Raw genomic sequence first — 141,093 nt, forward strand, 5'->3', positions numbered from 1 at the left:
CCTGAACGTAGTATCGGTCCATGCACGAGTTCATTATTTGACGTTTGAGCGGTGCATTGTTATTTATGTGACCATGGCAACGAGTGAATTTGGCACCGATCAAACGTCAAATTAATGAACTCGTGCATCGGTCCATAAAGGATAGTTTTTATGGCTACTATGAATTGCATTAAGATTAATTTTGTGTTATAAAACTCGACCTACTTCGATGGTACTTTCAATAACGACTAATAGACACTAGCACGTTAAAGCTACTAGAGCTTACTATATCTGTAGATACTTAATAGAGAATATTCACGGTTAGCAAATAACGAGAGGTTGTATATGGCCTTTCTGACGTCGAACATAACACTTATGGCTAGCAACACTGTACGAATAGATTCAAATTGGTAAATAGGTACAATAATATTTGCAACTTTTTCGATTTCCATATAACATGGTCTATATAATGATTAGATCTGAGTAGTTCATCTTCTTCTTCTTTCTGGCGTTACGTCCACACTGGGACAGAGCCTGCTTCTCAGCTTAGTGTTCTTATGAGCACTTCCACAGTTATTAACTGAGAGCTTACTTTGCCAATGACCATTGTTGCATGCGTATATCGTGTGGCAGGTACGATGATACTCTATGCCCTAGGAAGTCGAGAACATTTCCAACCCGAAAAGATCCTCGACCGGTGGGATTCGAACCCACGACCCTCAGCTTGGTCTTGCTGAATAGCTGCGCGTTTACCGCATGGCTATCTGGGTAGTTCATGGACCGATTTAAATTAAATTTTCACAGTTGTTCAGATATAACTTGAATTCCAACAGTGATCTGTCCAACCACGAATTCAAGAGTGATAATAATTAAATTAAAGTGAATTTTTTTCACAAATTTTCATTTTTCAAAAATATATGTTGAATTTCAAGTTATATCTGTTGTGCTGTGAAAATTTCATTCAAATCGGTCTAAAGATCTAGCTTATCAAAGATGATGTTGTATGGAAAATCGAAAAAGTTGCAAAGAATCTGCCCAATACGATACATATCCAGCTTTTTACGCTAGCTATAAATCTGTGGGTGGTGATTTGACTATGACGTTTCTTGCCAACCGATTTTATAATTAGGTCTTAGTAGGCCATGCTCTTCGATTGTTGATTGCAATGTCAAATATTTTCACTGAGTTTGTTTTGCAGCTGTGTTTTTTTATATTACAAAACTCACCTAGTTTTTACCAACTTCTTTCTATTTATTTTAGGCATTGACACGAGAAAAGTGTTTCTGACCTAATTATTGAAGATAAAGAAATTCGAGAGGACAACATTTTGTGCATCGGCTCTATACTCTGATTAACACAATCAACAAACACGGCTGCTTGGGTACGTCAGGAGTTAATCATCAATATTAACCTCCTTTTCCCGAGCAGCCTAGATAGCCGCGTAGTGTCGGTAGCGGTTGTTTCAACTGGCTAAGAATTAACACTACGGATTGCCTGTTCCGGTGGTAAAAGTCCATCTCACAGGTGACCCCTAATTTATGGTGTGATGCGTACCGTGCCTAGGAATGAATGATTAGGGGGGTCTAAATAAAACCTAACCGCTAACGGAGCCTGTGGGGTACCAGGGCGCCCTCCACAGTATTGAGTCCTTCCTGTGCTACCCGGAGCAATGGTGCAGGTGACCTTGTGTTTCTCCGAGATAATCGGCTGCCCTTCTTCAGTCTCTATCCTGAGGCTTAATAAGGGTGGGATTATGAATATGTTGACATTTAATTTAAATTATCACCTATATGGATTCGCATTATGCGTTTTACACAGTGTATTCTGTGCTCTTTCGCCTTTGGCGACTTTAAATAGATACCGATCTGGTTTTTTCGTTGCTGGTCTTTTTCGTGCTGAGATTGCAAAAAGCTTAATCCTGCCTAGTTTGGGTAGTGGCTACGGTTAGGTTAGATCAGATCAATCTTCAGCATAAAAGAACAGCAACGATCAATCTTTGCAGACTCATGCAAAATGGTGCAGCCCAAGTGGCGCTAGTTCAAGAACCCTACTTTCGTAGAGGGAACTTCTATCTAGGTAACCTTGTGGACCCAGTTTTTGCTACTTTCAGCAAACTTGAAACGGCAAACTCGCGCTCCATGCCCCGCGCATGCGTGCTCGTTAATAAAGCAATCGTTGCTACACTCATTTCTGAGTTAACTACCAGAGATGTATGTGCTGTCACAATCGATGTTTCTGTTGGTGACCTCAACAGGAAATACGTCTATTGTTCGGTATATTTACCACATGATGAATCATCCCCAACGGATGACTTCAAACGAGTTGTCGTACACTGCGTAACAAAAGGCCTTCCGCTGATTGTGGGCAGTGATGCCAATGCTCATCACATCATCTGGGGCAGCTCGGATATCAATTTGAGAGGCTCCAGTCTTTTTTTTTTTTTTTTTTTTTCCTTCTAAGCAATGGGGGGATAATCTGCTCAACAGACTCCGGACCGAGGTCCGGGAGTGTGGGGTTGGGGACCATTTACTACGTACAAGCAGTAAACAGGACTACACCCCCGACCCACTAAACCATTTCCATTGCCGCCAAACCCTTCGTCTCTCCGGGACCACCAAGAAGGCATTGCTTCGGAGAGGGGCTATTGCACATCGCATCCTCCAGGTTAGCTGCGTAGCCATGCAGCAACGAACATCGATGACACGCTTATGGGGGTCCACCAAGGTAGCATGCTGGCGCATTGCCAGCTTCCCGGGTGGTCCTCACCTCCCGTTGTCCGCTGAAGGCGGGCAGGGTCGACCACTAAGCCCGCGCCCAGCTGCACCGCAGGTATCAAGAACTGATACTGCGGGCTTCGCAATTTGACCTACTGAAGGCTCAGGCCCTATCAGCTAGCACCAGCTGGGATTGCTGACGAAGGGGCCTCCACCTGCCCCGAACAACCAGAGGCTCGTATCCACCCAGTAGGCCGGCGCCACGACAGCAGCGCTACCAGGATGTTCTCCCCGCGGCCACTTAATCGCTGTAAGGGTCGATTTCGACCGTAGGGCACCGGTATGACCTACGTAGCCGACTGCGAACCCTTGGACCACCTGTTGATTAGCGTCTGCACTAGTCACTCCTCGAGTCCACACGCCACCTCCTTTGGAGTTCCGAGACGATGTGGGTGATAGCCGATGAAACGGCATTCCAGCCAAACTCGTCTGCACACATCCTCTGGACCAAATTGTCCGGAGTCGTGTCCCGACCGCATGTGGCAAACATGCGGTCACGCATTGTGCGGAAACGCGGGCACACGAACAAAACGTGTTCCGCCGTTTCCTCTAAACCTGCACAAACTGGACATTCGGGAGAACCCGCATGACCGAAACGGTGTAGATATTGTCTAAAGCATCCATGACCCGAAATGACCTGTGTTAGGTGGAATGTTAGTTCCCCATGGCGCCTATTGACCCAGATATCTAACCTCGGAATCAACCTGTGAGTCCACACTCCCTTGGTGGAACTGTCCCACGCACGCTGCCATTTGACCATGGAGGCCAGTCTGGCAGTCCTGCGTATGCCTCTTGTGCCGCGCATTTCGAAGCACTCTATGTCTTCCATGATAAGGATACCAATAGGCATCATACCGGTGATGACACAAAGTGCATCGTGTGACACGGTACGGTACGCGCTCGCAACCCTCAGGCACATTAGCCTATAAGTACTCTCTAGCTTGCTACGGTAGCTATCGGTACTCAAAGCCGTGCCCCAAGCCGGGCCACCATACCTCAGTATGGACGAGGCGACACTGGCCAGAAGCTTACGCTTGCTGGCGTACACCGCAGAGCTATTGGACATCATCCGGGACAGTGCCACAATAGCTGTGGAGGCTCTCTTGCAGGCATAATCGACATGGCTACCGAAGGTAAGCTTGTCGTCGATCATCACCCCCAAGTGTTTGACGGAGCGCTTCGAAGTGATTGTGCAGTCGCCTACACTGATCACCGCTTGCTGCACCGACTTTCGGTTGTTGACAACAACAGCCTCCGTTTTGTGGTGAGCCAATTCCAGTTTCCTGGAGCTCATCCACTCCTCCACAATTGCGATCGAGTGGGCTGCAGTCAATTCCACTTCTTCGATCGATTCACCGTAGACCTCCAGCGTAATATCGTCGGCAAAGCCAACGATGACCACACCCGCCGGGAATTTTAATCTCAACACCTCGTCGTACATGACATTCCATAACACCGGACCCAGGATGGAACCTTGCGGGACTCCTGAGGTTATGTGAAAGCACTTCCGACCCACCTCTGTGTCATAGACTAATACCCGATTCTGGAAGTAACTTCTGAGAATCTTGTACAGGTACTCGGGTATCCCCAGACGCAGGAGCGCATCAGCAATAGCCGCCCAGCTGGCACTATTAAATGCATTCCTTACATCCAGAGTCACTACTGCGCAGTAGCGAATACCCCTCCTCTTACGCTGGAGTGCTATCTCAGCGGTCTTCTTAACCGTCAGAATAGCGTCTACAGTGGACCTCCCTTTCCGGAAGCCGAACTGATTGCCTGAGAGACCATTTACACCCTCGGTGTACCTCGACAGTCTGTTGAGGATGATCTTCTCGAGCACTTTCCCCACCGTGTCAATCAAGCATATTGGTCTATACGCCGACGGGTCACCGGGTGGTTTCCCCGCCTTTGGCAATAGTACCAGGCTCTGCCTCTTCCACGCATCTGGAAATACTCCCTCGTCCAGGCATATCTGCATAGCAGATCTGAACATACCGGGAGCCTCCAGGATTGCGACTTTGAGGGCCAGGTTTGGAACTCCGTCCGGACCTGGTGCCTTCCCCATGCTTAGGGATTTTGCAATACCTACAAGTTCCTCATCAGTTACTCTATCCTCATCACCAGCCCCAATCCCCGGCTGTCCTACAAAAGGAGGCCATGGGCTAGGGTTGTGGCGCGGGAAGAGCCCCTCGATGATCCCCTCCAGCATCTGTGGAGACTGCTCCGTAGGAGCAATTGCACCTCTTGTCTTCGCCATTACGATCCTGTAGGCATCACCCCACGGGTTCGCGTTGGCACTCTGACAGAGTCCCTCGAAGCAGGCCTTTTTGCTTGCCCTTATCTCAGACTTCAGCGCGACTTTGGCAGCGGTGAACACCGCCCGTCGTTCTTCACGCTCCTGCTCGGTACGTGCTCGCTGCATCCGTCTCCTGGCCCGTAGGCAGGCACGGCGCAGGTTCGCAATAGCTTGAGTCCACCAGTATGTCGGTGGTCTCCCATTCCTAGGGTGGACTTTTCTAGGCATGGTCGCATCGCATGCACGCGTAAGCACCGCTACCAGTTCGTCCCCGCTTAGGCCGAGTAGGTTACGCTCACGGCGGAGCGCCTCCCTAAGTACTTCATCATTGAAGTACGATGTCTTCCACCTACGAGGGCTTGGCCTTGACCTAGCCGCTTCCTCAACCCGCTGCCTGCTGTTGTTGTAGTCGATACTGTAGCGAACCGCCAGGTGGTCGCTGTGAGTGTAGGCATCGTCTACCCTCCAGTTCGAACTACTCGTTAGGCCAGGACTACAAAAAGTAACGTCGATAATCGACTCCGCTCCGTTACGGCTGAAGGTACTTTTGGCACCAACATTAGCCAGATCGACATCTAGCACGGCCAGTGCCTCTAGCAGGATTTGACCTCGCTGGTTCGTGTTACGGCTTCCCCATTCCACGGCCCAGGCATTGAAGTCACCCGCTATTACAACTGGCCTTCGCCCTGTCAGCGCGGTCGTCATACAGTCCAGCATCTGCGTGAACCGCTCGGTCGACCAACTCGGAGGCGCATAGCAGCTACAGAAGAGGACCCCGTTTACTTTGGCGATCACGAAGCCCTCGTAGGTAGTAGACACCAACTGCTGGACAGGGTATTTACCCGTTGTCCATATCGCCGCCATTTTTCCGGATCCATCCACGACCCAGTTGCCGTTGCCGGCGGGTACTCGGTATGGGTCCGATATGATGGCGATGTCCGTCCCCCACTCAGCAACTGACTGGTACAGCAGTTGCTGAGCTGCGTCACAGTGGTTCAGGTTCAGCTGCGTTACCTGCACTGTGATTTTTCGTTGATGGCTCGTTTGAAGGTCGGGCACCTTGAGCCTCCCGTTGGGTGATTGTTGTTCACGGACTTGCCGGAACAAATCAAGCACTTGGGAGGGTTTTTGCAGCCTAGTGCCTTATGACCTTCCTCACCACAACGCCTGCACAACTTAGTCCTATCAGGGCCTTTACAGCCCCAGGACTTGTGTCCAGGTTCCCTGCACCTAAAGCAGATCACTGGTTGCTCATGTATGTTCAGTGAACATACTGACCAACCAACCTTGATCTTACCTACCTTAGCGGACTTATTTGCGTCTGCCACAGGTAGGTGTACTAAGGCCACCTGAGTACCTGCCGGACCTTTCCGTAGCTGAACGGCGGTGGTGGGCACCTGCACTTCGCACTGTTGCCGCAGTGCCGTGACGAGCTCTTCTGCGTTAGTGATCTCGTCAAGGTTCATCACCTTCAGAGTCACTGACTGCGTCAGAGCCCTCACTTCAACACCAGCGCCAAGGACCTCTTCCGCCAAACTTTTGTAGGCGGCGCCCTTGCGCTCCTTGTCGCGCTTAAGCTCGAGGATCATTTCACCTGTACGAGTGCGTCTGACACTGCGTACGTCGGCTCCTAGATCCGCAAGCTTCGCATCACTGCGCATCGCCTTCAGGACTTCCGAGTACTTGGACTCTTCCGTCTTGATGATGATCGCATCACCCTTTTCGCGCTTGGCACCTACCCTCCTACCTTTCTTAGGTCTGGTATCCCTGCGCTCCTGTTTCTCCTGTTTCTTCTTCTTCTTCTTCTTCTTCACTACGGTTGTCCAGGGGGCGTCCCCCCCCTGCTCCGCCCTGACCTGTGGTGATGGAGGACCTCTCAAAGGTCGCAACCCCCTGTTCCCATCACTCCGTGAGGGGCCAGCCTTTTCGGGCCCACCCTTCTCGGCTTTCCGGGACGCCTGGCTGGGGTCCGATTTTCCGGCACTTCTGCCGGTTTTCGGGGTCAGTATCCGCCTGGCCTTACGAGCGCCGCCGGGTAGCTCCTCCCCTGACGGCTGCCTCGCGCGCTTCTGCGATTGCTTGCTGTAAGCATTCGCTTCCACGCTTTTGGGGCTGCCCGCGAAAACGAAGGGTTCCGTCTGGGTAGACTTCGGCACCTTCAGTTCCACGGGTTCTGCCGCAGCCACAGTCACCATGGGTTCAGCATGGTTCTGCTTGGCCGCCAACATTGACTTACGAAGTCTAAGCAAGGCCTGCTTGAGGTCCTTGCTGATGTTAGACTTCGAGGACGCAAAGTCAATTATGGAGTCGAGCTGCTGTGCAGCCACTTCCATCGCAGAGAGCCCATCTCTACTTTTATTGATGGCCCTCATCAACCACGCTCCATCCATAACTTCACCCGATGCGTTAGCCGGGGATGAAATATGGGTTCCAGCACTGGCACTACGTGCACTGCTGCCTCCTCCTGCTTCTACTCTCCTCAACGGAGATCTAGCTAGCCCACTTCTTGCGAAGGGGTTCGCTTCCCTACTACTGCTACTACCTGCACTACCACTACTAATCTGATTGTTGTTTGAATTTGTACTCATTTTGGATCCCACGAGTAGCACGGGAAAAGAGGTCAACCACGCCAGAGCCCTGCATTAACGCGGTAAGGGACAAATACTGTGAGGGGTGCCCAGGTGCCCCACAGGCTCCGTTAATGGCCGAACATCTTTTTCACCCCTTCGACCATTCATTCCTCAGCACGGTTTTTCGCATCACACCTTGAATTGGGGTTACCCCGTTTGGTGGACTCTTACCACCGGAACGGGTTGTCCGTAGTTCTATTCTGGACGCCGGAACTACACGGCCAAGAGGCTCCAGTCTGATGGAATACTTAAGTAGTACAGACCTTGGATTACTTAACATAGGCAATCGCCCAACCTTCATGGTTTCTAATAGAGAAGAAGTGTTAGACATAACGCTCTGCTCGAATAGAATCAGTCACGAGTTGACGAATTGGCATGTATCCGATGAGGAATCATTATCTGATCATCGCTACATCTTCTTTGAACATTCAAATGTAACTGCGCAGACTTTGCGTTTTAGGAATCCTCGGTCAACAAACTGGGAACTCTATATTGAATTGGTTGCGACCAAATTTCATGGATATTCTCCGTCCATTGAAAATCCAAGTGATCTGGATGATGCCGTTGATACTACAACATCCTACATTATGGAAGCTTTTGAAGAAGCATGTCCTCTGCGGTCTGTAAAGACTACAAGAGGGACCCCATGGTGGAATTCCGATCTGACTAGACTCAGGAAACAATGTAGAAGGAGTTGGAACAGACGCCGTTCAGCTGGATCAGAGTCGTTCAAGTCGGCTCGCAAGGCTTACAAGAAGGCTCTTCGTTCTGCTGAACGATCCGGCTGGAAAAACCTTTGTACAAATGTTTCCAGTTTGAGTGAAGTCAGTCGGCTGAACAAAATCCTTGCAAAGTCTAAGGATTTCCAAGTGAACGAAATTCGCTTACCTAATGGTGACTTTACTTCTTCCGATGAAGAAGTTTTAGAATGTTTATTCAATACACACTTCCCCGGATGTGTGGACATAGCATCTACGGATGAACCAAATGTCTTTTCATGTAGTTACGAGTCTCTGGCCTCGGCTCGCAGTATCGTAACTACTGAATCGATTAAATGGGCACTTAATAGTTTTGCTCCTTTCAAATCTCCAGGAGCGGATGGGATTTATCCTGTTCTGCTCCAAAAGGGATTTGAGTCTATCAAACATGTTTTGAAAAAGCTACTTGTAAGCAGTTTTGCTACCGGGTACATTCCCAAATCCTGGCGTGATATTACTGTAAAGTTTATCCCAAAAGGAGGACGTGCGTCGTATGAGGAAGCGAAGAGTTTTAGACCAATCAGTCTGACCTCTTTTCTTCTGAAATGTCTGGAACGCATTATCGATCATCACATCCGTGATGTTTATTTGGCAAACATGCCTCTTCATGTGAATCAACATGCTTACCAATCTGGAAAGTCAACAGTGACTCTTTTACACAAAGTTGTATACGATATCGAGAAAGCATTCGCTCAGAAGCAATCCTGCTTGGGTGTTTTCTTGGATATTGAGGGTGCCTTTGATAACGTGTCTTTCGATGCCATATTGGAAACAGCACGAAACCATGGGCTACCTACAATGATTACCAATTGGATTCATCAAATGCACAAAAACCGACATCTCTTCTCGACATTGCGTCAAGCAGCGATTCGAAAATTGAGTGTTTGCGGATGCCCCCAAGGGGGAGTCTTGTCACCACTTTTGTGGAATCTCGTAGCAGATACGCTATTGAGGCAACTCAATAATTGCGGTTTTCCAACTTATGGATTTGCCGACGACTATCTAGCTCTGATAGTTGGTATGTGCATAAGCACCCTATTCGACCTGATGCAAAGTGCTCTTCAGGTAGTCGAGAGTTGGTGTCGCCAATATGGCCTTTCGGTTAACCCGAATAAAACATCAATTGTTCTTTTTACGGAAAGACGAAACCGCGATGGAATTCGACCTTTACGTCTTTTTGGCACTGAGATTAATGTGACTGATCAAGTAAAGTATGTCGGAGTCATTCTAGATTCCAAACTTTTATGGACAGCTCACATTGATTTCAGAGTCAAAAAAGCTTGCATGGCCTTCGGACAATGCCGGCGAACCTTTGGTAAAACTTGGGGCCTCAAACCCAAATATATCAAATGGATTTACACAACAGTTGTTCGATCAATATTGGCATATGGATGTCTTGTGTGGTGGCAAAAGGGCGAAGTGAGAACAATCCAATCAAAATTGGGCCATCTCCAAAGGATGTGCTTGATGGCGATGTCTGGTGCGTTCTCTACAACTCCCACAGCAGCGCTTGAGGCCATTTTCGACGTTGCGTCACTACATATATATCTTAAACAAGAAGCACTTTCTTGCTCTTACCGTTTATGGGTACTGGATCTACTGGAGAAAAATCCAGTGAATCGTAGATCTACACACACTTCGTTGTTTCCACTTTTGGTGAATTGGGACAAAATTGTCCTTGCTCCAAGTGATCTCACAATTGCTTGTAACTTTCCTTACAGGACATTTACCACACAATTCCCTTCACGGGAAGAGTGGACGTCTGGCTATTTGGAAAGAAGTATATCAAACAATATAGTATGTTACACTGATGGCTCCCTTCTTGAAGGTAGAGCTGGTGCAGGAGTATATTCTCGTGAGCTAAGGCTGAATCAGTTTTACTCACTTGGTAGAAACTGCACCGTTTTTCAGGCGGAAATATTTGCCCTTATGTGTGGAGTGCAATCAGCACTTCAACAGCGCGTAATGGGTAAAGTCATATACTTCTGTTCAGATAGTCAAGCTGCTATAAAAGCTCTCGCTTCGGCCAACTCAAGGTCGAAGCTTGTTATCGCATGTCGAACTCAAATTGAGGAACTGAATTCAGTCAACTCTGTAAACCTTGTATGGGTACCTGGCCATTCTTCCATCGCTGGTAATGAATTGGCTGATGAGCTAGCTCGCGATGGAGCATCACCTGACTACATTGGCCCTGAGCCGGCTATTCCAATTTCGAAGTGCTGGGTGAAGCTTCAGATAAACTCTTGGGCGGCAACACAGCACAAGCAATATTGGAATAGTTTGGAGTCATGTCGTCAAACAAAATTGTACATTACTGAGCCATCTCCAAAGGTGGCAAAGTATTTAACAAATCTGTCAAAGCAGAATTGCAGTCTCTTGGTCAGAGCGTTGACAGGCCACTGCCGACTCAACTATCACATGGCAAATATTCAGCGTGCTGACTCATTTGTGTGTGATAGTTGTGACTCCGATTATGGAACTTCGTATCACCTGATATGTAACTGTCCAGTTTTTTCGCAAATGCGATTCCAATTACTTGGTAAACACTTATTGAGTGAAACTGAATTCAGAAGCCTGAATCTTCAGGACATTCTGTTATTCTTAAGGCCGCACGGGACGTCATTATAATCATCCTATCCATTTGAAGAAGCAGATCTCAAGTACCACTCAATATAGGGATGTGAAAAATTTATCACTATATTCTATATATGTGGTGCACAATCGATTAAATTTTCAGCTTCATCGGTTCACTAAAACTCGAGATTTGCTTCGGCAAAGTTTTGATGATAATTGTTAGAGTGAGACAAAAGATAGGGAAAATAACACGGTCTCCCGTGTCCCCTTAACCCGCTGTGGTAATGAGCTATACTGCCCATAAACGCATAATTGTCCCATGTGAATAGGAAATCCAGCAAACATGGGACTGATATCCGTTTATGGGCAGTATAGGCTCTCTACGCTCATGCGTTTTGCAGTGCCCTTTTTAGGGCGCTGTTCGAACCCATTGTGGTATGGAGCTACATGCTCTCATTTCGCTTATGTGATTTTCCCTCTTCAAGGGACCCCACTCCTATTTCCTCCCATCTTTCCCTTCCCTTTCCTCTCCCATCGGGTAGATGATGAAATAGGCTCAAATATGGCGATGGCACAAATCTCCCAACTGGTGGGGAACGTGCCTTTGGAGCCGGCCTTCTGATACCTGATAGTAGGCCATGCTCTTCGATTGTTGATTGCAATGTCAAATATTTTCACTGAGTTTGTTTTGCAGCTGTGTTTTTTTATATTACAAAACTCACCTAGTTTTTACCAACTTCTTTCTATTTATTTTAGGCATTGACACGAGAAAAGTGTTTCTGACCTAATTATTGAAGATAAAGAAATTCGAGAGGACAACATTTTGTGCATCGGCTCTATACTCTGATTAACACAATCAACAAACATAATCCAACCTCGCTCGGCCGTTATATTTTTGATAACCTTCCGGAAACTTCACGGAAGAGGAGATAAATTAAATGTTACATGGATATTTTCAAAGTGGTCTGAGATGTTCTAATTTAGATCTTCGTCCAGGTCTATGTCATTCACACATGCTGTTACTTTTGGATTTATTCTGCAAGTGGGATGAGAAATCTCGGTCTCGTATAGCGAGATGACAATTCCAGACCCGAGGGTAGTGACTCGCCGTGTAAACCAGTACAGTCTATCTACCTATTGGATAACCTGGGAATTAATAAAATGTTTCATTCCTTTGTATTCAAAAAAGGCCCAGTAAGCACCGGGGAAGGAAGGGTTATAGGTCTGTTATTTGAAAAAGAATAGCTCCGAACTCCATAAATTCATTCAAAGGTCGTCCAAGGTACGTCTTGCAGAAAAATCTAAAAAAAATCATAAGTATTTGATCACTGGAGCACTGCCAAACAAACTAAATTCGTTGTAAAGTTCGTAACATTCATTCACGTTGTTTTGTTCTCAAAATAACCTATCGAGAATTAACACCAGTCCATGGCTGCTTATCATAAATCTAAAATGGCAAAAAATAGTATTAAACTGCGTTTAAAATTCGGAATAAGGGGTCTATTTTGTAATTCGAGCGAAATCATGTGACTCGTCTGAAGTCATTGTCGATCAAAGTAAGCATGCATATTTCAGATGTCACCCGTCGACTCCCATAGTAATCCAGTCACATAGAGTGACAACTGTCGATAAACTCGAGTGACAGAGCCAAGTCGAGCGAAATTTTTGGTCGACAGTGACTCCAGTCGAGTCGTTTTTGATCGACTCGACTTATAAAATAGGGCCCTAAAACTTTCAGGGGCCTATTTTGTAAATCGAGCAGATTCATGTGACTCGTCTGTATTCATTGTCGATCAAAGCAAGCATGCATATTTCAGATGTCACCCGTCGACTCCCATAGAAATCCAGTCACATAGAGTGACAACTGTCGAAAATCTCGAGTGACAGAGCTGAGTCGAGTGATTTTTTCGGTCGACAGTGACTCTAGTCGAGTCATTTTGATCGACTCGACTTATAAAATAGACCCCTCAGATTTTTGTTACCTGAACAAGGGATTTTTTTGACGTTCGTTTGCATAAACATGAAAATTTTTCAGCTACGCAAAGCTTGCTTAGCTTGAACTATAAAAATATTGTAGTGTAGACAAGGAACGTCAAAAAGGGGTAATTCAAAGTTTATGGCAAGCTAGCGTAAAAAGCTGGTATTTCAGATGGGGTCCAAATAACCTTAAACGCGCAGCTATTTAGCAAAACCAAGCCGACAGTGCTGCAAACATTCGACACTATGCGTGATGTTCGTTTCGTTGCCATGGTCAGCAGGCATTTTATGTTACTGCATTCATCCGAAATTCGTACGAGTTTGCTCATTTTGTTGAAATAATTGAACTTTTGATAGATATCAGAAATTTCCTTCGGAAATTGCCTACTTTTAAGCGGTTTCGGTGACATTCTTGAATACTTCTTGCTTACTATTTCCAAAAATCTTGCACTATTAAGAATTTAGCAAGCATATCTGGATTCAGGGAGCCCAAATTAAGTAAGTAAGTAAGTTTTCAAAACAAATAAAAATCGATTTGTCAAGTGATCAAATTCACCCTGAAATGGGATCCCTTGATTTATTATTTTAAAGTCGATTTTCAGCACTAAAATCGCATCTGAATGAAAATGTCGGTATATGAGCCAATGAAGCTCACCGTCGTACTTGTTTTCCTGCATTTAGTTGTTTTCCATTGGCAACATTATAGAAAACAGTGAAAATTGATGAATTTCACCCGAAATCACGGTATCGATATTATCGACTCGAAGAGATTTGACCTAAATTTGAAAAAAAAAAAAAAAAAGTAAATCTGCACATTTTCAAGTCAGTCTTGTAAACCTGCCTCTTATGTGTGTGATTTAAACAATGTTAAGTTAGATATGTCGTAAAATTACGTCACTTGGATTTAAAATCACGTCATTTTACTCGCTTCAATACGTCGGGCATCTATGATGTAAGTTTACAACATTTCTTCTAAATGTGTATATTGTTCTTGGATATGCTGTTGGACGATCTAAAAAACCTGCATGCTACTCTTTTCTCTCACCCTGCTGAGCCCTGTCGATAAATCATTCCACCTGGCGCCCAAAACTGTCATCAAACCAAAAGAAGATGTAATAATTCACTACCGAAGCCTCCCACCCTTTACATGTTCGTTTGTTTATTTATGTTTGCAAGCCACCGAACAAATTAAAAATCGATAAAATTGATCAATGGGTTTTCTTGTTCTGATTTATCTGACCAAAGGGGACAAAACGATACACCATCCTTTTCCCATTCCTCTCGTTGCGACCTTCTGCCAGTTGCGTGATTTATTGCTGTTTTCCCTTTCGTTGAAATCCAAAATCTTTGAACAAAGATTCAAAACCCAAATGATCCACGATCCTATCAAGAAGTGCGTATGAAAAGCACACAGCAAACTGTATCATCTGATTTCATCGCATCTACGAGGGCAGCCATTGCCTACATTCTGGCGCATCAAGTAGTCATGCTTTTGCTGCTGGTCACGATACTTTTCATTTTCATCGCACCTTTTCGACTAAGCCACGCCTACTTCTTCCACGTCGTCGTTTCGTCGCTTGCTATGATCGAATCCCACGTTGTTTCTAGCTAGATATGAATTAAGTCGGAGAAGTAGAATCTCACTTTTCTAATACTAAGCGATGAGACCACTACTCCACTTATTTCATATCGTGATTATTGTTGGCACTTGCTGTAACTGCTGCGATGATTTCTTTTAACCGAAATATGTAAGTTGCCACAGCCAAGCCACAATTTATGGGTATTAAGTAGATCTGACAGATTGACGCGTGTTCGATACTGGGTAAACCAAAGAAGAACAGTGCATTCAATCACGTAACTATGCCAAGGATCTAAAATACCCAGAATTGGAGTAGGCTTTGAAATGAAATCACTCTCTCACGGACATCAAGTACTCATTTCCTGTTTGCTCAATCGCCATTTACACTTGCCGTGTCGATGAAACATTCAATTTCACAATCCGTAATCACTCATCGCCTCGCACTGTCGCTGTCGTATCAGGTGATTGAGTCATTTGAAGCACACATGTGCCATAAATGAAGCAATAAAAGCAATTTTCACAAGTCACTTTTTCACCGGGCAAAAAAACATGTGTTCACGATTTCAATCTCAATAGATCTAGATTGCACATAAATCACCACCCGAATCGCGATCGCAGTAATCCATGAGCCACGTTGTCGCACCAATCTTCCTATTTTGCCTATATTCAGGTCACATTTTGAGTGCTGGATGTTTCTTCTGTTAACTCCTTCCGCAATGGGACGCCTTCCGTCACGTACCGATCGATACTAATTAATAAAGAAAGTTTAAATTTGTCACTGCTTTTTATAACGAGCATCGCACAATCACATAACCACCATTCGGCGGCGGACGTTTCCCAAATAGGCAATGATGGCCCAGAGCAAGGTGGGGTAAGTATAGTAGGGAACGACCGCAGTCTTATCAATCCCCGAAGCTTGGTTCGATTCCCTACCAATACCAAATCGCACGAGCACGTCTTTCTCCTGGGCCGCCAGCCAAAGGTGAACTCGATTCTTCTGAACTGATGTGATAGATAAGAATAAGCGCTCGTTCGATATTTATACGTGATGTGCTTCGACACCAGTACATTGACGTCCGCACTTCTGCTGATAACGGAAATCCATCCCAGTAGGCTGTATGCGGGTAACCAATACCAACGGGGCGCTCCATTCGAACCAAATTCGACGAATTTCGATAAACTATCGATGATAAATGCCATGGAACAGAATTTCTCAAACGATGAAGATCTAGCGGATCACTAATTCACTTGAATCTTCATACCTGATCAAATACATTCAACTCTCTACTACTTGATATTGAAGAATTGAAGAGACCATCAAGTTAGGGAGGTATGAGACTGTACAATAACCACGTAGTCTTTTCTTTCGGAATTATAGATCCCCTCCCTCCTTTTCTTCCTCTTGGTCATTAGACCATACAAAAATATTAAAATTTGTATGGACCGTGGTCTTTTCAATGAAGACGATGATGACGATGACGGATCGTTGAACGTTGACTACTACACTAAAAACTAATGTTTTTATTTGGCCAAATTTTGAAATTTTGTTAAAAACAACAATGATTTGGTTATTTGGTTCGAACCCAAGGTTCGAACTGAGAGAGACTCGCGAAGAGGAAAAATATCAACGTCATATGCAGCCCAGATTCCGCTGTCACGAAACGTCAAATGCAGCCCGTCGATATTATGGCTGAAAAAGTGACGAGTATTGTATTCGAAATAAACTTTTATTTAAAACCTCAGTCAGCGGAGCAAAGATGCTGATAAATCTTAACACAAGACAAGTTATTCATAAAATCTGCTAAGTTTCCTGGCATGAAATTTCACTCAAAAGACCGTTTATGCTTAGGTGTGATGCAAACGCAATAGTTTTTGCTGAGATGTTCATGTGCAAGTTTGAACGGCTTGCGCATGATTGATGTAAACACTGAGTGGAATAAGAAAAAAACTCAGCAATCGCAGAAACCGAAGACCGTCTCCGCGAGTCTCGTCTCAGGTTCGAACATCTATCTTTCTAGGCACGGTAAATGCTGAGCATAACGTACCAATGATACCAAGCGTTCTTAAAGGAATAAAATAAACCCCTTTGTGTGGTTCTTAGCCTCCTGTTCAGCACCTCCTATCCCTACCTCCTTGCGGTACTGGGCGTGTTACGAGCAAACTTTAGGGAAAACCTGGTTATCAATCCCAGGGAAAACTTTGGTCGTATGCTGACATGGAAGTGGGTTTGCTTCAGCAAACCTGGAGCGTCTGCACGCCATGTTAGGAGCGGCTCACAACAGCGTCTGTTCCCATATCAGGGGAAGCTGATCGTCGTTCGAGTGCCAGATGTAAGTGTTTGGTTTGTCAATTGATAGTGTTAAGGAGATTTTGTATTTGTTCGAAAAATGTATGACAGATAATGTTTGTAGTAGTTGTGTAGGGTTTTTCCCAGTAGCGCTGGTCATGAAAATAGGGTAAAACTATGTCATTTGACCGTAACCATGCAGGCTACCACCCACCCAGCTCCCAAAACACACCACCAGATATCTGCTAGTACAACGTTCGGGCGGTCATTAGGGGTGGCGAAATGGGGGCCATCTTTGAAAACACGAATGGAAAAGGGGAATGACCGACGACCTAGTTCAAGAACCTCTACGGTCAAAAATAAATTACTGGTCGTTCACTTCCCGGATACAGCTGAAGAAGCTAGTCGTTAAGCTAGAATTCAAAAAATTAAGTGGAAAGCAGACGGAGAGTTGTTTGAGGAAGAAGATAGCGGAAAGTGGACACCAAGACCCCGTCGTTTTTTTGGTATAGAAACCACTAAATTTCGGTACCGCCCTACGTCGTCCTAGAGTCCTATTCCTATTTCCTGCATCGTTATAAGCCGAAGACCGATCCGTCACAACATCGGTAGCCTAGGACACGTAGAAGGGTTCCAGAAGGCTGCAATTCCCTAATCCTACCCGAGGATAGCGTGGCCAGACGAGGACGAAGCCTTCGTGAGCTGTAGGAGAACGCCGAAGCCCGTTACCATGTTGAGAGGAAGGAGTGAGCAGGTGGTAACCGGAAGAAGAAGGGTCCCCAATTGTGCATGCATTTACATAGATCGTTTGACTGTGTGTAGACCGCTGAATATAGTCAACGCTCACGGTGTACTACATTGAGAAGGTGATATATTCCGAAATTTGACAGCTACTTGACGACGTCATTCCTATCCACCTCGAACAAATTTGCGAAAAAAAATAATCTAGTGGTCCGAAAGGTATATGGTACGATAGAAGTGACGTCACATGTTTACAATCAAACTTGATATTTACATCAGTAAAGAGCCTGCCTTGTTAATTTTTATGCCGTGGTCAACGCTCATGGTAACTTTAGTCAACAGATATCAAAATATCACATAAGTAGGCTGCGACCAACATCGCACCGTAGAAATAGTCCCTCTCCGTTTCCAGACTTGACAGTGTGCAACATTACTGCTTGAATCCTTGTCCCTAGTTGATCCCTTTTCCAAATATGCAGAAATGCACAGCAATTAGTGAACAGATCAGATTAGTCTATAAAAAAGTGGGAAAGAATTGGATAGCGAGGAGTAGGTTGTAGCCTAAATAAAACTGTGTTTGTGATACACAAGGAAATAAAGAAGAAGTTTTAAATCGTGAAGTGCTGTGGGTTTTCCTAAATTTCGAGTGCGAAGATTCCCTGTCCGCGATAAACTTAGGTGAGCGTGCCGACCCTGAGGCAGTTGAGTCGGGGAGTCTCTTAGACGCTCCCGATTGGTTGACCGATACTTACACAGAGAAGGACTCTAAGCTAAACTGTGCACTTTAGCCTTTCGAAAATTTAGGGGGAATGGCCCTTTGTAAATCTAGGAGAATAATGTCAGGCCCTGCAAGTCAGCCGTAAAAAAAATCAAGCAACGAATAATCAACGAGAGAATACGAACCGGGACAATCGGCGAAGACCTCAGCGATGTAAAGGGAGGAACTAGCGATTGGAAGTTCAGTCCGTGAAACTGTAAATCGCTCAACTTCATCGGGAGCACACGTATAGCGTTGCAGGAATTGTGTTGGAAGGGATCAATGGTGCGAACGTTCAGAGGTGACCATACCATCTTCCAGAGCTGCGGCAACACACACGAGCTGTGAACAGCTTTTATAGTGATGAGTGATATGCACAGGCGAGTGAGCGGGTGGTGGCCAAGTTGCAAGTTGTGGATCAAGGGCCGGTTCTTTAACTTCAGTATAATAAACGTGCACAGCCCTCACTCCGGAAGCACTGATGATGATAAAGACGCTTTTTACGCGCAGCTCGAACGCGAGTACAACAGCTGCCAAAGCCACGACGTCAAAATCATCATAGTTGATCTAAACGCTCAGTTTGGCCAGGAGGAAGAGTTCAGACCCACTATTGGAAAGTTCAGCGCCCACCGGCTGGCGAACTAAAACAGCTTATGACTAAATGATTGCTGCCTCCAAGAATATGGTCATTAGTAGCACCTACTTCCAGCACAACATACCGATATACCTGAAGATCACCACAGCAGACAGAATTACAAATCGACCACGTGCTGATTGATGGACGGCACTACTCCGACATGTTACTGGAGAACAATTCCTGGATTGCCAAGACCTGAAGGATCTTGACCAAGCATTCCCCTGACTTCTGGTCAAGTCACGGAAGCCGTCTGGGGTGGGCTACACCCGCCTCTTTTCTCAGGGTCGGCTTAGACAACGGAGAGACACGCAGGCCGATCAGAAAGCGAGTTGTGCAGGGATGACGATGGGAGCATCTTGAAGGACGAACGTGAGGTGATCGAAAGAAGGAGACAGCACTTGACGAACACCCTTATGACGCAGACAATAAAGGTCGGGGCAATGGAGGAAAAGGCTTCGTCAGTACTGCGGACGATTGAAACCAACCAGCCCCCACTTTAAAGGAGGTTAAGTTTTACGTTCGCGGTTGGCGATGACGCTTCTGGTGACACCCACACTCGGGCAGGTGCTTCGGATATAAGTGCTGTCTGCAACGGCGTGGGTTGCTCATACAGTTGCACAATCAGGTGATAGGGGCTTGACGGGTGTAACAGACGTAGGTGGTTGTGAGACTGCCGATGTGGCGATAGCGCTTGATGTGGAACGTGATTCGGGCAGATTCCAAGCCTTAAGCAAGATATCCAACGGTAGCTTTGGTGATGGCTTGATGAACTTCGTTGGTGGCTTGTCGTCTGCAGGGGGGTATACGCAACGAGGTAAGCCTGGTACTTTTCATGTGTTTTGAGTGTGTTAGTTTGGCTCATAACGCTGCTAAACATCCCGTTAGTTGAGTGTTGAAAAGCAGAAGCGTTTGCTGCCAGGCTTGGCCCACGTTCTCGACCTGTGCGGCCCGCGTGCGAGATGATTGTTAGGCGAGCTTTGTTTGTAGTTGACAGCCGTATACCCGCCCTGGCACTTATCTACAACCCACACGTTGAACATGATACGTGCAATTGGTTCCGAAACCCCTCCAGGCAGCCATCTCCACTGGTTGTTTGAGTAGACCTTCGCATACACACAATCGCCGTTCTTGAATGATCTACGAAGATGTTCTGTTTCATTCCAGGACGCAGGAGCTGTTGGCGGACGGAGCAGATCAAGACTGATAGAAATACTGCGATCGAACACTGCCTCTGATGGTGATTTTTCTTCGGGTGTGGCTGGATTCGGTGTTGATCGGTAAGTCATTAGGAAAACGTCTACTTGCCCTTTCTATTGTGGGTGATACGGTGCAGTAGTAATGTGGTTGACACCTTTATCCAGACAGAATTTATCCAGGCAGAATTTATCGAACTCGGCGCAAGCGAACTGTGGACCGTTGACGCTTACAAGAGTCTCCGGCCTTCCAAGCCGGGCGAACAAGCTGCGAAGGATGCTGACTGTAGTGGTAGCCATGATAGACTTGGTTTTGACTATTTCGGCCCACTTTGAATAGGAGACAACGCTCAGCAGAAAGTACTCACCTGGCTGGCGCATGTCCACGTGATCGCGCTGCCAGGGATACTTTGACTTTTGTCAGGATAGTGGTGCGGATTTTGAAGGACTCGTGACTACAGCTTCGCAACGATGGCAGGAATCTACGTAAGTAACGATGTCCTCATCCAGCGATGGCCAGTAGACATAGCTCCGGGCTATCGGGCACATCGAGGCTTCATTCTCGGATGTCCTCGGTGGAGATGATGCAGACACCGCTTCCGGGAGCTCGATGGAATAACCAAACGTTCACCGAACATGATGCAGCCTTGTACTGTTGATATGAACTCTCGACGATCGTAGAAGCGGTTGATCTCACGGCTTGTGATGGCGGAGAGTTTTCCGAGATCTGGATCAAAACGAGTCGTTTTCTAGACCATTTTGAAGTCGAGTGAAAGAGCGTCGATTGAATTTGTAGCAAGCACCTTCACATTCTTCTCCAGCTCAATGCTAGCCACCACGAAAACCTCTTCCGGCTTCACGTGATGTTCAATAAACCTTGACAAGACATCTACGTTGCCGAACTTATCCGTGTTGACGTAGACAAATCGTACATTAGCAACTTTAGCGCCGAGCGTTGCAAACGATTGGCCGTGTTGACGGGAATCTTTGGGGACGACCCAAAGATCCGAAGAAGTGGAGCGTGAGTTTTCGGCCGAAAACCATCTTATGGAACTTGGTTACGGCGTATTATCACGAGCCCTTCGCGATCTGGCTGACTGTTTGCTTGCTTAGCTGAGGTTAACGCTCTGGACGCATGCTGGACCACTTTGATAGAGCCGCCGGGGAAATTGTGGCTTATTTGATTTGCTGTTGGCCAAACGAACACCTCTGCGCTTTGATGGTGAATCCGTATTCTTGAAGTCGACGGAGGACATTTTCGAGATTCCGTTGATTGTCTTCTTCGTCCACACCGCTTACTAACACAGCGTCGAGGTAGCCCGACGTGCATTTCATTCCAGCTAGCATGGAGTCCACTAACTGCTGAAACACTCCTGGTGCTGCCTTCACCCCAGGTGGAACTCGGTTGTAGCGGTAGAGTTCCCGGTGCGTATTGATTTTGAGCATTTCACGGGATTCTTCCTCTACCTCAACCTGTAGGAATGCTTCGGAAAGATTCATTTGGCTAAATACCTTACAGATGGCCAGCTTCGCGAAGATGTCCTGTGGCAGCGGGAGAAGATACTGGGGTGGCTATAGGGCGTCGTTCAAGCCTGTTGAACAATCACCGCAGATCCTCATCGCTCCACTCGCCATCCTTACGACAACTATCGGAGCTGCCCACTCCGAGTGCTCGACTGGTGATATGCTTCCAGCCTTTTCCAAACGGTCCAACTCTTCCTCAACGGTCTTGTACATTGCGTTCGCTACTGGTCTCTTCGACGGAACACGGTCTGTGCACCTTCTTTCAGCGTGAGGTATACCTTTGCTTTTGTAACAAGTCCCGGAACATCGTTGAACAGATCCAAGCAGAGCAAATTGAGTTGCTGTTTAACGACGTAGAAGCGGACTTGACGCTTCACCTGATTGATGGAAATCGCACATTTACTTACACTCAAACTCCAACTTTATTGGCCTTCGACTGTCACTGCCCAGGTAACCAATAAGCACTCTTATAAGCAGTATATATGCCATCTACCGGTTTTTCAGTGCCTATTAGCTTCATAAATCATTTTCAAATGCTTATAGGCCCTGTGACGCTCAGGCACTGATATTGGCCGTATATAAGCTTTATTTTAGTGCTTGGAAGCCCTGTGCCAATAAGCCGTATACAACGGCTGTCAATGCTATGGAACGGATTAGTGTCATGACGTTTGTCAACCAAAACAAAACTGAATCGGTGACTACGAACTTAAGGACATATCTCCATGAGTACCAAAATGGCCTCTAATATGGCACCTTACTCCCCCCCTTCACTTTCCGCTCCCTCCTCCCACGCTTCTTACAGTGTTTTCGAGAGCGATCACAAAAAATGATTATTTGAAGTTACTAACCTTATTGTAGAGGGGTGGTTTCTTAACTGCAAGCATTCCATAATGTATTTTTCATAAATTACCGGATTTTGAATGCAAACACGTTGTTATTGCTGTGATTTGTGTTAAAAAATACCACGCACTACCGAATCACTTCTTCTTCACGCACCGAGATATTATTTGTTGGCTTTTCAGTGCCTGTTCTAAAACTCACTTTTAATCGTATTTCTACTCACCGTAGCACTTCTAAAATCTAATGCAATACTTGAAACATTTTGATTTTTCGGGCACAATGCTCCTGGGAGTAATAAATCACGTATTTTAGTCAATTTGTGCTCGAAAGCAGCACCGGAACGCGAATTTACTGAGCCAACATTGTTTATGAATCGCCGCTCTCACTGATTGGAAGTGATGTCAGTTTTTATGTTTGGAATTAAAACATTTTGGATATTCATACACTTGCTACAACCACGTATTTTACAATTTCGTAACACTCAAAAGATGTACAATGTCACAAGTGTTGCAAAACATTTTTATGCGTGAGAAAAACAATGTACGACGCAATTTAACAGCGAAAATGAATACACTGAAAACATTCTACAAGCTCGATCAATATGTTTCACACGTGAATTTTCACTAATTGTAAAACACATCAATCGATGGTGTGAAACCAGTCGCTATCAGCAATCGAAATTCAAATGTTAAACACGTTAATTTACAAATATTCGAAAAAATTGGTGTAGAATTTATTAACGATTGCTTGGTTTTCTGGTACCAGGCACCCATTACGGGCGCACGGTTTCCCAAAACTTAACTTGTTAATAAACAAGTCACGCGCGGATGGCAATTGTAAGTCCTTGTCATGTTAGGCAAACTAGTTGCACTAGTGATTGATATCGCAATCGTAAAACAAATTGAAATTGTATGTAAAAGCCTTTGCTATCGAACCAAAGTCAAACCTTAACAGAATTACAAGTTTTACACGTTATTTCACCTTGCCATTTGACACGACAGATCCACGTTGAAAAGAATTAGGATCGAACGTGTGGATTATTTTCAGTGTATAAGATATTATACAGTACAATTGACTGTAGAATTCAAATGCATACTGATGGCAACTTTCTCCGTTTGTGAGGAACGAGAGAAGAGAGGAGAAAACTGCCAAAAAAGTAAACAACACACGCATGGTGTGAAAAATGCTTCAAATTTTGGTCAAAAAACATGTTTTCACTACCAAATGAAATAAATTGTGATTTTGAGCTTTTATGAAGTTATTGATGAATTCATACTGAAAATAATACTTTTGTATGAAACGTGTACTAGTAATACTGCCTACATAATTCGGTGGGTGGAGGTATACATGGAACATGATGATTAATTTTGGCCGACGCACATAACATTGTGCTCCGCCTTGTTGGGTGGCTCGAGAGGGTGCTTTAGCGGGTGGCTCGAGTGGGTGGCAACATTATGTTTACGTGCTCAATGAACTTTCACCTTAAAAGAGATCATAAAGCAAAACACATTTATCTGCCAATCAACCAGAATGAAGGACGATGTTTTGATACAAGCAGCACTTCTAATTAGCAACCATTTGATGCTGGAGATTTTTGATTATATAAGATTGATTATGTTAAATTGGGAGAGGGGTAGGGACAAACTGCAGCCTATTCGCGATTAGTTTTTCTGTAAATTTGGTTTCGCTACGCTGCCAGACGGGGTTGGTGGTCTGATGGCTACCGCTTCTGCTTCAAATGCAGAAAGTCATGGGTTCAATCCCAGGCCCGTCCCTTTCCTCGTACTTTGTAGTTGTATATCTCTCACTTGCTTCTATCTTCCATTCTAAATATATCACACTCAAACTATTCGTTCATAGCAAACGCTAGAACCAGAGACGGACAAGAAACCGTTTCCCTAACGCTTCCTACTTCCACGCGCACGCCTTTCTTACGCCTGATACATAGGCAGTCTGCTAACCACAAAAGCAAACCTCTCTGCCATGCCTTTCCCCCAATCCATACACTCCCGCATGAACTGGCGTGGATGCAGTGGAATATACGGTCTACGTGGGAGCCAGTTCAATGCATCATCAATTCCTCCCCCTTCCCTTCATTGGTCTGCATTCTGACGTGGCAGGTGCCATTGTTGCCTAAAAATAGAAGATCACCAGCACTTATACACTGAGGATGCCTGTTAGTCCCAAGCAGTCATTCGGTTGGTTCCTTGTGTAAGTGCAGCTGATCTGGCGATACTGGAGTGCATCGACGGGCGGCCAATCAAGATCAAGCTCAAGCTCAAGCTCAAATTTGGTTTCGCTACGCTGCCTTGTGGTAAAGAAAATTTTTAGATAAATTCATCCGTATCTCGCCGGCATTAATAACATCACTCATGATTCAGTAGGATAAAAATATATGCCACTGCAAACTGATCTCATTTAAATATGATGTTAAACATACAAATATACTTGTGCAGAGATGGAGCAGATGGAGCCGGGAATCTTCAATACAAACTTCGACAACTGCAGTGTGAGCCTGGATCACGCAGCAAAAAAAAAACATCTCCAAAGGAAACATGAAATGGATCAATGCACGAGTTCACTAGTTTGACGTTTGAGCGGTGCCGAGTTCACTCGTTGCCATGGTCACGTAAATAACACGGCACCGCTCAAACGTCAGATAGTAAACTTGTGCATCGGTCCATAGATGAAAGAAAATGAAAGATAAACAAAACTCTTGTTTTTTGTTTTCTTTTTTTACCACGTGCTATATTTTTTTTATTTTTTCGCCAAAAATGGCTTTTTAACAGCCTTTAACGTTCAACGCTCCGTCATCGCAATCACGATAGTTCCTGTTAGCCCTGTTAGCAATGCCTTTTATTCGACTATAGAACCGTTTTGGTGCCAGTTTTTACTGCTTATTGGTTACTTGGGTGGACTGTATGTGGGACGACCGATCCGACGCCAAGTCTTCTTGGAGATTATGCTGATGTCGGATGCCGTATCTAATTGTAGACTGATCTACCGATCGTTCACCAGCGCACTCAGAAACAGTCTTGGGAACTGTGACCACAATTCACCACAATTCACCACAGTTCATCGATTCTGCCATTCAACCAAAACACAAAGCAGCAGCAGCATCAAGACCATCAGGCGTTGCACTGCCAACGGTTCACACACTGCTTGACTGTTTTTGTCTCTCCACTATGACTGTTTTCGGGCAGCCATTCCAAGGTGAATGATTGAAAAATGTGTTAAATCATTCAATCGCTAATATTTCGCTAGTGTTTTCAACTAATTGAAATCTATTAGCTCTAACAGAAAGAACACAATCATTCCGTTGCGATACATATAAACAAGTTCAATTTCATGCTACCTTTATCGAGCAAAAATGCAAAACCCCGAAAACCGCAAAAATCGTGTCACCACTGTGCTCGAGTCATTTCGCATTCGGGGTTGAAAAACGTTAGGAAGAAGAAGATTACAGTTTTGAAGAGCCGTGACATTATTTGGTTTTGAACGGTCATGGTTTGCTTTGGATTTTGATGGTCGTGTAGAAAGATGTAATTGTAGACGCGGTAAATGTTTGCTCCAGTAATTTTCTCATCACTGCTCACAAATCTTCTTCTCTTCTTCACGTTCTTCACCACGACACTCTTGGTTTCCGTCTTCCTTGGAGAAAATCGCTTGTTCGGAGATCGTGGACTTCTTGCTTCTTTCCGCAAGAGCAGTATCCGTCTTTGTGACCGACTTGTCTGCACTCCCGATCATTGATGTTTCTTGAAGGGACAATCCTTGGAGTAGTGCATGGAACCACAGTTCCAACATGGCGAACCTGGTCCTGTTCTGGTGGCTTAACCTGACTCGGATGAAAATCCCGAAACTGGAGAACGCCGTTCGTATCGAGATGCACGCTTCCCGACATGATGTTTCCTCCCATCGGCGATCGGTGAGGGTCTCTAGTTCGCGAGACAGACAACCGGTGTTCGAACCCTCGAAGAAATCACATCTAAAACTAGTGCACCGTGATTGGAACGGAGTGAAGTAAAATGAAACAATCAGGCAAAGAGGTAACCAGAAGTACGATTTTTTGTAGTTCATAGGGTAACCAGAAGATCAGATTAAAAATGAACCCCGATGGTGTTTGTATGTAGGTTAGCGGGGGCACACGATAACACCTTGTAGAATTTCTGGAAAAACTCCTTCAAGAATGAAAACTGTCAAAAAAAAAAACTAAAAGGCAAATTGGAAGCGTCTTTCGAATCAACACCGTACATTTCACGACAAAAACAAACTAAATAAAACAAAACAAAAATCTCTTTAAAAAATATATATATAAAGTCGCCTTTCCACATCTTGATATCGAAGGGACCATCGAGATAGGGAGAGTTCAAGGCATGTAGCAAGTTTTTAATGAATACTAGATTGGAAACTGCTCCGTTACCAAGAAAATAATAAACTATCAGACGTCATTTCACTTCCTAATTTGTTTTGAATTCCAAAACTTTGGTCTAGTGACCTTCAATAATGGTCATATCGAAATACTGAGAGAAAATTTGGAACAAAAGCTCAACAGGACAGATCGAGATATGGAGATATCGAGATAAGGAGGATATCGAGATATATAGAGAGAAAATGTATGCAGAAGAAGAAATCGTAGACATAGGGAGAGATATCGAGATATAGAACATCGAGATGTGGAGAGTCGACTGTACAAACGATTCTGAGCAAGTATTGCAGAATCCGTTCTCATTTGGTATTGAAGCATGATCAAAGCAAGCGAAGAAAAACATCCCATCTGTATCGGTCCATGATCGACAATGTTTCACAAGTTGTAACAAGTTTGATAAAAAAAAAAAGCAGCGAACATGCGCCCCAAAGAAAGAGCGATGAAAATATCCTATTTTCTCTCTTGTTTGCCATTGGGGTGGTGTTTTATTTTACTGGCACGATAAATAATCCCCGAACATCCGATGGCAATAGTGTTTGTTCAGGGGGTTTCATCATACACTGCTATCCCCCCGATCTAGAGTTGAAGCAGTGTACGATAAACAGTTTCTCATGATGTGCTGCAAGTCATGATTGATACAGAAAACGATAAGTGAGAGATTCTCTCAATTTTCTCATGATTCAATCCCTGATGCTGGGGAATGGATATCTTGGGTACATCATTTTGGGGAATATCGTTCTGGAGGGACACGGAGCTACGCAATTAGATGTCTAGGATGAATGCGTACGAGGTTCAGGAGTTCGGTTTCAAGCGACTATCGTGGATCCAATATTTAAATTTGATAGGGTGATGTGCTAGTATCCATCGTATTAAGCATTGATCAGTGAGAACTGCAATTTTCCCAGTATTGCAGTGAATGATGCTGATACAAACCGATGTCAAACAATTCACGGCTTTAGCATTGTTCAATAACATTTTGACAAATCTTGATCTGTTTTTGGAAATAATGCAAAGAAAATGCATCTTATCGTATTCTCAATCCGTCGTATCGTTTTCAACTCCGTCGCAATCAGTTTCCAGATTCGTCTCACAACTTACGGCTCACTGTGATGTATTGAGTGGTTAAAACACAATATATCAACGCTATAATAAAATGTTTCACTAGATTATATAGATCTACGGGCATCTCCCTCCATTCCTTCAGCATGTTGGAATATACTAATTTCCTTTAAAATTAATTGTTTGTCATCAAAATTCATCCCAAACATATGAACACAATTCCTTTTGACCGTACAATTATGGCATTTGCTCACAGTACAGCGAAAACAACACAATCAAAGGAACCGTATTTTTACGTCGAGCGTCGCGCACACATTGATGCGCACATGCTTTTTTTCTCAGTACGACGGATAGAACTTTGTTTACATTCTCAATCATACGCGGCGGTTGAGGAAATTTCGTAAAATTTGGTGATTTATTGAAGTTTTATGGCGTGTGATTGGAATGAGATCCTTCAGTGAAGAAGTACGAAGGTTTTCCATAGTGAAAATAAGTGCCCGGCGAAGTAAGTCACCCACGAGGGCAGGAAGAAACTTGTGTTGGAAAGTGGTGTGACTGATGTCGATCTCTAAACATTTCTCTCAAATCGTGTTCGTCCATGCGATTTCGGTGAAAAAGTGTTAAGTGGATAATTGAACTGAAGTTATTTATCGAAATACATTAGTTTCATTGCATTTTTGGTGTACAGGTGGACGAATCATAAAAGCTTTAACAAAATTACATTTGGAAAATGAATCTATGTTGCAGGTAAGTTGGAATATCCGCCGTAGTGGAACATTTAAAGTTTGACACGACGAATAGTAGCTCTTACGACGAAGTAGAACGAAACCCTACCTTGACATATGCACCGAGAAACAGAATTTGAGAACCCATGCCCTAGCCCTAAATGATTAGGGTGAGTGACACCAACCAAACCTTAGCAAGCCAAGTTACGGATCGAAGCTGTGCCTTCGTTCCATTGCGAAAGAAGCTTATCTATTTGCCACGGTGGAACCGCTTTCATGTGATTGCTAATCCCCAACCGAAACGCTGCTCTATCAAACTCCTGGAACACATTTCAGAATGTAAATTTTCATTTATATTTAAAAAAAATTAAACCTCCTAGATTCGGAGGAATTTGTGGGAAGGTAGCCAAGTTAAGCTTCCAACAACAGCACTTTGGGATGGGAACAGAATGTGACCAGGCGCGGGATTAAGTAAGTACAGTGCTCTGGTCGAATCTTGTTGCACAATCATTATCGCCAGAGTTGACACGTCGACGGGAAGATATGGCATTACCCGAGGTGGAATTTAAGGTGCGTTATCAGGTGGCAAGTGCTTTTGATACAGGTGATTCCGGAGGCTTACGAATTCGGGGATTTTCGGTCTATATAAATAAGGTGGTGCAATTGTTTATTCTGCAGAGTGGCCGTAGTCGATATCGGAATCAATCCGATTATGGGAACCGCGTGCGTGATGCAATTTCTCAAAAAAAAAAATTAACAATCGTTTAATATCGAAGCAATTCTCGTTGAAACCAGGCCGCCAACGGCACACATCGTTAGAATTCCAATTTTATGTCACTGATCGCTAGTATTGCTTTTTTAGAGATAACTTTCCGTTCTACGGTTGAACTGAAAGCTATCGCAACTATCACATTACTGATTTTCACAAAGCATCATCAAGCGGCTGCGATGATACCTTGGAAAACTCGCTGATAATTGTTGTTTACAGCTGTTTTTTAAAGCTATTTACTCCACTAGCATGCTTTGATTAGATGATTTCGTTCAATGATACAATGATTCTCAAGCTTGCGGTAGAACTTGACGGCTACCGCAGAACGGAAAATTTTCAAAAGAACCATAATATATTGGATAAAATTAGAGGGTGGTTGATTCGGTTTATTGAAATTTGTAGACCTCTCGTACGCAATCAAGACAGTTTGCAAAAAAAGCCTATTTGTGATGAATTTTAGGTATTTCTTCACGTAATATGTCTCATATTTCCCTTGGAACACATAGCAAACTTAGTGGCATTGTTTAGAGGAAGGATTAATTTCTATCTGAAATTAAAAAAGTTTTGGCGGCCATTATGAATTTGGCCGCCATCTTCAATTTTGTTAGAAAAACCTTTTTTTTACCATATTAGCGCACCGCTCGTTTAGAATTCTGAGGTCATCATCAGAAAGCTGAGAAAAAACTGAGTAGTATGGGCTACAAAAACTAGATGAGCAATGGTATTTACCCTATGAATTGAACGATTTTCTAAATCATGTTCTGCGATTTTGACGTGCATGGCGAATGCAATCAATGAAAACATCATTTTTTGTACAACAATTGGGTTTTGACACCATTTCGATTTCAAATGTTTTCACCTTGTTAGCACTCAACATGTTGAATTTCGAGGCTATCACTTAAAATATGTTACCAAATATGCATTATAAAAGAAAATTCTTATATGTTCGAGTAAGGACGTAACACCAGGAAAAAGAAGAACGAAAGAGTAAGCGTTACGGTAGCCTTGAAATTCAACAAGTGCTAACAAGGTGAAAAACTCATTCTACAACTGAAAATCAAAATGGCGTCAAAATCCAAGATGGCCGTTAGATTTTTTTTCTTAATTTAACATTCTTATTCTTCACTCGACTCGAAGGGAACACCAACTATTAAAAATTTGTTTCTTTGTTGTACAAAAAGTGATGTTTGCATTGATTGCATTCGTCATATACGTCAAAATCGTAGAACATGATTTAGAAAATAGTTCATTTCATACGGTAAATACCATTGCTCACTTAGTTTTTGCAGCCTTACTCAGTTTATTTACAGCTTCCTAATGGTGATCTCAGAATTTAAAACGAGCGGTGCACTAATGGTGAAAAAACGATTTTTCTGACAAAATTCAAGATGGCGGTCAAATTTAAAATGGTTGCCAAATTGTTTTTAGCTTCATATGAAAGCAATATCCTTCCTCCATACGATGCCACTAAGTTTGCTATTTGTTTGCTATGTATTCCACATAACAGATCGGAGATTTAGTATCATTAAAATAAGGTAAATCTACAGGGCATACAACATCAGCAAAGAGCAAACTAGAAATCAATTTCATTAGCTAGAAAATCGCCTCCGAGTGACACAAATCTCGCCTATAATTATAATCAGTTCATAAATCCATCAAACGGATCCGTCGCTGCGCTTATCGGAGAGCACAGTAGGAAGATAACTAAGCTTGATAAGCGAAGCAAGGTTGCACACCTAGCCTAGAGTCCTAAGGCTGATTATCGTTATTTTGGGAGACCGTGCCCGAAGCTTGGAGAACGAAAAACAAAGCAATCGGTGTAATTCGCACGTTACCATTGCTGCACAGTGGGTAAAAATGGAATCAAAATTGCAACTTTTAGAAGCCGCTGGTTCAAAACATTATCATATGCCTACCTGTTTTCATCTAAAGTATCACTTGGGATCGATTGAAGGTAATTTCGAGGGAAACATGGAAATTGACCAATTTCAATTAGACATCAAGCAGTTATTTTGTCTGTGTATACCACAAAAATGTCCCATTTTCTCCGCAATTTTTCTGACTGGTACTTATGTATTTATGTAAAATATGATCTAAACGATGTAATGGGCAAATTACCCTAGGTTATGTCAAACGCCTTTAATTTTCCCTAGGATTATTCATTCTTTCTCAGAAGTTTTTCCGTTAATTTAGTCTATACGAACACGACGTAACCCTTTAGAATTTCAACTATAAAAGCATTAATTAACTCATTACGCGTGATAAAGGTGGATAAATTATGGGTGAAATTATGAAAAAAATCCACGTTTTTGGCTGGGATTTGAACCCAGGACTCCTGTATGCTAGACGAGCGCTTTACCAACTTAGCTACCGAGCCACTTGGTGACCCAATAACTCAGTTGGTTACAAGTTTCGAATTCAAATTCCACTAACTGAGTTATTGGGTCACCAAGTGGCTTGGTAGCTTAGTTCGCAAAGCGCTCGTCTAGCATACAATAGTCCTGGGTTCAAATACCAGCCGAGCACGTGGTTTTTTTTTCATAATTTCATCCATAATTATCCATCTTTACCACGCGTAATGAGTTAATAAATTTAATAACCATGCGGATTGGATTTTCAAAAAAGCTCAAAATATGTGTTACTATATAAGGGCATGAAAATCCGTTAGCCTGTTCTTGAGATAGAAGATAGAAGATAGAAGATAGAAGATAGAAGATAGAAGATAGAAGATAGAAGATAGAAGAATAGAAGATAGAAGATAGAAGATAGAAGATAGAAGATAGAAGATAGAAGATAGAAAATAGAAGATAGAAGATAGAAGATAGAATCCAGTATATGATTACGCATCAAACCAGCGGTTTCTGAAAGTTGCAGTTTCGAGTCCCGTTTTTGCCCACTGTGTTGGTGCGGTGGCGGTAGCCCTTCCATCCCTACCATACGAACATTCCCGCCTCGCGACTCAGTCCGTCGATCCTGGGATTGAACATTCTTCTCGCACAATATGATAGAAATACACGTACGATGACGGTTGAAAAGAAACGTACACGTCGCGATTGAAACTACCGAAGGTGAAGGCAAAGAAGTGGGCCTTCATTATCTTATCTGGTCACACCAACTAAATAGCGACACCAACAGCAGCAACAACATCAAGAACACCATAAAGTAAGCGTGTTGTTTTTCGATACTTGATCAATGTTTGAATCCAACCAACCCAAGTAGGCTCTGTAGTCAGCTACGAAAGAAAATCTTTCAATTTCGTACAATTTTGATTGCGCATGGCATACTTTGTTCAATCAACTGTTGAGTTGCAAAAAATAAACTTCTAAATTCCGTACACAAAGACAAACCTCACGCGCTAGAGGAACTTTAGTGCGCTGACCCGATTTCGCAAAACTATCGCTGTTGGTTTTCCCATTTCGTCAATCGGCCTGGAGGTGACGAACCTCTTGCTTTCTGTGTCAATATTGACTCGCGCGATGTGAGTGGTAGATAACGCAAACCATAAACTTGGTTTTCACCGGTCGATCGAGCCATCGTCGCCTCTGCACCACGAAATCAAGAACTTTTCGGAGCTGTCATTTCGACACTATGTTTGTACTATCATTGGTGCCCAGAAATCGATCGTCGACATCGATGGTGCCATGTTATGTGGGATATTGTGGCTACGGAAACTCTTTTGTTATGGGGACTATGCACTTCAAAAGAAAAGTAATCGCCTATCTCGATGTGAGGGAAATATCTTGCAAGAAATGGTCAAGAAAAGCATTTTTCTTTGATCGCAGTACGCAGTTGAAAAGAAATGTCACTTCAAGGGGAGCTCACTGTAGAAAATTTCTTGACAATTATTTCCGCAGACATTTTTACTTTTCTTCAGCGGAACAGAATTGTAGAAATTTAATTTTGGTATGATTGTAAATTCTTATCAAAAATAAACATCCACAAAGAGGGTTAAATGAAACACTTTTATTTAACTTCGTATGCAGCTAGTGTGTATCGTCCATATGATGTCTTCCAATCAAAATATATATTTAAAAATCTTCATCAGCTTTCTAGAATTTTATTTATTGAAGCGTAACAGTTTTCATGTAGGTACTGAGAGCATTCTTTGTAAAGGTTTCTATTTTCGCATTTGTAGCAGATACGATGCCCTGATAAATCAAGGAAATTTGTATTACCAAAAGATCCTGGATCGACCTGGAGTCGAATCCAGACACCTACAGCATGGCTTTGCTTTGTAGCCGCGTACATTACGACTAGACTAAGGAAGGCTTGATATGTAAAATTAATATTTCTTGAATGCTTCAAAGAATTAACAAACCATTTGGTTGAACTTTTAACATGAAATCCATTTAGACCCAGAGGTCTTTTACACCCAGCAAATTCTAGCATTATTTATTTGTATGAAATATACAGATTCTTGAATGTGATTTGTTACTTCTCACATTCAAAGATCATTCTTTCTGTCATTCTTATGAAGTTGAGTATGATCTACATAATAATATGGGTGAACACGAAATTATTGCGACACTGAAAATGTCATGCCAATTTTCTTATTAACTTTTACCGAGATCTCGGTAAACGTTTACCGAATCTCGGTAACGTTCACCGAGATCTCGGCAAAAAATTCGGATTGCCGAAATCTCGGTAAAATAAGTACCGAGATTCGGCGTTAAAATTTACCGAGCTCTCAGCTGTTGGGTTCTCGGCGAAAAATTTTACTGAGGTCGGTGAAATAATTTAAGTGTGTAAAACTGAAGGCATTTTCGATTGATGCCCTCCATCAAAGTCTTTACTGTGTCATCTGGTACCAGTTTCTCAGTTTTTTTTCTTCATTTTCTTAACATGTCCTTCTCGTCTTTGACTGTCTTCTTGCTCTTCCGAAGTTCCCGCTTCATTATTGCCCAGTACTGCTCCATCGGGCGCAGCTCCGGACAGTTTAGCGGAATCATGTCCTTTGGAACAAAATGGACAGAATTGCCCTCATACCACTACATGACACTTTTAGAATAGAGGCATGATGCCAAATCTGGCCAAAATAGCGGAGCTTCTTCGTGCTGCTGCAAGAACGGCAAAAGGTGCTTCTCGAGGCACTCAGATTTGTAGATCTCGCCATTTACTGTGCCCTTTGTCACGAAAGGCTCACTTCTCAGTCCGCAAGAGCAGATGGCCTGCCAAATGAGATATTTGGAGGCGAACTTCGACATTTTCTTCTTCTTAAATGTGTCGTCCACATTGAACTTGCTCCTACCGGTGAAAAACTCCAACCCCGGAATTTGCTTAAAATCGGCTTTTATATACGTTTCGTCGTCCATCACACAGCAGCCATACTTTGTCAGCATCTTCTCATAGAGCTTCCATGCCCGAGTTTCAGCCGTCGATTGTTGCCGCTCATCGCGGTTTGGGAAGTTCTGTACCTTGTATGTATGTAGTCCAGCTCTCGTCTTTGCATTCTGGACGTAGCTCGGCGACATGCCGGTCTTTTAGCCAAATCACGGCTTGAGACGTTGGGATTTGCTGTAATCATCCGCTTTACATTTCCCTCCGTCTTTTTGTTCTCCAGTCCCGGTTTTCTTCCAGCTCCTTTGCCGTGGTCCAACGTCAACCGCTTCAACACTCTGGAGACGATTGAATGGTGAATGTTCAACATTTTTCCCAACTGCCGGTGCGACAGATCAGGAAATTCCAGGTGTTTGGAAAGAATTTGTTCTCTCGACTCGCGTTGGTTCACCTCCATTTTAGTTGAATCGAAAAAAACCGGACTTCGAGTTTGACAGCATGTAAACAATACACATCAATGAGAAAGTATGCAAAATTTGGTTGATTTTTACCCAATGTTAGAAAAGTTATGCCCTGTTGAATGTGTCGCAATAATTTCGTGTTCGCCCTTTAGAATATGATCTAGTAAATATATTGTGTTTAAGGGGCACCGTTTATACTTCATTGGAAGAAAAAAGTGTCAAATCGTATAGCTGGAATCGAATCCCATCTTAATATTGTCAATCGTTTTCAAAGAATAGCATGTATTAAGATTTTTTACAAATGTTTATCAATTTATTGATTTTTTTTTCAACGGTTTCGCAAAATTTCAATAACTCACACACTCATTGTTTGATATTTTCACAACATAGTGGTTCGAATAATAGAAACAAATGTTCAATATTCTCCTAATTTCTTAAAATTGTTATATTTCTAGTGACATGTCGTAAATAATTTATACTTTTCCTTTAAAACAAATCTAATAATGTGGGTGCAAGTCTTCCCAATCTCAAACAATATTACGGTTATTTTGAAAAATTTCCGTTCTGCGGTAGCCACCAAATTCTACCGCAGCTGTCAAAGTTCTACCGCAGGCTTGAAAATCATTGTATCATTGAACGGAGTTAGGGGCCATTCAAATATTACGTAACGCAACAAGGGGTGGGAGGGGGTTTTACATAGCGTTACGGTCCATACAAAAATTTAAAATGTTCCATACAAAAGTTGTTACGTGGGGGTGGGTGGGGGTCTAAAATTGACAAATTTTGCGTTACGTAATATTTGAATGAACCCTTATCGGTAGCAGGTTCCGATGGATGCTAGTAGAGTCCAAAGCTTTGAAAAACGGCAGAACTGTCATTAGCGTAGTTTCCAAGGTATCATCGCAGCCGGTTGATGATGCTTTGAGAAAATCAGTAATGTGACAGCTGCGGTAGCTTTCCGTTCAACCATAGAACGGAAAGTTATTTTTGAAATTGTTATAATACTTTCTATTTTTTTTAGCCAGTATCATTTTTTGAAACAGGGAATATAGATCGTAGCAAACTGTGTGCGCGTGAGGTTGTGTTATCAAACTCGCTGTCGTGTTTAAGGCTAAATAGCCCGTCATTCGATTCGGCAGCTTGGTTGATTTTGCAGCTTGCAAGTTCAAAGTGATATAACTCATTCATTATAGGTAATATTGATTCAGAAAAGTATCACTACTTGCGCTTACATGCAGAAAGTATGCTGATACTTTTTCTGCTATGTTAGGGCAGAACCTGGGAGGGAGAAACCAATACAAAATGTATGTACGTCATAGTGAGCCGGGATTCCGCTGTCACGAACTGTCACTGTGAGCCCAGATCTCAAACATTGGACTAACATGGAAAAAGCGCGTAACTGATTAAAACACATTTTCGCATTTCATCAAAAGTGACAAAAATCGATTAAAAATCAATTTATGCACACTATGCAAGTAATGTCACGTGAACACCTTTCAATCTGATTGAATACAAAGCATTGAAAAACGCATCGTTATACTTTTTCGAATGAAAATGAATATTTAGTGCATAGAAAACTGTGGCCTTTTTCCCATGTTTGTCAGGAAAGATCGAAAGTACACAACAAAAGAAAACTAGCGATTTTCCCCAAGCCTGCCTTGATTGCTGTTGGCAAACTGGAGTTATCTTGCAGTTAAAACAAACGTTGTTCTATATTTCGTGTGTAGTATCTGTGCCTCCCTCCCAGGGCAGAACCAAGTGATTTCCTTCAATTTGCAATCGTGAGACGAATTAGCAAAAATCATTGATGCCCAGTCAAGGGGTGGATCAATCTTGATGCATCGAGGAAATCTAAATGCATTTCAATGCATTCGTTCTCTTTGAAAATTTCTAAACTCATGGTAAGCTGTGATTTTTAACTCTATCATGGCAGCTACCTGCTAAATGAACCATCAAAAGCAATGGTCATCCAGAGGAACTTCCAGAGTTCTCAATCTAAATTTATCCTTTTGGGATCTATATGTGGTTAGTAAGACTGAAGACATATCAGAGAAAAATGGCTGTGTAGTTAGCTGATGGCCGGAATGGCTAAATTGCAAAATACCGTGCTGATAAATCTGTTTCACATAACCAAAACTGGAAATAGAGGGCATGATTGGCGAACTCAGTAAGGAAGATGTACAAAGTCATGAGGACATGATAAGATTGCAAATTTTAAACCAGAACGAGGTCACCAACAACAACATTTATGAAGGGTGCTGTTATAGATAGAAATAGTTATAAAAAAAAGCTTTAGAAGACTGTTGGGGAATTCTCTTCGTGGATATGGAACAGACTAAATTTATAATCATAACCTTGATTGTCAATCTTGTATTCATGAAGTAAAGCTTATGGGAGAGGAAGGAGGATGATTTATTTCCAGTTTTTCTAGATGATTTCTACTTTATCAAACAATTGATTTATATTACAAATGAAGGCTTAAAATAAGTTCGGTCCACATTGGAAGAGTGGAAAATCTCTCAGCGGAAGGTTTCATAGAAGCTTGTTCCAAAGAGTCCCTCTTATGTCCTCCATATGCCGTTGAAGTGTACCAGGTCATCGCTATGTTGTAGTTCCACAATCTTCTACCTAAAATATAATTGATCCCAGACTGCAAATATGTAACTTGCAGGCCGTGTTACTCCCAGCCTAGATGAGACCCCCGTCTCCAAACCTCAGAGTTGGCGCTACGCTCGTGACACTCCGCGAAAGAAAACACTTACTGATTGGCTCAAGTAAAACTCCCTCTATTTCGTGGTCTCGTGTACACTTATATTTCCACTTCCTTGACGTCCTACTTCCTGTTCCTCTCTCTCACCTAATCTTTCCTTCTCTTTACTTGCGTCCGTCCTTAACACCGGACGACGCCTCCCACTTTCTTATCCTACTCCTACCTTACAATTCCTTCACTTCTTCGGGGCCCCGTTCACTGCAGCACCTTCTCCGCTGCTCCTCCTCCGTTGCTCCATCACCGACCGCTCAGACTTCTCCTTCTCTTCTGGCCAGGGGCGACGATGCTTCCTTCTCTCTTCTTCTTCGGCTGCAGCCTCTCGTGGACCTGCTGCCTGTCCCGTGCGCCCCTCGAGTGTAGTGACGGACTCGAGGCTTCAGTGATCCGTGGATTCACTGGAAAGCCTGGGTTACCAAGCGCACTTGGTTGTCGTTCTGGGGTACAGGTCTTCACGGACTCACTCCTGAATTATCCGCCTAAGGTCCACGCAGGTAGGCTACGGTGGAATGGCTCAAACCGCAATGGCGTTTTTAAATAAAAACCGCGAGGTCCTGTGGACATGACGAGGATGCGAAATGGTAGAAATTAGAAGCGGTACAGTCGGGCTAGGTTCAACGATCACCAGGCTTATGAAGTGGCTTGCTGGTGAACGTTGACCCCGAACCTTTGGCCGTTAACCCATGACCATCAATGACGTAATCCACCTCATCATGGCCACCCGTTTCGCCACCCCCATGACCGCCTATTAGTGTCGTTTAGCGTAGCCCTGGCGGTGACTAGCGGCACTGTCGTCGTCCTGATATAGGGTGGAGCTGTGTTGGCTGCGTTCGTGGGAGCATTCGGGACGTCTTACTTAAACCTGTCTACAAACGTTTTCTTTTTTTTAACAATACATTTACGAAACTAAACGCGACAAATCTCATCAACACTAGACATCACACTGACACTGGTTACAAATATAAGGGGTCTATTTTGTAATTCGAGCGAATTCACGTGACTCGTCTGTAGTCATTGTCGATCAAAGCAAGCATGTATATTTCAGATGTCACCCATCGACTCCCATAGTAATCCAGTCACATAGAGTGACAACTGTCGAGAAACTCGAGTGACAGAGCCAAGACGAGCGGAATATTTGGTCGACAGTGACTCCAGTCGACCCGTTTTTGATCGACTCGACTTATAAAATAGGGCCTATTTTGTAAGATTCATATGAGAGGATTCATATGACTCGTCTGTAGTCATTGTCGATCAAAGTAAGCATGCTTATTTCAGATGTCACCCGTCGACTCCCATAGTAATCCAGTCACATAGAGTGACAACTGTCGAAAAACTCGAGTGACAGAACCAAGTCGACCAACATTTTTGGTCGACAGTGACTCCAGTCGAGTAGTTATTGGTCGACTCGACTTCTAAAATAGGGCCCATAATTCTGATATTGAACCCTAAAACTACGATCAATTTGGAAGGCCAACTCAATCGCGTTGGCAGCTGAACGACGCTATCCCAGTCAACTACCAGCGAGTCACTTACCAGCCTAAATGCTTTCTGGGAAGGAAATACCGATTGGGCCCGTTCCTAACTGCTCTGCAGATCATCAAGAACAGCTTTTTGTCAGACTGTCAGCTTTTTGTACTGTTTTACTTTCATAACAAACAACGACGCGTTACTATGAAAACAAAATGAAGTTTTCAACCTCAGGGCTAAGTTGATGTGAATCACGAAAAAATGCATTTGATGCCATTCAATGTACATCTGATGTGCATCAAACAAGTGATCCACCCCTTGTGCCCAGTACAAATTTCATTGACGGCCTACTTCGCCTTTATTTCGGATATTCGGCTTCTTTGTTTCGATTTGGCTGATGGAATATGTATTGTCTGTTTCATGGCCAACGAAACGCGCTGCCAATCAAAGAAGGTGATTCGCCGTTATGTTGGTAAGACTGGTGAAACGTCAAATTTGCAGCGGCTGGTTGACTGGCGACGATTTTGGCGACGGTTTCACCGCCGACGATTACAAATCGTCGCGTTCGATAAGGTGCGAAATTTACAATATCAAAACGGCTAAAGATGCTATAACACCCCATCCCATACTACCAAAACAATATTTGGAAAAAGTGATATTTTTCTATGTGAAAATAGGATCAGAATATGTGGTTAGTTTGCTTTTAGGCGAACGGTAGTGTCTCGTGATGCACGAACTAGTTTCTCAATTTTTGTTGGGAGCTTAGCTTGTACTATGCCACCAGAAGTATAGATTCATCTGGAGAGGTACAGATTTTCTGATAGTACAGTACAGATAGGATTTTTTTTTATTTCGCACGATCTGTTCGATTTCTTGAATCCACGGTGTCGTATCCGTAAAGCTGAACCTTCCTTCGCAACACGTCCGTTGCTCTCAACGATAACCAAAGGTTCAGCTTTCCGGATACGACACACGGGTGCTCGAAAGATCCGGCCTCCATGACCAGTATACAGCTCACTCGCACTTCGAGCCGTCAGTGTAGACGACGGTCGAGTTGTGGAAGTGGGTCCACAGAAGTTGCAGAATGACTGGTCAAGTTTCTCCGGTGGGTCACCGGCTCGTATACTTCTTTTCACGTTCCATAGAATCGAAGGTTTCCATCAGTTCCAAATACGATCCGTCCTCGCTACACACTGAACCGCCAGCAATTCAAATGGTAGTGTGCCCGCTTTGGCCTTCACGGACACGGGATGGCGTTGAAGCAGCGGGTACCCTATCATGTCGAGGCACCTCACCCTTTGTCAAGAACCCACAGAAGTTCGGCTAAGGTGATATCAACGTTGTACGCGTCACCAGTTCTTCTTCGGGGTTGACCGTGAAACCGTTAGGCCGTTTTAGGATAACTAAGCGTTTCTGGCCGGGAAGTTATTCCTAGATCGAGTCATTGGGCCAGCCGTCTTGTGGATTCAGGCTTTCCAAATGTACAGCCTCGACACGATAACAGCCGAAAACACCGAACGTTTCGCATCAAACTTTGAACGGCTGGCGATAAAATATCCTTTCATCGATCGTGCTGAAATTTTGCAGTTTTGTTATGGGACCTAAATGCAATCCAAAAAGTGGACTGGCTCGAGAATCAAAATTTTCCATATAATCGTGTCCCAGGCTAATGATCATCTCATAGTAGGCTGTCATGGATAGTTCGTAGGGAGCAGTTGATGACAGCCGTCGGAATGGACCTTTGCACGTGTTCACTAATTTGACGTTTGAGCGGTGCCGAATTCACTCGTTGCCATGGTCACGTAAATAACACGGCACCGCTCAAACGTCAGATAATGAACTCGTGCATCGGTCCATTAGTTCATGCACGGTTTCACTATTTGACGTATGAGCGGTGCCGCATGAAAAAGCTATATACCTACCAAAGTGGAGGCTATATGCGTACTTGGCACGACTTTTTCAGACTTTCTGCGATAGATATACGATGCCACAAAATTTGGATAAAAATAAAAAAAAAGTTTCCAGCGAGTCTCGAACGCGGGACCTTTGGATCAGGAATCGGACACCTTACCACTGTGCCACTAAGGGTTACACATCTGACGGGTGATTATTTGCCAATATTTGACAATGTTTCATGTACAGCGACAAATTCTTTGTTGTTCTTTGAGGCCTATCGTCAGCAGATACAAAGTTTGGGTGGCAAATTTTGCTAAGTTATTGCGATTTCATATGATGCTTTCTGGATTGATATATGATCTGTCAGTTTATATAACATAACGCGATTCTATGTTGCACTATTTACGACATGTTTTGTTGTCAACACAGATTGTCGTTTATGAATCGTATTGGGGATTTATACACAACTTGTGTTGCCATTGATAGCGTTTAATTTGGCATGTTGTGCGATTGTGATTTTTGAAGGACGAATATGTGATTTTGGATACACTTTCTTATACGATACTTGGTTCACTGGGCGTGTTATTTACGTGACCATGGAAACCAGGGAATTCGGCACCGCTTAAACGTCAAACTAGTGAACTCCTGCATTGGTCCATACTGTCACGAGGCGGTACATTTGGAAAGCCTGAGTACATTACTCGCTGCTCTCAGCTGTGGTGGGGCTTCTCTACAACGACGGATTCGCTCACATGATGACTCTTTCTGGGTTAGACTACCGCTTGACCTGATGAAAGCCATCATCTGCTCGATTCTATCGTCTTTCTTTTTGTTACCTTCCGGTAACACCGATGATCACCTTTGCAAATACGGCACGACGGAGCTTCACCGGATTCTTCCCAGTGGAAGTTCTGCGAACAATTGACGCAGCGTTGCGGTCCAGGGCAACGAACGTGAGTGTGTCCGTAGCTGAAGCAGTCGTAGCAGAGCATCGGGCTTGGAAAATAGGAACGAGTCGCTAAACGCAGTAAGCCGACATTTATATACTCTGAGTACGTGCTGAGAGAGAGGAGACAGCTCACTGACAGTTGGCCTGTTTTCTTACCTTTTTTGACTTCTTTCTTTAATTCTTGGGTTGTGCACAACGGTCAGATGAACTTATTTTGGTCAAAATTATTTTCATTTCTTGTTGTTCACTATAAAAAAGGATTTAAATATAAAAAATCAATAGTAATTTGCCAACACACAACTATATTTTGATATTCAAGTTCTTAAAATGTGAAATCATCGAAAAACACCTAGAAATTCTAATTACATTTACTTGAATTTTGACGGTTTTTCACCCCCTGCCCTTCGAATGCACGGTTTTTCAGTGACAGCTGATGACAGGTTCCCTTGACTTTTGGGAGCTCGCGATCTAAGCCAGCTGTCTCCTCTCTCTCTCTCAGGGTACGTGGTCTTACAGAATTTAAGGATCAGTTCCGTTGTAATAAATCTTCTGCCGCCTTCAATTCGGATGATACGCTGCACACGAATCACCATCTGGCTAATCATCTCCGTCAAAATGTGCTTTTCCTGCATCTGAATTAGGTCCATGCAGGAAATTCAGATTCGGGTGATGGACAACTTCTACCTCAGTTCCTTCAATTAGCTTCGTTGGCTTAAGTTACTTGACCTCTTGGACTGGGTCGCGAACTCGTAAGGTGTATTTTGTACCCTGCGCTTCGGATTTCACGCTCTCGATAGGCCCGCCGGCAAATGCCACTTCAATGCCTTATCATATCAGTTAAGGGTCAAAACGTTTTCAGTTTCGGCCCACTGTGCGTCCGTGTCTTTTTAAAAATACGTTCGAAAAATTCACGCATTAAATAATTTGTTAGAAAAATGATTGAAATGGCCACGGAATGGCAATGGAATAGAATAGTTTCCATAGACGTATCTATACATTGAGGGATTTTAAATTAGCAAAGCTTAAGGTCGGATTTACCATTTCCATTGAATAGAATAACCGTAATTTCGGGTGAATTTGATCATTTTTCATGGTTTTCCTTTCCTGTTTTCTATAATGTTGCCAATGCCAAACAACTAAGTGCAGGGAAACAAGTACGACGGTGAGCCTAATAGGCTCATGAACCGAAATTTTCTAACAAATGTGATTTTAGTGTTAAAAATCATATCCAAAATAAAAAATCTGGGGATTCCATTTCGGGGTGAAATTGATCACTTGTCAATGCGATTATTGTTAGCTCTTAAAACAACTCTACATACTGAATTAGAGTTCCCTGAATCCGAATATGCTTGCCAAATTCTTAACAATACATTATTAATAGAAATAATGAATGATTAAATTTAAAGAATTACGCGGAAAACGCCTAAATGTAGGCAATTTCCTAAAGAATTTACTGATATCGAAAAGAAATTCAATTATTTCAGCCGAATGAGCGAATTGTTACGAGCTTTGATGGTGAAATCTGGTTTGGGGATATATTTTAAGCATCCTTACAAACTTTCAGGTTTATACCATGTTCCAATCCTTGCTTAGAACAAGAAGTTTATGGATGTTTGTCGATATTGCACCGAACATGATTTTGATATTTCGCATTATTTTCATAGATATGAACATTATTTAGCGCAAAAAACTTCACAGCACACAATTCGACAATAGTTACGACAAACAACGTTCATTCACTGTAGGTTACATTGATATTTGTGCTCCATTGGGAAGAAATAAAATCGTGTGGCACTGTGATCAATTTCACCCTACTGATCAATTTCACCCGAATTTACGGAACCTCATTTCATAATTATGCTACCAATAGTAAATCTAAAATCATTTTCTTCCTCCTATACTGCATTGGGACTGCCGAAGCTTCGTCATTTGATCATTAGTGAATTAAAACGCACGTCTCAAACACACACACTCTAACCCAAAAAGTCTCCGTCATCACCCGAACGAACGGTGGTCGTAAAAGCAAACAGGTAATCATGAGAAGTTATGTGAACTCGATTGCAGGTTGATTCGAAGCCCCGTTTGTTGTTTGAACAATTGATAAGGGTTTGGTTGATTTACGAAACTACAAATGTCGCATGACGCTGCCTGCCGGGCAACGAGACGCGATAAGGGTTTTCTTTCCCAATGAATTGCAACCATGTCGAAACTGTCTGTCTGACTTTATTCAGATCTACGAAACTACGACGGCAGATGTGTACAGCATCTTGCGAATCTTTGGCACGGTTGAAAATTACACTTCTTCTGCACTATTTACTCCTTGTAACAGGTTGTACTTGGTACATTTACATCAAACATTACTTACCTAAGGGTTGAGATAGCTCCTTCGCTGTTGTAATACTATACTGTAGACATGGTTTTAAGCATTTCAGCACTTGCTCACTGGGATCCTTTGCGATCCGGTTCTAAGAATCCTAAGCTTCTACTCTTTTTGAGTTCATCACTTCGTTCGTTGCTCTTGCGAAATCGATTGCATATCGCTTGTACACTCCCTGACTTCTTCAGGGACTCTCCTCCGCCATCGCTCGAACTGTGTCCGAGGTTTTGTGCACTACCCATCTTGATCGCTTCTCCACTAATATCCACCATCAAGCTCTGCCGGCACAGCGTCGAGATGGTTTGCATTTTGCTGAGATCCTTACTACTTCTCCTCAACTTCACCTTCCTCAATTTCGACGCCAAATTGGACAACCCGAACCGACTGCTTTGAACACTTGTATTTCTCGATGATGCTTCGTCATCGCCCGTAACCCCAGACGCAGTCAATATGCTCGGTGGCAGTGACTCGTACATACTCTCCTGCTGGCTGTCTTCTCCTTCTGCCGATCGGCTATCGATCACCCCTGCACTGGCACTTTTCATCAGCAGTGCACTCTCATCGCCGCTTGTCGCACTGGTCATGCTGATTTGGCTTATCCGATTGTTCCACACCTGTTGCCGTTGATCTACTCGAGCCGCTGATGAACTCTGTAGGAACTCCTCCTTCGCCTTCTTCAGCTTCAAAGCCCGCTGACTCATTGGTATCAATCCCTTATCCTCTTCGAGCGGCGTTGTAGGCGCCGATCGAGGTGAATCCTGATCAACAATCTTCTTTCGTGCCGTCAACCGAGGACTCGGTGGTTTGCCATCAACCCTCTTGAACCTCTCCTCCTGACCACGCTCACTCACTATCTCCTCGCCCGGCACGGAGCGACATCTTGTGTACTTCTCTCTGGGAACCTTCCTGACAGCTCCCTTGCTCGCACCTTGAGGAGATTCCGTTCGCTTCTTGTACAATCGCTGCTTCCTCAGCGTATCCGTCCGACCTGAACCCGATCCGCTATCGTCCAGCTCTTTCCTCTCGATGCGCGACAACGTATCCTTGCGTCGCAAGCTATCGTACGCCAAGAACGATATCTTCGGTGAATCGCTGTGGTCTCCGTCGTCCTCTACCGCAGCGCTCTTTTCGATCATACCCGCGCTCGATGACTTCATTACCTTAACCGACGCATCCACAACGCATTCGTCTTCTTCTCCACCGTCCTGATTTTGCCGCGACTGCTGTGCTGCCTCCAGCTGTTTCAAAGACTTTCGTAGGCTACCCGCACTGGCCGACTTGGACAGCTGGATAGTTTCCTGATACTTTTCCGTTTGTTTCTTGACGCGCCGATCCAAAACCGGCGATCGCCACGCTACGGGTGAGCAGGAACCGGAACTGTGCGGTGAGTTGCCGCTGCGTTCCGACGATAGTCGCTGGTTGTACTTGGCGATCATCAGCCGAATGTTGGGCGAAAGCTCCTTGGTTGGGGCGTTTTTGTCCATCCGCCGCTGGGTGCTGGGGGATTGCGGAAGCGGCGGCAGATTGGTGATGATCTTTTGATCGGTTTTCAGCTGTTCCTGCTGATCGTTGCGATCAGAGGGGCTGGATGATTCAACGTCGCGGCTAACAACGACTGAAGCGTTGTTGTTCGCCGATGGTTCTCCTTCAACGGTCGTGAAGATCCTTCGCTTCGTCTTGACCAGAATGTTTGCCGTGCAATTGTTGATGGAGGTTGAGCTGCCTTGATTCTCCAGCAGTTCGACACAGGTTTCGGTTGGCGATATGAGGACTTCTTCCGTGACGCTCACGGATGTCGACGGCAGAACAGGTCGCTCCGGTTGCTCCGTCTTTTGTCCAGGCTTAATTTTCAGAACGTAGACCACGTCTTCAGGTTGGGGAGGCGCCACGGTCGCTAGCTTTTCCGATGAGTCTGAAGGCTTCTTGGCTCGGCTTGTCTTGCGTTTCGTTTTGCGAGGTACTTCCAACACGTAGTTCGGTGGACTGTCGTCGCTATCGCTTTCCGTTTTGCTGTTCTGCCGGGAGCCCATCCGTTTGATTCGGGTTTTCTTCCGCGATCCATTGCTGAGGTTACGTGCTACCTTTTTGCTGTCCCTCTCGTCAACGGGATTTCCGCCGATGTGCGTGGATGAATCCGGAGAATGAGACGACGTTGGCGGAACTGGATCCGATTCCGAGCTCATCGGGAAATGCCTTACCTGAGGGGTGTTGACCCTGACTGCGTTGCACACGAATGTCGGCGTAACGTTGATGGTGGCCATGCTCCGCAGACTGTCGTACGACTTCTGTATGGAACTGGTAGCCTGCGCTCCCATGGCCGGCGTAATACTTATCTTCGGGATGTCTTCCTCGTTTCGCACCGCTGCCGTAGCGTACTTCATGTAGGAATGGAGCGATTTCTTAAGGTCGGCCACCTGCCCGTTGATCGACTGGACGTTTTCCAGAATCTCCGCAGAGCCTTTCAGCGAGCCGTCCTCGAAGCGGAACAAATGCCGTAGCGTGTCTTGGGCGAGATCCTTCATGTAGGCGAAAAATGCAATACTGTCACGGGAACCGGTTTCTACGAACTCCGGCAGGGTCGCTATCAGCGCGCGCAGGACAATCTTCAACCGGCGAACTTCGTCCCGATCGACGGAGTCCTGTTCACTCAGGCGAATCAACAGTTTAGTGGAATCTTTCAGGAGCGTGCTGCTGTTGCTCGAAGGCCGTGAAATGCGGTCAGGTCTAAAAGAGAAATAGAGGTTAGTAAAGGTCTGAAACACTTGGAAGAACCGATGTGAACGTACTCAGCTTTACTCTGACCACCGGATGGAGCCGTTTTCGGGCCAGTCGTCAACGGATTCGCCACTTCGTGGATATCATCCTCGACTTCAACCAGCACCGCTCGTGGTTCGTCCCGTTCTGCTGAGAGCTCCAGTTCTGGATTGGAGGACACTCGTCGATTGGAAATGGTGTCCTTCTCTTTGCTCTCCTTCAACTCATCGGCATCGTTCAGCGACAGGCTGGACGGTTGGTGCGAGATCGACGGTGCCGAAGGGTTCGGCGAAATGCTGTCCATCGACAGTGACCGAACGAGACCGGGTGATTTTTCTCCTGTAAAAGCAGATACAAGATTAACGGATTGACTGAATCGGTAGTCCTTGAACTCACGTTTCGCTTCGAAAACATCGCCAGCGTTCTCGACGACCACTGGAGCGTACCCGGGATGCAACAGCGCAATCGTGGATGCCTCCGGACCGATTCCCTTTGCCTTCTCCCACTCGAACAACCGCCGCGTAAACTTCCTCGAAATGCCCTCGAACTTGATGAATCCTTTTGTCGTTTGAACTACCAGCTCCTTCTTCGGTGGATCCGTGCTGACCAACGCCTTCAGCTTCGACAATCCTTCGCCCGCCTTGTGGGCTTCGCCTTTGTGTGCATCGTGCGCTGCAGGTCCTTGTGGCTTCTTGCTCTGCTGTCGCTTCATCGACGTTTCACTCGCTGACGAACACTGGGTGCTATAGGGTGGAACTTTGTTCGCTGCCTTCATCTGTTTCCATTCAGCTGCGGAAAGACCAAATCCTAAGATTATCTCGCTTCGATCACCCAACACTACAATCACTTACATAGTTTCTTCTGGAAATCTTCCGGTAGATCCTTCGCATTCGGCAGCTGCGTAAGTCCCTGTCCTTCTAGCTTGACCTGTCCCGTCTTCCAAAGCTGCCAATCGGTTATGGGCTTCTTCTTACCGTCCGTAGGAGAATCTTTCGACGACCCCGGTTGCGATTGGTCTTTCTTCGATTGTGGCTGATGCTGTCAACGAGGGAAGGTTAATGCTTCGAACCTCAGGAACTTCTTAGTCGTCACCTTACCTTGATTCGCCACTCATCCAACTTCTTCTTGAAGTCCGGCGAAAGATTCTCCTCCACCACGAACTGCGACGGCTGATCTCGCTTGGGACTGGCCGGAGCGTCGTCCTTCAGAAACTGGTTTACTAGAAGGAAAACTTAGACATATAATAAATTTTATGTTCGTAACCTCCTTCAATCTTACTTGGGCTGTTAGTTAGCAGAAGCGCCGCCGGTCGCAGCCGTTCCCATTCCTGTTGCTTGGCGTCGAACTCACGCTGAAGCTTCTTCTGCAGCTCCATGTAGCGGCGTTCGATGTCCTCTCTCTGACGTAGAAGGTTCTTCGTCTTGGGAGATGCTCGCCGGTGAGGAGTGTTCTGGTCGGAGACCTCTTCGCTCGAGAAATCCTCCATCTCGCCTCCGAAGAACTCGTACGGCTTACAGGGACTTTCAGGAGCTGACGTTTCGTCACCTCCGTAGCTTTTCCGCTTGGGCGAGGACTTGGAGTTGTCCTTCTGAGATCCCGGTGACGACAATGAATGATCGCCGTATGTCTCCACATCCAGCGCTTCCTGCCGTAGACTCAGAGGCTTCGGAGGAGACTTCCGGATACGCGTGACAGGCGTAGTATCGATCGGAACTCCCTCAGGTACAGATTCAATCTCAGGTATGTGTTTGCTTTTGCGGGAGCCTCGACTTCCTCCGGTATCTTTAACAGGTGGGATTCCTCTGTCGCCGCTGCCACTTCGACCCAACTTGTACTCCGACGGTTTCCATTCGTTGTCGTCACTGGAGAATGTAGCCGGAAGCGAACCACACGGCGAGTTTGGACAGCTGTTGTTGTCTCCGGAGGGAAGCGCCAGCAAAGTGGGAGTATTATTCCTGTGACTTGGCGAGGTTTGGTTCGAGGAGAATGAATCCGATCGTTCCCGTTGAAGTTCGCAGGGTTCCATGGACTCACAGGGACTGGCTTCACGGCTGCAGCCAACGCTGTTGGACGACTTGGCACTCCGCCGTTGGGATCCGTTCGACTTCAGCGATCCCCGGTGGTTCTTGACGATGCCCTTCACCTTACTCCACGCTGACTTGTTTTTGTTCTGGAAAGATCGAGAACGATTGATCAGATCAACGGTGGGACTACGAAACTAAACGGAACTTGTTACCTTGTCCATTTGTCGGATTGGGTCCAGAATGGCATCTCCGTCCAGGGATTTACTCCGTCGAGCTTCCTCGTCGTAGACGCGGGGACGATCCGTGCTCTTCACCGAGTCACGTTTTGCTGCTGTAAAGATACAAGAAGAAGAAGGTGTCAATCGACGGTGTACCAATTCTCAGAGTATTTTTTTTTTTTTCTTTAAGTAGATTTAGGTGGGATTGACTTGGACTTGGACCTGAACTTGGACCTGGACTTGAAGCTGGACTTGGACCTGGACTTCGACCTGGATTTGTACCTAGACATGGACCTGGACTTGGACTTGGACTTGGATTCTTGGACTTGAACTCTCGGACGTGAACTCTTGGACTTGGAGTCTTGGATTTGGACTCTTGGATTTGGACTCTTGGATTTGGACTCTTGGATTTGGACTCTTGGACTTGGACTTGGACATGTAATTGGACATGAACTTGGACTTGGACTATAATTTGAACTTGAACTTGGACTTGGACTTGGACTTGGACTTGGACTTGGACCTGGACTTGGACCTGGACTTGGACCTGGACTTGGACCTGGACTTGGACCTGGACTTGGACCTGGACTTGGACCTGAACTTGGACCTGGACTTGGACCTGGACTTGGACCTGGACTTGGACCTGGACTTGGACCTGGACTTGGACCTGGATTTGGACCTGGACATGGACCTGTACCTGGACTTAGACTTGGACTCTTGGACTTAGTTTTAAGTTTGAATTGAGCACTTGGACTCTTGGACTTGAGTTCTTGAACGTGGACTCTTAGACTCTTGGACTCTAGAACTTCGACTCTTGGACTTCGACTCCTGGACTTGGACTCTTGGACTTGGACTTGGACCTGAACCTGGACTTGGACTTAGTCCTAGACACAGAATTGGACATAGACTTAGACTTAAACTTGGACTTGAATTGGGAATTGAATTCAGCACTTATGAATATATCCACATTTAGATGCCGAATGATCGAAAATCCTTAAAGAATCATAAATAGATACTACACTCTTTTCACTCAGTGTTTGAGCTACATTTTAGACGTGTAATGTTCCGTACAGCCAATCGATATCTCGCCCGATATTATTTTTAGACACGTTGCGATTGAAATATTTTCAATAAATTTCTCAAAATACACACACCTCTCGCAAACGTTCGCACCCTTCATCGCTCGGTCGTCGGCTCATCTGCACTTTCAAAACGCAACGTGCTCTCACGTGGCGCAAAGTCGCACATGTTCTAAGGCCGTGGGCGGATCGTGTCTGACGTGTGGTTTTATTTCCTCATGATTTTCGGCTTTTCTCATTGACAAGAAATTAGGAGGCCCTGCTGATTTGACGTCACGCGTGCGCTCATCAGCATAGCAGGCCATGAAATTGCAGCAGCGAAGCCGCTGCTGTTCAATAATAATTCTCGAAAACTTATTCATATAGACTCAAGTCAAAAAAGTATACAAACTTACTTTATCGATCCTACGTGTTTCGCAGACGAAATTCTACACGTTTTGCTCTGAACCAACTCGATTTTTCACTTTTAGAACGTTTAATCTTCGGATTTACAAAACGACGAAAGTAAGATTTTCAACTTTCGCAACCTAACCAATACTTTCGTCGCCCCGCTGTATGGAGAGACAAAGTGACTTAACCACTAATCAAAACAAAACACTACTTGAGCCGATTTTACACTGGTAGAAAAACGTCGCAAGTAACTGAATGAAACGGCTTATCATTTTGTCATAAAATTTTTGTGTGAAATAATAGGAACTCCATAGTTTTTGAACGCGAGCTCATTGTATGCAAAATTTAAGCAATGTACACGTCGAAAAAATGTTAAAAAGGTGATTCATTTTAAAACAGTTTTAGAAGACAGGTTGTGAATCTTCTGAATTAATTTTCTCAAAACCGTATGGAAGTTACTTACGTCGATTTGAAAAAGTAATCGAGAATTGATGTTTGACTAGCAGCGGCATTCAGCTCAAGCAATTTTTATGATTTGTTTACTGTTCCGAACTTTAAAGGGTTGTTCGTACAAGTACGTGCGTACACAAATATCCATTTGCAATCCATAATCTCAATTTCTCAGGCACGAATTGATCTTATTGCCTTAGAAGTGTCATTGGCCTCGAATAGATTAGGGGAAGGGAAGCAAATTTTGCGATCTCACAAATCATCATGCGGCTACTTTTCCTACACACTGCATTTCAAGTCTTGTTCACTTTGATCAGCAGACAAGCAGGCTGTGGGCGGACAACGGCACGGTGTCAAGTTGCATCTCAGCAGGCTGTAGAGAAAATGTCTCATTCCTACGCACGGGCCAATAACCGTCTGGGAAACGTTCACTAATTACATATCTTGTAAATGCTTTGGAGAACGTAGCTACTGAAAATTATACTTGTACTGAGGATAACCGTTAAACTGATTCATCAACTTCGGCACGATGATCTCAATCACAAATTAAAATATAAATTATCTTAGGATAGAATACAAATCTCTTTAAGTTCTTTTGCTAAGGTGCCGAGGTCGGTCGACCGATTCTGAGTGGGTTTCAGCTGGCCCCCGTCGTCAGTCAGACCTCTTCATATAGATAAAGATATAGATATCATATAGGTGATGATAATTCATATCTCATTATTGATCATAGTAACAGTTAGTTTTCATGACTACTTCGATGGTCTTTTCAATATCATTTGCAACACTATTTGATGTAGTTTTGAATAGTTGGCCACTTATCTTTGACAACCTAGTTATCATAGAACTTGAATACGGTCTCAAATCGCTTAGCGAATAGCATTTTCACAAACTGGGACCATTTTTGTAATCTAAGTCAGAAATTTTCATATAACGTTAAACGCCTAGAGGTATGCAATGCCCTACGTTATTCATTGAATTTTGTTCGAATCATACTTCATTATCAAAGTTACCCCAAAAACAGAAAACCAACTTTCGATTATATGGAAAATTATATATCCATTCAAAATAAATCCTTCGGTAATCTATCGACTGCAATCGAGAGCTAGGATGCCAGTACTTGTTTTAAAAATATAAATTATAATTATTTGAATCAGTATGCATAAATATTCAAGTTTTCTTCAAAAAAAAACTATCAAAGTTACCCCGTTTTACGGTACTGTGGTTACTCTATTATGGGTAATTTGCATTTGAATTACATGTAGAAACGAGTGACTAATAATCGTGACTAATTGACCCGTAATAGCGTAAGTAGTGTACCTATTGAGCAAATGAGCATGGTAATTTGTAAGCTCATTTTCCAAAAAAATATTAAAAAAAAAGACAACGGTTTGCCTTTCTACTGTAGACGAAAGACGATTGAAAGATATCTTGAAAATTTATATTGAGTAATTCTCGCTGAGTCCGGCCCATTATTTCCTCTTGGCCTTTCAAAATGTTCAAATGTATGCTCATTTGAAGGCTTCTGTTGAGTAAGTAAAGAAACTGCCTTCGTTTGGTCAAATTGGCGGACCCCTCAATAGTTATAATTAAAACTGTTTTTGAGGACCTCTCGATTTTTGACAATTCTTGGCTCACTCAAATTGAATTTGTTAAACAACTCCTTCACAATGACATGGTTTGGAAGTTTTGAAAGTTACCTGGAAAAACCTGGAAAACCTGGAATTATCAGGGAATTTTGTTAAACCTGGAAAAAAACCTGGAATTCTCAGGGAATTTCACTAACAATCAGGGAAATTTCTTTGTGGCAGTAATTCATGGTAGAATGTGTACATGACAAATGATTTTCACGTAGATACTCTCCAAAAAAATTCGGCTGCGCCGCTATCAAAACCCTCCTTTAGGAGTTCAGTGAATCTTATCGACTTTCCAAGACATGATTGTCTCTATTTTTGATGAAAGGTTTCTGAAGTTTTTTTTTTATCAAAATGGTCTCTAAAGCCACTTTTTTCCATATCTTGCTTGCAGTGAATCCTGATGCTAAATGATGTAGGCATAAGAGAAACCTTCGGTGACTGTTACGAGACTTTTCAACTAATTCTTCAATATTTTAAGCTCTGATTTCTCGAGGAAAACCTTCAGAAATAATCCTAGTTGTTTTTCCGGAGATTTCCTCTGGGATACTTCCAGGGATTCCTATCAGGATATCTCCAGAAATTCTTCTAGAGATTCCTCTGCCAATTCTCTTAGATATTCTCCCAGAGATTTTTATAGAAGATCTTGAGTAATTTATCCAGAATTTGCTCCAGGAAACACTATATGAGGACTTTCTCTAGATATTTTTCCATTAATCCTTCAACCGAATTTTCTAGTTGTTACTCTAGGAGATCTTCTAAGAATGTTTACTGTATTTTTACCAAGAAAAACCGTAAAGGTCAATTCCACAGTTTTTGAAAGAAATTGTTCAGAGGTTTCCCCTCAAACTCGACCCTGTGTTTCATCATAGGATTCTTCTAGACTTCTCCAGAATTTCATCGAATTATTACAGCGGCAGTCGAGTCTAGTACACGACACCAAAGATGGCCTTTCAGTTGAGATCGAAATACGCGTATTTGTCAAAGGATACAAACTCTAGTGGAATTAAATGGTATAGTACTAAATTCGGGTTTTCATTCACTTACAACTGCAGTTCTTCAAAACATTTCTCATAAAATCCCATGGAACTTACAAAAGTGATAAAAGTTTAAGTTTCCTTACTAATTAACACTGTAGCATTTTACCAGAAAATTGTACACATATTTTTTGCTATTTTTCAATTATCCCAACAATTTAACAAGAAAATCTTCTAAAAATTCTTCAAGGGTCTATGAGTTCTTCTAGTAACCGGGTGACTTAAAAACTTACACAAGTTTCATCAGAGTTTGCTCTAAAATTTGCTTTAGAAATGCCTCACAAATTGAACATTTTCTCAAATTTCTGAAAAATTGCATTCACATTTTCAGGCAGCCTAAAAAAATCCTGGAAGAATACTTGGACAAATCTTTAAAGACTTCCTTGAGAAATCTTTAAAGGATTACTGTAGGAATTCCTTAAGAAATCTGAATAATTCCCGGAGTCATCCTTAGAAAAATTTGAAGTTAAAATCTTAAAGAAACTATGAAGGACAATTTTTAAGAAATCCCTAGATGCATATTTGGAGAAACTTCTGCTTGAATTTTTGAAGAAGCTCTAGAGGATGTCCTAGGAAAATCGATGGAAGAATCACTGGATAAAATCTTTGGAGGACTTAGGTCTTTCTTGGAAAACATCCGAAAGAATCAGTAAATACATTGCTGACGTCGTGTTTTTAAGATATCTAAAACAAAATTCTTTTACGAATTCCTTAAAAAAATTCTCGAAGGGATACCATGGGAAATAATCACTACATGCTTGACCCATAACGCGGGTAGATCACCTTTTCGTGGTGCGTTATGGGGTAAAGATCTACCAGTGAACCAGTGCTTCAAACGAAGAGAACAGGATGTTGGGGCTACCCCGTTTGGCATAAAGTCATTTGGCATAAAGTCGTTTGGCATAATGGTCATTTCGCATAATGGTCATTTGGCATAATGGACGTTTGGCATGAAAGAAAAGAAATTATAAATTTAAATAGTGCTACTTAAAAGATGATCTGGTGATCAAAAGAAGGGAAAATCGTCGATGAAAATGTTAGTAGTAATAACGCCAACATAGGAAAGAAGGCAAAATTGTCAATGAAAATGTTAGTAGTAACAATGCAAACCACTAGTTTAACAACTTAATGAGAAAGAACAGCCTATGACCAAAAGAAGGGAAAATCATATATGAGAATGTTAGCAATGGTAACGCCAAAAACATAGCAACTCAGTTTTCAATGATTATGCCAAATGTTCATTATGCCAAATGACTATTATGTCAAATGACCGTTATGCCAAATTATTTTATGCCAAACGACTTTATGCCAAATGACTTTATGCCAAATGGCGTTCCCCCCAGGATGTTATAGTAATCAAAGGAACACTTTTAGTCCTTGTTACATTTTTAACCTTGTTGAAAGTGACAAGTCTCGGTTTTCCCAGTTGCCGAGAATGACCTTGAGACAAGGAAAAAAATGAGCCGAATTCAACAATTTGTTTTCTAATCTTTTATTTATTTCGTTCTCTAGTTTGAAGAAGTAAGGACTAGGATTCTGATGCATGGACAATATCGGTGTAATTTCTTGGCTTTATCGAAGGATCCGATTTTGCCTGATAAAGGGGCGCGCCTGTGGAGAGTGCATGCACCACACTCTTCGAATGGTAGGAACCTTTCAGTTAGAATCCTTTGCTGTGATCAAGTTAGGAATTACAACTGTAAGAATGCTTTATCACTTCTCGATAGTGACAAAGTAAAACGACATGCACTACACAAAAGACACGGAATATACTACAATAGATCCTTACTTCTTCAAACTAGAGAACGAAATAAATAAAAGATTAGAAAACAAATTGTTGAATTTGGCTCATTGTTTTCCTTGTTTCATTCTCGGCAACTGGGAAAACCGAGACTACAATAGATCAAATATTGGTCGCAGTGGTTTATGTGCCGAACAGAAAAAAAATCACTACATGAACTCCTGGAGACATTTAAGACGTGAGCTAGCCTAGTGGTGCATATTTCACAAATAAAGAAATCCATCCATCTATCCTAGCCTGAGTAAATCTTTGGAGTAACATCTGGATCTTTGGGCAAATACTTGAATTAATGTCTGGTGAAATTCCTTAAGAAAATAATGGAAATATTTATCGAAAAACATGTTTTACGACATGTAATTTTAATTGTGAAATATTGTCACAAACATTTGTAAGTATTGTTTATTTCGCCCATTTAGCTGTCTTAAGTATCCAAACTGCCCATGGATACCTTTTGAGATTTCTTCACTGAACGTGGGCCAAAAATGAATAGGGCATTATCTGTTTTTGCACAAGTACGCTGTAATCAATAAACTTGAAGGGTTAAGCATACTGAATCACTTGAAGGTTCCGTTTAGTTTACAATGATGATCAGAGCTCTACGATATAAAAATGAGTCTTCTTTTCAAATACAATCAAGGCTTTGTATCAAATACAATTCAGTTGACAAAAACTTAAGCTTTGAAATTGTTCCACCTTTAAATAGCTTCGACATGCATTAAAAAATTTGGAAGCTTTAAACGAATTGAAGCAAATTTTTTTGTCGATAACTTTTTGTATGTCTAAAATTGGAGTATTTCTTAAACCTGGAATTATTTTGTAGATCCTGAAAAAAAACCTGGAAATATCAGGGAATTTCATTTATGTAAACGAGTAGACACCCTGAACTAGTTTTACACAAAATATTAAAAAAAAATCTGAGTTGTATGTTATTTTGACCACTAAACAACCCAATTGTAGAATAGGTTTGATCAACGTTTAGGTTCCAGCATTTAAACTGGAATAGGCCTATTCACATGACGTCTCAAATCAGCTGATCGCGAAGCACTTTGACAGTTCTTCTATGAAAATGACAAGCCCGTGTTAGCACCGGTCCTCCACCGATGTAAACAAATGCATAGACGGATCTGTCACATGAAAAGGCCTATACCAGGATTCACACTGACACACTACGATTCACACTACCGTCTCAGGATCTACCCTGGAATTCAACAAACCACACTGAAATCCCAATGTCACTTAAGAATCCTAGGATCCACAATTAAGTAACACAATCAGTTCTAGAATACCAAGATCTACACTTTAACCCTGGGATACAGACTAAAATATCAAGATCCACATAGCAATCCCGAATCCACATTTATTATTCACACTGAAAGCCCAGGATCTGCACTAGCCCAGGATCCAAACTGGAATCCTAGGACCCACACTGGAATCTCAGGATCCTCACTGGAATCCCATGTTTTTTCGCTACAATCTTTAAATTCACACTGAAAAACCAGGATACACACATGAATCCCAGAATCAAATGGATTCCAGAGATCCATATTTAAATCCGAGAATCCATCCTCGAATATCAGTATCCAAACCGGAATCTCAAGGTTCATACTGAAATCCCATGATTCACACTGGAATACCAGGATCCGCCCGGGAATCTAAGGGTCAACACTGGAAACCTAGGATCCCTGACGATATCCACTGAAATCCTGAGTGCACCCCCGTTAATTTGAACGGTACCCCATTAGACTGATGCAAATTTTGAAATTTTTGCTCCCCTATGCTTAAACGGTGTCAATTATGATTAAAATCATTCACCCAAAATTTGGAGTGATTTGGAAGAAATTTGGTTGTGCACACGCCATATGAAGTTTATATGGAAATTACTATGGAAAAGGCAGAGCTTTTGTGTTCAGTCCTTTAACTACTCGTCATAATAATCTATGGAAAAGTGAACACAATCTTCTCATGTGAAATCTTCCCAGCTACAACTTTGCCGAAGACCACATTTTGATGCGACGTAAGGATAATTTGTTATCATTGATAACAAAGTCTAAACCATACTGAGATGATCATTCACTTGCTTTCAGAGCAACACTACCTTTTTGTTGGAGAACATAGTAGCCTGGATTACTTTGATCTATTCTACCCACCAGGAGCATCACTATGGACCAGTGTGTAGTAGATATAAGTTCCATTGTACATATTTGAAAAAAAAATAATAATAATAACGAGACATGAGTTGCAAATCTTTAGCGTGTCTGGTGCAATTCGAAACATGCCATAAAAGGAAAACCAAAATGATGCGATAAAGAAGTAGGAATGGAATGAACCACGTATAAGGGTTGAGGTAGTATTTGTTCGCCTTTCACTGTAAAGATCGTCGGAATGTGATTCGGCAATTGAATCGTGTTCGGTTGGAGAAGGATGCTTCGTCGTGGGAAAGAGCGAGAATTAGACTCGAACTTATTAGAGTTCGGCTTCGGATCGGTACCTAGCTTCGGGCTAGAGGTTGTATGCTATTCGATGATGACGAGACAAAGCCAGTCTGTTGGAATAAGTTGGAACGATAGAACGTGTAATTTCTTAGACGCCAGCATTCTGACCGTGAAGTTTTGCTTGAAATTGGTTAGTTCGGCGGATTTCCATTTAAAATGGGATAAACGTTACGACACAGTGAACGAGTTCACCCGTTGACGTTTTAGCGGTGCCGTGTTATTTACGTGACCATGGCAACGAGTGAATTTGGCACCGCTCATACGTCAGATTAGTGAACTCGTGCATCGATCCATAGGTCCATGCACGAGTTCACTAATTTGACGTTTGAGCGGTGCCGAATTCATTAGTTGCCATGGTCACGTAAATAACACGGCACCGCTCAAACGTCAGATAGTGAACTCGTGCATCTGTCCATGGATCTCGTGCATCGATCCATTGGCTGCCGGGCAGTTGGTTCAGCATGCAAAATGCATACCCAGTTTATGATTATGAATAGCTATTTATCCTGACGTCCATTCAAAATGTGGTCTTCAGCAAAGTTGTAGCTGAAAGGATTTCCCATGAGCAGATTGTGTTCACTTTTCTACAAAACATTGTGACGAATAGATAGAGGGCTGAACACAAAAGGATGGCGTTTTCCATAGTAATCTCCATATAAACTTCAAATGGATTGTGCACAGTCAAATTTATTCCGATTCATTTCAAACTTTGGGAGGATGCTAGTTACTATAATATAAGTCGTTTAAGTATAGGGGAGCCAAAATTTCAAAATTTGCAAAACTCTAGTACCCCATACAAACCATCGGGGTTCGTTTTTAATTCGAACTTCTAGTTACTCTACGCACAACGAAAAAACGTCACCTCATTGGCTGTTTTGTTTTGATTCTGAGTTTCCTTTCACACCGTTCCATTTCACTCCATTGTGTTCCATGAGCTAAATGACGTTTGAACCATTTTTAATTTGAACGATGTGCAAATTAGCGGGGGTTAAAATAAAAAGCTAACGGGGTTCAAGATTAAAAGCGGTCAAAGCAACGGGGTTAGCCGGTACATTACAATCCCAAGATCCACATCGAAATCCTATTATAATCCACCTACTATCGCTGGATCCACACTGGAAATCCAGGCTCCACACTAGAATCCCAGGATCTATTCTAAAAATCTCAAAATCCACACTTGAATCCCAAGAATTATACTGTTCTCAAAAGATCCACACTGAAATACACTCCAACCTCTTTTTACAGCCGTTATCGGGTCTCATAAAAAGAATTGGTAGTAAAAAAAACAGGATTATAATAATGTTTTTGAAAATTGCAACGTCTAGATATAGAAATACAGATTCAAGATATTCGGCGATTTGAAGTATGGATTGAGCACTTTCCAAAATTATCATTTATGTTTTCGAATTCCTGTATAGATGGTAACACTGCTCGATTGTTATCAAAAGAGCCAATTATATGGGAGTGTTCTATGCAGATACCATTAAGTTTTGAAGATAACTATATTCAATGTTCACCAAACTTTAAAGGATTGTTGCATGCCATACGGTCTTATTCATAAGGGCCTATCTGCATTTATCGATTTCTCTTCAACGTTGCTCTCTTTGTGATACTGCAGGAAACTGATTCTCTTTTCGTACCATATTTTTATGCTGCAGGATGAAAAAGTACTATATCCTTTATCATTAACAAGAAATGTTACAGATTCATCTAATATAGCAAAGTTATTAGCGAAAGAGAGGATCGATGAAGAGAAATCGTTCATGTCAGTTAGGCCCTATTGAAGTAACAGCACAGATATGTTTGTCTAGCTGGCATAACTGTTTAAAAAGAATTGAATAAAATACTTAATCTTTAAATTTCAGCATGATCGAGAAATGGAATGTGCAGCAAGGTTGAAATAAACTTTTACTGCAATCCAATGTTCATGGTATTATTTGGTATCTGGCTACACTACTCTTGAGAAAAATTGATTAAACTCAAAATATTATATTTTGTGCAGATTATTTGAGTCAAACCTTATGCAAAGTAAGTATTTTGCGTGTTCCGGGAAAGCGAAACGCAATCATTTACGACGCTGGGAACACTGGTAAAATGGAACATTTAAGCTAAATGCAGTGAGGTCTTCTGCAAAGTTAAGGTCTGTCATTATTTAAGTCAGTAGATTTGAAAATTAGCTCCAAGGCAGTGCTAGTGAGCATGAAACTATTGTTTTGCTGCTGGTTCTGACAACTTTGTAAGATGAGTGTTTTCGGAAAAGTTTTTCAAAAGGTCTTGGATTTTGTCTTTTTTATTACTGGGGTTGTCATTTTTCATTGTGTTTATGGGCACTTCTTCATCGTAGTCCTTGAAACAGGGTTGCGAATTTGGTATTCGACATGGCTTTGCTGACGACGTGTTCAAGATGTTTTATGACCCTTTGCCAAATCTCAACTAGGCAGTTCATTGAAGGTCTCTACGATAGTCCGGAACTTGAACCTTGGAATAGGGAATATTTTAGTTACGCTATAGTTTACAGAGTACAGTCTGTTCCACTTAGAATTTAACCGAAATATGCTAAATATTTTCTCCAAAACGAAAAAAGGAATGCATCATTTTGTAGCATTTTTATTAAGCTTTAAGAGTAAAATATATAAAAAAATATTTCTCAGCTTTTAACTTGAGCTTCCGAACTTGTTGTCGAATTGTATCCATAAATTTTACATAGTACCATTGACTACATTGTCAGTGAAAAGAAATGAGCTCTGGCAGATAATGTCTAAACATGGTTTTTCGGCGAAACTTATTAGGCTGATACGTGCTACGCTGGATGGTTCGAAATCAAGTGTTCGGATCGCAGACGATGTGTCAACCTCGTTCGTGACATTAGACGGATTGAAGCAGGGAGACGCACTTTCAAATTTACTGTTTATCTTGAAACAATGACATGTGACAATGACATTTCTCGTAAACTCCTTAGGTGTTTTCGAACTGTATAGTGCAGACACAAGCACGACTTTTGAAGAAGCGAATATTATTCGGCGTATAAAATACAACATCAGTAAGCTGGTCATTTAATGCGAATATTGAAATAAAAAATTGCGAAAACAATATCCAGCAGACAATTGGTAGCGGACGGCAACTTCGTAAAAGACCAGGAATACGCTGTCTGTACGTAGTGATGCACCTCTAAATCTTAACGAAAACGACTGAATATGTTATCTGTTTCACTTCCCAGCGCCTACTGCTCAATTCCTGATTATAAGAACTCTCGAGACATTCTGGCATTTTGCAACGCTGTCGCTGGCCACCCTTCAGCAGCACGAAGAAACAACGCTTGAGACGCGCTGTAATAAATCTGATTTATCTAAAATTAATTTTCACTCACTCACAATCTATACCCGCGCACGAATAATGCCACCGCCAGTCAGAGGGGAGAGCTTTGTAGATCAGCTCTGACGTAGGAAATCACCTCGCGGGATTTTGCCAAAAACGCTTGCGGTGCGGTGTGATGTGGCCATTAGGTCATGCACCCACTCCCCAGGCACCCACCCATTTGACCCCGCTTCCTCCTTCGCCTTTCGGCCAAGGAGTGCACTAATCTAAATCGCAGCCACATAGTGGTCCAGTTTTGAAGAATCGTGACAAAATTCCGCATTCAGAATGCTTTTCTCTTTCTAGCCATGAAAAGTCCTTTGGACAGACATTGAAGAATTCGTTCTCGAGCCCCAAAGAGAGAGCGATGATAAAACACATTTCTCTCGCTTATTAACCATTGAGGGTAGGTGTTTTATTTTATTAGAATGCTAAAAAAAATCCCGAACATCCGATAGTAATAGTGTCCCCCAGATTTCGAGCTTGTTAAAATGGGTAAAAGCTGAAGCAGAAGAAAATAAACAAGCTCTCATGATGTATTGCTGATTACGATTGTCACAGAGAGCGATGAGTGAGAGATACTCACTTATTTCTCAGGAGTCAATCCCTGCTTTTAGAACATGATCTAATGTTGAAGAATTTATTTTGAGCATAACCATTTTTTCTCTGGTTCTCGTTGAACAAAATTTCATTTTTTTTTTATTTACATGCGGCTCTCAATTAAAAAAAAACTAAGTTTAGGCAAGAGACATTTTTTTTCAATCGATTATGATGGTACTTTTCCCCGAATATAATTTCCGAATGACCCTGAAAAGTGTACAACTCACCCCGAAAAGTGTACAACTCAAAAAGGTGCAAAAATAGTTGTCAGTGGCAAATATTTATTTATTTATTTATTTATTGAAGTTGTTAATCATGTGACATCTGTTTGTCTTAATGGCGAACTAGAAAGAACGATGAGCAATCGATGAAAGCATCACCCAAGTTTTTGCCTGCTTTTTTTAGTACCGAACCTCTGTGCGCCACTTTCTCGCCGCTCGTGAGCGATTTGTGCTTTACACTCGATCACTCGCACATCGCACCGCACCACACCTCGGTGGTCGTGTGAAATATGTGTAAATAAACATTGCCTCAATCCGAATGTTTCAATAACAATAAAACTAATTGTTTTCGGCGTCTCACCCCTGCTTTCACGCTAAGTGCACGTCATTTCCAGGAGAGGGGCTCGGGCTCCGCAAATTTCCACAGCAATCACGAATAGTTTCGCCCTGTGCCAATCAAGTAGGCGCTGTCACGGCTGAACAGCGCGCTCGGAATCCAAATCCGGGAACTTGTACGGTGGTCATTTCTAAATCTGATGTTGCAAGCTATTTATACCAGAAGCTTAATCTAAAATAGTTTCGCATAAAATACGTAAATTTAAAAATTTCGACCACTTGATGCTGGGTTGGCTAGCACTGGTGATGACGCACGTTGCACCGCAGAGTTCCACTTTTGCTTTCTTTTCTTCGTTGAGCCGCAACCAAAATGCGAACTGGTGGTGGTGCACCAGAACGAGGAAAGAGGAAAGCCTGCGGCGACATTCGCTCTGTTCTGGCATTAAAATTGAAAAATTTGAAGCTTGGCCAAGAAAAAACAAAAACAAGCTCACGGGGTGCAGGATTCTGATTCCGATCGAAGTAGCCACTGCTTTTGGTCAGCCAACAGTAATGCTTCCGCAAATTGGGTTGTCTAGGAGTATCCATGTGTTTAACATATTCTGAAACTTCGTAAAAAATTGAACCAGAAATCAATGTTTCAAAATTGTTGATGCTCTGGAACCATGTCTAAAAAAAAACGTTTGAAGTTAATATGGAAACCAACACATTTCGTGCAGAATGCTTGAAAAAATGTTGTCCAAAAAAGCAAAAATGTTCTCTAAAGTCTAGCTAAATGTTATCTAAAACTTGCATTGAAATTATGACCAAGTCTCTAAAACGAGACCTGCTACCAATCCTGAATAAATCAACACCAACCCTTCATAACGGCCAAATGTTATCGATCGCGGCATAAAATACAGCAAACACAAAGCGCGGCAAAATCTTTGTTGAATACCGCAGATGTTTTATTTCGACAAATGGCACTCCAGCTCCTCCGTAGTGCTAAGAACAAAAGATCTCCAAGACTTTCTATTCCTGGTGCCGCCGCTGCGTTTGCACGCCGCCTACTTCGCCTAATTCTAGACTGCCAGAGCCAGAGAGCTCCAAACGCAGCATCATCGGCTGCAAAATGGAGCAGCGTTGTGCCTCATCTCGTCTAAAAATAGCTTTATTTACTATTACTTTTATGCGGCAATAATCCTCCCGACTGCAGAAAGGATGGACCATTTCTCTAATCAACACCGAACCGCTAGGGTCGATGCACCAATAGCCGACCGGCTCAGAACAAATGTTTATGTAAAATCGCTTAATAAAGCTAACTAGCTTTATTATTTAGTATTATTTTTAGGTATTTAGTATTATGTTTTTAGGTCACCTGAAGTCATTTTAACTTGTTCTTGTAGTAAAAATATGAAAATTAAGAGAAATCATTTGTTGTATTTCATATCGCTTGAGCCACTATAGGAACACATTTGCCTATAGTGACACTATTTTTAATTACTATTCCTACAGTAGAAATAGGTTCTTGGTGCAGGCAAAACACGAATCAAAATCGTAGTTTTACAAAACTATTATATAGATCAAAAGCTTTCAATTGATGTAAAAGTTATAAATTCTTCCTTTATCTAATTTAATGAAAAATAATTTCTCTCAGTAGTGCTACTATAGGTGCAATTGTGCTACTATACGTGCAAAAGAGCTTAAATTTTAATCAAAGCTTTTTATTCCGATCATTCTTTGGATGAAATCAAGCTGCGAATCAATGGTACTTAGATAAAATAGCTCCTCATCTTCAAGGCAAAAAATATTTTGCAATGATTCATAGCAAAACGGCCATAAAAGGCCGGGGACTGTCTAGAAGAAGGAACCCCCACCCTACTGACTTGCACACACACAACCAAGACCAATCGCCACACTTTTTGTTTGAGCCAAACCTCGAAGCGCAAAGTGTGAATTGAGATTTTCCAGAGACCGATTTTTGCGATCACTTATTTAGCGTTTGTTTATGAAATCTCAAATTGGCTTTCCTGTGTACCTCTATCGATCGACACACAGAAACGCAACTTTCAACTGTAAACAAATCGCGTTTGTGCGCCCATTACGGAACAGGGCGAAAAAAAAATCTCCACGCTTTCGTAACCGTTCGTCACTCGGGATCAGTAAGCATGTCTGGCGATATTGCAGCTGCGAGTGATGATGGGGTTGACCCATTTGTTCAGACAGCAGTGATTCAACAACGACGCGTTACCCGGTGTCAACTCGGAAGGAGAATCACCTGTTCACTATGTGCATGTGGAACACGCGGCAAGGAACAACTCGTTGAAACGTTAAACGAGAAACCGACATGTTTCACGCAGTAGGTGTGAGTTTTGACAACGTTCGATTGTAGAAAAGAATCTAAACGCAGCAGGCTGCTGGCAGTCAGCTTGTTGAACAATGAACTCGCGGTCAACGGCAGTAATCGCAGCCAGCTGTAATCGGGCATAGTCGGCTGGTAGTGAAAAAAATCTTTGGTAGCACATCGCCTCGCTTCTATCCATCTAAGACACGTTGTACGAATTAATTTAATCAACTTCGCCAGAAATCCATGTTCGCACATAGTGGCAATGGAGTTCTGAATCGTTGTTAGCAAGCGGGAGTTCCACGAAGATCTTGACATTTAACTCTAACATTACTAAAGGAAGAAGGTTTAGAAGTTGTGGTTTGATATGCGATCTGATCAGGTCCGTCGCACTCGGGCTCAGATTGGGTACCACTTCTAGTACTGCATTCGGTCCCTCGGTAGTGCAAAAAGTACCCAAGTCTGACAGATCGCAGTACACTTTTCACGGCATTCTAGATTACCTTATGAGCCATAAAATTTTGGGCAACTGCAAGGGACATGAAGGTCTTTAATTTGTCTTTGATCTGATGCTACATTCTCGAAGTGCTTCGAGTGGACTTTTGGCAACCGAAGTTTTGTTAAATAAAGAACGGTGCAAATTTGTTTCATTCCTGTTCAATCCTCCACTCAAGCTAGTTCAATAAATTTCTTTCTGCTATTCAAACTTCGTGTTCCGGCTATTTCCAACCATCAAGAGGTTATGGGCGACTCACGCGAGGATTCGGTCATCGGGATCCCGCTGTTCTCAGGCACCGGTTTCGACAACTGGCGTATTCGAATGGAGAAAATTTGAAGTCCGTGAAGCTTTTGGATGTCATCAAGAAGGATCCTCCGGCGGAAGTGGCCGAGCTCACGAAGTGCCAGGAAGATAATGGTAAGGCGGCGTACCTGCTGATCTCATTTATCCATGAGGATCTGCTGGATCTGGTGCGGGACAGGGAGACGTCCAAGGAGATTTGTAAAAGCCTTGAAACAGTCTACGCTAAGAAGTCCGTTTCGTCGTAAACGTTCGCCAGGAAGCAAATTGCGAAGCTGCGGATGCTGGAAGGTGCGTCCGTAAAAGATCACCTGAAAACTTTCAAAGAGCTGATCCGGCAACTGAAGCTGGCTGGTGCGAAGCTTGAAGAAAACGATATTGTGTCCCAGCTGTTTGCTACCCTTCCCGAGTCGTTCGATCCGGTAGTAACGGCGCTGGATAATCTAGGTGAGGAAAATCTCAAGCTGGATGTTGCTCGCAAGCGATTTCTTGCCGAGGAGCTCAAGAAAACCGACCGGGCGAATTCCTACCAAGAAAAACCTGCAGCATTTCAAGGATCGAAGCAAAAGCCTGGTAAGCTCACCGGAAAGTGCGATCGCTGCCAGAAGAAGGGGCAAAAAGCCAAGCACTGTCGCGTAAAATTGAAGACAGATGGGCACGTTGAAGCTAACGATGCTTCTGGAGGAAAGGCGGTGGCTTCCATGCCCGGAAAATGCTCCCAAACGCAGAACGAGGGAGTTGTTTCCTTCAAGGTGGATTCCGGAATATCAGACCACATTGTGAACGTGAAACATTGTTTTGCCAACCTCACGAAGGTGAAGCAATCTGTCGTGATTAACGTGGCGAAGGACGATCAATCCCTGATTTCCTGACGGCGTTGAAGGAGCGCTCCTTTCGCAACAATATCTCCTACCACAGTTGACCGGTTGCGCATATCGCTTGTCTTGGTGACCCTTCTCACTTCTCACTCTCATTGCTGAGCTTGGGGTAGAGCTCGGCGCCGTCAACACTCCCCAGCCCGTAACTCCGGTAGCCGGTTACCGGATACTCCGGAACTACCCTCAGTCATCTCTCACCTCCAACACTGCCAGGTTAGCTGCTGCTCGCCGGAACACATCTCTACTAGTTCGCACTTCCGCCTGTCGTATCCTGCCATCTTCTGCTACCATCACCTTTTCAACTACTCCTCGGATCCAGCTCTTCCGATTATGCCCATCCACTATAAACACGAGGTCACCGGCATTCAATGGCCTCCGCTCTTCGCACCATTTCGTTCGCCGGTTGATACCCGGCAGGTTCTCCTTATACCACCGCTGCCACATTTTATCCGCCAAATACTGTGAACGTCGGTAAACATCCCGCAACGTTTCTCCCAGCTGGAATGGTCCATCCACCTTCAGGTCTTCTGCAACGACCGCCCCACGCAAAAATGATTTGGGATAATCACCTCCTGCTCATCTGACTCCTGCGACATGGAGGTGAGAGGTCGAGTGTCAATCATGTCCTCCACCTCAGCGAGGATCGTTTGCAGCACTTCGTCCGTTAACTTCCGCCCATCATCCAACGCCTCCTTCACTGACCTCACCATCCGTTCCCAGATACCGCGCATATACACCCAAGGTGGGTTAAAATTCCACTTTGTCGTGGAACACACGATAGCTTCGGCCCAGTCCCCAGTTAACACACCATCGTATATATTGATTTATAAGAGTACAAATGTGGAGGCGGTATACGTACATCTTGCATTCAGCCTTATAGCGTATGTACGTATATTGCCTCCACATTCGTGCTCTTATGCGCTATCGTATAAGAGTTTGTGTTTACTGGGTCCTCGTCTATCTGCTTCACGCCCCTACCAACTTCTTTGCTGGCCCCTACGAAGTTTGTCCCGTTATCCGAGAAGAACCCTTGAGGCATTTCACGTTTGCAGACAAACCGACGAATCGCCATCAGACACGACCAAAGACACATTAAAGACCTCCATGTCCCTTACAGTTGCCGAAAATTGTATGGCTCATAAGGTAATCTAGAATGCCGTGCAAAGTGTACTGCGATCTGTCAAACTTGGGTACCTTTTACACTACCGAGGGACCAAATGCAGTACTAGAAGTGGTACCAATTCTGAGCCCGAGTGGGACGGACCTGACACGACTGCGTCGACAGGCTGTACACTACTTCAAGGTGGACTGCTCGAAGTGATAAACAGGTAAACAACGCTTCGGTGACCGATTGTAACAGTCACTAAGTCCGAGGTAATCTGCCCCAAACGCACTGAAAGGGTGTAGACTCGGTGTTATCCGCTGCACTAGTATCGAGGCCATCAGCGGGACTTGCGGTAAACAACGATAGACTTTGCACCACACACTCTCGATTACCACCTTTCGGATCACCGCTCGCAGTTTTGGGATGTGAAACTTCTGCCTCAACTCATTGAAAACGGTCTCCCTATCCGCATGTCCGAACGCTTAATGATAATATTGTATTACCAACTCCGTTATCCTGTGATTCCTCGGCAAAATGATCGGGAACCGCTTGTCGCAACTGACTCTGCAACGCATGCATCTCGTCCGAGAATCCTTCGCTCTGCGCTTGCTTCCACAGCACCACCTCCGCCTTTTGGAATTCGCTCTGCTGAAACGGTTGCTGAACTACCTTCAACCCCGCTTTTATCTTCTTCTCTAGCGCTTCCGATACTTTTATCGTCCAAATTGGCTCTACTCCAGCTTTTCGCCGACAGTTTCCAACGAACCGTAGCACTACAGCTGTGATTCGCACCAACTTTTTCCACCGATTGGTAACTCCCACATCAATCACCGCACCACCGCGAATTGCGTCGTGAAAAAGGAAACGCGCCTTCGTTTCCTCGACCGTGTTTGCCGTTGGCATGTTTGGCATCGGTCATACTTCCTGCGCTCCGTACAGAAAATCTGGTCCCCTGAACCACTGTCCGACACCAGGGGAGGACCATCACCCCACTTCGTCAACACGTCCGCAATATTACATCGGGTCGAGACCCACCGCCAATCCGCTGCGCTGGTGCTTTCCAGAATCTAACCTATCTTGAACGCTACTGCCTGTTTGTACTTGTGCTGATCCGATCTTATCCAGCTGAGAACGGTTTGTGAGTCCGTCCACAGGTACTGCCGATGAACAGTAAGCGACGCTACACCCTCAAGCCAAGTCCAAGGAAAGCGAAGGAAAGAGAAGAGGAAGCCATTGGAGAGAGGAGTTGCGGTCGTTATCCATCCGAGAAGAGGAGCGAACCGGCGACGAGGAAGCAAGGACGAAGGTGTGGTAGCGAAACAGAGAAGGGTGCCGCCACCAGAGGAAGAGAAGATGAGGAAGTGGAAGGTAGGAGATAGGCTGTAAGGAAGTGGGAGGAATAAAGGTACCTGTGTGCAAGAAAAACTAATAAAGTGGGTTTAAGTGTCGCAAAGTGGATATTCAAGCGTTTTCTTGGTCGCGGATTATCACGCGCATATGCCGACCCTGAGGCAGTGTAGAAAGGGGTCTCATTGATGCCGGATAGGGGGCTGCCCCGTTAGTTACAAGCCCAGGCTCTTTGATTCAAGTGAGGAAGCAAAGAGTGCCGCCTATCGTGGTCAGTTGTTCCGAATTTGGGAGATTTAGGCAGGAGATCTTGAACTCCATTAGGGAAATCAAGGTTTCCTTCCAAATCGCAAAGAAAGGAGACTGTCGCGTTTTGCCGGAAACTCTTAAAGATCGTGAACTTCTTCTCAGACATCTTGAAGAGAAGAAGCACAAATTTTTTACTTATGACGACAAAACTGAACGTTTGTTCAAAGTTGTCTTGAAAGGTCTCTCAAGTGACTATAAGTCACCTAAAGAGATCAAAAATGGAATAAATGATTTACTTGGATTTTCCCCAGTCCAAGTAATCATTATGAAAAAGAGAACCCAATCTGGCATTGTTCGGAAAGGGCTTTCTCAAGAATATTATTTAGTTCACTTTAACAAAAAAGAACTAAATAATATTAAAGCTTTAGAAAAAGCAAAACTTATGTTCGATGTCCGTGTGACATGGGAACATTTCCAGAAACCTGGAGGAAATTACCAGAACCCCACTCAGTGCCGTCGGTGCCAAAAGTGGGGTCATGGTACAAAAAATTGTCGCATGGATGCTAAATGCATGATTTGCGGAGGTTCTTCTCACGCTAAGGACGTCTGTCCTGTGATAGAAGATACCAGAAAGTTTGAATGCGCCAATTGCAAGGGCCCTCATAAAGCTAACTTTTGGGAATGCCCTTCACGCAAAAGGGTCATTGAGGCTCGTGCCAGACAGATGAAAGATAATATCCGTTACGATAACGGTCGTTTCCGGAATTTGCCTGGTAGAGTATCGAACAATGCTCATTTTTCAGTTAACGATCGCTTGATCATGAATCATACCCATCAGGAAGATCATAATCATGCTCATTCACAATCTAATTTTAATCCGTCGGGTAGCCGTTCGAATCTTTCAATTTCGAATGTATCTACCCACGGTAAATCCTTTGCCGATATCGTAGCAGGAAATTTGAACTCCTCCCCTGTTCGATCCATGGGTACCGATTCTACTTGTTTCAAATCAAATGGAAAAAACCCTACCGCCACAGGTAATTCCGCTTCTTTGTCTACCGGAAATTCTAATGGGAAATCACATTACATGTCTGCCTCTGATTTTAATTTTCTAACTGAACAATTGAATCTAATGATTGATGCAATGTTCAAAGCCACCACTATGAATGAAGCAGTCCAAGTAGGTGTAAAATTTACAAATCAAATTGTTATTGGATTACGTTTTTCTAATGGATCCAAATAATAATTTAAATATTTTAAATTGGAATGCTCGTTCTCTGAATGGTAAAGAGGACGAGCTGTTTAATTTTCTTACGGTTAATAACGTGCATGTAGCAGTTATTACCGAAACGTATTTAAAACCTGGATCTAAACTCAAAAGAGATCCTAACTTTTTTGTTTATCGTAACGATCGACTTGATGGGGCATGTGAAGGAGTTGCAATCATCATTCATAGGCGTATAAAACATCAACTGTTTTCATCATTTGAAACTAAAGTTTTTGAAACTTTAGGTGTTTCTGTTGAAACACAGTTTGGTAAATATACTTTCATAGCTGCCTATTTGCCTTTTCAATGCTCTGGACAGCAAGTTAATTTGCTCCAAACTGACTTGCGAAAATTGACTCGCAATAAGTCAAAATTTTTTGTCATTGGTGACTTTAATGCCAAACATCGGTCATGGAATAATTCTCAAAGTAATTCCAACGGCAGAATTTTATTTGATGAGTGCTCTTCAGGATATTTCTCAATTCAATACCCTGATAGCCCCACATGTTTTTCCTCTTCTAGAAATCCATCTACGATTGATTTGGTCTTAACCGACTCTAGTCATCTTTGTAGCCAATTAGTTACTCATGCTGATTTTGATTCTGATCATGTCCCTGTTACATTTCAAATATCCCAAGAAGCGATTCTAAATCCTATCAGCTCCACTTTCAATTATTTACGAGCCGACTGGAATATATATAAAACGTATGTTGACTCTAATCTTGATGTTAACATTTCTTTAGAAACTAAACTTGATATTGACAATGCTATTGAAACTTTAACAAATTCCATTGTTGAAGCCAGAAGCATTGCAATTCCAAAATGTGAAGTAAAATTTGAATCCGTGATTATAGACGATGATCTTAAACTCTTGATCCGTCTTAAAAACGTGAGGAGAAGGCAATTTCAACGCACTCGCGATCCTGCTATGAAAATTATATGGCAGGATTTGCAGAAAGAAATCAAAAAGCGTTTTGCTCAATTAAGAAACAAAAATTTTGAAAATAAAATTTCTCAATTGGACCCTGGCTCTAAGCCCTTTTGGAAATTATCTAAAATCTTGAAAAAACCTCAGGAGCCTATACCGGCATTGAAAGAGGAAATCAAATTATTACTAACTAATTGCGAAAAAGCTCAAAAACTTGCTATGCAGTTTGAAAGTGCGCACGATTTTAATTTAGGACTTATTAGTCCAATTGAAAATGAAGTTACTCAGGAGTTCGAAAGTATTCTCAATCAAGAGAACGTTTTCGAAAATGCCTGGGAGACTGATTTGGAAGAAGTGAGAACTATTATTAAAAAAATCAAAAATATGAAAGCTCCTGGCGATGATGGAATTTTCTACATCCTCATCAAGAAACATCCAGAAAGTAGCTTATCATTTCTAGTTGATATATTTAACAAATGTTTTCAATTAGCATATTTTCCTGACAAATGGAAAAATGCTAAGGTTGTTCCAATTTTAAAACCAGACAAAAATCCTGCAGAAGCTTCTAGCTATCGTCCAATCAGTTTGCTTTCCTCCATCAGTAAACTTTTTGAAAAGGTTATTTTGAACAGGGGCCCAGATAGCCGTAGCGGTAAACGCGCAGCTATTCAGCATGACCAAGCTGAGGGTCGTGGGTTCGAATCCCACCGGTCGAGGATCTTTTCGGGTTGGAAATTTTCTCGACTTCCCAGAGCATAGAGTATCTTCGTACCTGCCACACGATATACACATGCAAAAATGGTCATTGGCATAGTAAGCTCTCAGTTAATAACTGTGGAAGTGCTCATAAGAACACTAAGCTGAGAAGCAGGCTCTGTCCCAGTGGGGACGTAACACCAGAAAGAAGAAGAAGATTTTGAACAGAATGATGGCCCACATCAACGAAAATTCAATTTTTGCCAATGAACAGTTCGGATTCCGCCATGGACATTCGACGACTCATCAACTTTTACGTGTAACAAATTTGATCCGTTCCAACAAATCTGAAGGCTATTCTACTGGTCTTGCTCTTCTAGACATAGAAAAAAAGCATTCGACAATGTTTGGCATGAAGGTTTGATTGTAAAATTAAAGAACTTTAATTTTCCAACATACATTGTTAGAATAATTCAAAGTTATCTGTCAAATCGTACACTTCAGGTTAATTATCAGAACTCCAGATCTGAAAGGCTTCCTGTAAGAGCTGGTGTTCCTCAAGGCAGCATTTTGGGACCAATATTATACAATATTTTCACATCTGACTTACCTGAGTTACCTCAGGGATGTCAAAAATCTTTGTTTGCGGATGACACAGGCCTCTCCGCCAAAGGTCGAAGCCTGCGTGTCATCTGTAGTCGATTGCAAAAAAAGTTTGGATATTTTTTCATCATACTTGCAAAAATGGAAGATTTCTCCTAATGCTTCCAAAACTCAACTAATAATATTCCCACATAAACCAAAAGCTCTTTATTTGAAACCTTCAAGTAGACATGTTGTCACGATGAGAGGGGTTCCAATAAATTGGTCAGATGAAGTTAAGTATCTAGGGCTCATGCTTGATAAGAATTTAACTTTCAAAAATCACATTGAGGGCATTCAAGCCAAATGTAATAAATATGTAAAATGTCTTTATCCCCTTATTAATAGAAAATCGAAACTTTGTCTTAAGAACAAGCTTTTGATATTCAAACAAATTTTCAGGCCTGCCATGTTGTATGCTGTACCAATATGGACTAGCTGTTGTAATACCAGGAAGAAAGCCCTGCAGAGAATTCAAAATAAAATTTTGAAAATGATTCTGAGGCTTCCTCCCTGGTATATTACCAATGAGTTACATAGAATATCCAATGTTGAAACATTGGAACAAATGTCAAATAAAATAATAAAAAATTTCAGGCAAAAATCGTTATAATCTTCTATTGCCACGATTAATGCGTTATATGTTTAGATTAAGTTAGGTTAAGTATATTTAAAGCGTTTTTTTCTCTTATAAGCAGGTGAAATCAACTCACCTGTAAAAAATCTGAACTGCTACGGCAAATGAAATGTTATATGTTGTTAACAAAATGTTAATAAAATCTTAAATTTGTTTTACCAAATTAGGATGACAGTGTTGTCTAATAACACAGAACACCTAGATATAAGAAATGAATGTAATGTTTGAAATGATACTAATAAAGGAATAAAAAAAATATATATATATGTATACAGTCATCTCTCTCTTACTCGATATTGAAGGGACCATCGAGTTAGGGAGGTATCGAGTTACAGAACACGAAACCAATGCAACTGCGATCCAAGGGACCATCGAGTTAGCCATGAAAACCAACTTTTACTATGGTTCTCTAACTCGATATCGAGATACGAAATATCGAGTAAGGGAGAGTTAACTGTATATATATTAGAGTGGTTCAAAAAATCGTTTTTGCTCCACACCGCTTATTCGATTCTAGATCCAATTCTGAGTGTCCTCCCAAAATTTGAGCTCATTTGGATGAAAATTGAGACTGCACAAGCCCTTCAAAGTTTATATGGGAATTACTATGGGAAAAGCAAGCAATTCATTCAATCGGTCATAGTGTTTTCCCATGTGCTATTGGAGATTAGAGCTACATTGATACTGTGAGATACATTCATCAGCTACAACTTTGCAGAAGACCGTTTTTAAATCGGACGCCTCAGTAATTAGTTATTGATTTATATCCAGTCACAAATTCTTCGGCAGTGCTCATTTAACTTCTGAACAGGCAACATTGCTGCACTTGGCGCGAAAGATAGCACCCTCAAATCATGGCTACTATGTTTTACTGCATATATCCAGTGATGCCTGCAGAACAGCCCAATAATTATAGCCAAAGTTTTACAACTCATTCAAAAATCCATAACTAATTACCGGGGCGTCCGATTTAAAAACGGTCTTCGGCAAAGTTGTAGCTGATGATTGTATCTCACAGTATCAACATAGTTTCAGTCCCCAAGAGCACATGGGCAAACACTATGAACAATTGAATGAATTGCTTGCTTTTCCCATAGTAATTCCCATATAAACTTTAAAGGACTTGTGCAGTCTCAGTTTTCATCCAAATTAGCTCAAATTTTGGGAGGACACTCAGAATTTGATCTAGAATCGAATGAGCGGTGTGGAGCAAAAACGATTTTTTGAACCACTCTAATATATATATATATATATATATATATATATATATATGAGTGTTCGAGTTGATACGTAGGTCAATTGAAGTGAAAATATCCACGAAAACTAAGATTTCAGAAAACCACGTTTCAAATTTAGAACTGACGTAACTTTTAGCTCGGAAGACTTGAGGTTTTGTAGTGAGGTGAATATCGTTATGATATGATGTCAAATCTGGTACCTTAAGAATTCTTTTTGAATGAGTTCCAATCAATAATGGATGTATTTTCGGTGGGGCAATGCAAATTTTCAGAAATATTTGTTTGCTCACGTTTTTTGCATGGTGTTCGTTTTACCACCAACCGCTGTTCATTTTACCCACATAGTGCAGGTAAAATGAACAATTGCATCGTTTTTTGATAGCGATGAAAGTATGTGAAAATTTAGTTATTTTAGTCTGAATCCATGTCGCTGCTATAGATTACATCCCTATTTTTGATGTTGTGCGATAGAACTATACAAATTTCTCGTTTTTCTATCAGAAACAAGATGATTTCCTTAAGGTGTTCATTATACCACCCCTTCCCTACAGCATTTAATCACTTTGATTACGCATTCTAGATTACCTTATGAGCCATACAATTTTGGGCAACTGCAAGGGACATGGAGGTCTTTAATGTGTCTTTGGTCGAATGGTACTCGCTGGCGGTAACCAATCGATCAGGTTTTCAGCTTGAACCGCTGTCTGATTCTCTAGATTTGTGCTCTTGAGGATTTGAGTTTTGGCTTCGTTTCATTTTACCAGAAAAATTGTTTTTTTAACGACGACACATCTCCAGACTTTTTTTTCTCGTCTCGTTTTAGTTCGTACGCGTTCTAAGTGCAATCCGGCTCAAGTTTTCGCGTCGCCGGAGTGAAATTTTGCTATTATGAAATGAGTATGCTGATTAAAGTAGCTACAGTAGCTCACGAGGGACGACTGACCTTCGGATTAAAGTCCCTCCCAAACAACAACAACAACAACAACAACAACAATAGCAGCTCAATCAAGGATGGATGATCAACTTGGTGAGCTCGGTTCATGCTAATATTTTAAATACACAATATATTATGAAACGTATTTCTATGATGACAACAGTGGGAATGTTACTTGAATGAATTGATTTAACAAAATATGAACAGGTCGTCACTGTAAGTGTCGACGTAGACACTTGTACATTAACATTTAAACTCCATATTTTTTCTTTTATCTGATTTTTTCATTACAAAAATAACCTTTGAATGGTTCGACGCTAAAAGTGGCGACTAACCGTATGTTGAGGTTGTCTTCAGAGTACTGATAGGTGATTTTTTGAACTGAGGCTGCATCTTGGGCTGCATGAATCGCATCACTTACCAAGGAGAATCCTGATCATGCAGCTATGATCCCTCCCCACTAACAAAACTCCTTCCCGTGACAACCATGGAGATGCAGAGGTGATCTCGGTCTCTAGTAATAATGAATGTCACACTCATATTCCTTCCCTTCCCCGATGACCGTAAGGACGTGGCCGGCGCCGTCATTGTCTTTTTAATGTTTGGAGTTGTCGAAGGTGTACATTGAAGATGGAAAGCTACTCCCAAGCTACATCTGAAAATTACATAGCAGTCTACTATTTTGCTCAAAAGAAAGCTTGCCCAGAAATATTACAACTAATGCTAAATATTATCATACTCCAGTATCATAAGAAAAGGCAAAGAAAACATTAAACCAGGCAATTTCGAACATTCCTCCCAAAGATCCTACAAACCGTCCATCTCAGCTCGAACTGCTGCTGCGAGGATGAAGGAACTTGCTATACAAGTTACAAAGCGGAGTGTGTGCGGCGAAAGCGAGCGAAACGAAAAGCGAAGTTGATTTAAAAATAAAGCGATTATGTCATAACATATTTTCACACACCATCTGAGGAGGGAGGCATTCCCGCGGGCAAATTGCGCTGCCGGTTGCGAAGGAAGCGCGCGAGGTGAAGGAAGAGGATTCTTGCGAGGAAAATTGTGCGATACAAAAACAAGCGCTCACGGGGGAGGGGAAAACCTTTTGTGAGAAGAGCACTCGAAGTGCTTATTTTGAAGCAGAGGCTGGTGCGGGGGGCTCGATCCCCTATCGACATACCATCATATTGGAACGAATTCGTGCGCCATTTGTCATCGCACACAGTAGACTGTGACTGTACGCAAAATTCCTGGCATGGTTTCGCTAGCAACCAGAAACGGCTGGGCAGATTGCTTTGATATCGAAGAAAATTTGCTAGAAAGCTACATTTTTGGTCGGAAAATTGGATCGGTTTCAAAATCGGAGAGCCGAAACGAGTTCCATTTGGACACATCCATCGATTAGAGAATGTTCGAATCTGCCCGCCAGGGGCAACCGCAGAGAGCAATTTATAAAACGAGATATTATTTTGTAAACACAAGAAACCCCCATCGGATTTTCTTTGCGAGCTGTTCACCTTTGTAATCCCCACATCATTATAGAGTGGGATAAAATTATCCAGACATTCATCGTCTGTGCTGAATCTGGAATGATGTGTGAAAGTGCGAAGAGGCGAAATGGTCGGCCAGAGGAATGAGTACAAACAATCTACCTGGCGCCTGCCTTTTGGGTTCGCCCACCTTCAGTCGATTTTGCGCCAATTAGTGCAGCCGGAAATGTCGATATGCCATTTCCCTGTAGGTAACGATCACGTTTATATTGCTAACTGAATCTGAACTAAGTGACAGTGACAGTTACATGAATCCATCATATTTTGATGCACCACACTGTTTAGTTTTTGTATGGGATTTTGAGTTTTACTGGTTTTGGAGAGAAAGGAAAAATTCTCCGCAATACCATACAAAGAGTTTATTACCGCTTTGAAATACATAGCATCTGGTAGCGATACAAATACAACATAACCTCCGCAACTATGTAGATTGTGCGAACTTCGGAGCTCCGAGTTCGGTAGGTTGGCCAACGACATCAACCCATGCTGAACCCATCCCTCGACTACTCCCTCCGGTTGCAAGTTGCTCTCGCCGATGCACGTGATTAAAAATAGCTGCAACGCAACACATCTGATTCGGTTACATACCTCCACCTTATGCAGCGGCAAGGTATCAGGAAACCCGTGAAACCTGAACATAAACGGTGCACGAGCGGGCAGAGAGAAGCGTGGTATTCAGTAGCATCGGGAGACTAAACATGTTATGCATACGTCAGCAACGTGCGTGCTAAAACTGCACTCTATGATCGACGGAGCCTGGTACCGTACGGTACGAAAAGTATCAGCAAAGTAGGCTACATCAGTGTTGCTTATGTGTGAATCGTCGTCATCCGGTGCACAGGAATCGCCTACTTGTTGAAATGCGTTCCGCATTGTATGCGGCAACGCGACGCCACCGTTTGAGATAGTTGATGATGACGTTGATAAGAACCTTTCGGCTGGCTGCGTCGCTGTCGACGCCAAACTGTGGGTTCACAAGTTGGTGACGGGAATTCAGGGCACCAAATTCCTTCGCGATGTCGCTCAAAATTTGCACGAAAAAGTTGAATAATTAATTCGCAATCGCATTTTCCCATTTGGACCAATCCATGGAGACGCACGGTTGTCAATTTCAAATGTTCAAAACCAAATTTGACTGAATCAATTTGTCGAATTCTTGAACGCACATTCCAAAGTCCATTTATCTGTGCAGCCCCCCGAAAACCGATCTCAAACGCCGTGGCTGTTTATTTATCAAACCGCTACTGGCGATCTGCTTGCAATTGCTCAAAAACAGCACGTCCCATATCTGCCAAAAAGGCCGGAGAGGCGATTCTCAAAGATTGCTAGCTATTTTAAGTGCTTCTCCGCACTGGAATCGCATTGTTTGGAAAGTTGGAACATTTCTTTTGATACGTTTTGTGCGCGGGAATTCTTACCGGGCTACTGCGTTCGTAATTCATATTTCCTACGAAAATACCCCCCGAACCCGAACGAGGGGTGGTATTGGAGCGAGAAACGCAATGCACCGAACCGACACTGAAATAACAAACACTTTTAACGGTTTTTCGCTCGAGATGGAATTATACGGGGAAAATATGATTTATTGTCGGAATGGATAATTTCAATCGGACGGCGGCGATGGACAACGCGTCGAAACGTTCCAGATCGCTACATGAAAGCTCTCGAAAGTGGTACTCACTTCGTGCCCCTCGGCTCTCATCGACCATATCGGTGAGATCCTCGGCGGAACTGGCCAAACTGTTCTCGCCGGGTGTTCCCGGCCCGGAACCGCCACTGACGACAATCCCGGACGATGAGCTGAACACCGAATCGCCGGAACTTCCCACGCATGGCACCGACGGTACCCGGAGGTATCTGTAACATCACAAACATCAAAATTAGACAAACTTCGAAGCGGGCCATTTGGCATACAGTTATTTGGAACAATGGTCATTCGGCTTAACCAAAATAATATCCCTTCTTTGAAAAGATTATGCCCAATGACCATTATGTCAAATGACCCAGACCCTACAAATTCTCCAACAGAAAACCATCCCCGAACTTACCGTGCCACTTCGTTGTTAACCGGAACCATCATCGCTTCCGAAGTTTTGATTTCGCTCGCTGCCGGCAGAGCGCTGGTCTTCTCCCACTTGAAGGCGGCCTTCACCTTGGTCCACTTAGACACCTTCGGTTTGAAGTCCGAAATGGCACTCTGCCGCCGGAGCGGATAGTTGCGGCCACTTTCCTTGCTGCCGCTGCCACTGCCGCCGCTGATCATGCCCATGCTCTGGTAGAATCCGGAGATCTCATCGTTGATTACGGATTTGCTGCGTTCCCTGTAAGTAGAAGGACAATAATGTGCAGCTAGATTATATTCCTCATAAACCCTCATTTGAAATAGATGCTACTAGGAGATAATGTCATTCATTTGTGATGTCGGGTTAAAATCTAATCATAAAGAAAAATTCAAACTCCATAACATAAAATAATGGTAAAACTCTCTGTCGTTAACAACGTATGGTAACGACACCCGCCTCGGTATGACCTTGAGCCGCTAAACAAACTTTGCGGTATAAGGATTCGCTTGCCGAAGCCCCTTTCGAAGACTGCTGGAGTACAATAACAGCAGCCATCAACGTCGCAGAAAAGAACATCGGAATGATTGGTTCGACGAGACCGCCCTTAGAACCCTGTCGAAGCATTTGGCAGCAGTTGGAAGCATCTCTGTCCAATTGCATTTTACATTTTACATCCTATTTTAAGGATGATGAATAAAACTTGGTATGTACTATAAGAGTTTTTAGAAAAATGCGACTCCGATTTACTGCCCATACTCGCATAACAGTCCCATTTATATAGAAAATCCCATAGAATATGGGACTTGTTACATTTAGACTTCGGAATCTAGAAACGAATTGAATCAGAACGCACGCGTCTACATCGATTTACTGTTCTTTATTTACTGTTCTCCTTTTGACCCCCATCTATGCACTCCCTCTACTACGACCAGTGCGCCCAGTTAATTTATTCTTAAGGAATATAACAATTTCCCTTTTCTGTCGATTTTTGAATAGTACAGGGGTATTCAACTAAAAACTCATCTCAAATGTTCATGTCAAAGTCTTCGAAACGTAGAGGGCGTTTTGTCTCCCTTTTAGGTCTGCTTCTTTCACGCTGCATACTCCGAGAACCCTGAACAGGGGTACTGCTGTTTTCTTCTTGTGGAGTTGCCCAATTCGAACAGCGCGATTCCTCCTCATTCTCCTGCATCGTTTGATCGTGCTCGTCATTATCTTGAAGTCGCTTCAGGTGTGATGAATTTCGCTGGAATCTTCTTCCGTCAGATGTTTCGACCAACACGTTGCTCCCATTCTTCTCAACAACGACGACTGGTTCTGCAATGTACGGTGTTGATAGTTTGTTTTGAGGTACCAGATTTCTCATTAGAACCCTGTCATGTGGACGCAAGGTAGACTCTCCAGCTCTGTGCACGTTGTCGTATCGAATTTTAGCATTTTGTTTGTAGCGCCAATCGTGGTCTCTAATTTCATCATCATCTCTGCCGACTCCATCTTCTATCTTCGGAACCCAGTCCCGAAAATTTCGACCGAAAAGAATTTCGGAAGGTGAACGACCTGTTGCAGGGTGCTGAATTAACGAGTAGACATAGTTCGCTTCGTCTAAATCAGCTTTCCAATCACTGTTATTAACTTGGGAAATCCTCAAAATTTTCAGTATTGAACGGTTTTGCCGCTCGACTTCCCCATTGGCCTGGGGCCAGTAAGGGGTAGTATGCTCAAGCTTGATACCGAGCTCCTTGCAAAAATCTTTCATCTGATTACTCGAGAAATTCTTAGCATTGTCAGAAATTAACACAGCCGGTATACCCATTCGGAAAAACGTTCTCCTCAGTCGATTAACTATGTCTCCACTAGTAGTAGTTTGCAAAACCTCTGTTACTCGAAATCGGCTGTACAAATCAATGAGGACGAGAATTGATTCTGAAGAAGGTAGTGGTCCTAACAAATCCATCGATAATGTGTGCCACGGCTGGTTTGGCAATTCTCTAACAGACATCGGCTCTGGTGCTGCAGCACAACTGACCAACTGACAGTCAAGACATGCTTTCACTGTTTGTTCAGCATCTCTATCGATTTTTGGCCACCAAACCTTACTTCGAAGACGTTGTTTGGTTTTCTCGATTCCTGGATGACCAATGTGTGCAAGCTTTAATACTTTGTTCCTCAAAACGACAGGGATAATAATCCGATTACTTCTCATTATGATGTCATTCACTACAACTATCTCCTCTCTGAATGGGTAATAACTCTTAACTTTTTCGTCCCATCGTCCCGTGTTGACAGCCTCTTTCAATCTCACCATTTCAGAGTCATTCAAGGTTCTTTCTAAAATATCTGCCAAAGAGATTGCACTAGGTTTGGCGGACTCAAGGATACTCATGAGCATAACTTCGCCGTCTTGGTCATACGTTGAGCATTCACGAAAGTGAGGGAGTCTCGACAATGGATCAGCGATATTGGCTTTTCCATTGACATGTACAATCTTGAACCGAAACGACTGTAGCCTTAAGGCCCATCGTTCAACCCTAGGGCATTGCTTACGTTGGGTTCCGAATATGACTTTTAGAGGTTCATGATCGGTGATAAGTTTGAACTCCAATCCTCTTAAATATGCTTCAAGTCGTTCTGTCGCCCACACCAAAGCTAATGCTTCCCTCTCGTTTTGTGCATATGCTTGCTCAGTTTTGGATAATCCTTTACTGATATAACATATTACACGCTTTTTACCCTGTTTCTCTTGGAGCAAAACGGCTCCCAATCCCACAGGGCTAGCATCCGCAATCAGGATGGTTTCATCCATGGGCGAATAATATCCCAGATTTCGTGGATTAGCAACTTCATCTTTGATTTTTTCGAATGCCAGAGTATGTTCATCCTTCCATTTGAATCGATTTTCTTTACATAACAGTCCTCTTAACGGTGCGGTGAGAGTTGATAAGTTAGGGATGAACTTACCGAGATAGTTGATCAGACCTAAAAAGCTACGAAGCTCTTCGACGGATTCTGGATTCCGAAACTGGCGGATAGCGGCCACTTTCTCCTCTGCTGAACTTATGCCTTTGTCACTCAACTGATGGCCCATGAAGCTGACTTCGGATTTCGCAAATTCACACTTATGTTCGTTCACAGTCATCCCACTTTCTTCCAGTCGCTCCAAAACAGCCTTCAACGCCCGATCATGACTTTCTCTGTCCGCTCCGAACACCAACACATCATCGATGAAAGATTTTACGCCCGGAATTCCTGCTAGCACTCGTTCCATTACGCTTTGAAATACTTCAGAAGCGCAATTCATTCCGAAGGTCAGACGCTTGTATCGATAATAACCGTTGTGCGTAGCAAAGGTAGTAATCGGTCTTGACTCTTTTGCTAATTCGAGTTGGTGAAAAGCCTTGTTCAAGTCGATTTTTGAAAACACTTTGCAGTTATGCAGATGAGGGACAATATCGTCAAATGTAGGAAGTGGATGGTGTTGTGGCACTATAGCTTTGTTCGCATCTCGCATGTCCACACACAATCGAATACTATCGATATTTCCCTGCTTTGGCCTTACAACGACTCGTGAGATCCACGGAGAATCTCGTGGGGCTTCCTCGATGACATCTTGCTCTAGTAATCTTGCTATTTCTTGCTCGACCTTCGGTTGCAATGGAATCGGGATACGATTTTGCGTCTGCTGGACCGGTTTCACCTTAGGATCGATTTGAATTTCCACCACAACTCCTTTCAACTTGCCGATCTTTTCTGGATCTGACCGGATTCTACAGATCGAAGTGTCAATTGTTAAGATTCCCAAACTAGTAGCTGCTTTGCGTCCGAGTAGGTTTGATCCGGGTTCCTTGACTACGAAGATCTTATCGCTCACGATTGACTGCTTTGTGGCTATGTCAGCAACAAACATACCTAGCACGTTTAGCTGATTGTTTCCATATGCCAACAATTTCTTCTTAACCTTATCTGTTTGGTATTGCACTTTCACTTTTTGGCTTTTCAGGTACTCCCACGCAGACTGACTGATGACGTTAACGCCTGCTCCAGAATCCACCATCCACGATAGTTTAATTCCTCCAACCTTGCAAGAAACATTGTCTTCTCCATCTGGGGTTACCGAGAAAACGTAATTAACGCTTTGTTCGTCGTCATCACATGAATCCTCTTCATCATACGATTCTTCTCCGCTTTCCGAATCATCCTTCGAGATTTGCTTCACCGTATTCCTACGCCTTGACTTGGAGTCCTTAGGATGCCGAGCAGTTTTCCGAGCTCCCTTCGTCTTACAACATCTCTTGAAGTGCCCAGTCAAGTGACACTTCTCGCACTTTTTGTCACGGGCAGGACATTCGTCATCATTAGCGTAATGGCCGGAGTAACCACAACGGAAGCATTCTCCTCTTGATCCGGTAACTTGATTCACCCTTTCCGTTTTGATGAGATGTTTCCGATGGTTCTCGATGGTTTCCAAAGAGCGTGCCACTTCAATTGTCTGAGCCAGCGTCATGTCAGGTTTCGTAAGTATCTTCGATCTTAGCTCATCCGAATAACCTTTTTCGAATATCTGCTCTTTAATGTTCTCGTCCAGCCAGTTCCCATATTCACACAGGCTTCCCTGCTCTCGCAGGCGTAACACAAATTTCTCGATCGACTCTTCAGGGCTCTGTTCAAGGTTTCTGAATATATGCCTTTCCCTCGGCAAACACTTTAGTGGCAAAAAATAGTCGTCGAGCAATTTCACTGACTCCTTATACAAATCTGAGCCTTCCGGTATGGGAACTTCTTCTTCTCCACGCAAATTGAAAAATATATCCTGGACGTCACTGCCCGCATAGTGTAACAAATACGAGCGTTTCCGTTCGGATGTCGTCACATTGTTGACCTCCAAGAAAATCTCGAAGCAGCGCTTCCATTTCTTCCACCGATTAGAAACAGTTGATGTGTCACTGGGGTCGAATCTCGGGAGATTGGATGTAGTATGATTCTCCATTTTCACTTATCTTCCGACGGACTGAACTTTGCAGACCGTTTCGCGCACTATAAGATTCTCACTTTTTGTTTATTTTGGTTTTTAACACAACCGTGTCACCTTCTTCTTCTTTTTTCAGTACACCACCGACGCCGCTCACAACAGCGTCGTCACGGTCGTCACCAATCACATCTCCAAAATCATCACATAGTCTTTTTCGTTCAGTCTATTTTCCGACTCGTTTCACCGCCATTTTGCTCCAATCACTTTCCTTGCCGCAAATTCAATCTCAAATATTCTTTTATTTCCAAACTTTTCCGAACTTTTCCGGCCGAATTCAATCAATTACCGAAGTCGTTTCTTTCAGGTTTTATTTTAACACATCTTCGTCGCCAAATGTTACATTTAGACTTCGGAATCTAGAAACGAATTGAATCAGAACGCACGCGTCTACATCGATTTACTGTTCTTTATTTACTGTTCTCCTTTTGACCCCCATCTATGCACTCCCTCTACTACGACCAGTGCGCCCAGTTAATTTATTCTTAAGGAATATAACAGGACTCTTATGCGAGTATGGGCAGTTTATCTCATACGAAGAATGGACGCATGAGCCCGACTACCCGAGCATGCAAAAAAAACTTAGTAGTAGAAAATGTTGATATGAATATCTGTAAGTGATATTAATTTCTTAGATCTGACATCTAAAATTTCCTCCTGGAATATTATTCGCATGTCATATTTAGCTTTTGTAAGATTACGGGGGTTAATCATTAGATCTGCAAACGTCAAATCATGATATGGCTCTAAAATTTATGGAACTTAATTTTGATATTATCTCTAAGTCATTATCATTATCCTCTAAGTCAATCAAGTCAATATCACATTTGATGGTCAGTATTTCGCCTCTGGTCGAGTACAGTTGTTAATCAATTAGATGACTGAAAAAAACTTATCGTATTGAAAATTTAAGGTGTCATACATATTTGGTCATTAAATCTTCACAATGAAATCAAAGCACGTATCTGACCCTCAGACTCTATTTTCTGGATTGTCAAGGCATTGAAGGCAACTCTTTCGGAACTCACCGCATCAAAACAGCGGTGCTACCGTATATGAGATTTAGCATTGTGACAGTATCGCTGTTATGTCAAACCGGTGCTGTTGAAACTCAAAACTTTGGAAAAATTGAAAAGCTTATAGCACTCTCCCATGCGAAATATAACATGAGCAAATACAGTCGCCTCTCCTCATATCGAAATCGAAGGGATCATCGAGATAGGGAGAGATCGAGGCAAAAAACAAATTTTTGATGAATACTAGATTGAAAAACACTCCGTTGCCAAGAAAGTTATACACAAACAAACGTCATTTTGCGCTCCTAATTTGTTTTGCATCCTAAAACTTTGGTCTAGTAACCTTCGATATTGGTCATATCGACATACGGAGAGAAAATTGAGAACGAAAAATCAACAGAAACACATCGAGATATGGAGATATCGTGATAAGGAGGATATCGAGATATGGGGAGTGAAAATGTATGCAGACTGAAGGGACTTATGAAATCATCGACATAGGGAGAGATATCGAGATGTAGAACATCGAGATGTGGAGAGTCGACTGTGTTGCCAAACGATAGTAATTCGAAAAAGGTCACCGGGAAAAACATTTCCCGAAAACTTTTCTACAGGGAAGCATGATGGCGCGGTAAATGGCTGGGCATGGCGTACCATTGGTACCTCGCGTACCTGCAGGAATAAAATAGATCCCTCTTGCCCAGCAACTCCTATCCCTACCTCCTCGTGGTACTGGCCAGGGTACGAGTAACCTTAGGGAAGATCGGGTAACCAACCCCCGGTGGGAACTTTGGGCGTATGCTGACAGGGAAGGGGGGGTTTGCTTTTGCAAACCTGGAGCATCTGTACTCCATGTTAGGAGCGGCTCACAACAGCGTCTGTTCCCCATGTCAGGGGCGGCTGATCATCGTCCGAGTGCCAGAGAAGGACTCTAAGCTAAACTGCGCACTATGGCCCTCCGAACATTTAAAGGGAATGGTCCTCCGGAAATCTAGGGGGTTGGTGTCAGGCCCTGCAAGCCAACCGTAAAAACACATCAGCACAGGAACGTCATCGAAAGAATACGGACCGGAACAATCGGCAAAGACCACAGCGACGAAAAAGGACTAGCGATTGGAAACTCGGTACGTGGAACTGCAAATCTCTCAACTTCATTGGAAGTACTCGCATACTCTCCGATGTACTGAAGACCCGTGGTTTCGACATCGTAGCGCTGCAGGAGGTGTGCTGGACAGGAGCATTGGTGCGAACGTTTAGAGGTAATCTAACCATCTACCAGAGCTGCGGCAACACACGCGAGCTGGGAACAGCTTTCATGGTGATGGGCGATATGCAAAGGCGCGTGATCGGGTGGTGGCCGATCAATGAACGATTGTGCAAGTTAAGAATCAAAGGCCGATTCTTTAACTTCAGCATAATCAACGTGCATAGCCCAAACTCCGGAAGCACTGATGATGACAAGGACGCATTTTACGCGCAGCTCGAACGCGAGTATGACCGCTGCCCAAGCCACGACGTCAAGATCATCATAGGAGATTTGAACGCTCAGGTTGGCCAGGAGGAGGAGTTCAGACCGACTATTAGAAAGTTCAGCGCCCACCGGCTGACGAGCGAGAACGGCCTACGACTGATAGATTTTGCCGCCTCCAAGAATATGGCCATTCATAGCACCTATTTCCAGCACAGCCTCCCGTATCGGTACACCTGGAGATCACCTCAGCAGACAGAATCGCAAATCGACCACGTTTTGATCGATGGACGGCACTTCTCCGACATAACCGACGTCAGAACCTATCGTGGCGCTAACATTGACTCCGACCACTAACTGGTGATGGTGAAACTGCGCCCAAAACTATCCGTCATCAATGATGTACGGTACCGACGCCCACAACGGTACAATCTCGAGCGGCTGAAACAACCGGATGTCGCCAATGCGTACGCGCAGCATCTTGAGGCAGCGTTGCCGGATGAGGGCGAGCTCGATAGGGCCCCTCTTGAGGACTTCTGGAGGACAGTCAAAGCAGCCATTAACGACGCTGCCGAAAGCATTGTCGGATATGTGGAACGGAGCTCAAGAAACGATTGGTTCGACGAGGAGTGCCAGGAGGTTTTAGAGGAGAAGAATGCAGCGCGGGCTGCAATGCTGCAGCATGGTACGCGGCAAAACGTGGAACCAGTGCTGGGAATGGTAATAGTAGTAGGCTTGACTTTTCGCGAGAATCACGTGGCTCTCCCAGTACAGTAGTTCAAAAACGTGAATCTCATCAAGTAGCCTCTGTTGGGTGCACGAATTTTCTAAATCATGAATGTCATTGAAGGCTCTAAATGCGGGAAATGCAGCGGGAAATAGAACATTTTTCTACAGTAATTTCGGGTTGCCCTTAGCAACGGGTGTTTTGCAATTTTCAAAACATTTTGCCTACAGCAGCGATGGGCGTGAGTTTCACTGGCCTCGCTGACTGTGATTGGCTTTGTTTGGCTACTGTAGAGTGAGTTTCAGATTTTTTCCCAACCCTGCGTGGAACGATACAGACTGAAGCGGAAACAGCAAACCCGCCTATTCCGGGACAAAAAGCGCCGCCTGGAAGAGGTGGAATGCCAAGAGATGGAGTTGCTGTACCGTTCTCAAGAAACGCGGAAGTTCTATCAGAAGCTCAACACATCCCGCAAAGGCTTCGTACCGCGAGCCGAGATGTGCCGGGATAAGGATGGGAGCATCTTGACGGACGGACGCGAGGTGATCGAAAGGTGGAAGCAGCACTACGATGAACACCTGAATGGCGCAGAGAACACAGGCACAGAAGGTCAGGACAACGAAGGCGATGGCTACGTCAGCACAGCGGACAGCGGAAACCAACCAGCTCCCACGATGGGGGTAGTTAAGGATGCCATTCAACAGCTCAAGAACAACAAGGCCGCTGGCAAGGATGGCATCGGAGCCGAACTCATCAAGATGGGCCCGGACAGGTTGGCCGCTTGTCTGCATCGGCTGATAGTCAGAATCTGGGAAACGGAACAACTACCGGAGAAGTGGAAGCAAGGTGTTATATGCCCTATCTACAAAAAGGGCGACAAACTGGAGTGTGAAAATTATCGTTCAATCACCATCCTAAACGCCGCCTACAAAGTGCTATCCCAGATTCTCTTCCGTCGTCTATCACCTATAGCAAACGAGTTCGTGGGAAGTTATCAAGCAGGTTTCATCGACGGCCGCTCGACAACGGACCAGATCTTTTCCGTGCGGCAAATCCTCCAGAAATGCCGCGAGTACCAGGTCCCTACGCACCATTTGTTCATCAATTTCAAGGCGGCATACGATAGTATCGACCGCGTAGAGCTATGGAAAATCATGGACGAGAACAGCTTTCCCGGGAAGCTCACAAGATTGATCAGAGCAACGATGGACGGTGTGCAAAACTGCGTGAAGATCTCGGGCGAACACTCCAGTTCGTTCGAGTCTCGGCGGGGACTACGACAGGGCGATGGACTTTCGTGCCTGTTGTTCAATATTGCGCTTAAAGGTGTTATGCGGAGAGCCGGGCTTAACAGTCGAGGCACGATTTTCACGAGATCCGGACAATAGGGTCCTAAAGCCCTGTCCCAATTTTAGTGCCAAACGCTTAAGTTTAGGCCAAAAACACATGTTTACTCAATTTTCTAATGTTTTCCGTTGGTTTAAGTCCAAAAAACATTTTTTTTAGATTTTGTCACATCCTTTGTCTTAAACTCAAATTTTGGGTGTATTTTGTTTTGCGTGTCCCTTACGAAATCTCAGATAGGAACAACCCCAGTGGTCTAACTAAAACCCCTGTGGTGTTTTTGTCGACTAAGCGAACGTCAAACATGATCAAAAGTGTCAAGGTTGATTTGTGGACCAAATGTTTAAATAGGCCTTTTCATGTGACAGGTCCGTCTATGCATTTGTTTACATCGGTGGAAGACCGGTGCATACACGAGGCTGTCATTTTCATAGAAGAACTGTCAAAGAGCTTCCCGATCAGCTGTTTTGGAACGTCATGTGAATAGGCCTATTAAAGTTTAAACATGATATAGCCATTATTTGAGCGGGAAAAATTGCTAAAGTAGTTACAGTAACATGCTTTTTCGTGTTATTAAATAATAACAAGATTTCATTAAAAATTTTAGGACCCAATTTGTTTGCTTCGCGGACGACATGGATATTATTGGGAGAAAAATTGAAACGGTGGCAGATTTGTTCACCCGCCTAAAACGCGAAGCAACAAGAGTCGGGCTAATGGTGAATGCGTCGAAAACAAAGTACATGCTGGTTGGCGGAACTGAGCGCGACAGGACCCGCCTAGGAAGCAGTGTTACGATAGACGGAGATACCTTCGAGGTGGTGGACGAGTTCGTCTACCTCGGATCCTTGTTGACGGCTGACAACAATGTTAGTCGGCAAATACGAAGGCGCATCATCAGCGGAAGTCGTGCCTACTATGGGCTCCAGAAGAAACTGCGGTCAAGAAAGATTCACCCTCGCACCAAATGTACGATGTACAAAACGCTCATAAGACCGGTAGTCCTCTACGGGCATGAGGCGTGGACTATGCTCGAGGAGGACTTGCAAGCTCTTGGGGTTTTCGAACGCCGAGTGCTAAGGACGATTTTCGGCGGCGTACAGGAGAACGGCGTGTGGCGGCGAAGGATGAACCACGAGCTCGCTCAACTCTACGGCGAACCCAGTATCGTAAAGGTAGCTAAAGCTGGAAGGATACGCTGGGCAGGGCATGTTGCAAAAATGCCGGACAATGCCGGTGTTCGCTACGAATCCGGTCGGAACAAGAAGGCGTGGGGCGCAGCGAGCTAGGTGGATTGACCAGGACCTGGAGAGCGTGGGTCACAGTCGAGGATGGAGAGAAGCGGCCATGAACCGAGTGAATTGGCGAATTATTGTTGGCGAGGCTTTATCAAGATAATTGATGTAAAGCCAAATAAGTAAGTAAGTAAGTAAAATTGTAATATTGAACTTGATTTTTATAAGATACTTTTCGAAGCAGAGTTGCCAACGAAAACTGTCATCAAATTTCCTCCAACCGTAATATCCCGGATGTTGTTTTTGCTTAAAATAATTCATAAGCGAACCATTAATTTGAAGCGATAATCAAACTTGTTTTCGGGGAAATGTCGGACAATTTCATCCGATTTTTTTTCTTTCGGTTTGATGACTTCTAGGTAACTTATTTAATGCACCCAAGAAGTATACATCATTAACCCAAATGCTAGATATCACTAATAATCGAAACAAACATCACAAATGTTACTCACCTTTTCGAACTGCTCCGTTTGCTGCTGGCACTGTTCCCCGCCGCTAGGATCGTTTCCAGCAGTGCCAAATTGTGTTCGATTTCACTATCCAGCAGATCGTTGTCGGAGTTATCCTCCTGCTGCTGCTGCTGGCCACCGGCCAAAAACGCTTCCGGATCTCTATTCATCTGGAATGATCGATTTTTTGAAACAAACTTGCAAATGGCAAAGCCACCCTCACTATCTCACCGAGCTCTGCATCAGCTTCAGCTTGCGGATCATCTCCACGTTCTTCAACTGCCAGTGCATGCGCATGTTCTGCTCCTGGAGTGTGAGCAGCTGCTTGATGAGATCGTGCAACCGATCGAGTTGATCAAGAGCTCCCTTCGTTGAAAGGGCCGCCGCAACCGAAGGCCCCGTCCGGTTCAGAAGCATGAGAAATTCGTTGGGCGAGTCGAAGGCCGCCTCGGAACCCTCGATCTTGATCGGCTGCGGCGGCGCTGAAGATCCTGGAGCGCTGGAGTCCCCTTCCCCACCACTACTACCCACCGGAGAGTGTAGTATCCTGTTTAGACTAGAACTGGTATCACTATCACATAGAAGCTTCAGAAACATACTTTCGCGCTCGTTGTACGTGAAGAGTCGTTTGAAGGGATCGGTCTCCAAACTGCTGTCCGCGGTCGGCGGTTCCGAGGGATTTTCCCCACCGGTAGGCGAAAGCATTGCTGTAGAACCGGGACACAGTCCCAACGTTGGATCGGGAGGGGGAGTGGGGAGATTTTCCCGCTTGCACTCCGACGATCGCTTGCGATGGGCTTTCACTTTTTCCTTTTCTTTCTCCATAGTTGGCGCGAAGATCATGCACGCAATTCAAAAAGCTTAGTAGGCACTGGATTTCGATTGATCACTTGGTCGGGTTTTCCTTTGCTTTCGAAGCACACTTGGATCTACGATCACGTTTCACATTTTCTAGCAGTTCGGCGGTATATCTGTTTCCACTACATCTCACTCACTGATCGATTGATAGCACTTCGATTCCAGGGAAACAGTAGCATGTGCTGTAAACACGCATTCTTCTACTAGCTGGATGGTCTGCCGCTCGGATTTCTGATGTAATAACAACAATAGTAGTAAATAATGAAGCGATCGCTGGAGAGCACATGGCGACTGGTTTTGCGTTGCTCTATATGACGATGTGACCGAACGAGCAGACGATCGACCGCCACCGAGGTGCTGATATCGAGTAAAAATTTGCATATGTCATGTGTTTTTTGCTGGCTCTCGCCTACTCAGTTTTATAATATCTATAGGAGAGACTGGGAATACTCGAACCCCGGGGAGACTTAATCGTACCCTATTTTCTCGAAATCTACAACAGTTTTATTCTTAACTATTTTATTCAATACAGTGAAACCTCCATCAGTCAATGTTCTATGAGTCGATATCTTCTCATGGCACCATACTAATATCAAAATTTCACGGTTACTATGATGGGCCTTCCTTAGCCGAGTGGTTAGAGTCCGCAACCACAAAGCAAAGCCAAGCTGAATGTGTCTGGGTTCGATTCCCTGACTTCCCTGAGCACAGAGTATCATCGTACCTGCCCCAAGATATACGAATGCGAAAATGGCAACATTGGCAAAGAAAGCTCTCAGTTCATAACTGTGGAAGTGCTCATATGAACACTAAGCTGAGAAGCAGAAGAAGAAGAAGATGATCTTGAAAACATGTTTACTCAAGAGGCTTTACAGAAATCTCGTCAAATTATAGTTTCCATAGAATAACAGAATAAACTCTCCCCAGTCTCCCATACATATATGCCCACAGCCGGCTCAGTGCACGCGCTTTGTGTTCATTAAAACTGGTCTCCGATCGGTGTGCTTCGATCGCATTCATTGGTTGGGTGTGATTGAAAAGTGCAGCTTCAGGAATTTTGTTTACATTAGTCGCATGACAGCGTTTTGGTAAACTAACTGTAAAATTTTGCAAATCGATCGAAGAAGACGGTCTCGTCAATGGGTGAAGATTTTTTTTATTTTGGACACCTTTCCGCCTGCTTTGATTCTTGCTCGGTGCCATATGTCGACCATGGATCATTCGTAGGCGCGCGAAACATCTTCATTCTGTGCGGCGGAAATTTTGAAATGGAGACGCATGGTTCGTTACCATCGAAACCACACCAAAGACAAAGTGCCGCTTAGTTTACCCTCAAGAAGTCAAAATGAAGAGAAAAAACAAAACGACGCACAGAAGGGTAATGAGAACGAAATCGTGGCCATAATTAAATATAATTATAATTATCGATAACTTTTTCAAAAAAAAGAATTACTTAATCTATTTCCAAATAAATCTACTTTTTTATTTATTTTTTCTTTACGTGTATCCTCAAAACTTTACATGTAAGCAGCAGGCGTGCAAAAAATCTGATTTTCCATATTTTTTTCATAAAGATTATATGACAAAATGATACACCGTTTCGTTTAATTACTTATGTGGATATGGTGTTTTGCAACAATTCGAAATTAATCCTAATCTAGATCCTAATGCTATACTAGTGTTTAAGTCAAGCATAAGACCTGGGAGGGAGGCACAGATACTACACACGAAATATGACACAACACTTTTCCAAATTGCAAGATAATTTCCGGTCACCAACGACAATCAAGGCAGGCTTGCGAAGAATCGCTAGTTTTCTTTTGTTGTGTACTTTCGATCTTTCTGGACAAACTTGGGAAAAGGGCCATTGTTTTATGTGCATCCAATTTTAATTTTGATTGGAAAAGCGTAAAAAGTTGCGTGATTCAATACTTTATATTCGATCAAATCAGAAGGTGCTATCGTGGCATTGCTTTTGGGTGTGCAGGAATTGATTTTCAACCGATTGTTGTCAACTTTGTTGAAATGCAAAAATATGTTTTGATCAATTACGCGCTTTTTTCATGTTTGTCCATTCTTTAAGATCTGGGCTCACAGTGACAGTTCGTGACAGCAGAATCTCGGCTCACTATGACGTACATAAATTTTGTATCGGTTTCTCCCTCCCAGCATAAGAACCTCGAAAGCAAGAAATAATTTTGACCACCATTGACCAAAATTACTCCCGCGTGCGACAGAGAAGCGCCCAAGTCACAGAAACAAATTTATGGCAATATTTCAAGGCCGTTCGACTGCCTTCTGGCAATTCGTAAGGGGAAATGACTCAGACTGACAATACAGAGCATTCCGCGGCCACCGTTCGTCTGGCAACGCAATCCAGACATTTGAGAACATCTGCAAAATTTTCCAAGTCAAAGTGATAGCCGAAAACCGCCGCTAGTCTTATTCTTGTCCATCGTCTTTTTTTTTTTTTCAAGGAAGATGAAAAATCACCATCGGAAAATGTGTGATTTTCGCCCGATTCTGATAAATGGGATTCTATTTTTCTCATCAGAAATGGAAACACACTTTTGAGCAGCGTATCCAACCTTCCAGACTTGAGTGGTATTTCAAAATTTTTGTGGATAAAATTTTCTAGATATTCGAAAGATCTAGAGATCTAGAGAGAATTTTGTAATGAATGTGTAAGGTTTCAGACCTGGCATCCCTGCCTTTGAGTGGGGCGCGCACCCTTTTTTCAGGAAGGGAAGAGGGTGCTGCCCGTTGGCATTTGAAAAGCTTAAAATATACCGCCCAGGTTAACGTAGAGAGAGAGAGGGGGGTCCACTTTCAATTAAACTTTATGATCTAATCAATGTCGTCGCAGCCGTCATAGTCGGCCGGTGGAAAAGCGACATTCCATCACGCGAAATCGCCGGATCGGAGCAACCCGTTGCTGCTGCTGTGATGGTTGACGACGACTACCTACTACGATTGGACCGTCTAATTTGGTGACGACAACCGAAAAAGTCACGTGACAGTCAGCCATGACACCCAATTAAGCGCTCTTAACCTTTTCGCTGAGCCGGGTGAGTTTCTCGCGGTGTTTAATCGATAATTGAGTGGAAAATTTCCTTAAAAAATATATGGAGGAAAATGAAATGAAGAATTTAGTTCTTTATTTGAGGGATCTAAATGCAAAGGGGTATAAGTGACATTTTGGTCGGTTTTGAGCTCTACTGTAAAATTCTACTGTTTTCGATTTTTCCAACGGTAAATTTTCTGTCCAACAGAAATATTAATAAATCGTAGAAGGATCGCTCGTACACTGCTTATTTGTCACTTACACCCTTTGCTTCTAACTCCCTCATTTCGTATTAGAGTTCAAAAGAATGCAGTGAATTCGATTAAAACTTGCACGTATATACCTCAAAGTTTTGTTACACTTTGACGAGATGGGAACAACTGAGTAGTTTTGAAAGTTTGTTTATGAAGTAGTTACTCAAATCCAGTAAACCATTTTTCAAAAATGGTGAATCTGCGTCAAAAGTGAGTGCAAGTTTATGTCAAAGACGAAATAAAGACTTTCATATTCCTTGAAGATATCTAAACGAGCAAAATCTAGAATGCTGTCAAAAGTGTACTGCGATCTGTCAAACTTGAGTATCAACTGTGCACAGATACTTAACTCTTCATACTAGTTAGCAAATTATTACTGATGTTCTAGTTCCTCGAATGTTTTCGTAAAATATAGGACTTAGAATCTACAAGAAAAACTATGGAACATGTAATTGAACATTTGGTTTCCATAAAGACCATAACCGCCAAGGGGAGACAGGGAGGGCCGTGGCCGGCGGAAAAAAATCAAAACCAACTGGTTTGCTACAAAGATGAATATTTTGTTTGTATTTTTGAAAGATGGTCTTGTGACAAATTCTTAGAATTAAAAAAAAAAGAAATCCGACTTCTGCCACAACATTTGTCAGAAATCACTCGAAGGTTTTATCATCAGTCCACGACCGATACCTTGTGAAATTCGTCAAGTTTTTTCTACAGATATTCTTAGCCATCTCTCAAGATATTTTCTAATTACTCATTCGAGATTTTGCCTCCGATAACTCCATGAAGTCTTTCAAAGTTCCTTCGGAAATCATTTTTCTTAAAATTTTCTCTGGAAATCCTCAGTGAAATGCAACCTGCGACTAATTGAAAAAATTGTTCAGAGAAACCTCTGAAAACTCCCCCAAGAACTCTTCCAGAAATTACGTTTCCATTGATTTTCCTCATGTAGTCTTAAGCTAAGTATGCAGTTCAACTCAAGAAATGTAAAAATTTCTGCTCAAGAAATGGACAAGAAATTTTCTACAGTGAGCACCATTTGAACTGACATTTCTCTTCAACAGCGTACTGCGATAAGCTAAGTATGCTGTTTCGCTCAAGAAAAGTAAAGAAATTCCTTGACTGAAAGGGTCAAGAAATTTCCTACAGAGAGCCCCCTTCGAAGTGACATTTCTTCTCAACTGCGTAATGCGATCAGAAAAAAGTGATTTTCTTGACCATTTCTTGGGAGAAATTTTCCACGCATCGAGATAGGCGATTCCTTTTCTTATCAGTAGCAAACCGGCCTATAAAAGAAAAATGCTTTTCTTGAGCGTTTCTTGCAAGAAATTTTCCACGCATCGAAATAGGCAATTACTTTTCTGTTGAAGTGCATACTTCCCATTAAGAATATAACCGTGCAATTTCTCCAGGAATGTTGATAAGGCTTCTTCAAAGAAATTTCAAAAACTCTTCAGGAATTTTTCTAAGCATTCCTTCTTGAATTATTATAGAAATTACAAAAATATACAACAATTTCTGCAAGAATTTCCCATGGTATTTCTCTGGGAGTGTACCAGAATTTTGTTTGAAGAAATTCTACCTGGTGGTGAATTTTTGGAAATGTTTATGTAGAAATCTTTGGATGAATTTGCGGAAGAATATTTATGTTATGCTCAAAGAAATGTGAAGAAGAGCTATTAAGAATATAACTAGGAAGAGTTCCTAAAGAAATCCGCACAATTGATTATTGTTATTAATCTTTTATGAATATTTGTAGAAATTTAGGCAATTTAAGAGAAATTAGAAACATATTCTTATTGGAGTAGTTGTTGGTTTACACCAGAGAACCGCTGAGAGAATCATAGAAAGTATTCCAGGAAGAATTTATGTGAAATATTAAATGTTTTACATTTATTTTATCAAAGAAATATTTTGGAAAGAATTTTTAAAGAACTCCATCATAATACATATTTTCTACAAAAAATTCTCATCGATGGAAAGATCATTTATAGAACTCTAGACTAAGTATGACAGAGTCCCAGAAAAAAATAAGGAGATGAAAGAAATCTTGAAATAATTTTAAATTGATTTCTGAACTAAACTTTGGCAGTATCCCTTAGACAATTCCTAGAGGCAAATTTTGAAGAAATCTGGTGAGAAATTGAATGTATCATTTGTGGGACTCTTAGAGAGTCAAAGAGATCTGCACATAAATCTTCGTAGAGGTTTCCAGAGATCAGGAATGGGTAGGTTGAACCACCTCAATCTCAATGTCATAATTCATCAATTTCCCACGAAAATGCCATTTTCGACACTTTCAAGTCTCATTATTATAAACTTTTACATGAAACGTACATTATCCTCATTCTATCACAGAGGACTAAAAACAGTTTACTATACGACATAATTCATTCTACTTGTTAGGTATCGTCTCCATTTAATGGATTGAAAAGTCTGAAGATTTGACTGAGTGCTTTGCGAAGGTCCAAGCTGTTCAATTCGCGTTTTTCACGCGCTCGGAGTGTTTTTGTTTTCGGTTAGCGCTTCATTTGCGCGCCATCGGAGTGATTTTATATCCCAGCTTATGCGTATTGATGCCGAGATTGTGACTGTTCAGTCAAGCGTGAGCTCGTTTCATGCTTATTGTAACATATTTGTATCATGGCATATATTTGTTTACGTATTTGTTAAACAAACCATGGATGGTTCGTCACTTTAGGTGTCAGCATAAACATTTATTCATGTTTTATAAAATTTTGGGATTCAAACCTTTGAATAGTTCGACGTTTAAAATGTCGACACATTCATAGATCACTTCTTAAACGGATGTTACATGAATCGCATCACTTACCAAGGTGAATCCAGATCATGTAGCTCTTCAACCCTCCCACTAACAAAAATCCTTCCCGTGACAACCATGAAGATGCAGAGGTATACTCGGTCTTTAGTAACAATGGATGTCACATTAACATTCCTTCCCTTCCCAGATGACCGTAAGGACGTGAGCAGCGCTGTTATTGAAATTGCTAAGTTTGGAGCTCTCGAAATTGCACATTTAAGATGGTATGCCAGGGGAAATCGGTTCAAACCGACACCCTCAGCTTATTGATAAAATTTGTGTAGTTTCGCTTGTTGAATTAACCTAAAATTGTTGTAGGATCACATATTAATTATTTATTTATCAATTGATCGCATGACCCATTATAAAGAATGCTGGCTTTCGACTTTTAGGGCCCCTTGCACCAAGGGATTATAAACATGTTACGTAAATTACTCAGAAAAGAAAAGAGATCAACTAAATATATGCGAAAATTTCATAGGTTCATGCTAAAATTGTAAATTTGGGGTGAATACATATGATTCACTTGTTTTAATGGAATGTTTACGAAGATAAAGTTGTTGTGAATGATTGATTGTGATCTGGGAGGGAGACACCGATACTACACACGAAATATTGAACAACACTTTTCCAAATTGCAAGATAACTCCCGCTCTCCAACGACAATCAAGGAGGCTTGGGAAAAATCGCTAGTTTTCTTTTGTTGTGTACCTTCGATCTTTCTGGTCAAATTTGGAAAAAGGGCCATAATTTGATGTTCATTTCATTTCAAATTTAATTAGAAAAGAGTAAAAAGATGCGTTTTTCAATACATTATATTCGATCAAATCAGAAGGTGCTATCGTGGCATTGCTTTTGGGTGTGCAGGAATTAATTTTCAATCGATTGGTGTCAACTTTGTTGAAATGCAAAAATATGTTTTGATCAATTACGCTCTTTTTTCATGTTTGTCCATTCTTTAAGATCTGGGCTCACAGTGACAGTTCGTGACAGCACAATCTCGACTCACTATGACGTACATAAATTTTGTATCGGTTTCTTCCTCCCAGGTTTTGATAATAAATAGTTTTAGTAAAAAAAAAACAGAAGAGTTTCATTATTTTCAGATAATGAAAACCGTCGAACCTCAATGTGTGTAAATGAATAATTTAAGTAAAAAAAACAAATAAAATTTAATTAGTCCATCAATTTTTAATTAGAAAAAGTTGTTCAAGCTCAATCAGTTTAGTTTAAACGTAGTAACATAGAAAGTAAAAGTATCAACTTACGGCAAGTCATATAGTATCATATTTCGCATATTAACAAGTTCTCCATCCGTGACCTTCATTGGAATTCGAAAAACAAGACATACACGAATGACAGAGAAAGTGTTTCTGACAAGAAGGATTTCCTGAAGTTATGTTATGATGCAAAGCAAGGTCTCGATTTTACCCCAAATGAAAGTGTCGATCTCACCCCGAAAGGACAATTTATTATCAATAGCGTTTTCAGCTGTGAATAATCCAGAAATTAAGTAATTCTTCATGTTATATCTATGAAATAATAAAAAATGATGATTTAGGCGCACATCAAATGAAGACATTTTGAAAAAAATGCTGGCGGAATTGTTCAAGAATAACAGCGAAATTTTGCAACTGCCGTTTCTTCTATGTTGTCCATTAAGTTTTTTTCATTTATTTTGGTCGTTAATTGGTAGAGTCAGTTGTTGTATCATCTGAAACTCAACATTTTACAAGTAAAGATAGGGTGTGGTAAAAAATGCATGAAAATCCGCTCAATCACAGAGTAGCAACTACGAATTTTACAGTTTATCAATGCTTACGCTTATTGTATGCTCACTTTTCGGATAATCCGACCACAAATTTCTCTTCGATAACTTCATATTAAAATTACTTCAGGTGGGCAAGCATGGGAAACACTCACTCAGTTTTTGTGTTTCCTTCACTCGCTTCCACGCACAGTCGGGAGCGAGAAAGCCGTTTCTCTAACCAAGCCGAACGTTTCAATTTCCAGTGCCCATTCTGCTTCTTCGGTGAGCGCCAAGCGAAACAAAAATCGGCAACTGATTGGGTCGCTACCGATTTTAAAAGCCGAAGGCAACCGAATGCATACCGAATGATTGTTTACATTCTGATTCCGTTGGAGAGACATTCGGATTTGAGTGCTGATGAGTGTTCACTGACTATCAATCCACACCACGGAATGATTCAGTGAGTGGGAATCCGCTCACTCAGTTCAATGCATTCGGCGAATGGATGCTTAATGCTTTCACTCGTACCTCGCAGATAGAAGTGTGTTGGCATTCACTTCTCTTCGTGTTCCTTCCGATTCTTGCTTTTACACAATCGGTTTTGACGCTTTCATGCTACACTCCACCCAGTACGATTCAGCTATCACTGAATGTTCGGTAGCAGCAGATTTTTTGCTATTTTGACGTTAACTACGTCTTACGGCAATATACTGGGTGTCAATTGAAAATCTAAAATGTTGCGACCGTCACGAAATTATGTAAGATTTTGAATACTAATAATTCAGCCATTTACAGGTAGATTTTCAATATTTTCCCACCAATCGGTCGGGAATTTATACAACATTTTACTCAAATTAAGAAAACTTTTGATTTTTGACGATAGACTGCCGAAAATTGTGAAAATGTCGACCCCTTTCTTACGCAACCAAACACGTGGGTAGCGAAGCACACTATAAAAGCAGACCAATTTCTGCTTCTTCGCTCATTATTCTTTTGACGTTGGGACTGGGTGTCAATTGAAAATCTATAATGTTACGACCGTTACGACATTATGTTAGAGTTTGAACTAAAGGAAGGCTGCAACTATGACAGTCGACTAAAATTCAAATGCAGAAAATCATTTGGCGTAGTTAACGTCATGCGGTCGTGTCTTGTACACAACTCCCTCTGATTTTTTTATCGGTGGCGTTCGGGAGAGTGAGTGAATTTTCCCATGCTTGCAGGTGGGCATGTTTTTTCAAGCATTTTAGAAATTACTCCACGAATTTCGAAATTCCTACAAATATTCCTCAATGGCATGGATTTCTTCAGGAATATTTCCAGGATTTGCTTCAAGAGCTACTAAAAAGTCGTTCAACTATTATTTAACGAATTTCTGGACAAGATCCCGATGCAATAATTTACTGAAGAAATCTCTGGATCAACTTCTGATGAAATGCCTTTGGAACTCCTGCAGGAACCATTGAAATGATTGTAAACCATTCAAAAATAAATCTAAAGGTATCAGATTTGACATGTCATAACGATATTCACCTCACTGAAATACCTCAAGACCCCCAAGCTAAAAGCTACATCAGTTCAAGTTTTATAACGTGGTTTTCTAAAATCCTATTTTCGTTGATGTTTTCACTTCAATTGAGCACCGTATCAACCCGAACCGTCTGATGTATACTCTAAATCGTCCGTGCTTGATAAAAATTCATTGAAATATGTTTTTTCCCGGTACAAAGCACAGTGTTCATTTTTCCAGCACTTCCCCTACCAGGTTCTCAGGAGGAAGACCAGGACTCAAGAAGGAGGAATTATTGAGAAAAATCTATATATAAATAAAAATGGAATGGTGTTTGTATGTCACGAAATGGCTTGAAAACGGGCTATCGGATTTTGAAAATTCTTCCATAGTTATGTTCCTGAGGTGTTCCGACGTGTTTGTGGATATAAAAAGTAGAGGATATTTAACGGGAAAATTGAAAAAACTAGAGTGAACGGAACTTCCATTTTGCACGGGACGTTTCATGGCGTTTTTCAACAGCCTACTTGATGGCAAGACGAAGTTTGCCGGGACCACTTGTGTTAAATAAATTCCAGAATAGCAATCTGCAAGTATTTTTATAGGAATTCCTCGAAAAACTTTGGCTAAAAACCTTGAGAGAATTCCTAAAGCTCAGAATATTTGGAGAAATCACAGGAAATATTTCTGGAGAAATCATAGAAAGTATTCCTGGTGAAATTGCTGTAGCATCCCTTGGCAGCATGATCCTTGAAAGCACCCGGAAAACTCATTGGAGGAATTAATAGATAAATCCCAAAAAGAGCTACTGTATAACCCTTGGACTTGTAGTAATTGGTTTAAGAATTTTGCAGTATTGAAAAAACTGAAAACACTGGAGCAATTCCTGCGAGAATACCTGAAGATTTGCTGTGTGTAAAACTCTAGATGATTTCTTAGAGACATCTCTGTAGTAATTCCTGAATAAATTCCAGAATTAGCAGATATGTAGAAACTTCCCAGTATCTCAGGGAACTCCCTGTCCTTGGAAAAAAAAAGTCCTGCAAAGATCTCTGGAGGATTTTTTTATTTCACTTAAGAAAGTCTCGAATAGGAAGGTTATTAGAGTACCGTAATCCGGGGTAACATTGATCATTTTTTTGAATATTTCTTAAACATTTGATTTGAAAATGCATGTGTTGCAAATTTTATATTTTTAAAACGAGTACTGCCACCCATTGTTCGTGTTTATGTACTGTATTTTGTTTTCTGAAAGTTTAAAGCATGTTTAAAAAAATGTTTTAAGTGAGTTTTTGATTTAGCTGATATGGGGTAACATTGATCACACCATGAAAACATCGTTCGGTAATATTGAAAATATCATTACTTACTAAAATCATGGTCTTTGAAGCCGAATATGAAGGTCAAACTCTTATAAGTCATTTACTTTTTAAGTTATTTTAAAATTAAAAACACTTTGAATTGTGGAATGCGCCTAAATGTATGCAATTTCCTAAGGAAATTCTTCACGCTTTATAATAATTTGTGAATTATGTTTTATTGAACATATTTATGAAAATTTTGACAACGGAGTCGTATTCGGCGATGTCATTTTTAATAACAACCGCATTTCTCTTGCTCATATCGTTTACAGAACTCATGTTAGACATGATTCTTTTAAGGTGTCATCCATAATCATGAAAATCATTGTTTACAAAAGTTGAAAAATTTACGCATGAACACAACTTTATTTTCGCAAAAACCTTATTGTTTATTAGCTCATGATTAGAAGAAAGAGAATCACCATTCATGCATTGAAAATATTTCATCAACAAATGTTGATTCGAACTTTTTACGAAGAGGATCATTGCGATCAATTTTACCCCGCTGATCAATGTTACCCCGGATTACGGTAATCATGAAATCAATAATCACTAGATGTTATTCGACAAGAATAACGCACCTTCCTTTGGTCATTTTGACCTGCTATCCCCAATGATCAACGGTGAGTGCGATAGAAGTGCACTCGATTGAGATCAATTTTCTGCATGCAAATGAGTGTTGGCGGGTAGATCAAAACAGAAAACGAAATAAGCGTAGTTCAATAGTGCCACATATTTACCTTCTAGTTTGATAGTAGCGTTTAGAAATAAGTACATTTAATTTCCAGTGAATTAGTGATAGCTTTGTTTCAAATATCGGCTCCCATCACCTTCACCACCTACAGTGTAGCAGCATACGTGCTAAGCCATTACTCCATAGTGAAGCCGAAAACGGTGAGAGATTGGTAGAATTTATTCCAGAGTAAATTTTAAACAAATTACATGCTATCCAGATCCATCTTCTTGCTCCTGTGAACATAAAAGCCTACCCAACATAGTTTGTGCCCACTGCGAATATTACTGAGGATACTAAACGAAAATTATATTCTCCCATACATCCAAGGATTACGTGCGTTTGAATTCATTTCCGTGACGGAGAATCATAATTTTGGAACTTCCGTTGAACCAAAGTTCAACACTAGAGATATCCCTAGAAAACATCCTGCAGGAAATTCTGGAGGAATTCCTGGAGAAAATTTTAGAGAAGCCACTGGCTGATAGAATTACACGAGAAATCCTTGGCGGAAAATTGTGGAATCATTTCTAGATGGGTTCTTGGTAAGATTCTCGGAAAAAGACTGTAGAAATTCCTTAAAGAAGAATCCCTGGTAAAATTACTTAAAAAAAACAATAGAAAAACTATGCCTGAAATTTGAACGATCATGGTGCATGTAGCCGAATTTTATTTCAAGTTCCCACTTAGATAGATAATGAAACACATAATCTTTCTTATACTTACAGTATCGGACATATAAAATGCACCAAAGCCATTTTCTCATACAATATGGTCAACTTCAGAGTACTATATCTCCACCGTTTGTCAACCGATTCATTCCATTTTTTACTACAAAGTACCCCAATTTTTGATAACTATTGAAAAAATATGTGGAAACTATTGATTTAAAAGTTACAGATAGGTTGAATTTTGACAAACAAAATACACCAAGACACAAAGTGATGTAGCAGATATACAATGCGTTCAGAGCATTTGTGCTTTGAGTGATAGGACCCAATACGCTTAAGACACCATAATGATACGACGTGTTGTTTGTCTGCTACATAATTTGTGTCTTGGTGCATTTTTATTGTAAGGTGGCCTTACAGTTGAGGTTAAAATACGCGTATCTGTCAAATAATACAAACTCAAGTGGAATCGAATGGTATAGTACTAAATTCAGTTTCCATATATTTATTTATCGAAGATTTATTATAATTTTATATTTTTTTATCGTTATCAAAATGGAAAGAAAAACAATACACAATTAGGGTTCATTCAAATATTACGTAACGCAAAATTTGTATATTTGTCAGCTTTTGCATGGAAAATTTTAAATTTTTGTATGAACCGTAACACGATGGAAGACCCCCTCCCTCCCCCTGTTGCGTTACGTAATATTTGAACGACCCCTTAGTGTTTTCATTGCCAAAACCTCGCCTACTAAGGCAAAGATTCAAGTATCACTAAGAAACTCTTGTTTCGAGTGGCAGACCAAACAAAAATAAATCGTCGCTTAAACGACCGTAGTAAAATAAAGCATTTTTTCCTCATCCGCCAATTCATCAACACCCGATCATATAGGCAACGGCAAAAAAAACAGTTGGAAATACAGACCAGACCAGAACGGAACGGAGACAACGCGTAAATTGTCGCCACGCAAAAGGTGTCTGTCGCGTCTGTGAGGCCAAAACAAACACACCCAAGACAGTTTTTCCACGCCAACTACGATCAGCTCTAAGAAGAAGCAAGAAGAAGGAAAACCGCCTGCTTCTCCGTTGCTAAACACATTTTGGTTCCATTTCTTTATTTTGGGGGATTTTTCGGTGACACTAAACCAGTGGTTTTCAAAGTTTTTCGATTCATGCATCATAGTATGGTCCATAATGATCGAACAACAACAATCTTAAGTTACACCCCCTAAATTTGTCCAATTGGGACCCTCAGAAGCTAATGTGAAAATTTGAGCGGAATCCATCAACTCTAGGTTAAACGAGCTTGAAGTTTGTATGGAGGAAATCGACCAAGTATAAGGAAAAAACTATTCTTATTACATTTTCAACCATAGGTGGTGCTGTGATCGATGAATTTCGTTCATTATTGATTTGATGGTTGACTGCAACATACCGGAAGTCTTTTCGTTAAGAAACAAAAAAGTTATGACTAGGGAAACTGATATTCGGTTTTCCCATTATAGAAAGTTCAAAATTGCAATCATTCAATCAACATCAACATCCCAAGAAAGGAGGAAAATCTGATGGATAAAATTATGTTTTGAATATTATATTATGGGGTCTATTTTATAAGTTGAGTCGATCAAAATGACTCGACTGGAGTCACTGTCGACCAAAAAAATCGCTCGACTCAGCTCTGTCACTCGAGTTTTTCGACAGTTGTCACTCTATGTGACTGGATTACTATGGCAGTCGACGGGTGACATCTGAAATATGCATGCTTGCTTTGATCGACAATGAATACAGACGAGTCACATGAATCTGCTCGATTTACAAAATAGGCCCCTATATTACAGTAGTAGGCTATGAATTCTGGTTTGAAAATATAATTGATAGGAATTTGCAGCCATTCATATATTGGACATTGAAGCATCAAGACATGCATCCTTAGTAGAGTGTCCATTTCCCGGCCATTTTAGTTGTCCCGGGATTCGGGACAAAAATTGATGCTTGTCCCGGGAAATCCCGGGATCCCGGGATTTCTAAGAATTTCGTTAAAAATTGTTTTTTTGTTGAAACGAAGTAAAATTTCAACTTTATAATGTGTTTACAATTAAATTTGAAAAACAACATATTTATTCTAATGAAGTTAAAAAAAATCAATGTTTACCTTAGTTAATTACGGGTTTGTTGGGAAAGTTAACGAATTCTCTATTACCTTGGCCTACTCTGATTCCGTGTGTTACCTCATGAGAACTATGTCGATTTTTTACGTATTTATTTTTATTTTTTAAATGATTGTTACTAACGCGAGCATACTTATTAAGTGGTATTAATGCCATGACAAATGTGAACTAAAGTTGCACACACAAACAATCAAACATAATTAAAACATGCAATCGCTTGGTGTCAACGCACGTTATTAGGACACAGTTGTTTATGAGTTCCTTACTCCGTTTTTCAGTCATGTTTGCAAAAAAGCTGAATAAAATATATGAATGATTCAAAAGTTTTAATTACGATGAACTTTGATGTTTCAAAATTTCACCCGTCAAATCAGATCAAAGGAACAAATGCATGTAAAAATAGCAAAATTAAATATTGTCAAAAATGTTAATATAGTCCATACTACATTTTTTGTGTAAAATATATAAAATGGTGTCCTGAAGACTGGACCAAGTGTTTTTAATGATTCCAGGAAAATGTACCCAAGATTTTCGTAATGCTGAAATGTCTGCATTATTAGCTGTTATAATGGAACTTATCTATTTGATAATATATCTGTACCAAAATAGCATCGAAACAATCATAAATGATGGAGTCCTTAACGTCAAAATATCATCTAGTCCGGTCTGTCTAAACACCGACCATAGTACAATTAAAAAACCTGAAAATAATCAAATATTATTTTTCTTTGATTCTTGAGGTTTTATTTAACGTCAAGGTATGTCATGGTATAAATGAAAGTATGGTAAACATTTAAGTCTACAATTTGATCCAGAAAATTTTTAAAAATCATCATCACCATCTTCCAAGTACAAGAGAAACGTTTTGAAGATCATTGAAAGTGCTGTACTGGATCATACTTGAAGTGAATTATTGTAATTTAGAGATCCAGATTGGCTTACAGTTTTGATAACTACAAATATTGTAATGAAACGCAATAAAAGAAAAATCGCTTTTACTAATTTGGTAGTTTAGTCTTTTTATGAAAATAATTACCTTTTTATTTTCTCTCCTTTATGATGCTTTTATATTTTATCGAATAAAGTTTGAGTCTGATAAAATATAAATGTTTTGTATTAAAATATACTGGTTTATATCAAATTTAACATTCATCTCGGGAAATCCCGAAATTTCTTGTCCCGGGATGTCCCGGGATGGACACTCTAATCCTTAACTGCTGCGACAGAGGACAAAATTCTTTTAATGAACACAATTTCCCTCTAAGGGAGACTAATTTCCCCCCTAGGGAGAAATTCACCCCCGATTGAAAACCACTGCACCAAACTCAGACTGCGCTCAGCCTCAGGCTACTGCGATCGTCTGCGTTTTTCATCAGCCGTCATCGTCGTCATCACGTCGGTCGTCCACCATGCTAGACACTTTGTCCTCTTCTATGATGGGTATATATTTTCAAGCCAACGCGAAAAAAATGCACACGGGACCACTTTACCGTCAATATTTCCACTTTCTTCGATTCTTCGTCGTTTTTTTTTTGTTTTCGCTCCGTCTATATGGGATTTCTGCAATCCTTCTCTCCACCCTCTATGACTGATGTTTTCTTCTGAAAATATTCTCACACTTTTGAATTTTCGGTTTCACTTTTCACACTGACTTTTCCGATCGAGGTCGTCGCTTTTGTTCGTAAAAGTTCACTTTTTTTTTCGAAAAAATGGGATATCAATTTTTATTATCACAAAACGAACTCAAAAATTCTACTTCATTGCCGACGATCGTACATGCGATCAAAAGATCAAATGCAAATCAAGCAACTCAGGTTCTAAGTTGCACACAGAGCAGAGAAGATGGAGAGTCCAACCGGTTATGGTAATTTCGCAGCGGAAAATTAAAAACTAGAACAGCAGCGGAAAACTGTTCAAAGCGATCGCGATCGCGGCTCGGTGAAAACTGGCTACGCATCTTCGCCTCGGTCCAACACCGAGAACTGCACTCTCGTTTATTTGGCTTGCCAAATGAAAGGAAAAATAACTCACACCGCGAAAGCGGCTGCGATAGTGTAGTAGAGTGACCATAATTTGTATCCCTCTTTCGGTGAAAATGCGATCGCGCCGCAATACGGCTGTTACGCACTTCTGCACAGGCCGACTAGATTTTCCTCTTCGTCGATGATCGTCGCGCGCGCACCAACAAACAAGTGGAAAATCGCTCAAACACACTCAAATATGCTACCCCGATCCTAGTAGCCTATGCGAAATCCATTGGCGAGGGGAATCAAATACGGAATGAGGGGGGTTGCTACGGGAGACCCGACACTTTTGCGAGTTGTTGAAAAACGCGTCCGCACAACGAAACTGCTCATGATCGACTGGTTGCTGCGCGCTGCACGCTGTGGTGAATTTTGGTTTGGTGATCACCGATCGTGATCGTTGGTTTCGTGAAATCGGACACACCGAAGATGGACGGCGTGTCGGGAAAGTGTAGAACACAGCTCACGGAGTGAGTGATCAACAGCATCATCTCACTATGGAACAGGTAGGTGAACATGAACAGCTATGATCACAGCTTGTGGAACCACGGGCTGAAAAGTACCAAGCGTCTCCATGGAAGTATGTTTCACTAGACTGACTCAACATTTCTATATCAGATATAAACCTGATTTGCTGCCTAAAAGTAATGTCTTGGCCTATCTTGATGCATGGGAAATTCCTGCAAGGAATCGATCAAGGAAGCGCTTTTTTTCTGATCGCAGTACGCAATGGAAAAGAAATGTCAGTTCAAATGAAAGTCGCTGTTGAAAATTTCTGCAAAAAATCGGCGAGAAATTTCTTTAGCGATTCCTTCTCAGCGGTAAATCAGGCTTTAAGGCCGGTTTGCTACTGACAAGAAAAGGAATCGCCTATCTCGATGCGTGGAAAATTTCTCCCAAGAAATGGTCAAGAAAATCACTTTTTTCTGGTCGCAGTACGCAGGTGAGAAGAAATGTCACTTCAAAGGGGGCTCTCTGTAGGAAATTTCTTGACCCTTTCAGTCAAGGAATTTCTTTACTTTTCTTGAGCGAAACAGCATACTTAGCTTTATAATAGATTCTTTTGGCGAAAACGCATCTACAATGATAGCAACCCATGACTAGTCATAATATTAATGAGGTATAAAACATATAGGGTACCGGTGCCAATAGTGGATTACCTAAACATAAAAATTCATAATATGAGAACGAAAAGTCCAATGAATGATCTTTCAATGTCAATCGAAAGATTTCATTCTTTATTATAATCGAAAAATATAGAAAGAGTGATACATGCATTATTTGTGCATGACATCGCTCGAACCACTATTGGTACACGTGTTCCAGTATGAATCATATCATGCTGGGGTTTTTAGCCACACCAACTTCAACACTCCTCCTCGACAGTAGAAATCCAGTTGCCTCACGGAATCTCGTCAGCTTTGTTAGCATGTCGGCAATCAACTTATCGGTCGGACAATACTCCACCGAAATCTTTACTCCTTCCTTCATTTGTCGGACGAAATGCTATTTCGTGTCGATGTGTTTCGACCTATTGTTGACTATTCCAGATTCCAACTGCTTTATGCAAGACTGGTAGTCCTCGTGAAATTTAAAGAAAATCACGTCCACAGCAAAATCTGTACTTCTTGGCAACAGTCAGCGAGCGCCACAAGTTCCGCTTCGGTGCTACTCAACGCAACACAAGTTTGCTTCCGGGATGCCCAGTGGATTGGTCCACCACCAAACGTCATCAGGAATCCGGAATTTTACTTCCGAGTTTTAGCATCACCGTCGGCGTCGACCTAAACCTCCATTGCTGCTCGTCATCGTCCCAGTACAAGCTCGTGATCTTGGGTGTGCTTCAGGTACCGGAGGATCCGTTTTGCCTCCGTCCAATCCACCTGTGACGGGTTGCTAACCGCTCGCCCAAGAATCGATACGCTGACCGCGATGTCCGGTCGGGTGTTTACTGCCACGTACAACAAATCACCAATCAAGCTTGCGTACTGGTGATTGTTCGGCAATTTTTCACTTTCCTCTTTTTGTTCCAGGTGGGCAGAGTCAACTACCTCGCTTCAGTCATCCCAAACCGCTTCAGCTACTTCTGGATGTAGACTCGTTGGTTCAAATAAAACTGCCTAAGAAATGCCGAATGTCTCCCAACGATGTCACCGTGAAACTACGATTTAAAGCTGTCATCGGTTCGGCGTACTCCTCTTCGGTATGACTAGCGATGACCATGTCGTCCACATATACTACCAGATAGGTGAATTGCTTGCCTCGTTGCCGAACGTACAAACACGGATCGTTTGCTGGTTGCGTGAACCCTAGCTGTCGTGTCCCGCTTGCTTGAGACCGTATAGTCTCTTCATACATACGGCGCCTCCACCACCAACTTCGTAGCCAACTTTTAAATCGTTTCATCCAGATCGCCGTGGAGGTAGGCTGTCTTGACGTCTGCGTGTTTCATGCTCTTCGCACTGGCGACTTTAAGCAACGCCCTAAACCAAACATTTGGGAAAATACTTGCGCAATCAGTCGAGCCTTGTACTGCGCAATGCCGCCATTCTCATCGAGCTTGCGCCTAAAAATGCCGTGCATCTTCAACGACTCGATTTCACCATCCATTGCAACACGTCACTGCGCTGCCTTTGGATCGTTGATCGATCTAACTGGCAGCTTTCCTTGCGTGGTTCGATTTGAACGCCGGAGGGGCGTCTTCTCTTTTTCGTTGCTATCACTATCATAATCGAGCACATCTTCAGACGGTGAATCATAATACGAGGAGTTGGATTCGCACTCCTCCTGAACCGACGCGTCATCGTCGGATTCAACTTCCACAGCTGGTTGTGAAAGCACTGACTCGTACTCCATCATCGTCGCTGACGGTGACCGCGACGTCAAATCCTTGTTCTCAACGTCGTCTTCCATCTCGCAACCACTGCGACAGCACCGTCACGTTGGATAACGCAACCACAGCGATTTGAGAAAATCACCTCGGCTCACTTGGCGACCAATCTTCCTACCGAGATCAGGTTCGACTCCAAATCTAGAACGTAGAACACTTCGGACAGGATTACTTCTTGCTGCTTACCTTGTTCGTCTTTTTTTTTTTTCAATCGTTTATTTGACAGGCCAGTGCGCCCGAAGGCTTAACGAGGCCGAATCGCTATTTTTATGAGAATAAAGACAAAGTCAAAAGAAAAATAACATTTTAGCTTTTGCGCGCATTCTTTTTTGGACGCAAAATCTCTGTTGATCCCGTTGAGGCGAATTGAGCTCGTCGTTCGCTCGCGCCACCCTTAATCGCGTAGTTGATCATGTAACGCCTATGTGCTCTTTCTAGCTCCTGTTTTTCTCTAATTCGTTCCGAATCCTCGTTTCCCTTACTCTCCTGCTCCATGCTCTGCTCTTCCGTGACAACGTGTTCCTCTTCCAATACGATTATGTCGGCTCCATCCCATTACCCCGAACGCCACTACCCCGAATGCCACTACCCCGAATGGGTCACTACCCCGAAAGCCATTACCCCGAATGGGTCATTACCCCGAACGCCACTACCCCGAATGAGCCCTTACCCCGAATAGTATGAGATACAGTGAAATATTTTGTTTTGCGGGCAAAAATGCGTCTCTAATGAAAACTGGTAATTAATGGTGCGTAAAATTCGTCGATAAAATGTTCATTATATATTTTCCCTTCTTTTTTATGTCAGCTCTTCTTTCGAAATATATTGTTGGCAACTTTTCTCATTCTTTCAGAGGTACCTTTTTATCAGCCCAGTGGGCACTTTCGAAGTTCAAGGTTTCATTTACAAATTTCATAACGCCAAAAAAATCTTTTTTTGACACCTACCGACCGTATGGTCTTGCTGAACAGCTGCGTGAACACAGATATTTGAACTTCTTGGTGGTGTCCATATTTCAATTTTGTTTTAAAGCAAATATTTTCGTTTCTTGTGTATATATGTTGTGTCATAGCATGATATGACATATCATATTGTTACATATCACGTTGTTACAGTGATCGTTCACGTCATAGTTGCAAACATTTCACCAGAAATTTCCCCTTCTTTCTTAAATAGGCTGTTCTTTCAGGTTTTCGTTGGACAAGCTAGTCATTAATATTTCCATATAGAACAGCTTTTTTTTATCCTGAAGGCATTCACTCAAGTGAATCCTCCTATAATTCTAATCAGTAATTTTCCCTTTCTTTCATCTTCTTGTATTGAAACAGACAGGTCTCTTATGAATTTGCTCACCGCTTTGCTGTCATCATCATTTCTTCATTGTGCTGAATCGGAAAAAATTGTGATTATTTCATCGAAATTCAAATTAATGACCCCACAATCCAACGAAAGTTTTTACTGTAGGGGCAATCAAAGGCCGCCGTTTTTCTAACATGTACAAATGTATTACCGTTTCCTTGCTTTAGTGGAACGGTTGTCTATCAGGTTGGTTTTTTAGCGGGTTCCATAGACGAACATTTGCACCGATTATCTCAGGGTGATCTTCCATTACCACCGCTTACGAAACAAATTCTTTAAGGAGATCTTAATGCTAGTAGCCCGACACCTACAATGAGTAAAGGAAGTGGTTTCCGACGTCCAATAAGAAACTTTACTACATCCTAATTTTGTTCATATTATAGAAATCCTTTGCATAATAAATTCACCCTTCTTTTTGAAATAGGCTGTTCTCCAGAGCATTGCAATGTGGCTGTGTGAATCTCACCAAAATTAGAGGACAAATCGAAATAAAACTTAGTATTAGAAAATTATTAGCTAAAAAACTAGCTGCTTTTATATCTTCTAATGTTTGAAAAATAAATTGTTGAGCCACTCGTTAAATACTCATAAAGAATCGTATAATTATCTCCACACTCTCTCACTAGAATAAGTTCCAAATTTTATGCATTCGGGGTAATGGCGTTCGGAGTAGTGACCCATTCGGGGTAGTGGCGTTCGGGGTAATGACCCATTCGGGGTAATGGCTTTCGGGGTAATGGCGTTCGGGGTAGTGGCATTCGGGGTAGTGGCGTTCGGGGTAGTGTCATAGAATCGATTATGTCTTCTACTTCTTGGTCTTCCGAAATTTCCTCGATAAAAGAAGCTTCTTCATTTATTACTGTCCCTCCGGTTTCCACCATGTCCGCGTAAGAAGCGATGGCTTTTTTCTTCTTCTCCTTGAGTTTCCGAGTGTTCTGTTGTGGGCAGGAGTCTCGTCGATGCCCTTCCTGATTGCACGAAAAACATCGGTTTTTCAGTCCCTCGTAAAAAATCCTGGCTCTCCAGTTACAGATTTCCAGTGACGGTGGAATCTCATGTTCGATATCCACATACACACCTCGAACACCATTGTGTAAGTGGTCGAGACCCATTCCAGCAGGAAATTTTTCTCGAACGACACTTCCCACTTTTCCGTACGCACTAAAAATCCTAGACAGAGCATTGTCTGGAATCTCCGGAGGAAGATCGAAGACTCGCACGTAGGCATTATTCCTCCCTGAAGTGCACATGTGGACATCGACCGTTATTCCATTCGCATACCGGAATTTTAACAATTCGTGGTTCTGCTGTAAAGTTTGCTCCATGGCTTCCAACGACTTGAATTTGACACAGAGTGATTTTTTCTGTGGCGTTTTATATGCAGCTTCCATCTGCATTAGATCCGAGTTCAATCGCTTCATGAACTCTGCAATTTCAGCCCATGAAGGTGGAGGAGATCCAACAGGGAATTGAAATTGAATAGTGTTCACTATTTCCATCGCAACAAGCAATTGTGAACAAAGCACTACCGAACAAAAGGTGATAATCACACCATTCGAAAACCACACTCCGCAAGCGATCTGGTTTTACGTCCAGTGCGTGCTGGAGCAGAAAAGCAACTTCTTGTTCGTCTTGCCAAGACAGGCGCCCAGAACCGGTACCTTTCACCAACGTCTCATTTCCATCGGCCATTGTGATGAAAACCCCCGAACTTGGCTTCAGCTCATCGAAAAACGAACGGTCACAGCACTTGTGCGACGTTGCTTCTGAGTCGACGATCCACACATTTGAATTTGCGGTCGTAACAGCCATGAATACGAATGGCGTCACCATGCCAAGCGTCACCATCGATTTATTCTTCGACACGTGGCTTTGGCTAGTACCGCTACTGGTTATTACTCTCTTCCGGCTCTTGACGCTTCATATGCCCGCGCTTGTGGCAATTGTGGCAGACAATGAACTTGTTGTTCCCATCAGCAGGCAGACTGGACTCACCTCGATGGCTTTTTCGGCTCGCTTTTTGGCTTCATTCAACAGCTTGCGCTTCACCATCTCCATGGTGAGCTCATCTTCGGAACGGCTTTCCACTGTCGTCAGGGTATCGATCGAGTCGAGCATACTCTTCAGTGCTTCCCATGTCTTCTTGGCGGTCTTGCAGTTCCGGATCAGCGGGTGTTGGCTGTCGTCGACGAGCAAAAGGATGGTGGCCCGTGCTTTGGCGTCTCCTTCCTGCCACGCATCCGTCAGAGGTTCGGGGTGGCCTCCGCAACTTGTTTCCACAGGTTTCCGCACGCCAACAGCATCACCATCTTGAACTGCTAGCATTCATAGCCGTCGCTCTTCAATTTCTCCAGGCCGAACTTGCTTCCATCCATACCAGGAACGTGGAACAATCTTGACTATGGTATGAAAATATTTCTTTTTAAATACTCCCTCGAACTTTCTACTAAATGACCCATAACTTATGGCATGTGGCCGTAGGTCGAACCAAAAGTAATAAAACAACTAGTTTGCTTGACGATCTAATAACAACTAATTTTAATTTATTTCAGTTCAAATTATATTTAAAAAGTCATGGCATGCTGGAGTTTTTGGTCGTGTAATCTACACGTCAGGTAAACTTCATTCATGCGATGTGAACATGACATCATGTAAACTTAAGTCTGAAATCATGTAAAAATGTGTTTTATCGGTTATATCAGAAACGATTAAAGACATAGTATTTTTTTTCTCTGTTTGGATGTGCCACTGCGACCAGTATTTAGATCTATTGTGGCATTACCTGTATCCTTAGTGTATAGTGCATGTCGCATTACTACATTTCCATTGATAGGTAATGAAGCATCGATTTCTGTACAGTTCTTATTTTGATTCCTCAGATATTGATACACATCGACTATGATGAGAAGGTTCCGCTATTTACACCCTTCATAGAAATTTACATCTCAGCGAAGGCGCGCCCCTTAGCAAACATAATCGATTAAATGTCTGAGAAACCAAATCGGTACTACTGATATTTGACCATGCAACGGAACTCTAGTCCCATCCTTGTTTCGCTTTTAGTTTAGTCCCAGAAAAGTACTAGAAAAAAGGGTCTTTATACTAGCAGCAATACCGAATCAAGCTAGAAAATTTGTTTAGTAATCAGAATTTACGTGAGTCCTTATATTACCAGTACTTACAGCAAAGACAAATTAAAGACTTCTATGTGCCTTGCAGTTGCCCAAAATTTTATGGCTCGTAAGGTAATCTAGAACCAAAGACAAATTAAAGACCTCCATGTCCCTTGCAGTTGCCCAAAATTTTATGGCTCATAAGGTAATCTAGAATGCCGTGAAAAGTACACTGCGATCTGTCAAGCTTGGGTACCTTTTGTACTACCGAGGGACGAAATGCAGTACTAGAAGTGGTACCCAATCTGAGCCTGAGTGTTTCGGACTTGCCCAGATAGCCGTAGCGGTAAACGCGCAGCTATTCAGCAAGACCAAGCTGAGGGTCGTGGGTTCGAATCCCACCGGTCGAGGATCTTTTCGGGTTGGAAATTTTCTCGACTTCCCAGGGCATAGAGTATCTTCGTACCTGCCACACGATATACGCATGCAAAAATGGTCATTGGCACAGTAAGCTCTCAGCTAATAACTGTGGAAGTGCTCATAAGAACACTAAGCTGAGAAGCAGGCTCTGTCCCAGTGAGGACGTCATGCCAGAAAGAAGACCCAATCTGAGCTCGAGTGTGACGGACCTGCTAGAACGCTGTGAAAAGTGTACTGCGATCTGTCAAACTTGGGTACCTTTTGCACTACCGAGGGACCAAATGCAGTACTAGAAGTGGTATCCAATCTGAGCCTGAGTGTTTCGGACTTGCTTACAGTCCTTGTTGAGTTAATACTTATGATTGTTATCCTGGCTTCAAGTGTAGTCTCGGGACTGACCAACTCCGAGTCTTTAACCATCTGCTAGGTAAAATAGATTAATTTTCAGAAACTGTTGCCAGTAATAAGGACTTTGTACCGCGAATCCTTGAATTACCAGAACATATTACCCTAGCCCGACAAACAAGATGAGATTAGGGTTCAAATTGGTAGATCTTACCCCGTAACCCACCACGAAAAGGTGATCTACCCGAGTTACGGGGTAAGACATAGTATAGTATACTGCCGTTCTACGCATATTTGTCCCGCGGCCCATAAGGTTCACTATAATAGTATTCGTCTCTGGGCAAACCTCCTATTGCTACAATTTTACCCCCTCTCAATCCGACATAACAAGTTTGTTAATCAGCCGTTAGAATTGAGTGACATCCTGGGATTTTGTTAACAGATCAGTCAGTCGATCACGAGTTCCAATGGCTTTAATGTTCAACGCACCTCTCTCGACCAGGTCGATGCTGATCCACTCGGCTTCTGCTGCCGCCCCACTGAGACCGACGTACTCAGCTTCGCTTGAGGACAACGACACGGTAGATTGCTTCTTGCTGCCCCACGAAACGGTGAACCCATACGCCTTGAAGACGGATATGCTTACCGACTTTCGGTTCTCTCGGCCCAGTTGACATCAGCATAGCTGACTAGCGGAATTCGAGACCTAGCGATTTAGTCTCGCTTAAGTATCGCACCATTCGCTTTAGAGCATTCCAGTGCACGATCGAAGAATCCTGCTGGAACCGTTCAAGATAGCCGACAGGGAAGCACATATCCGGCCTGATAAAGAGTATGATGTATATCAGGCTATCGAGCAGCTACCGATCAGCTCCCGTACGGGTAACCGGCAGCAGGTTCACCGCGTTAATTGGAGACCCTTTTCCATCGGTGTCCTAGTCGGATTGCACTCGTTCATCCTGTAGCGATTTAGGACCTTTACGATGCTCGATTTCTGTGACAGCCGAGAAATCGCCGCACTCGGTCATTTGGAACCTGATGGTGCTCAGGTTTCTTCCGGCAATCAGCAGATCGCCAACGTACAAAATTGTGTACTCCTCATCACCGTCACGGCACCGCACGTATAGACAGTAGTCCCTCGTCGATCGTATAAAGCCTAGTTTCTCGATCTGGTTGGTGAACTTCTAGCTCCAACACCATGGCGACTGCTTCAGGTCGTACAGGGACTTTTGCATATTTCTCAGCATTCCCGGTGGTGCCTTCACACCACCGGGGATGCAGATGTAAATATTTTCCTTCAGCTCGCCATGAAGAAAAGCAGTCTTAACGTCCATCTGGTGAAAGAAGAAGCCCTCACGGACGCCTAAGGCAAGGATGATTCTGATCGTCGCAAGCTTGGCTCGCACGATGGTAGCACTACTAACGGTTTCTTATTTTTCCTCATTTCAGAAGCGTATAGGAAACAGTTCTCGTCGAAACAAACGTCACGAGCCATCACCACCTTCCTGGATTTTTGGTGCCAAAGGCGGTATCCGGCTTCCTGACTCTTGGCGTCCAATTTCTTCCGAAGGTGAACTGAGACTCATGCGTAAGCCTTTCATTCGAATACGCGCGACTACGCAACAACGTTAGCAGTTGAGCCACTCATCTTGGTTTCGATCTTGTACAAGTTGCTCCTCATCGGTGTGGTAGCTATTTTCTCCATCTTTCTTGAGCACCGCTTCTTTCTTGAGGAACATCACCTCAACGCCAGCAGCAATCAGCTTTTTTTACCGATAGCAAATTGTCTCGAAGGTCCGACACGTAGAACACTTTACGCATGTTCAGAGGGACATCACGATTGCTTCCGCCGTTAATCACGCCTTCCTTCTTCTACGACCAGACTAACGTCATCCTTGGCCACGTTTATCACCACCGGGCATGGCAGCTTTTCCACAGCGTCGAAAAACGTCTTCACATCCACCAAATGGTCGCTCATCCCGGAGTCCAATTTGAAGTTGATGACGTTACATTTCAGCGTGGTTAGCGCATCATGGTTGGCCATGAAACTTACTTGCCAACATTCTTGTTCCACTGGTGACCCACGAATGCCGCCGGTCGGTCCTCAACGGCTTCGCCCTGACGATTAGCCCGCTTTAGCTCTTCTGCTAGCAGCCGTTGCTTGACCAAATCCGAATTGAGATCGTCTTTCTTCGGGGAGCTCACAATCTCTTGCAGGTAGCAGAGAAACACGCGGTTTACAACGGTATAACTATTTATTAACGGTAAAGATAAGCATTATGGTTATTTTGGAACTTACCGAGCAGAGTGAAAAACTGTAATTTATAACCCCCCCCCACCCCCCGGTTGTTGATTCGGTTGCCATGGTTTCCTATACTACGACAATGACGATTTCAATTTTCATAGAAGAAATCCTATAGAAGTCCCAGGTAAATCTCCTACAGTAACAACTGGGAAGATTTACTGGAAAAATATCTGGGATATTTCCAGGGATAATATTCGTTGGGAGTTTTGAAGGATTTTCTGAAGCAAAATTGACATCTCTTGAGAATTCGCTTGAAAAATTCTTGATAGAATTGAAAGAGGAATCTCTTCAGGAATTTCTTTAGGAGTTCCTAGAGTATTCCAAAGGAAATTTCTGGTAAAATCACTATAAATTGTCATAGAACTTTTCCTCTGAGAAGAAATTCCCGAAGAGCCTGAACAATAGTCGCGTAGGAATCTCTGCAGCTATCTCTGAAGCCCCTGGAAGTTTGCACAAGCCTTCTCTGCAAACTTCCAGGAGGAAATGGGAAAAAGTGATTTAAAAGGCCATTTCGGTTAAAACGGAGACTTTAGAGACCTGCAATAAAAAATAGAGACTTTTTAGAGAAATGAAGTGATATAAAGATCAAGTCTCTAAAAAGAGCGTAGCATAAAACAATCTTCACGCCTGTCACTCTCTGGCACTCCTCATTGAACCAGTCCTTTCGTTTAGTCGTTACCGTTGTTGGCCAGTGTCGCCAATCATATCCTGCAGATATTCCAAACTTGTAAGAACAGTTTATGAACGACTACTAGTACTTCGTAAAGGCTTTCTCTATCATTTCCATAAGTCAGTGAAGCGAACCATCAATCTTTTTTTCCTTGTTTAGGTGATACCCAATTGCGTTTGAAGTGATATTAACTTGTATTGTGTGTTTCTTTTGGTATAATGTATACGTTGAAGAGTTTTAAACATATGCACAATTTTTGCTTGGACAATTCGACATGTGATTTTTTTAAATCTAGTTTTAATTGATATCGAACAATTGATGAAACATTTTTCTCCGTTTTTTTAAACAATGACTGAGATTTAATACTTAGAATACCTACTACAAAAAAAACGCGTTTAACAGCACCAACGAAGAATCACGAAACGAACAGTAACGTTTTAAACTTTCTCTCTGAAACTCAAACAGTTTTAATAAAACAGACTCGTTTTCCTCTCAATTCTTCCCATTTAAAAGTTATTGATCAGTTGATGTCTACACCCTACTAGTAATATCTCTATGTCTTCTACGCTTGTGAGAAATGTTTTATATCGCTAAATCTGCGTGCAGTGATGGCTATTGTCCTCTCTTTAGCTTAAAATCCCTCTATGGCATCCAAGTTCCTTATGAAATTAGTCGTTTTTTTAGGTGCAGAGAATAATCACAGTGCCTTCCTCTTAAAAATGTCGATTGTTATTTCTCCGCTCTAAATTACTGTAAAAACTGCGCCCTGAATTTGCTCGTGAAAGGCGTCTGCTTCTTCTAAACGTGCGCAAATGTTACAGAGTGAGTAGTGTCAAAAAATGGGACTCATTATTATTGTGGTTGTAAATTCTACTTGCAGTTTCCAAAGGTGGTGGATTTCAAATAGTGAAGGCATCGAATAGTCCTGATCGTTTTGTTCAGTGTTGTAAAAATGGATTTTCTTTGGCCTGAGTTGAACCGTGAAATAATGCGTGTGCCATTTGAAGCTTTTTCGTAAAAATTGAGATTCCCTCTATTTGAAACACAAATAGGTTTAGAAACAAAGAGGTGTTTCATTTTTGGATGTGTCTACAATTTTATGAACTATAATTACAATAATTAGTTTTAAAGAGAAAATTAGTGGAAATCAGTTACAGTTTAAAACTATTTACGTTTTTGATTATGTATATCTCAGGGCTGATAGCGTCAAAGTATCTAAAAACTAGGAATTTATGCCTAAAAAAATAGATCCATCAGGGACCAGAAAATTTTCATAACAGTTTTGATAACTATTCATCGGAAAATCCGACCAGACATCTCTCATAGGTTATCTTTAAAAAATTCTTTACAAGAGATTGTCTGTTTCATGGCCAACAATACGCGCTGCCAACTTTCAAACAGATCGACAAAATCGTCGCCAGCAAACGAATCAAAAGAGGTGATTCGCCATTATGTTGGTAAGACTGGTGAAACGTCAAATTTGCAGCGGCTGGTTGACTGGCGACGATTTTGGCGACGGTTTCACCGGCAATCGTCGCGTTCGATAAGGTGCGAAATTTACAATATTATACCAAGTATTACACTATATATTTTTCATGATTTTCTCCAGAAATTTAATCAGAATGCATGTTATTCCTATATCCGCTTCTTTCAAGCATTAGTTACTCCAAAGATTACTCCAGGAATTGAGCAAGTTAATCTTTTACAGACATTACAGACATCACTATGGTCCAGAAAGCAGTTCTACACGGAAAAATGCATTTTGAGCTTTAGATTGAAACATTAGAAGAGACGATCTTGTATCTTGTTTGTATTAGTTAGGCTCTTTGTCTAATATTATTGAAATTTTGGGTGATCCACATTTTCAACTTTCTTATTTCTAGAAAATATAGTATACATTCTTCAACAACGCCAAAATAAGCTTTCATAGCTTTCATATTGCTTTTTTTTCCTATGGTGGCACAGAGTGGTCCAAAGACAACTGATGTTGTGGCTCCAGCGTTTTCAATTCTAATGTCTCATTAAAGTAGTCTATGAAACCCTTTTAGGGCTTTGAAAAATGCGTAATTTGATGAGTGAGGGAACTCGCTATCTCTTTCCGTTTGGGAGTTATTGTTGTTTTTCTTGCAAAAATACGCCTACTTTGATTGTGGATATCCCTGATTGGGGCAAACACAAAATATGGTTTTTGACGGCATTCAGAAAACAAAATGAAATTGTATACTATATCAAAAAATAAAGATGTGTTATTTCTGGAACTCTAACCTAAAGAACCTTCAAAAACAAAGGATTTTAATCAGACAAATTTCCATAACTTCCTAACTAAAATAGTTATCAACAATCAATTGTATACTATAATTTGTACAAATGAGAAAGTTAGTTATGCCATTTCTATGAAAATTTGATCCACCCTAATTTCCAATAACGCTAAACAAAGGATCTAACTTATGCAAACAACTTTGTACAAATCGTTTTCGTTTTTTTGTTTAATTCTAAAGCTCAAAATGCATCTTTCCGCGTAAAACTGCTTTCCTGACCACAATAATGCTTTGCAAGGAACGCCAGAAATAACTTCATAGATTTCTTGTAGAAATTTCTTATAAATGTCCTAGATCCTCAAGAAATTCATAAAGTAATGCTTACATAGATTCCCCCAGAATTTCCTTCAAGTTTTAGGACATCTTCAAAAATTCAACCAATAATGTCTCAAAAAAAACCTTGAGAGATTCGATATGGTAGAATAAGTCTTTTACCATAGATAAATGACTTTAGAAAATGGCCTATGAGTTTTTGCGTGCAATTTATTTGAAAAATTCTAGTTTTGAGTTTGTTAACTTTAGAGAAGTTGTAGTGAACCGTTTGGACTACAAGAACAAAAAATATAAACTGAAAAACATGTTATTGTTTATTATGAAAAATTCAAAAATTAAAGTTAAATTTTCAATTACCCATATTTAATATTTTTTTAAAATTTTCCCCACAGAATCTTGATACAAACAGATGGTTGAGACAATTTTCTTATGATGGAGAAATTAAATTAAATAAAAAAAAGTTCTTCCTCGAGATGAAGCAGCCGCGAGCTGAATCCCTCGTTAATAAAGACAATAATAATAATAATAATAATAAATTCTTCTAAGAACAACTTTTGGTAGATTAGACAAACGTTTTGATGATAAAATGACAATCTTGAAATTATTCTAAAGCTCATGATCATCATCAAGATCACTTCTCTAGAAGTAGTCATTTTCGAGTTATTTCAAGTTCAATGCAAACAAAATAAATAAATTAAATAATAAAATGGGCCATTCTCATAAGTTGTTCACCATTCTCTATCAAGAACAATAGGTTCTCAAGGGTATAAGAAGCCATATTTCTCTTTACTGAAAAAAAAATATTGTATGGTAAAAACAAAACATTTTTTTCAAGGAAAATACTTGTTAAGGAAGAGGAAGAAATTCCTCTCTTGAAAAGTCACTGGAGCAATTTCTGGACGAATTCCTGGCAAAATTGATTTCGGAATCTCAGGAGGAGACTTCAGGGACTCAGGGAAGAGTTCCTGAAGCTCTTCTTCGACGAATCCTAAAAGAGTCCTCATATGAACCTTTGGAATAATCGCATAAGAGTCTTTGAAAGTTTTTCTAGAGCCACCAGGATTCACTTCAAGCAAAAAAAAAACAAAAAGAAGAAGAAACTTTAGAGATCATTTCAAACAAAGATTTTGGTACTGGCCGTGCTACAGATTTGTTCGTGAATTTCTAGAAAGATTATTTCGAAAACTTCCCGAATAAAGCTAAGTATGCTGTTTCGCTCAAGAAAAGTAAAAATCTCTGCCCAAGAAATGGTCAAGAAATTTCCTATGATGAGCTCCATTTGAAGTGACATTTCTTTTTAACTGCGTACTGCGATCAAAGAAAAATGCTTTTCTTGAGCATTTCTTGCAAGAAATTTCCCACGCATCGAGATAGGCGATTACTTTTCTGTTGAAGTGCATACTTCGCTTAAGTCTTCAGCCGTCCCGGGAATCATTTCCAACAAGAGTTCCAATTGGGTCTCAAACCCTGTTCCAATTTTAGTATCGAAACCTATAGGTACTTTCGGCCAGAAACACATGTTTATTACTCAACTAGGGTTGTCATGTCTAGACAAAAAAAATAATTTGGACAAATTGAGATGTGAAAAATATTAGAATCGTTCTGGTGGGCTTCGATCCCACCACTCCCAATACGCTAGACTGGGCGCGTTAACCAACTACGCCACAGAACGGGTAACGATTCTGCAGCGCAATCGGCCAACCTGAAACCAAACCAACTATTTTGTACCACACTACTCATAAGCCATAACAAGATCAAATGGAATTTTTTGTTTGTTGTTTTCATACGGAAACGGTTTCCATATGAAAACAATTCATATACGTGCGTGTGCAGGAAAGAGAAAGGTGATTAAACGTCAGATTGCCTTATGTTTATTATTTTTTGTTGGTTCAAACCCAAAAAACATTTTTTCGGTTTAGAGATTTTGTCAAACATCTTGTTATGAAATCAAATTTTGGGTGTAATTTTTTTTCCGCGTGCCTTCCGAAATGACAGATAGGAACAACCTCAGTGCTGAAAAGTAAAACCCCAGTAGAAATTTTTCGGCGAAGGGAACGTCGAACATGATCAAAAGTTACAAGATTCAAATTATGGGTCTGAATTTGAACTCTGTAACGTTTTTAATTTAAGTTTATATAGCATAGCATAGACTGACTGCACATGTCAATGGTTGCTACTCCGTGATTGATCGGAACTGGTAAGAATTGCACTACGATCCAAATGAATAAGGGATGGGAGTTTCCGCTTACTCTCGAAGTGCAATTTTAGCAGATCTAATATTATTGATCAATAACGGCGCCGGCCAAGTCCTTACAGTCAGTTGGGATGGGGAAGGAATGTTAGGGTGTAATGATTGTTGCTTCTAGAGACCGAGAATACCTCTGCATCTCCACAATCACCACGGGAAGGGTGTTTATTAGTGAGGGAGGAAAAGATCTGGGAGTCACCACTGGTCGGTGATGCGATCCATGGACAAGGGGGGAATATACGACTTATATTTAAAGCTAGTTTTGTATTTTTGTCTCGAGAAGTTTTTGGAAAAAATACGTCAACATCTATAATGTCGAACAATTCAAAAGACGTTTTTATTAATGACGAAAACTGAAAATTACATGTATATATTTTAAATTATATGAAACAGGAATAATGCCGACACTTGTAGTGACGAACCATACATAGTTTGTTTGAAAATTATATATGAGTATTACTGTGCATTTTGTCTCGATATGGTAGAAGTTTTAGAAAATACGTCAACATTCACAATGTCGAACAATTCAAAAGATAATTTTTAATAATGTCAAAAAGAGAAAAATGTATGTACAGTCGAAGCTCGTTATAGCGACATCGCAAGGGACCGTCGGTATACGGAGATGTCGCTATAAAATCGTCGTTATAAAGAGGTTGGATGTCGTTATGAAGCATGGAGGAATAAAACGATCACAATATGTATTAAAATAGCTAAACGAATGTCGTTATATTGTGTGACTATTGAATATAACACTAATGTCGCAATAGAGAACGGTCGAAACAGAGAAATGTCGCTATAAAAGCTGATATTAGTATGGGAATTTGAAGGGACCATTAGAAATGTCGTTATAGAGAGGTTTGTCGCAATAAAAGTTGTCGTTATAACGAGCTTCGACTGTATATTGAAATTGTATAAGAAAAAAGCATAATGCCGACACATATAGTGACGAACCATACAATGTTTGTTTTAATATTACATAAAAGTTACGCTTTCAAGAAAAAATGTGTTATCATAAGCATGAAACGAACTCACCAGTTGGTAATCCATTCTTGACTGAACACAAAACTGACACTGACAGCAAAACTTCTTGGCGTTCCGAAAACAAACCGTCTTGCTTGGGCCTTCCCAAATACCTACCCAGCAAGACGCTCCAAAATAGGGAAAAAAAAATTCTCCGGTGACGAAAGCACGCACGAAATTGTCAGCAAAATCTATCGGACGACGCAAAACCGAACTGTCCTGCTTGGGCTTCACGAAGCACTACCCAGCAAGACGCTCCAAAACAGGGAAAAAAAAATTCTCCGGCAACGAAAGCACGCACGAAATTGTCAGCAAAATCTATCGGACGACGCAAAACCGAACTGTCCTGCTTGGGCTTCACGAAGCACTCGTAACGTTTTTAATTTAAGTTTATATATGATAGAATCGTTATTTTAGCGGGAAGAGTTCCAAAGTAGTAGAAAAGACACGCTCTATTGTGTTATTTAAAAATAAAATAAAAACAATTTTTTCATCAAAAATTTTAGGACCCTGATAGAAATTTTTCAAGACTTTAATCATTTCTTTTTTCTGAGGACACCTTCAGATATTAATCCAGAGAATCTGCTGGGGATTTTTATTAGCTGTTTCATTTAAAACTTCTTTGATATTTCAACCAGCAATTTCTTTACGGATACCTTCTGTAGTTACACTAATGATTTCAACCGAGATTCCTTCAAGAATTTTCTATAGAGGTCCTCAATAAATCTATTTAGAAATTCTTCCAGGATTTTCTCAGAAATTAGCAAAAGTTCAAAAGGTTCTCCAAAAGGCACTATAAAGCTCCTCCACAATATTTTCGATTAGGACATCTTCAAGAATTCAGTCAATAAATTCTCCAGAGATGCGACCAGGAATTTCTTCAAGAATACCTAAGGAAGTCTTCAAGGAATTTGTCCGGGAGTTCTTACGTGGATGTCAATTTAAGTATTTTTCAGTAGTTAGGGCGCCAGTGCCATTAGTGGACTACCTAAGCTAAAGAAAATTATAACATAACAACGAAAAGCTTAAACAGAGATCTTTTGTCGTCAACAGAAAGATTTCAACCTCTACTATATGGGAAAAATGTAAAATGAGTGATAATTTATTTTTTTTTTCAGCATTAAATCGTTTGAGCCACTACTGGTACACGTGCTCCAGTAGTTGCGCTAGTGCTCCAGTAGTAGACGTTCGAAAATGATACAAGGAATTTTGAACAAAATAGTTAATTTTTACATAGGTTTAGCATTTTTCCCTTAGAGCAGCAACTAAAATTTTTCGAATGAAGCATAAAGGTGACCTCTGGAACGTTTCTTCATTTTTATACATCTATTTGAAAAACTGCTTCCATCAGTTGATCCACTACTGGAACATGACGGCAACCACTGGTGCATGGGAGCAAATTTTTTGCGGAAACCGAATTATTTATATGACTTTTTGATGAAATAAAAAGCTGAAATTTGGCAAATCGACTTAACTAGTGACGATCTATCCACTAAAAATAGCTCATGTCATTTTTATCGAAAAATGTACGTTTTATTCCATAGATCAATCTACTGGTACATTACGACCATTGGTACCGGCACCCTATTGAAGAAATTTCTGCAAAAATCCAGATTACTTCCAGATACCTTTAGTAATATCTGGAAGTAATCTGGAATGAAGCTTCTGTAGGAATTGCTGATTAACTCCTGCAAGTATCTCTGAAATAATATCTGGATTCTTGTAAAAGTCTCGGAGTTCTGAAGGTGTGTCTGAAGAATTTTTAGTATGATAATCGGAAGACTAGCTGTAGTGCTGTAATGAAACTTATGCAAAACTTTAAACGAACTTTTAAAGAATCCATAGACATTTTACTTTAGAAAAGTTTGGAAGAACTGAATGAAATGCAGGACAAATTTCTGATGTTACGTAATGAAGAATCCTTGATTTAATTTAATTAAGAAATTCCTACAAAAGTCCTTCGCAGATTCCCTGGAAGAATTTCAGAGCAACGCACAGTGCGTTGAATATATGAAGATGCGGGACAAAAATCAGAACTAAAAGATTAAGTCATTTGAGCACCTAGGTATGGAAGGGAAAGTTGTTTTTGGTCAAAAGAGCTACAATTTGCATAAATGACATATAGTATACACATAATCACAAAACTGTCCCAAGCGCCAATGTCATTATTTTCAAAGAAAAACCTTGCAACTTGTACTTTTACTGCTCATAATGATATAAGAAGTTATTTGCAAATGTGTCTCTTCTCACTCGTAGCTGTAAAATTGACTTATACATCGAAAAATACCGTATTTTTTCAACTTTTTCAGTTTTTAATATAAATTTTGAATCAAATCTAATAAACAACTCTCAAAAATATTATTTTAGGCTTAAACTTGCTCTGGTGTAATGTCTGGTTGAGCCGAGATCACATAGCGTTGCAAGATTTTCGTATTTTTTATCACAAACACAACACATTTTCTTACTTGTGCTGGTTAAGGAGTATACCTAAAAATAGTCAAAAATCTCGAAGAGTTGCAGGGAGTTGCAGCTGTATCTTTCAGATCTCTTAGAGGACACTCTAAGAAACATGTCTGTGAGTGATTTACGGCGGAACTCGGTGGAACTTTTTTTGAATCGAAGTTAACACCCATTCATTCGACTCATCAATATAACACACCGGATACCGATCGCCTGCGATGCGCGTGGTGCAGGCGCTGCAATCAACCCGTGTGGAATCTAGGCCGTTGTCAACGCCGATCTGCTGCTTAGGTTGCATTTTATATTTTCATCATAATTGAAATAAAATTATTTCTCACTTCTGTTTCGACCGTCAACGAGTCCGCGTTCTTTTTTTTAAAAACCCGAACAGGCCCCTCAGGTCTTAACTGGCGCCCGAAAACGGGACCCTTTTTAACCAGTAATCGTTTAAGTGTTTAATCACGAAGCTGTCTTCAGCCTCCGGATAGGATCTTCATCGACCGGACCCAGCTCCACTCGCTATCAAATTGGCGACTTGCGTCTTCGAGGAACGGCGAAAAGACACACTGGAAAAAGGAACACCCGCTACCCCGCATCAGTGGCCACAAGAAGTCGAATCGCTGCCACCGACAGGGATATGAACACCCTGCTTCTCTATTTGTAAGTAAATACTAAACATAGAAAGAAATTAGATTAAGATTAACACGACACTGCTTGCCGTTAGTGTCTTAAACCATAATCCCTACTAATTCAGAGTGACTAGGCCGGACCAACCGTAACCGAATCAGTGAATATCACAGATTAATCCGAAAAACTAACCCTAAAAACCACTTCAAAAGATAACCGAGAACGAACCGCGAGTAACAGTGAAGTGAAGTGCTAGTGAAATCTTAGTTAGAAAAAATGGCAAACCCACCAAATCCAATCCCTCTTTTGCAACCTGCACGTTTAACGGTGCGAAATAATTCTTCAAATCCAAATGCCACCCAGGCAACACAAAGATATGCAATCGATGCTTCTGTTAGCTTTTTAGATAGAGGTAAAATCCCGAGTATTGTGAAGGATTTACCTGAGTTCAATGGTAATGCACGAGATTTATCCACTTGGATTCTCGATGTTGAAGATTGCCTGGAATTGTTTGATGATTTCCGGGACAGTTTCGAATATCATCTCGTGATGAAAACAGTCAGGAGAAAGATAAAAAACGAAGCAAATGACATTTTAATTTCAAACAATACATCCAACAATTGGGATGAAATCAAAGAGGTTCTGCGGTTATATTATGCCGATAAACGGGACCTCATGACACTCGACAATCAATTGAAAACCATGGTTCGAAGGCAAAATGAAACCATCGAAACTTATTAAAGTAGAGTGCGAGAAATGATCACCTTGATCAGCTCAGCCATCTCTACAGACGAAACTTGGAAAGGACATGAGGCCGCCTTGATAAAACTGTACAATATGATGGCGCTAGACACATTCATTAGAGGTCTAGGTGAACCGCTATCACTTTTTTGCAAAAATTACAAACCGAAATCCCTTGCTTCAGCCTATCATTATTGTGTTGAGTTCCTAAATTTGAACGCTCGCAATGCACCCTTCAAATCATATCCTCTACCACCTATCCCAGCTCCTCGAGGTAACATTCCGGTACCACCGCCAAAACCTATTCAAAGGCATCCTCAACAAAACAATTATCAGCCCCCACCAATAAATTTCAGACAACCACCCCCTTTCCAAACACAAACTCAAAACAAACCCAACATTCAAAACCAAATTCCATTTAGAGCGTATGCTCAAAACTCGCCTAACGTCTTTGCTCCTAATAGAACCTTTTATCAACAGCAACCCAAGCCTGAACCAAAGGACGTTGATAGATCGATCCATTCTCGTATGTTAAATTACGGAAATAGACCAAATTTCAAAATGCAGGGTGTCCATTCAAAATCAGTTTTCAAATTCCCGGATTTTTCCCGGATGTCCAAGAATTTCAAAAACAAATTACAAAAAAGTCCTGCGAATTTCACGATTTTCGCGGATTTGGTATGCCAGGTGCGAGAATCATGAGTGACTGAAATTATGTCGGGCAAATCGCGGATTTTCCAAATCAAGCTACAAAAATCGCCAATAAATTGTATTGACACAAGTTATGCAGTTCATCATTAGGAAATTTGTATTTAAAACTGTAAACTCTCGTCATCTCATTGAGTGCTGTAAAGTGTACTTTTTAATTTAATCACTGGCCCAGTTTTGCTGTTAAGTTATTAATTTTTGCAGGCCTTTTTTTTTGTTCTCCAATAATTTGAAACATTTCGAATATTAAGGGGTCAGAATCCGTCATTGATTTGAGAAAATAGCGTATTTTTTTGTTCATGCAATTCAATATATTCTAATCTCCGACTGAAACACAGTGAACACAATTTCACCGTATAAGTTTCAGTTTTAAACAGAAAAACTGTTTGTGAAGTTTCGATGATAGCAATAATTACGATGACGGATTCTTGAAAGTTAAAATGTGGTGTAGGAAAATATAAAAAGCGATAACTTTTCGTCTGTAATTCGACATTTAACAAAAACATTAAAGAATATAAAATCTAAAGGCACTTCCTAAGATGATTAGGATTCATTGTGTATCTAGATATAATATCGGAAAAAATGTCAGTTAAACAATTCGCTACCATTCTCAAAATACACAATCCGAAAGCTCATAATTTAAAAGTCGATAACGGTGGCGGCCACGCCATTACGGTTATCGAGGAAGGGAAAGAATGTTAGACAACCATTGTTACTAGTGACCGAGTATACCTCTGCATATCCACAGTTTCCGTGGAAAGAATATGGGGTTAGTGGGATAAGGAAAGGATCTGCGAGTTAAAATATTCACACATCTTTTATAAAACGTCGAAAGATTTTTAAATGTATAATGCAATGTACTGTACATTGGCCAAATACTGTCGGACTAATGACATATTACCGTAATCCAGGTCATTTGGCGAATTTGGTCGGTATCAAAGAGCAATTTTTTTTAAGGATGCTTCATACGTGCCTAGATTTCAAACAGTTTTTATTTCATAAGGATAGCTTTGCACAAAAATAATAACAGTTTTTTAGGTGTAAGCAATACTGTTGGAAAAGTCAGTACTAAACAATCCAATTGTCAGCTTTAATGTGAACTATTGAACTCGATTTTAAAATCATACTGCATAACTAGCGTAGTTTCTCAAACCGTTTATTTTCGAAAAACGTGTTTATTACAAGGTAAATAACCTACATTCAGGTATATTATTCTGGTTTCCAAAGTTAAGCCTCGCAATTAAATGGTCAAATGCAAAAGCTGTAAGATTTTTTTACGTCATTTTCTGTATTAGGGGACCCACATTTAAAAGATGGAGACATTTATTATTCTTATTATTACTTTATTATATGAAAATTAATTTCGCCCCAGGGGACCATTTTCAATTTCTTGTTTTCAAGCTAGGTTTATGATACATTAAATTTTATTCCCAAAAAAATAGTTACATGCACTGATGGAGATCAACGAAGTACTGGTTTTGCCGAAATTAAATTGACAATATCTCAGTTCCTAACGATAATATAACAGAAAGTTATAGTGAATAATTTGCCCCTGGATTACGGTACTAGAAAAGTGCATCAAAGAACATACAAATTTGTTAAAATAATAAAGTTTACACAACAATGTTAAGATATTTTTTACGAAACATCGATTGGGTATTGTGACATGAAGATTTCAATGATTTTCGGCGCAGATTGGTGCTTCCAGGCGCGAATCGAATTTCAGAAGTCGCGGTTTTCGCGGATAACATTTTGAAATTTTTGTAATAGCTCTGTATACATACAAGACGCGACGCGAGACAAGACATAACACTTATCGTTCTTACAATCGTATTGATTGTAATCGATTTTAAGAACGATAAGTGCTATGTCTTGTCTCGCGTCGCGTCTTGTATGTGTCGTTTAGTTCTTACGTTAGCACACACCACAAAATGAGAGCTCTGTATATTTGTTTTCATTGGTTTTCATACGATATGGAAAAAATTGGTAGACTTGAACCCTTGAACTAACTTATTCATGAATTAGTTTTAATAAAATAAAAAAATGGTTTAAACTTCAAAATAGTTTTAGATCAAAAGTTATAAATTATTTGTTGAAATATCTAAAAGATCGTGACCCCCTCGAATAGGGTCTTAAAGCCCTGTGCCAATTTTAGTAACAAACGCTGAGTCCAAAAAACATTTTTTACGGTTTTTGAGATTTTGTCAGAACAACCCCAGTGTTAAAACTAAAAGCCCTGTGGCGTTTTTTTTTTGACAAAGTGATCGTCAAACATGATCAAAAGTGTCAAGGTTCATATTCGGAATTATTTTTAAAATAAAAGTTGAAGTATTTTATATTCGTTATTTGCGCTGGAAAAATTCCTAAAATAGTCGCAACAACATGCTCTTTCATATAATTAAATAAAAAAATCATTAACACTTCAGTCGTCGCGCTGTTGTATTTTGTACAACAGTGGTGAGAAAACCTCGCTTATCGTACACAGCATCAGCGTGGTGGTTCTGACGGTGGCATCCCGCGCGACGACTGAAGGGTTAAACATTTAAGGACCCAATTCACAGGAAGTTCAGAGAGATCTTGGAATTAAATAAAAAAATAGTCAACTCATTACCTTCTAAGAATGCCTTAGGAATTATGCGTTAGACATGGCTTGTTCATGAAGAAATACAGTATTGGACAAAACATTTGCAACTTTTTCGATTTCCCATACAAAATGGCCAGCTTTGATAAGCTAGATATCAGTTATTTATGGACCGATTTCAATGAAATTTTCACAGAACATCAGACATAACTTAAATTTAAACATATATTTCTGAATAGTTTTTCCCATTACAAATTTAGATGTAATAATGATTTGACTAAAGTGAAATTTTCGAAGAAAAATTCAAAACTATTTATCTCAAAATTTTGCAGGCTTGCACAAAACTATCTTCAGCAAACTTGTTCATCTTGTCAAAATCTACAACTTTGCTGAAGATATCATCAAGCTATTCCTTCAATGTGTTTAATTATGTCAATTATAAAAAATCGTCAAAAAAATCACTTTAGTCAAACCGTTACAGCTTTTGAACACGTGATTGGAAGAATCAATAGAAAATATATGTTAAAATTCAAGTTATGGCTGCTGTTCTGTGAAAAATTTCATACGAATCGATCCATAGATAACTGAGTTCTAGCTTACCAAAGTTGATCATTTTGTATGTAAAACCGAAAAAGTTGCAAATGTTTCGTCCAATACTGTAGTTGATCTGATGAAACTCATGTTGAATCCAAGGAAAAATCTCAGAAACGATATTTCCAAATACATGATATTGTTCTCCTATGAAGCTGGCTAAAACTTCTGACATAAATCCAAGATTGCATTTTCCAAGTAATCTTCAAAAGATTTGATCAAGATATCAAGAATCTTGTCAAAAACTTAACAAAAATCTGGTCAAGAATGCCTAGAGGGCCTCTTTATTTTTTTGTTCATCAAAGATCTAATCACGAAATTTGTTTTGGATGATTGAAAGAATTCGCTGTAAATCTGCAAAGATCTACACAAAATCTCGTCGGAGGCCTCATAATAACTTTGTCATAGGTCAAGGACTAGTCAAATTAGTTATCCTGACAAGGCTTCATCAAGAATCAGTATCATCAACAACCCTAGAAATCCGCCAAACGGAACTCTTACTGAATCTGTCCAGGATTTCAGAAGATCTCCCAATAAATGGCAACTTTCAAGCAATAATTTCTAGCAAAATCAGCCTAGGATCTTTTCTAGATTCCACTGAAAATCTTATTATCAATTTACTAACACTTCAGTGATCTCTCAGAAAAAAAACTTTCTGATTCTGGTCATTATCGGTTCGATTCCCGTTAGGATTCCAGCAAAGATCTCATTAAATATTTACCAAGAACTAAAATGGAAATATAACACGCATCTCGAAAAGTACCTTACCAAAAATCCTTAGTACCCTTCTAGAAGTGTTTCAAAGATCCTACTTACCAAAAATTATTCATAATGTGAAGTACGAATAACATACGACTTGAAATTTAAACAAACCGGTATAGTCTTACGTTTGAAATACATTTTTTCCCGGGGTGTTCTCCAAATTCCCGGGTATTTCCCGTATTTTTCCCGGTGAATTGTAATTCCCGGGTTTTTCCCGGTTTTCCCGGATTTCCCGGATGGATGGACACCCTGAAAATGTCTAGACCAACAACCGAATCAATGCAAGCTCATAACCCCCCGACAAAACGAGTTGCTCATCAACTGGAAGATTGTTCAAGAGAAGAATATGACGAAATAAGAGAATACAATTTCAACCCTCCCGCAGAATTATCAGATACTTTAGAACCACAAGAACCAGTTGAGCCTCAAGAAGGTGAATCTGAAAACGAGCCAAATGTGAATTTTTTAGAGAACGATCTGGAATGGGTGAGCAAATGGTTCGATTAAAACCTACAATCTCTCCCCTTCCATACATTAAAATCCCTACTACTAGAGGTGAAATAAAGTTTCTGATTGACTGTGGAGCCAACGTAAATTTAATTTCAAAAAAATGGGCATACCACTCCGGTAAACCCGTATTCAAAATTCCAGATGCACCCGTAAAAGGAGTAACCGGTAAAGGTTTTATTTCCGAAATGATGCATCTTTCATTATTTGAGCCAGTAAGAAAAGAAGCTTCAGAATTTTTGGTTTTTGACTTCCATACCTTCTTTGACGGTTTAATAGGAACCGAATTTATATTTGGGGAAAACTACAATCTCATATCTAGTTTATCGACTTTCCAAGTGTTCGGTAACGACACAACCCTTAACATTCCTTTGCATTTTTACTTCCCTTCACCGAGCCCACGCAAAATTAACCACGTTAACCAAACTTCCGATATTAGAACTTCACATCTCACCGAAGAAGAAAAAAATGCTTTACTACCAATTTTGAATTCTATCAAACAAGTTTTTCACAATCCGGACAACAAATTATCGTGTACAACTAATGTTGAATGCGATATACGCACAGAAGATGATATCCCCATCTACCAAAAATCTTATCCTTACCCCTTCGCTTATAAAGAAGAAGTTAATGAACAAATTACAAAACTATTAGATGATGGAATCATTCGACCATCCAGATCTCCATGGAACTCACCAGTTTGGATTGTTCCAAAGAAGATGGATGCGTCTGGTAAAAACAAATTCAGACTTGTAATAGACTTTAGAAAACTAAATCAGAAGACAATATCTGACAAATACCCGATGCCGGAAATTTCTAATATACTAGATCAGCTTGGAGGTAACCAATACTTTACTACTTTGGATTTAGCCTCTGGGTTTCATCAAATAAAGATGAATCCTAGAGATGTTGAAAAAACAGCATTTTCCGTTAACCATGGCAAATACGAATTTGTTCGTATGCCATTTGGTTTAAAAAATGCTCCAGCGATTTTCCAAAGGGCAATGGATGACGTTTTACGTGAACACATTGGCAAAATTTGTTATGTGTACATGGACGATGTCGTTGTATTTGGAAAAACATTGGAAGAAGCTACAAAGAATTTGAAAATAATTTTAAAAACATTACAGGATGCAAATTTGAAAGTGCAACCTGATAAATCTGAATTTTTGAAAAAATCTGTTGAATTTCTCGGATACGTAATTACAAAAGACTGTGGCGGATACATCCCTGACTACGCCTGTGGAACGCGATCGGTAGAAGTAGAAGTCGAACGACAGAATGTTATGCTGGATAATCATAACATTCAGCCGTTGTAGAACGATGAACTACCAAATGCTTACACAGCAGAAAGTATGTGTCACGCCACTCAGTAGGTAGGCTAGCGTAAGGAAATGATTTTTGAATAAAGCAGATATATACGAACCACCGACTGCACAACATCATTCTATCCAAACTAATCCAGTCAATGCATGGCGATCCTAAGCCAGTATTAAGACCATAAATTAGTGTTTAGCACTAAGTGAAAGTATTCTACACTCAAGTGTAATGAAAAGTTTTGAAAAAAGAAGTGTTTGAGGCCGATATCACCGTAACAATTGTGTACCAGAATGAACATTACGCGTGACATTAATTACAAATTAAATCGCATGGGAAAAACTTACTGAAACGATGGGTTGGTTTTCGGCTGACGAAATCGTCGCCCCAACCATCACCGCGTCAGCACCGAATGGTCACCACGTAGCACAAACCATTGCACTTTGCGTAATGGCTGGCGTAGCCGTGGGCTACATATTGGCAAAGAGTATTATCAGGTGCCACCGCCAGCAAACTGAGCGGGTTGCCGAACGTACGGCACGGCTGGCGACGCTCCCAGCTTGATAAGTGAAAACGAGAAACCAACGTAACAAGTGAAACATCAAAAAGACTAGTTTTCTGGTGCTCCGTTAATTTTATTTTTCGTGTCAAATGTCAAAAAACTAAAATTTTAAGAGATTTTTACGATTACGCGGTACACAGTGACTCGTTGCATCGAGAAACAGTAAAGTGCTCGTCAGAGAAAAACAATCGGCTTGATAAACCAATCGAAAAGAAGAAGTTCTCGTTTCGGACTAACCCCGCAAAGAGATGAACAATGGCAGAGAAACGGACGCTGCACGAGGAAACTGATATTGATTAGCTACGAGGAAGTCCAGGCCAAACAGCAAATAGGTGAGGCCGTATTTGGAGTTGCAGCAGCAGCATTGGCGAAAATCGAGCCACAAAGCACCCGGACGGGATGGCGCGAGACGCTGTTGTTTGAATATCGAGAACTCAACCAGACAATGGAAAATTATTAACAACAACAGAGCAGGGGGAGTAACCAAATAAACTGGTAACAAGGATAACTAAATCAAAACAACCAAAAACATGAAAAACTAAGGAAAAAGAAGAAGATTAACGATAAACAAAAGAGAGAAAAACAGAAATGTGTGAGTAAACCAAAATTTTTTAAAAAATTGATATCTTTTGAATGGATAGATTTTTTATAATCCAAGATGCAATTTTAAGATTGCATACTAGCTTGAAAAAATGTAATTTCGGACTAGAGAAAAAAAATAGCTAGATTAAAGAATTACTAAAACTCAAAGATAGATTGAGAATCATAGTAGAAGATAAAAAAGTAAGAGTAAATCTATCAAAACAATATAGAGATCTGAGAGTGATCATAAATGATTGTATCAAATTATTAAAAAGTTCAAACAAAAAGGACCTATCCATTCAAAAGATTATTAGTGAAGAACCAGACTCAGAGGAGGACCACTCGGAATCATCAGACGGGGAAGAAACCTTACCCAAGATGGCTCCAAAACTAGATTTGGGCACTGCCCTAAAGCTGGTAGATAAATTCAACGGGGAAGCTGAAAAGCTTTCCAGTTTTTTTGAAACTCTGGACCTCCTTAAAGATTATAACGATGGAGTTCCAGAAATCGAAATTTTGAAATTTGTAAAAACTCGATTGACTGGTCCCGCGCACGGTGTAATAAACACGGCGGTGACCATGGCCGAAGCCAAAAGGCTTCTAAAAATTAAATTTTCTGTGAAATTTAGTCCGCAGGCCATTGAGTCGGAAATGGCCACGATCAAACAAAACAAGAAAACTTTAACGGACTACGGGAAGGAGATTGGTGAGCTAGCAGCAAAGCTTGCAGCTGCTCACGTCTCCAACGGAACATTCGCAGATGAGGCGGCGGCTGAGGCCATCGTACAACCCATCGCGATCCGAAACTTCATGCAGGGTTTGAAGGACTCTAGGACGCAATTTTTCCTCAAGGCAAGGAATCCAGGCACACTTACCAGAGCGATAAGTGATGCTCTGGAGGTACACACCAATGGATGCATGCCGGCCCCTCAGGGTTTTATAGAGGAAACTATCGGGGAAGAAGTTCTAATTTTCGGACAAGAAGAGGAAGCAGAGCAAGAGGTTTCGGTTATGGCAGAGGCCGAGGTAGAGGCTTCCACCAAAACCAGCAACCTCCCGGAAATAGACAACAACCCAACAATAATAACAACTATCCACAACAAAACCGTGGTAACAACAACAGAGGTAGACACGGACATGCCAATGTAGCTGTCCAAGAACCTCAACAGCGACCAAATCAACAACAGGAAGAAGATGTTGCGAATATTATCGAGCTTTTTCGTGAGTAATGTAGGGAAAAGGCTACCATCGATAACATTCAACATCAAAAATGAACAGGTACCATTTATTTTAGACAGTGGAGCAAGTTGTTCTATTATTTCAGCACATCTTGTTCCCCGTGAAACAGCAATTGACAAAAATGACAAAATTAAAATAAGAGGAATAAATGGTTCAACTTTGTCGTCAGGAAGTATTAATATTTGTCTTTGCTATGGACAAACAGTTTTTGGAATCAAGGCTTATGTTGTCAAGGGATTACCCCCTAGCATACCTGCCTTGCTTGGAAAAAATTTCTTGTACAAGTATGAAACAATATTAAACTTCAAGGAACAAACACTAATTGCATACGTAAACAATTGCAAAATTAAAATACCATTCAACACACCAAATATGTCATTTATATGTGTACCCGCTAGAACGGAGATCACAGCATTTGTAGAGGTAAATGTAAACGAACCTCAGGTGTTATTAAGTGAGGAAGTCAAACCATACGTTTTTATAGCTAATTCAATTGTAAAACCTAACAATGGGAAGATCCCAGTAAAAATTTTAAATGTATCAAGAAAAACAGTTCTTTTGCATGAACTGCAACCAAAAATGGAAAAGCTTGATCAATATAATATAATTCAACTTGATGATGTCAAAACTGACTCGAATAGAGCTGAAAAATTGTTAAAGGAATTAAAAATTAATCACTTATCTCGTGAGGAAAAAGCCACGATTCGAAAAATTTGTCTGAAGTACAACGATATATTTTGCCTATCAGACGATAAGCTATCGGTAACCAAAATTTTATCACCATCGATTGCCGTTAAGCAAAATACGCAACCAGTATACACAAAACCATATCGGTTGCCACAATCACAAAAAGAAGAAATTGCCAAACAAATTAAAAATATGACTGACAGTGGTATAATAGAGGAAGCCCGTTCCGAATGGAATAGCCCGGTGCTCCTCGTACCCAAAAAGTCATGCGATGACAAAAAAAATGGAGGATGGTAATTGATTACCGAAAGGTAAACAATTCCCTTCAAGTTGATAGGTTTGAATTAGGAAATATCGAAGACATTATAGATTCTCTGGCAGGGGCCAAGTACTTCACGCACTTGGATCTCTCGCAGGGATACTATCAATGTGAGATAGATCCTAAAAGTAGACCTATAACAGCTTTTTCAACAGCCACTGGTCAATTTCAAATGACCAGGCTGCCAATGGGATTAAAAATTAGTCCCTCAACTTTTTCAAGATTAATGACAGTCGCGATGTCGGGACTGAATATGGAAAAATGTTTAGTTTATCTAGACGATATAATAGTTTTTGGCAAGACACTAGAAGAACACAATAAGAACCTTATTGCTATTTTTGAAAGACTTAGGGGAGTTAATCTTAAATTAAATCCCGCTAAGTGCAATTTTTTGCAGCAAGAGTTGCTTTATTTGGGACATTTCATATCGGAAGAAGGAGTTCGACCTGATCCTTCGAAGATAGAAAGTATAAAAAATTGGCCTGTACCTAAAACAGCCGATGAAGTTAAACGTTTTGTTGCTTTCGCCAACTACTATCGAAAGCACATAAAAGATTTTTCAAGGATTTGTATTCCATTGAATCAGTTGACAAGGAAAGGTGTAGTATTTGAATGGATACCAGAATGTCAACAAAGCTTCGAAATATTGAAAACTAATTTTGTTAACCCACCAATTTTGAATTACCCGGATTTTGAAAATTCTTTTAAATTGCAAACTGATGCGTCAGGGTATGCTTTGGGAGCAGTGCTGTCTAACCGAAAAAACGGAAGACCAGTAGCATATGCATCCAGAGCACTGAACAAATCAGAATTAAATTATGGAACTATTGAAAAGGAACTATTGGCTGTAGTTTGGGCGATCAAGCATTTCAGACCATATCTGTATGGAAGAAAGTTTGATTTGGAAACAGACCACAGACCATTAGTCTATTTGTTTTCAATGAAGGAACCTTCTAGTAGGCTAACTAAATTCAGGTTAGCACTGGAAGAGTATGATTTTAGTATAACGTATATTCCAGGAAAAGACAACGTATTGGCAGACGCCTTATCTAGGATGACAAGCGACAATTTAAAAGAAATAAACAAGAAAGTTGACCAAGATGTTCTAGTGACCACGCGAAGTAAATCAGCAAAAGAGAATTCTGATGGGGATCCAAATAATGAAATGGCTGGCCAGCATTCATTATCAGGATTGTCAATCGAAGTAATCTTTAATGAAAACAAAGTAATACCTGAAGTAAGATTTGATGCTCCAAAACATCAAATTAAAATTAATCCAGCTAAGACTCTAATCCAGCTACGGCGGATAGTAGTAATGCTGAAAGAAATGTGCAAAATAAACAAAATAAACGAGCTCGTAATAAAGAATACTGATCCAGGAAAACAATTTTACAACATGATACATACCAACAACTTAAATAATGGCATGCCACCATTGAGAATAATGGATCAGAAGATAAAGCACATTGAAAGTAAAATGGAGAAAGATCTCATAATAAATGATTTTCATTTACTGCCTACGGCAGGCCATGCAGGTATCGCGAAAACACTAAAGAACATACAAAGGCGATATTTTTGGTCGACTATGAAAAAGGATATTTCCAATTTCATAAAGTCTTGCGAATCTTGCCAGAAAAATAAACACATAAAACCCAAAAATGTACCACAGATCGTAACAACAACGGCAAATAGTGCATTCAGCAAAATCTATTTAGATTTGGTTGGACCACTTGTGCCTAGTTATGAAGGTCATTCATACATACTAACAACACAGTGTGAATTGACAAAATTCATCACTGCGACACCAATATTAAACAAATCAACCAAAATTGTTGCTAAAGCTTTTGTAGAGAATGTTATATTAAATTATGGAGTTCCCGATGAAATTGCTACTGATCGAGGAACAGAATTTATGTCAGAGTTATTTACAAAAATTTGTGAACTTTTAAAAATTTCTAAATTAAATTCAACTGCTTATCACCATCAGTCGATAGGCGCATTGGAAAACTCGCATAAGAGTTTAGGAATTTTTTTGAGAATCTATGCAGCAGGAAATCCTGGAGAATGGTCATCATGGCCCAAGTTTTATCAATTTGCGTATAATACCACAACTCATCTGGAGACTGAAAAAACTCCATTTGAGTTAGT

General features: G+C 41.5%; 1 protein-coding gene across 6 annotated transcripts; it reads right to left on the reverse strand.

Annotated features, from left to right (window-relative positions):
• Positions 1–44,548: 44,548 nt before the first annotated feature.
• Positions 44,549–108,646, reverse strand: LOC5565140. 6 transcript variants are annotated; one of them, XM_021838450.1, is made up of 13 exons: positions 108,406–108,646; positions 107,768–107,878; positions 91,316–92,173; positions 91,088–91,254; positions 79,748–80,020; positions 79,381–79,556; positions 49,713–49,831; positions 48,755–49,646; positions 48,574–48,707; positions 48,328–48,514; positions 47,873–48,265; positions 47,509–47,815; positions 44,549–47,446 (listed from the first exon to the last, which is right to left on the reverse strand). In XM_021838450.1, the coding sequence occupies exons 3-13, from the start codon at positions 91,925–91,927 to the stop codon at positions 44,785–44,787; spliced, it is 5,922 nt and encodes a 1,973-aa protein (XP_021694142.1). In that variant the 5' UTR covers positions 91,928–92,173; positions 107,768–107,878; positions 108,406–108,646; the 3' UTR covers positions 44,549–44,784. The 6 variants fall into 6 exon arrangements, with proteins under 6 accessions (XP_021694142.1, XP_021694141.1, XP_021694143.1 ...); XM_021838449.1 differs by having other exon boundaries at positions 107,768–107,969; XM_021838451.1 differs by lacking the exon at positions 107,768–107,878.
• Positions 108,647–141,093: the final 32,447 nt, after the last annotated feature.

This window comes from Aedes aegypti, chromosome 1, assembly GCF_002204515.2.
Source record: "Aedes aegypti strain LVP_AGWG chromosome 1, AaegL5.0 Primary Assembly, whole genome shotgun sequence".
NCBI lineage: Eukaryota > Metazoa > Arthropoda > Insecta > Diptera > Culicidae > Aedes > Aedes aegypti.

Bases quoted from the DNA above. Each gene is read 5' to 3' on its own strand.
- LOC5565140 (XM_021838451.1), bottom strand. From the start codon at position 91,927: ATGATCTTCGCGCCAACTATGGAGAAAGAAAAGGAAAAAGTGAAAGCC. The intron at 49,647-49,712 runs GTAACAAGTTCC...CGATCTTTCCAG, and splicing joins CAATCCGACAAATGGACAAG to AACAAAAACAAGTCAGCGTG. The intron at 48,266-48,327 runs GTAAGTGATTGT...GTCTTTCCGCAG, and splicing joins AGATTTCCAGAAGAAACTAT to CTGAATGGAAACAGATGAAG.